This window comes from Aquarana catesbeiana, linkage group LG03, assembly GCF_042186555.1.
Source record: "Aquarana catesbeiana isolate 2022-GZ linkage group LG03, ASM4218655v1, whole genome shotgun sequence".
Taxonomy (NCBI): domain Eukaryota; kingdom Metazoa; phylum Chordata; class Amphibia; order Anura; family Ranidae; genus Aquarana; species Aquarana catesbeiana.
The window spans coordinates 280,329,478-280,473,656 of record NC_133326.1 but is presented as its reverse complement, the minus strand read 5'-3'; the positions used below and the strand labels follow the sequence as shown (position 1 = coordinate 280,473,656).

The window sequence follows — 144,179 nt, the reverse complement described above, 5'->3', positions numbered from 1 at the left end:
GCCTCGGGCGGCCGACATCGCGGGCACCCAGGACAGGTAAGTCTACTTATTTAAAGTCAGCAGCTACAGTGTTTGTAGTTTTGTTTTTTTAGCTGGCCGGAATCCCCCTTTAACTATTATAGTTAAAGCCAAATGGCTTTCCTAAAATGCACTTTCAAAGCTCCTTCCTACATTTACAAACATTTTTACATGGAAGGCATAGATTCAGCATTTTCGTAAAGTGCCAACCTTTCTCGCTAAGGCCTCATGCACATTGCTGCTCCTAAACTGACGTTGTTGGGGCTTTTGGTGTTTTTTTGCCTGAGCTCCTGAACGCACCTCAATAAAAGCCTATGGTGGAGATTTACTGAAAATGATGCAATCAGAATTCGGTGCAGCTGTGCATGGTAGCCAATCAGCTTCTAACTTCAGCTTGTTCAATTAAACTTTGACAAAGAAAAAAACCTGGAAGCTGTTTGGTTTCTATACAGAGTTGCACCAGTTTTAGTAAATCTCCCCATGTCCATGCACACATAGGCATTTAGAGGAATTTAGGAGCAGCAGTTTAGAGGCAGTCAAGGAATCATGTTCAGGAGAGGAGCTTTTAGGCATAAAAGAACTCAAACCATGGCAAAACGCGTCCAAATGCTAGGCACGTTTAGCACTTCAGCATTTATTTAAACGCCCAAACACCAAATGCTGCTAAACTTTCCTAAACTAGTTTTTTTTTAAAAACGCAGCTTAGGTGAGTTTTTAACACTGATTTTCTCCTGTCAGGAGAAACGCGTTAACAATAAACCAATGTGGACGAGGCCTGAATGTTAGAAAACACAGGATTTTTTTTCTTGAAGAACATATTTTTCAAAATGTGATCTCCGATCCCAAGCTTCTGTCTCTCAAAGATCCTTAATTTAATTATGTGTTACACCCAGATTTCCATAACAAAACACATGAACTGTCATGGTACCAGCAGACAAACAAATCTTAATACCTCTGGCCATGACACAAACAGCAATGAATCACCGACAAAATTTCAGTGTGGTTAATGTAGGCTAGACTGATGAAATGTCAGAGACAAGACCTACAGTTGTGCTCATAAGTTTACATACCCTGGCAGAATGTATGATTTCTTGGCCATTTTGCAGAGAATATGAATGATAACACAAAAACTTTTCTTTCACTCATGGTGTTTGGCTGAAGCCATTTATTATCATTCAACTGTGTTTACTCTTTTTAAATCATACTCACAACAGAAACTACCCAAATGACCCTGATCAAAAGTTTACACACCCCAGTTCTTAATACCCTGTATTGCCCCCTTTAACATCAATGACAGCTTGAACTCTTTTGTGGTATTTGTGGATGAGGCTCTTTATTTTCTCAGATGGTAAATCTGCCCATTCCTCTTGGCAAAAAGCCTCCAGTTCCTGTAAATTCTTGGGCTGTCTTGCATGAACTGCACGTTTGAGATCTCCCCAGAGTGGATCAATGATATTGAGGTCAGGAGACTGAGATGGCCACTCCAGAACCTTCATTTTATTCTGCTGTAGCCAATCACAGGTCGAATTGGCCTTGTGTTTGGATCATTGTCATGTTGGAATGTCCAAGTACGTCCAGTACGCAAATGTTCCTCCAGTATTATTGGATAACATACTGCATTCATCTTGCTATCAATTTTGACCAAATTTGCTGTGCCTTTGTAGCTCACACATCCCCAAAACATCTGTGATACACCTCTGTACCTTTCATCATAGGTCTTGTTGACTCCTCTCCAAATGTAGGGTTTATGGGTTGTGGCCAAAAAAGTGCAATTCTGGTGTCAGCACTCCAAATGACTTTGTGCCAGAAGGTTTGAGACTTGTCTCTGTACTGTTTGGCGTATTGTAAGCGGGATACTTTGTGGCATTTGCATAGTAATGGCTTTCTTCTGGTGACACAACCATGCAGCCCATCTTTCTTCAAGTGCCTCCTTATTGTGCATCTTGAAACAGCTACACCACATGTTTTCAGAGAGTCCTATATTTCACCTGAAGTTATTTTTGGGTTTTTCTTTGCATCCCGAATAAATTTTCCTGGCAGTTGTGGCTGAAATTTTAGTTGGTCTGCCTGAACGTGGTTTGTTTTTTTTTTTGGCGCTTTTAACCCCCGCTAATGGCCAAAAAAGGGCTGCCTATTGATTTTAATGGGCGGGGGCGTTTTAGGAGCGGGGTATACCCCACTCATACAGTGCCTCAAAGATGCTGCTTGCCAGACTTTCTTTAGCGTCCTGCCAGCGCACCGCTCCAGTGTGAAAGCACTCGGGTTTTCATACTGGAGTGAGAGGAGAGGCTCTTTACAGGTGCTATGCAGACGCTATTTTTAGCGCTATAGCGTCTGTAAAGCGCCTCAGTGTGAAAGCAGCCTAATTACAAGCAAACAGATCACAGGTGAGGATGGTTACCTTTAACAGCCATTCAAACCCTTTTGTGTCAACTTGTGTGCATATTATCAGGCCAAAATCAGGGTATGTAAACTTTTGATCAGGGTCATTTGGGTAGTTTCTGTAGTCATTTTGATTTAAAAAGAGTAAACACAGTTGACTGATAATAAATGGCTTCAGCCAAACACTAAGGCCCCTTTCACATGTGCGGACCGTTCAGATCCGCCTGTCAGTTTTTTCAGACGGATCTGAACAATCGCTCCGTACATCTCTATGGAGCGTCGGATGTCAGCGGTGCCATATTCGCTGACATCCGATCCGCCCCAACCCGCTCCGCAAAATGCAGACGGATGGATGTCCTATTTTCCATTTGTCTGGCGGATCAGATCGGGTGAAAACGGACAGGCGGTCCGTAATCATCCGATCCCCCCCATAGGGGAGAGCAGACTCTATGACAGGTCTGTCCCTGCACAGTGAGCAGAGACGGACTTGTCATCCGCCGGCTCAGCGGGGATCAATGGAGCGATCCCCACTGAGCAAGCGGAGTACTAAGCCCCGTGTGAAAGGGGCCTTACTATGAGTAAAAGAAATGTTTTTGTGTTATCATTCATATTCTCTGGAAAAATGGCCAAAAAAAAAAAATGTAATTCTGCCAGGGTATGTAAACTTATGAGCACAACTGTATATACTGCACACATCCACAATCAAAGATATACCTTGGAACATAGAAAACAAGATGAGGATTAACAAAGATTCTTGCAGACATCTCAAGGTCTCTTCTCTTTGGAGTATTATTAGTCCCAACACAACATTTATGACCTAACAGGTTAACCTAAACTCTGACAGTTTTAGGCACGTTTACAGGCGACAAGAGCTTGGGCGTTAATTTCACTGGCCAGAATAAAAGTTTATTATACACATTGAAATGAATTTAAGCTAAAGCGCTAAACGTGCCAAACGTTAACAAGCGTTTTTTTCTGCAAAAATGCTGCTGCTCATGGACACATTGGTAGTGGGGTTTTTTCCTGCCTCTGAAAGTCCCTGCCACTTAACGCTGCTATAAGTCTATGCGTGCATGGACACACAGGCTAACATGGAGGGGCAATAGAAGCCTGACGCCCCTAAAAGCAGCAGTAAAAATGTCCCGTGTGCTTGAGGCCCTATTCTCCGAATGACCTTTAGCAGTACAATAATGAATTTGAGTGTTGATGTCAGAAAATAAATTTGTACGCAAAATAAATCAACAAACACTTTTCTGTGCACCAGCACCATAAAAATAAATAATAATAATATCAAAAATGCAGTACAAATATATCATATCACATAATGAATAAAAGTCCACATCCAAGGAAAAACACAACAGTGTTCAGATCCCTGTGTGAAGAAATCCAGAGATGCGGGGACACTAATTCCAAGTGTAAAAAGCCCACCACCAGCAAAAGGGGACGAGGAGCCACGTTCTTAGATGCCACCCATTGCTATCCGACTGCATCGTGTGCCACTGTGTTTTACTATACCAGCCCTCTGGCAGATGTTTTACATGCTGTACACAAGACGTAGGAGTCTGACAGTTACATTTTATTAAAGTGCAAGTTGTATTACGATACAGAGAGCACTTTGATTTCTTTTTTTGTCCTATATTTGCCATCTGGGTGACGGGGATTGTATGATCTGCTGAGACCAGTTCCCATCTGATTACACCCCCCTTTTCTCCGGGATAGAAAATGTGATATTTGGCCTGACTGTGGACACAGGGGTCAATGTGTTGAGGAGAGCGAAGCAACCCCTTTTGCTGGTGGTGGGCTCTTTACACTTGGAATCGGTGTCCCCGCATCTCTGGATTTCTTCACACAGGGATCTGTCGTGTCTTTCCTTGGATGTGGACCTTTATTCATTCATGTGATATATGACATATTTGCACTGCACTTTTTATATTATTATACGTTTATTGGGCTTATAAAATTTTACACTTGGTGTTCAGCTTACATAAATCGTTTTTATTGAGATTTTGGTTTATTAGGATTGGGCTGATTGTATTCTTTCTTTATTAGACGTAAAAAAAAAAAAAAAAATTAAAAAAAAATTAAAACCCCATCTAAAAGAAGCTGGCACGTACAGTGTGTTCACATATTTCGCAGAGTCCCACTTTTCACATACTGTATGTATACAAATTTCTACTGCGGTCTGTGTCCCTGTTCGGGAGATTACTCTCACTTTCTGTCCCAACTTAAATATGACCAGAACTAGAATAGGACGACACTTGTTTTGATGATCACAGTTGAAGACTTCTTGTTGATCACAGTTGAAGACTACTTTGGGGAGATCTCTTTTAACTTCCTATTGTGTCTTGAAAACAGGAAGTATAGGAAAATCCGCCAAAAGAACACTACCTCAAAAGGTCAACTACCATGATGAACATTGTACCTCGGTGCTACTTGGATGCAAGAGCTGCAGGTCTCAGATCCCATTGCTATGGTCACGTCTCCACCTCCTCCTCCTGTTGTGTTGTGCATGTCCAGGAGGAAAGGGAAGCAGAGACATGACCTCAGCAATAGGGTATATGAGACCCTAAGCTTACATCCTGGTGGCCTGGAAGTACAGCAGGAGCTGCACTAATCCAAGCAAGAACACAAAGGTTTTTGAGATGTGGAAAAAAAGGATTCCTCACAGGAGGTGGCTTTAGAGGCAACAGAGGCTTTAAAGTGGAATTCAACTAAAAAACGCTGACCCTCTTGGCCTCTCGGAACATTAATGGATCTCCTTGCCTGTCAGTGTTTGTGCCACACACAGCTCTGTTCTGAGACACTGTGACTCCCGTGTGCACGCACAGAAGTAAAGTCATCCCGGCCTGGACAATCAAGAGGCCAAAGAGTCCAAACCTGGAAAGAAGACCAGGAGTAGATGGAAGTGACTGTGACCAACGGGGATCGCTTCTAAGGTAAATCAGCAATAATGTGGTAATATGTTGTGCATACTAGCATATTATCGCTAAAAGCTCCTAGGGACATTTCACATCAGCCCCTGCCCTCAAGGAGCTTACAATCTAAAGTCCCTATCTCGCATGCCTAAGCTAAGGGCAATGTCAGTTTTTATTGCTGTCTGTGCCCCCGTTAAGGAGATTCATCCTCTCTATTTGTCCTGTTTACCATTAATATTGAAAGTGAAAGTAAAAGAAAATCCCAAATTTTGGGTTGTCTCAGAAAAGTAGTAGGGGAAAATCTTCCAATGAGGACACTAGTTCTGGTGATCTGGGGGTCCCCAAGCAATTCCCTTAATTTAAAGGGAAATTTAATTTCCTCTCACTTCCTGTTTGGCTATGGGACAGGAAGTGGAGGGAAATCTCTGCAATGGGACACAGATGGCGAAAAAAAATCTGACAGGAATTATAACCCTATAGTTCTACTTTAAGGTCTGGAAATTGATCCCTGATTATGTATATCAGTTAAAAGAGAGAAACACTGACCTGCATTATTTCAGTTTGTAAAAAAGGAGGTTCAGTCAACTTTACATCACCCACACAGGTGCAGATCTTCTAGTCCAGTGGTTCTCAACTCCAGTCCTCAGGACCCACTAACAGGCCAGATTTTAGGTATTACCTTGGAGAGATGCAGACTAGAATACTGCAATCACTGAGCAGGAAATGATATCACCTATGATGTATTTCAGTTATCTTGCAAACCTGGCCTATTATTGGGTCCTGAGGACAGGTAGTTAAGAATCACTGTTCTAGTCATTTCTTTACACACCATCAGTCTCGAAGAAAAAAAAAATCATCTTCACCTGCATTTTTTGTGTGATTTTTTCTAATTTGAAAACAACCTTTATTCTTACCAGACCAGCCTTTTTAATGATGGTAGACTATTGTGCAATAATTCATCGAAAAGCCAATTAAAGCAAACATATGAGGACACCAAAGACTGAATCTTTTTACTTGTTCCATACATAACCCGTATGCAGTGCTTTAGAAAAACAAGGCTAGGTTCACACTTATGCGGTGCGAGAAACGCGGTGATCCATGTGCATTACCTGCACCGATTGCAAATTGCGCTGCCCTTGGGATCTGCTGCGGGTGTCAATACAAAGTTAATGACACCCCAAACGCAGGTCGCAAACACAGTGCACTTGCCCGCACTGGATCACATGGTACAAAAGGACCATGAAATCCGGTTGCGGTGCGGCTCAAAAAAGGTGCATGCACTTCTTTGATGAGATGCGGTTCAGTTTGAGCCCATTCAAAGTGAATGGGCTAAATTTGCACCAAGCTGAATCGCATGTGAATTGCACAGGAATGCAACGTAGATATTTGCCAGCACACCAAGGATCAGCACAAAGTGGCGTCCAAATGGTTTAGTTTATTGCATGATCACAATACAAGAGGGTGCAACGTTTCAGAGTCACGCAGGACCCCTTCGTCAGGCATGTGATGATGAAGGGGTCCTGCGTGACTCTGAAACGTTGCACCCTCTTGTGTTGTGATCATGCAATAAACTAAACCGTTTGGACGCCACTTTGTGCTGATCCTTGGTATGCTGGCAAATATCTACGTTGTGACTTGAACCAGTATCCAGCTGGTTGTTGCTACAGCACCCGAACCTTTGGAGCTTATACCAGGAACGTGTGCGATGGGAATATGAAGTATTACTTGCACAGGAATGCAGTGCGGTTCATAGTGTGAACAGAGCCCTAATGACAGCAATATTGGAGCCTACATTTCCCAGCATCAGAATTTGGTAGAAGATCTCAGACATCTGTTACACTGATGTAAAGTCAGGGCATGCTTCTGTGATGTTTTGCACAAACATGTGGAAATGACTTGTAAGTAGAAAACTACAGCCTGGAATATGTAAAATAAACATCCTGTTGCTGAAGCAGAAGTTTGGCTACAAAGGGAAACACTTCACCTTCTCAAAATATGACCCCTTTATCCAGAACAGTAATCATTTCCTTCCTATAGACGACACAACGCATGCTCATCTTCACAATTATGTATCACTAAAGAATCTGTACTGCAGAAATGTTAGCACACTCAGTGTAGGTTCACACTGACAGCGGGAAAGAAACTGTGCAAGTTCAGCTGAACTCGCACAATTTCATTCCGGCATGTCAGTCCCGTCTTCGGGGGGGGAGATTTCAGAGACATCTGTGCAGGTTTCTGCACAGATGTCTATGGAAATCACACCCCGAAGTTGCAAAAAGTAGTACAGAAACTACTTTTGGGAACCGGTGTGGTGTCACACCGATTCGGACGGTGCCATTGCCGGCAATTGCCGCTAATTTGACATGTCAAATCGCATGCCAAATCACTCCAATGTGAACCAGGGCTAAAGGTGACTTTTGTACATTAGTATTTATTCATGCAGTCCCACTCTCGGCCATTCAATGAGCCAGCTCTCTGCGTACCATATCGAATAAGCTTGAAGGCCTTTTCCATAGTGTTTTTTTTTTTTTTTTTTTACACAAGGTAGGTAGCCAGGTCTTTACTCAAACCCTCTCCAGCTTGGCACTTGCATGCAGAATGTGGTACACATATGCACAAGCCAATTTGTACAAACATAGTAGGGCCAATTTAGACAGGAGCCAATTAACCTTCCAGCATGTCGGAGTACCTGGAGAAAACCAACCTAAATACATGCAAACTCCATGCAGATATTGTCCTGTCCCATTACTGCAAAGCAGAAGCACTAACCACTGTGCCACCACATTAGCTTATGAACAACAGTACAGTTAACAGTGTGGAGACAGGCTTGCTAAACACCAAGGGCAAAGATGCAGAACTGTGTCCCCCTCTGTTGCTGCGAACACCTAATGTAAATGGGCATACCATCCTATTATTAATATTATCAGAATTTAAAATAACGCCGGCAGTATACGCAGCGCTTTACAACTTGAGGGTAAACAGTACAACTGCAATACACTTTAAAACAGTAGGAATCGGAGAGCCCTGCTCATTAGAGCTTACCGTCTAAGAGGGAGGGTGAAGAGATATGAGAGGTAATAACTGTGGGGGGTGATGTGCTGATGGAGAAAATAAATGTACAATTGTTAGGTGGGGGCCAGATACATCTCTTCAGAGAAACCTGTTTTCAGGGATTGTCTAAAAGTGCACAAAGTAGGAGATAGTCGGACAGATTGGGGTAGAGCATTTCAGAAGATGGGAGAGGCTCGGGAGAAGTCCTGGAGGCAAGCATGGGATGAGATGACAAGGGAGCTAAAGAGCAGGAGGTCCTGGGAGGAGCGCAGAGAAGGATTTGGTTGGTATTTTAAGACCAGGTTAGTGATGTAGATGGGGGCCAAGTTATGCATGGCTTTGTAAGTTATGGTTAGTATCTTGAATTTAATTTGTTGGTTGAATGGAAGCCAATGGAGGGATTGGCAAAAAGGGGTAGCAGATGCTGAGTGGTTTGTAAGGTGGATGAGCCTGGCAGCAGCATTCATGATGATCTGAAGGGGGAAAGCCTATTTAAAGGCAAGCCAATGGGGAGGGAGTTGCAGTAATTGAGACAAGAGAATACCAGGGAGTGAACTAGAAGCTTTGTAGTGTCGTTGGTTAGGAAGGGACGTATCTTGGAGAAGTTGTGGAGGTTGAGGAGGCAAGCTTTGGGCAGCGACTGGATGTGGGGCCTAAAGGATAGTTGAGAGTCCAGGATTACACCTAGGACCTTGGCATGGGGGGACGGATTGATGGTTGAGCCGTTGATTTTGACAGAGAAATCAAGGGAAGAGGAACGTGTGGGAAGAAATATCATTAGCTCAGTTTTGGATAGTTTGAGGAAGTGATGTGACATCCAGGCTGGTATGTCTGTTAGTAAGTGGTGACGCGTGAGGAGACTGAGCTGAGGGGTGGAGAGATAGATTTGGGTGTCATCAGCATAGGGATGATATTGAAAGCCATGGGAGGCAATCAACTGACCCAAGGAGGAGGTGTAGATTGAGAAAAGGAGGAGAGGTCCAAGAACAGAACCTTGGGGGACCCCAATGGAGAAAGCAGGGGGAGAGAAGATAGTAGAGTTGTAAGTGGCACTTAAGGTGCGTTGGGATAGGTAGGATGAGAACCAGTGAAGAGTACAGTCACAAACACCAAGGGAGTGGAATTTTTTTTGAGGAGGAGGGGGGTGGTCCACTGTGTCAAAGGCAGCAGTAAGGTCCAGGAGGAGTAGTACAGCATAGTGTCTGTTGGTTTTAGCCGTTAGTAAGTCGTTTGTGAGTTTAGGAAGAGCAGTTTCCGTTGGGGGCAAAATCCAGATTGAAGGGGATCAAGAAGTTTGATCTCAGTCAGATGGTCGCTCAGTTGGTTATGGACCAGTCGTGCAAGGAGTTTGGAGGAGTAGGGGAGTAAGGAGATGGGGCGTAAGTTGTGAAGTTTGGTGGGGTCCAGTGAGGGCTTTTTAAGGATAGGGGTGACTAGCGCATCTTTTAGAGAGTTGGGGAAGATGCCAGAAGAGAGAGACAGATTAAAGATGTGTGTTAGAGAGTGTAGAATAGAGTCAGAGGGTGAGCGTAGCATTTGCGAGGGAGCAGGATCCAGGTGGGCAGGTGGTTGGATAGGTGTTAGAAAATAGTTCAGCAACCTTGTTAATACTAGCAGGGTTGAACGAGGGAAGTAATGATTGTGCCTGTGGACATGGGGTGTTGAGTGGAGGAGGTTTCTGCGCATTGGAGATCTCCTCATGATTTGTATCAATCTTATTTTTGAAGTGATTGGTGATCTCCTAGGCAGTGACTGAGTTAGTGGGTGGAGGCAGTGGAGGACAGAGTAGAGAGTTAAAAAGGTAGAGAAGAGTTGACGGAGACTACATGAGAATGTGTTAATGAGAGTGACAAAATAGGTCTGCTTGGCAGCGAGGACATGAATAGTATTTTAGGAGGGCAGATTTCTATTGGTTGAAGTCTTCCTGGGACACAGGCGCTCTAGAGGCTACGTTTTCTGAGACTTCCGGTGTCGTCTGTTTGTCAGGGTTGTAGTGGTCGGGCCCTGATTCTGCGTGTAGTGAGGGGGGCGAGTTTGTCTAGAGAGGATGACAGTGAGCTGTTATAGATGGAAGTCTCTAGGTTGGGGCAGGACAGGGGTGAGATTTTGTCATAGAGATGGTCGGTAGCAGAGTAGAGAAGGGTTGAGGTGGCGAAGGTTTGTACAGGTAATTGTTAGGCAATTGGAGGGAAAGGAGGTGGAAGACAGGGAGAGAGCAAAACTGGTGATGGTCAGAGAGTGCTCTACATGCTCTAGTGTGCATCTTCCCCTTCCTCCATGCTGGGTGCCCATAGGTGTCATGGAGTGTGAACTGCTCCTGCATGGCCATTTTTTTTTTTTCTTTTGTGATCAGTAATAGTAGTACACATTGTATCCTGCAGTCCAGACTAGGTGATCAGCGGTAATAGATCGCATTCTATCCTGCAGTCCAGACTAAGTAATCAGTATTAGTAGTACACTTTATATCCTATATTTATATAACCATCAGTAGAAGCAGAGCACATTATATACTGTAGTCCAGTGATCAGTAGTAGCAGATTACATTATATACTGTAGTCTAGTGATCAGTAGTAGCAGATTACATTATATACTGTAGTCTAGTGATCAGTAGAAGTAGATCGCACATTATATACTGTAGTCCAGTGATCAGTATATAATGTAATCTACTACTACTACTGACCACTGGACTAGAGTATATAATGTGATCTACTACTACTGATCACATGCTGTAGTCCAGTGATCAGTAGTAGTAGATCACATTATATACTGTAGTCCAGACTTTGTGATCAGTAGTAGATCATATTATACCCGGAGGTCAGAATATATGTAATCAGTGTTAGTAGTTTAGTCCAGTGATCAGTAGATCACATTATATACTGTAGTCCAGTGATCAGTAGTAGTAGATCACATTATATACTGTAGTCCAGTGAGCAGTAGTAGTAGATCACACATTATATACTGTAGTCCAGTGATCAGTAGTAGTAGATCACACATTATATACTGTAGTCCAGTGATCAGTAGTAGTAGATCACACATTATATACTGTAGTCCAGTGATCAGTAGTAGTAGATCACACATTATATACTGTAGTCCAGTGATCAGTAGTAGTAGATCACACATTATATACTGTAGTCCAGTGATCAGTAGTAGTAGATCACATTATATACTGTAGTCCAGTGATCAGTAGTAGTAGATCACATTATATACTGTAGTCCAGACTTTGTGATCAGTAGTAGATCATATTATACCCGGAGGTCAGAATATATGTAATCAGTGTTAGTAGTTTAGTCCAGTGATCAGTAGATCACATTATATACTGTAGTCCAGTGATCAGTAGTAGTAGATCACATTATATACTGTAGTCCAGTGAGCAGTAGTAGTAGATCACACATTATATACTGTAGTCCAGTGATCAGTAGTAGTAGATCACACATTATATACTGTAGTCCAGTGATCAGTAGTAGTAGATCACACATTATATACTGTAGTCCAGTGATCAGTAGTAGTAGATCACACATTATATACTGTAGTCCAGTGATCAGTAGTAGTAGATCACACATTATATACTGTAGTCCAGTGATCAGTAGTAGTAGATCACATTATATACTGTAGTCCAGTGATCAGTAGTAGTAGATCACACATTATATACTGTAGTCCAGTGACCAGTAGTAGATCACACATTATATAATGTAGTCCAGTGATCAGTAGTAGATCACATTGTATACTGTAGTCCAGTGTTCAGTAGTAGATCACATTGTATACTGTAGTCCAGTGATCAGTAGTAGAAGATCACATTGTATTCTGTAGTCCAGTGATCAAAAGTAGTAGTAGATCACATTATATACTGTAGTCCAGTGATCAGTAGTAGATTACATTATATACTGTAGTCCAGACTTAGTGATCAGTAGTAGATCACATTATACCCGGAGGACAGAATATATGTAATCAGTGTTAGTAGTTTAGTCCAGTGATCAGTAGATCACATTATATACTGTAGTCCACTGATCAGTAGTAGTAGATCACATTATATATTGTAGTCCAGTGATCAGTAGTAGTAGATCACATTATATACTGTAGATCAGTAGTAGTAGATCACACATTATATACTGTAGTCCAGTGATCAGTAGTAGATCACATTGTATACTGTAGTCCAGTGATCAGTAGTAGATCACATTGTATACTGTAGTCCAGTGATCAGTAGTAGAAGATCACATTATATACTGTAGTCTAGTGATTAGTAGTAGATCACATTATATACTGTAGTCTAGTGATTAGTAGTTGATCACATTATATACTGTAGTCCAGTGATCAGTAGTAGAAGATCACACTATTCTGTAGTCCAGTGATCCGTAGTAGTAGATCACATTATATACTGTAGTCTAGTGATCAGTAGTAGATCACATTATATACTGTAATCCAGTGATCAGTAGTAGAAGATCACATTGTATTCTGTAGTCCAGTGATCAGTAGTAGAAGATCACACATTATACAGTGTAGTCCAGTGATCAGTAGTAGAAGATTACATTATATACTGTAGTCCAGTGATCAGTAGTAGATCACATTATATACCATAGTCCAGTGATCAGTAGTAGTAGATCACATTATACCCTGAGGTCAGAATATCTGTAATCCGTGTTAGTGGTGTAGATTGTATCTCCTGTGCAGAGCACACAGTGAAGAAGTTAGAAGGTAGTAGCAGTGTGTGTCTCCCAGCACAGCAGACTGCCGCCCCCCTTTCTTCCCATAGCGCTGCCCAGGAAGCCTCTCGCACATCCTTAGTCCGGACTGATGAGCAGAGAGTGGAAAATCCCCATCCCGGACCCCGCACACAGCACTCACCAGAACTCATGTTCCTTGTTCCATCAAAGTTGCCGTTTAATCCATTGTAGTGATCCGGGCTGTATACATGAGAGGAGCGGGCAGGATGAGTCCCAGCACTGTCCGTACAAGAATCTGCCTGCCGGAGTCTCAAGACACTTCCCACTATGGGAAACGGGGAGGAATGGGGGCGTGCCCGATGGAGTGACGTCACTGACTGCACATGCTAGCTATGGGTGTTCTGCTAAAGTTTTATGACTACACACAAAATCTTGCCTGATAAGGGTCTCAAACTGGTGGCCCTCCAGCTGTTGCAAAACTACAAGCCCCATCATGCCTCTGCCTGTGGGAGTCATGCTTGTTACTGTCAGCCTTGTAATGCCCAATGGGACTTGTAGTTTTGCAGCAGCTGGAGGGCCACCAGTTTGAGACCCAGACAATATAGAGCCAAGGCCTGATTTACATCTCAGCAGGGCTGAACTGGGACAAAAATTTGGCCCTGGACTTCATCCAGACCAGCCTACTTTAATTTTGCAAACATGTACTAAAAACAGTGTATAAACTATACTGACTGTGCAAATAATAAGTAAAAACATTCTACTATGGGGCTTAGGACAGGGCATAGCCACAGCAGTGCCCATTAATGCAGCCTCACCAGTGCCCATTAATGCAACCACACCCGTGCCCATCAGCGCAGCCATATCACTGCCCATTAATGCAGCCTCACCAGTGCCCATTAATGCAACCACACCCGTGCCCATCAGCGCAGCGACACCAGTGCCCATTAATGCAGCCACACCCGTGCCCATCAGCGCAGCGACACCAGTGCCCATTAATGCAGCCACACCCCTGCCCATCAGCGCAGCCACACCAGTGCCCATTAATGCAGCCTCACCAGTGACCATTAATGCAGCCTCACCATTGCCCATTAATGCAGCCACACCCGTGCCCATCAGCGCAGCCACACCAGTGCCCATTAATGCAGCCTCACCAGTGCCCATTAATGCAGCCACACCTGTGCCCATCTGCGCAGCCACACCAGTGCCCATTAATGCAGCCTCATCTTTGCCCATTAATGCAGCCACACCAGTGCCCATTAATGCAGCCTCACCAGTGACCATTAATGCAGACTCACCATTGCCCATTAATGCAGCCACACCCGTGCCCATCAACGCAGCCACACCAGTGCCCATTAATGCAGCCTCACCAGTGCCCATTAATGCAGCCACACCTGTTCCCATCAGCGCAGCCACACCAGTGCCCATTAATGCAGCCTCACCTTTGCCCATTAATGCAGCCACACCAGTGCCCATTAATGCAGCCTCACCAGTGCCCATTAATGCAGCCACACCTGTGCCCATCAGCACAGCCACACCTGTGTCCATTAATGCAGCCTCACCAGTGCCCATTAATACAGCCTGATCAGTGCCCGTCCATCAATGTTGGTTCCCCCCCAGTACCCAGTCTGCAAAGCTTCTTCTACCTAGGTCCCGGGTGCGGTGCTTGTCCTGCAGGTGGTTCTTCTGGAGCTAGGAGCCCGGGACCAGCTGAGCACTGCTGGTACATCTGGTCCTCTCCCTTCCTCCTGGGCACCACAGAGCTGGGTAACTAGGGCTGGAGAAAACTGGGGGGGGTGTGCGAGATGAGCCAGCGGGGATCAATCAGCTAATCTCCTGACTACCGCTGTGTAGCTGTTTAGAAAAAAATCTTCTCTCCCTTGTGTTCAGTGGGGGCTGGGGGACAGAAAGCGGACTATTTCATCACTTTTGGCTTTAGGCGGAGTAATCCGCAGCAGTGCTCCCCGGCCGGCTCCAATGTACTGATATAGCACAGACCAGCCTTCAACTGTGTAGTGCACTGCTGCGGATGAATCCCCCTAAAGCCGAAAGTGATGAAATAGTCCTCTTTCTGTCCCCCAGCCCCCACTGAACACAGGGGGCCCGGAGAAGTTTTTTTTCTAAACAGCTACGCAGCGGGAGATTCGATTATTGATGGACAGGGTTTGGGTGTGCCCGCCCGCTCTACCTCCGCTGTCACTGAAATGGCCCACTGAGCCATACCCACCGGGAAACTCCCAGTAGTCCCAATGGCCAGTACATGCCTGCATCTTAGACATCTCTTGATAAATTACTGCAAAGGTAACATTTAAGTAAAGAGCATACTAAAGTGAATTTTAGGGCAAACAAAAGCAATAAACGATCCACATTTTTGGTAAAATATAAAAGCTGAGGTTGCACCAAGTAAATAGATACCCAACATGGCAATCCTTAAATTTATGTGCGCCCATGAAATGGCGACAAACTTCAGTACCCTATAATCTCTATAGGCGAGGGGGGGGTTTTATGTGCTTTAGTGTAAATTTTTTTTTTTTAAATATATATATATATATATATATATATATATATATATATATATATATAATTTATTTTATTTTTTTATTTTATTTTTGCTTAACTTTTTTTCATCACATAGGGGACAAAACGTCCCCTATGTGATGATTTGTAGGTGACACGTTCTCTTTATTGAGACATCCAATGTCTTTTAGACCTCTGGGCTCCACTGAATGTATTGCAACACATCCCTTCCTGGCTAGCCGGGGACACCGAGAGCTTGACCCTGAATTGACATCATGTCAGAAACCATGAATCAGACAAAGACAGAAGTACAGGTAAATCACACTAGTTTAATAATAAAAGTAAATAGAACAAACATAGTCAAAAACATAGCCAAAGTTCGGTAACCGGAATGGATAGTCAGCCAGGCCAGAAAGTCAGGGACCAGTGTAGTGGAACAGCAAGCAGGATCTGGAGCCAGAAGGGATGTCAGCCAAGCAAGTCTTTATCAGGAACGCAGGAGTCTCTGTGATGTTGACCAAGGCGAAGGCAGAGATCCTCTGGGCTGGACAGCTTAAGTAAGCAGGACTGACGAACAGGATATCATAAACAGGTGAGTAACTGTGGAGAGATAGGAGCTGGCAATTAGCTGACAGCTGAGCGGCCAGCTCAGAGAAGGAAGGGCTGAGCCCAACCCTCACACATTATACATGCCGCTTTCCAGTTCACCAACAGGAAGTGGACGTGTGTGCACTGTTCTCCATCCCCTCCACCCGTTGACATTCGCCATGTTGGTCACCAGCCTGCAGATTGGCAATTGGAGCCCGGAATACATGCTGGGGATGCGCACAAGGGGGGGGGGGGGGTACTGGGGGGGTGTGGAAGCAATCAGGTTGCAGCACAGCTGCCCAAATGTTTACATCTGACAGGCAGGAGTCAACCTGTCAGTTTCACCCACAATTCCATTAGCTGCAGCCACTTCACTGGATTGTGTGTGAAACCCCCGCTGTCAGGTTCATACAAGGTACAAACCTGGCAGCGAAAGGGTTAAAAAAAAAAATAGGGGAAAGAAAACCTCATACTAACAAGCGCCCCTCTAGGAAGGGCGCCTGTAGGCACATGCCTAATGTGCCTAGTGGGAAATCTGACCCTGCATAGAGGACTCTACTCACCACTGAGATTTATTGGACACTGATGTCAGTATTAAGCCTAGTAAACACTATGAGAAAATGGAGCAAATTATTTTTCAGAAAGGTGCGTATTATGAAGTAACCGAGAATGACATTATTTTGTATGAAAATTCTCAAATGGCAAAAGTAAGCATAGCTACGTACAAGCATACTAGCAGAGGAAGTCTTATAGTGTACGGGACCCTTCCAGCCACGTCCACCAAATACATTTGATTATTTCCATACAATTACTGTACACATTGGAGGAGAATTGAAATGTTGTGCTAACTTCTGATAAAAAATTTCTAGCTTGCACCTTCATTTTTTTTTCATATGAACTGTTACAATAAGCTGTTAAAAGCACTATACTAATGAACAGATATTCAACCAATTTTCATCTGAACAGTCCATATCGGCTCTTCTTATGGACATTTTCGACCGATTTTCTCATCGTGTGTATTTGGCCATTAGGCCTAGTACTGTACACACGATTAGAACATTTTTATATTTGGATTGATCTTTTGAGAGCTGATATGGACTGTTAAGACAAAAATTTCCAAAGGAACATATTGGAAAATTTTCCTCGTTAGTTATCATAGCATCTGATTTTTGTTTAACCACTTGATCTCCGGAAGAGTTACCCCCCCTTCAAGAACGGGCCATTTTTTGCAATACAGCAACACAGCGTTACTTTAACTGACAATTGCGCAGTTGTGCAATACTGTACCCAAACAAAATGTATGTCCTTTTTTTCCCACAAATAGAACTTTCTTTTGGTGGTATTTGATCACCTCTGTGGTTTTTATTTTTTGCGCTATAAACAAAAGAAGAGCGACAATTGTGAAAAACTCTGTTTTAACACATCCAATAAAAAAATGTAAAAAGCTAATTTCTTCATCAATTTAGGGCAATATGTATTCTGCTACATATTTTTGGTAAAAAAAAAATCCCAATAAGCGTATACTGATTAGTTTGCATAAAAGTAATAGCGTCTGTAAACTATGGGTTATTTATTTTTTATTTATTTTTTTTTTTGCTAGTAATGGCGGCGATCAGCGACTTATAGTGGGACTGCCATATTGCAGTGGTCAGATCGGACACCAAACTCCAGTGGGTGCCAGTGGACATTTAGTCCACACGACCCGCTGATCAGCTCCTGCTGTGTAAGATCACAGCGGTAGTGAACCACCAGTGGCGCGCACTCATGCCCGATACCTGGAAGTGCAGGATCACGTATATAGATACGTGATCCTGCGCAGCTCGGTCGATCCTGTAGCAGTAAATCTGCTATGGGGCAGTCAGCGAGTGGGTAATTAGTACAGTATTTGTCCTTGAAAAATCAAAAGAGCAAGTCTGCACATGATCTGAAACAAAATGCGATCATACTAGACATAGGCTATACCTACATACCTGGGAAGTTGTCCTCTGACAATTGTGAATTTTTGTACTATTTTAGGCTTTCTCATTTTCAACATGGGACAAGGACAAAGAAAAATGTGAAAGATCGTTCGTCTAATTTTCTAGTAGTGTGTACTGGGCTTTAGCGGTTACTGCCATTAGTCTCTCCAGCACATGGCTCATACTCTCTTGCGGGCTCCTCCACCATCATTGTCTTAGTATAGAAAAAAAACATCAGAATAGAATAGAAAGAATATAACCATCTTCCTATTCTAATGTATTCTTTTCCATTCTATTCAAATTTTAATTGATTATATGTGTATTTTGGGAAATGGTTATATTCTTTATATTCCATTCTATTCTTTTTCTAATTGTTTATGTTATTCTATTCTATTATTTTCTTTTCTATTGTTTTCTATTCTATTCTTTTCTATTCAAAATTCGAATTTTGGAAGATGGTTCTATTCGTTCTATTCTATTCTATTTTTTTCTATACTATTCTGTTATTTTCCATTCTGTTTTAATTTATTCTTTTCTATTATATTCAAATTCGAAATTGATTCTATTTGAATTTTGGGAAATAATTATATTCTTTCTATTTTATTGTATTCTATTCTATTGTTTTTTGAATTATATTCTTTTATATTCCATTGTAGTCTGTTCTATTCTATTCTTCTTTTTTTTTTATTCCATTCTTTTCTTATCTATTCTTTTCTTATGTATTCAAATTTATTCTATTTGAAATTCGAATTTCAGAAGATGGTTATATTCTATTTATTCTATTCTTTTTTTATTCTATTCTAGTATTTTTTTCTATTCTATTCCTTTATTTTCTATTGTATTTTATTCTCTTTGGAAATTGGAAAACAAATTGAAAACTATTCGTATTCGAAATTGAAAACTATTCTAATTTGAATTTTGTCCGAAATTTTTTTTCGTTATTTCGGATTCGTTCAAATTTGGTACTATTGTAATTCGAAAATTTGGATACTTCCTAATTTCCAAAAATAGAAAATTCTTCAAAATTTCAAACAAACTGCACGTGTCTAGCAAATACCCCCCCAAAATGACCCCTTTTTGGAACGCAGACAGGTATTTAGTAAGAGGCATGGCGAGTTTTTTTCCCATTTTTTTTCTTTTTACATACTGTCACCAGTGCAGTACAGCGTCATCATACAACTGGTGTGGTGGTGATCAGGGACCCTGACCGGTGACATTATGTAAAATAAACAAATAAATATTTTTTTTTTACTTTTTTCAATTATTTTTTAAATTGTGACCAGATAAACACAGTGTTACCATAGTAACACTGTACTAATCTGGGGAAGTGATCAAAACCTTTTTTTGTTTTTGTTTTTACACATTATGATTGCTTATACCAGTGAATTTCACTGGTATAAGCAACTACTTTTACTGAATGAAACTGGGTAAAGACAGGGCCAACCACAGCCCATCTGTGCCATGTGATTAGCTGTGACCGATCAGCAGGCCAGTACACTGATCAGTCATTGGCTGTGTCCGGTGGATCGCACGGCAGTGCCCCACCAAAGCCTCATTGAAGCTCCACCAAAGCCTCATTGAAGCCTCATAGAAGCACCAAGCAAAAGCAAGGTGTAAACAGGACTGTAAGCAGTGCCGGGACAAGGTCATCCGGTGCCCAGGGCGAAGATGAAAAACTGCACCGCCCCCCCGTGAAAAGCTACAGTGCCTACAGACAATGGGATCTATACTAATGCATCAGTGACAGTGCATTAACCCCCTTCCTGCTGCACATTACCAATACCATTGCTAATTAAGCAAACTCCCCTCACAGACTGCAGACATGATACAAGAGATCAATGCAGTCTCACCAGTGCCCATCAAATGCAGCCTACCGCTGTGCCCATCAATGCCGCCTCACTATGCCCATAATTGCAGCCTCACTGTGACCATAATCACAGCCTCTCTGTGCCCATAGTTTCATCCTCTCTCTTTGTGCCCATAATTGCAGCCTCTGTGCCCATAATCGCAGCCTCTCTGTGCACATAGTTTCAGCCTCTCTCTCTGTGCCCATAATCGCAGTCTCTGTGCCCATAATTGCAGCCTCTCTGTGCCCATAATTGCAGCCTCTCTGTGCCCATAATTGCAGCCTCTCTGTGCCCATAATCGCAGCCTCTCTGTGTCCATAATCGCAGCCTCTGTGCCCATAATCGCAGCCTCTGTGCCCATAATCGCAGCCTGTGTGACCATAATCGCAGCCTGTGTGACCATAATTGCAGCCTCTCTGTGACCATAATCACAGCCTCTGTGAACATAACCGCAGCCTGTGTGACCATGATCGCAGCCTCTCTCTCTGTGACCATAATTGCAGCCTCTGTGACCATAATCGCAGCCTCTCTGTGACCATATTTTCAGCCTCACTTTGCCTATGAATGCAGACTCACCATAGCCTGCCCTGGATGGATCACACAGCCGACATCTCCTGCAGCGCTGTGTGTCACACAGCTGGGTCTGTGTGTGTGTTCGGCGGCGTAACAAGGTCCCGCCCCCCTAGACTGGCTCGTGTGATAGGCGGAACACTGGTTCAATCTGCTACCACATGAACCAGTCTAGGGGGCGGGTCCTTTTTACAGCGCCGCCGAACACACACACAGACCCAGGTGTGTGACACACAGCGCTCCCGGCGCTGTGTGTCAAACAAGAGGAGGAGGTGGGAGGGGAGCGCTGCAGCCACAGATCAAAGCCGTCTGTAGCGTGGCCTCTACTGCGCCCCCTTTCCTCCAGTAAATGGTCCTGCCCAGGGCATCCGCCCAGGGCATCCGTCCCTTCTGCCCACTCCTTGTACCGGCCCTGACTGTAAGCTAACCATTTTATTTAATGACAGGGGCTTTGACTGGTGTTCAGAGAGCTTTACCAAAGCATGTCTGAAGCCATGTTTTGAAGCAAGTGTAAGCTAGCCCTAACTGAAACTAACAAACTTCACTTTTAATTGAATCGTCTGTGAGTTTTTTCAAAATGTTTCTCTTTTGTCTGAATTTTCAACTGTTAAGAATTGTCTTTCTAGTTTTTCAGCCTGCATTTCAATGCTTTATTATAACCTAGGAAAAAGGTTGGTAATCAGTGGGAAGGCGAGTGAACCAAAAAGTCGTGAACCTCTTTCATTTAAAGTGTCTTTATACAACGTACATAGGCCTTTTATTGTCTAGGAAACCTAGCACAAAATAAATATACATACTATTGAAGGACAGGAACATGGTAACTGCCATTAAAGTGTAACTAAAGACTAAACTTTTTTTTTTTCCATTTTGGGTAGATTAATGGAGGGTTATAACCCCTGTCAGTTTTTTATTGCCATCTGTGTCTCATTGGGTAGTGTTCCCTTCACTTCCTGTCCCATAGCCAAAACAGTCTGGTGCTGAACCAGTCAATTTTTCAATCCATCTATGGCCGGTTTAAAGCATTATTAAACCCAAAAGTAAACCTTTATTATATTGCAACTTACCAATTCTTAGATGTGAAGGCTGTTTAACTTTTTTAAGCTTTCTTTCTTTTATTATTTTTCATCTGGTGATCCAGCCAGCAAGTCTGTTGTTTTTCAAAAACCAAGCTCTCAATGTATCAGTTTACATGAATAAAACTATTTAACACTGGCAGGGGTGATTAAAGTGAACGGCTTTTATTTATGCATCAAAAATCTTTATCCCAAAAAGAAAACAAAACTGTTGCTGTAACTGATTAAAAAGTGTGAGCTGGAATTTGGCTTCAATTTGTTATTGTATTTAAACCCGCTAATATATTTAATGCCACCCTCCCCCCCAGACTGACAATGCTGCTGTCCAAAGGTGCCCCCTGTTGCTCCTTCATCCAGAGTGGGGGTGCTGTAATACAGGAGGTATGTTACTGGCTGGATCAACAGGTCACAATAGAGGGAAAAAAGCCTAGAAAAAAAAGAAAACAAATGCAGCCACCACATCTAATGATAGGTAAGTGGCAATATATAGAATTCTTGTTTTTGGGTCTAATACTGCTTTAAGGGGGCGAATATGCTCAACTGACTATGTTTACCACCCCCCACCAGCAAGTGTAAATGAGCCACAGAGCCTGCCTGCTTTCTTTCTAAAAAAAAAGAGTAGGCCAAATGTTTCATAACAAAAAATAAAGACATTTAATCATGCTTTTATAAAATCATTTCACAAAAAAAATATAATGTTGATATTTTCTTGCATAACAGATACCTGTATACTGTAAAATCCCCTTAAAAAAAGAAAAACATATCAAGCATATCCGTTGAATGAACTGGTTCTAGTATAAATGAAAATGTTGCTGCTCATCTATAGTGATAACATTTCACATTGTCTTTAGAATAAAGCTGACCATACACTAGTAGAATTGTGTTCACTTTTCCATTCCCATGTACTGAGAATTTTCATACAAAGTTTCGTACGACTGTTCCTTCGAACATCCACTTAAAGTAATACTAAAGCTAAAAATGTTTTTTTACCTTACTGCACTCCTTGCATTAAAAGTAAAACTATAGGCAAAACTTTGTTTTTTTTCATTTTGGATAGAGTAAGGGAGGGTGTCAGATTTTTTTTTTTTTTTTTGCCATCTGTGTCCCAGTGCGGAGATTTCCCTTCGCTTCCTGTCCCATAGCAGAACAGGAAGTGAGAGGAAATCCCTGCAAATAAAAGGTAATGCTTTGGGGACCTCCAAGTCCTCAGAACTAATGTCCCCATTGGAAGATTTCCCCTCTGTTACTTTTCTGGGGACGACCCAAAATGTGGGATTTTCTTTTACTTTCACTTTCAATGATAATGGTAAACAGCACAAATAGAGAGTGAATCTCCCTAACAGTGGCACAGACAGCAACAAAAACTGACAAGTGTTCTAATCCATCACTACTCTATCCAAAACTAAAAAAAAGTTTTGCCTTTAGCTATACTTTAAGGTAAAAAAATGTTTTGTATTCCTCTGTGTTCCCACTTCCCTGTGTAAAGGAGAAGAGAGGGGAAAAGAGATCTGTATCTCTTCTCCCTTCTTTTTCTCCTCACCCAGGACTTGAGCAGCAGCAGGAGCCATTGGCTCTTGCTGCTGTCAATCAAATGCAGTGAGGAGGAACCAGTGGGGCAGGATATTTGGTACTGATGTCTTGCCGCTGAGCGATTCTGGGACGCCAGCGGCTATATATGTGAGTTTTTACTTGTGTTTTACATTGTTTATTACATGGATTGTTACTTGAATAATAAAACATACTACATTATGGAGAATCCATCTGGGCTCCTGGTGAACTTTATTTTTCCTTAGTGGCATTCCACTTAAGGCTGGGTTCACACTGCTGCGGTGCGGGAACGCAGCGAATTTACTGCGGGTTCCCCCATCGCACCAGCTCGCACGGCAGTTCACACTGCCATATGCGAACTGCTGGGGAGTGTCATACAATGTTAATGACACCCCCAGTTCAGCCCGCATATCGCAATGCGAACTGACAATTCGGACATTTTCGGATCGCATAGGTGTGAACACCCATGCGATCCGATTTTGGTCCGAACAAAAAAAAGGGTCCTGTGCGAGTTTGGACCGAATGCGGTGCGATATCAGCCATACTATCTGTATGGCTGATATCGCACAGCACAGACATCGCATGTGATGTGAACAGCAGTGCGCTGCGAATCACATGCGATGTCTGCCACCGCAGCAGTGTGAACCCAGCCTAAAGGTACCAGTGGAGATACAATGTTGCCAAACTTCCAGAAGGATTTCCATGTATGTTGAAAGGTGCACATGCTTCTGTCATGGCAGCCATTGTCTCTGGTGAGTTTGCACTTTATTTGAGGGTGGCGGATAGCTATCTGGACAAGTTTTGAATGCTGTATCTATGTTCACCGGAGTGGTTACACCAGATCTGCTTTTCCTTTTTTTACTTATGCATCTATTTATTTGGACATTGTTGGAACTGATTTGTCAAATTTTTCATTTTTTCACGTTCAAATCAATCAGACTGTGATTTACCTGTCATTATATACATATGTTGGCGCTACATTTGATATAGAAGGTATTATTGTAACTGACTGCTAAACATATAACATAGATAAATGGCGACAAGGAAGCTCTGCTGCACCAGATCATGTACAGTGTCTTAAAAAAGTATTCATACCCCTTGACATTTTCCACATTTTGCCATGTTAAAACCAAATACGTAAATGTATTTTTTTATTGTGATTTTATGTGAAAGACCAACACAAAGTGGCAAATAATTGTGAAGTGGAAGGAAAATGATAAATGGTTTTCAATTTTGTTTACAAATACATATCTGAAAGCGTGGTGTGCATTTGTATTCAGCACCCTTTACTCTGATACCCCTAACTAAAATCTTGTGGAACCAACTGCCTTCCGAAGTCACCTAATTAGTAAATAGAGTCCACCTGTGTGCAATTTATTCTCAGTATAAATACAGCTGTTCTGTGAAGCCCTCATAGGTTTGTTAGAGAAGCTTAGCGAACAAACAGCATCATGAAAGCCAAGGAACATACCAGACAGGTCAAGGATAACGTTGTGGAGAAGTTTAAACCAGGGTTAGTTTTTAAAAAAATATCCCAAGCTTTGAACATCTCAACGAGCACTGTTCAATCCATTATCCAAAAATGGAAAGCATGGTACAACTGCAAACCTACCAAAGCATGGCTGTCCACCTAAACTGACAGGCCGGGCAAGGAGAGCATTAATCAGAGAAGCAGCCAAGAGACCCATGGTAACTCTGGAGGAGCTGCAGAGATCCACAGCTCAGGTGGGAGAATCTGTCCACAGGACAACTATTAGTCGTGCACTCCACAAATCTGGCCTTTATGGAAGAGTGGCAAGAAGAAAGCCGTTGTTGAAAGAAAGCATAAGAAGTCCCTTTTGCAGTTTGCGAGAAGCCATGTGGGGGACACAGCAAACATGTGGAAGAAGGTGCTCTGGTCAGATGAGACCAAAATTAAACTTTTTGGCCTAAAAGCAAAACACTATGTGTGGTGGGAAAACAAAACTGCACATCACCCTGAACACAGCTTTTCTTCAGCAGGGATAGTGTAGCTGGTCAGAGATGATGGGAAGATGGATGGAGCCAAATACAGGGCAATCTTAGAGGAAAACCTGTTAGAGTCTGCAAAAGACTTGAGACTTGGGTGGGGGTTCACCTTCCAGCAGGACAACGACCCAAAGCATATTCATGTGTTAGAATGGCCCAGTCAAAGTCCAGACCTAAATCCAATTGAGAATCTGTGGCAAGACTTGAAAATTGCTGTTCACAGACACTCTCCATCCAATCTGACAGAGCTTGAGCTATTTTTCAAAGAAGAATGGTCTCTCTCTAGATGTACAAAGCTGGTACAGACATCCCCAAAAAGACTTGCAGCTGTAATTGCAGTGAAGGGTGGTTCTACAAAGTATTGACTTAGGGGGGCTAAATACAAATGCACCCCACACTATTCACATATTTATTTGTAAAACATTTTGATAACCATTTATCATTTTCCTTCCACTTCACAATTATGTGTCACTTTGTGTTGGTCTATCACATAAAATCCCAAGAAAATACAGTTACATTTTTGGTTGTAACATGACAAAATGTGGAAAATTTCAAGGGGTACGAATACTTTTTCAAGGCACTGTACCTAGTACGTGATCTGGCACTTCTGGGTAGGGGACGTGCGTGCACACCGCCGGTGACCCAGCTTTGCTATGATTTTACATATGCCGATCAGTGGGTGCTGGCCAACAGTTTACCACCGGCACCCGCTGGTCGCCCGGAACACACACAGAACAGGGCTCTGTAAACAAGGAAAAGCTCTGTCCTGTTAGTGGGGAAGTAATGGGTTTACTTTCCACACAAAGCAGGGAAATAATTTGATTACTTCCCCATAAAAGCAACACACACTGTTCACATAAACAATGAAGCGTGCCGCGCTAATATCACAAATTAAATGTTCCCAAAGAAAATTCACCAAAAAAGAATATTAACATCCTGTAAGGGTGAAAACATTCTAAAAAATGAAAACTAATGTGAAGTACCGATTCTGAAAATTTTTAAATTCCGGTAAATAGGTGAGTAAGAAATCATGTATATGATATCATTAATATTGTGCTAGAAAAATTGAATAAAAACACTCAAAACAACATAATTTGCAGCCAATTCCCAGACGACGTCTGCTAGTGACGAAATGCGTAGTGAGGAGCCTGCATCTCTGACGTCATCACGCTTTTCCTCTTCGGAGGCGATGGTTTGTAGTAGACAGTGAGCGAAGGAAGCCTCAGGAGACGCCGCCGTTCGGATCCACTCTGTTGCTGTGTGATATACTGCGCTCATTCAGCTGCTTCGTGTAAGTGCAATCCTTTTTGAGTTCATTAAATTTTGTACTCAAATGCTACACTATGGAGCCCTTTTTGCTTTTATGTCTTTGAGTGACACTGTGTGATACAGATCCAGCATTCTCAGATGACCTATAGGTTTTTGGGAGACCGAATTCCCTGGGCCTGGTGAGACCAACATATTGGTCTTTTCAGTCGGTAAGGAGATTATATACTCACTTCGGGTGCTCCGCTTCTCTGGATGAGGGATCCTATGTCACTATGTGCTTTGTTGCATTATTCACTGGCTAACTTCCTTTTCAAGACTATCGGGACTCAATTTGTTTTCACATTGGACTTTTCCTTAGTTTTCCTATTTATACTGTTTTCACATATGATCTTGAGCTTAATTTCAATCTAATTTTGGATCTAGAGTTACTTATATCTGGATTGTTTTCACATATGGTTGAGAATAACTATTTTATCACCTTAACGTGCAATTTATATGATATTTTCTACATTTACATTTTTATTCATGTTCTATTATTTATGTTGTTTTGAGTGTTTTAATTCAATTTTTCTAGCACAATATTAATGACATCATATACACGATTTCTTACTCACCTGTTTACCGGAATTTAAAAATATTTTCAGAATCGGTACTTCACATTAGTTTTCATTTTTTAGAATGTTTTCACCCTTTCAGGATGTTAATATTCTTTTTTGGTGAATTTTCTTTGGGAATATTTAATTTGTGATATTAGCGCTGCACCTTTTTTTCGCCTCATGATTCTGGGTTTTGTATTGCAGACTCTTGGTGCTGGCAGCTCTCCTTACTTGATTAATTTCAAGTTGTATATATTTATTTCTAGCGCAGCTTTTGGCCTTTTGGACTTTTATTTCTTTTTACATAAACACTGGCTAGGCACACATTTAACCCCTTAATCACTTGAAATGTTTAACCCCTTCCCAGCCAGTGTAATTAGTACAGTGGCAGTGCATAATTTTAGCAATGATCACTGTATAGCAGCTGATAGCCGCCATTACTAGTAAAAAAAAAAAAAACATATCCCATAGTTTGTAGACACTATAACTTTTGTGCAAACCAATCAATATACGCTCATTAGGATTTTTTTTTTACCAAAAATATGTAGCAGAATACATATTGACCTAAATTTATGAAGAAATTTTATTTTTTCTATTTTTTTATTGGATATGATTTATAGCAGAAAGTAAAACATGTTTTAATTTTTTTATTTTTGTTAATAGCGCAAAAAAGAAAAAGTGCCAGAGGTGACCAAATACCATCAAAAGAAAACTCTATTTGTGGGAAAAAAATACATACATTTTATTTGGGTACAGCATCGCACGACTGTGCAATTGTCATTTAAAGTAATGCAGTGTCATATCGCAAAAATGGCCTAGTCATGAAGAGGGGTAGATCTTCCAGTGGTCAATTTTAAAAGAAATTTAACTTTAGTAACACTTTAAGACAGCTCGCAGACAGACAGGTTTGTCCCTAAGGGATAGAACTTACTTTCCTACAGTGATACATTATGAAGTCCTTCACTGAGTGGCTTGCCTGGCACCATGCAGCTTCTATCCAAAATTCTGCAGAGCAGTGGTCTCAGTTGGCTTCAATGGCAAGTGTCTGCACCCTAATGCCGCGTACACACGGTCGGACTTTTCGTCTACAAAAGTCCAACGGACGCTGACGGACTAAAGCTGGCTGGTAATCCGATCGTGTGTGGGCTTCTCCGGACTTTCAACGGACTTTTTTAGCCTCAAATCCGACGGACTTTAGATTTGAAACATGCTTCAAATCTTTACGTCGTAAGTACGACGGACCCCGAAATCCGCTCGTCTGTGTGCTAGTCCGACGGACAAAAACCCATGCTAGGGCAGCTATTGGCTACTGGCTATGAACTTCCTTATTTTAGTCCGGTGTACGTCATCACGTACGAATCCGTCGGACTTTTGTGTGGTCGTGTGTAGGCAAGTCCGTTCGTAAGAAAGTCTGCCGCAAGTCCGCCGAAGGTACGTCGGAAGTCTGTTGGACAGGCTGTCGGACTTTTGTAGACGAAAAGTCCGACCGTGTGTACGCGGCATTACATGCTGACAGAAGAGCCATCAATTGAAGTGAATGGAGACCATGACACATGGGCAGGTAGCACTCAGATTTGAGAGGTTTAGGGAATCCCCAAGGAATGTTCTGTCATGCAAATAACATCCAGCTACCTGCCCTTTGTAAAAATACCAGACGCCTCCTTCTGTTCTCCACCTTGAGTGCTAGCTATAGTTATTAGTTATTTATACTTATATAAAGTACCCAAGGTTTATATAAAAGAAATAGAGAACAGACAGTCAGCGCCACAGGTCCATCAGCAAAAAGCCATACACGCTTTGTTGTACAAAAACTGTTTTGAATTTTTCAGCTAGTACTACAAACTTATGAAGTTATGATAGTAGACAAAAAAGTGCAAAAGAAATATGGGGGAATGTTCAAGTTGTGACAATCAAAAGAAAAGAAACAGAACAAGTAGTACCATCAAGTAGATCAGTCCATTAATGTACTTGGAAAAGTTACTAGTGGTCGACATTTAGTCCTTCAAGGGTTCCTCATTAGTTAGGTGACAATTATGGCTGGATATGTGGCACCATGCACGCTTTGATAAATGATTGACTTCTTTTCCAATCAATTTCTATGAATAATTAAACTATAATCAACAACTCATTTAATCAATATGACATAGACAAGAAAGTGAATTTCAGTCAATAGTTGGAAGCAGGGTCGGTGCTACCAATAGGCGGAGTAGGTAGCCGCCTAGGGCGCACTACCACCTAGGGTGCCGCCACGGCCTCTCTCCCAGTGAAGCTCCAGGCCTGTGTGAGCTCAGTGCTGGGCTGGCGGTCCCAGGGAACACATCCGGTGTGTACCAACAATCCTCTGATGTGTCCCACTGAGCACCCTGCTGTCACATCTCCTCACACAGTAATATCTCACAGTGCTGCTCCGGGACTCCTTTACTCCAGCCTGTCCCTCTGGTGCGGTGCTGTGTGTCTGTAAATCTGAGTGCAGTGGAGAGGCGGTGAAGATGGAAGCATTGAGAGAGGTGCAGCATCTGTTAGCTGACCTCCCGACCGGCGGGGACACCATGGAGCAGCTGGATGGTGGCGCTGGTGGAGACTCCTAAGCTATACTGCCCGCCCACTGCTGAGGAGAGCCCTGATGTTATGGTTAATCAAGCCATGAAGAGCATTGGTAAGAAGGAGGATGGATCCTACATTGAGCTGTGTGTGGGGGATGGGGGGTGAGTAGTGCAGGAAGTAGGCGTCAGTGTATTGGTCAGGTAGGTGGGTCACTGTATGTGTCAGGTAGGTGGGTCAGTGTATGTATCAGGTAGGTCAGTGTATGTGTCAGGTAGGTCAGTGTATGTGTGAGGTAGGTGGATCAGTGTATGTGTAAGGTAGGTGGGCCAGGTAGGTCAGTATAGTGGTCAGGTAGATGGGTCAGATAGGTCAGTGTAGGGGTCAGGTAGGTAGGTCAGTGTATGTGTCAGGTAGGTCAGTGTAGTGGTCAGGTAGGTGGGTCAGGCAGGTCAGTGTAGGGGTCAGGTAGGTAGGTCAGTGTATGGGTCAGGTAGGTGGGCCACTGTATGTGCCAGGTAGGTGGGTCACTGTATGTGTCAGGTAGGTCAGTGTAGCAGTCAGTGTAGGGGTTATATAGGTGTCAGGTAGGTCAGTGTATGTGTCAGGTAGGGGGGTCACTGTATGTGTCAGGTAGGTCAGTGTAAGGGTCAGTGTAGGGGTCAGGTAGGTCAGTGCTTGTGTCAGGTAGGTCAGTGTAATGGTCAGGTAGGTCACATGTGTTACAAGGGCAGAGCAAAGGGGGTGGAGTCAGGGACGGAGCCAAGGGGGCGGCAAAATGAGGTTTTGCCTAGGGTGTCTAGGGTGTCAAAAATCCTTGCACCAGGTTTCTGGTTTCATCATGCAACCTTATAATCGTTGGTTCGAATCCCAACCACGGCACTACCTGCCTGGAGATTGAAAGTTCTTCCTGTGCCTGCGTGGGTTTCCTTTGGGTACTCCGATTTCCCTCTCCAATTGGCTCCTGTCTAAATTGGTCCTAATATATGTATATATGGATGTGAACTAGGGACCTTAGATCAGGGATCCTCAAACCACGGCCCTCCAGCTGTTGCAGAACTACACATCCCATGAGGCATTGTAAAACTCTGACATTCACAGACATGACTAGGCATGATGGGAATTGTAGTTCCTGAACACCTGGAGGGCCGCAGTTTGAAGACCCCTGCCTTAGATTGTAAGCTCCTTGAGGGCAGAGACTGATGTGGCTGCACAATTTATATGTGTAAAGTGCTCCGTAAATTGACAGCGATATATATGTACCTGAAATAAATAAATACATAATTTGCTTGGGTAAAATACAATCAAATTCTTGCACAAAGTATCTCAGTGATGCCAATTGATGCAACATGATTGATAATTTTGCGCCCTGGTTGATTTATTTAGTTATTTATTTATTTTTTTACAGGTACTTATATAGCGCCGTCAATTTACGCAGTGCTTTACATAGTATAGTACATTCACATCAGTCTCTGACTTCAATCTAAGCTTACAATCTAAGGTCCCTAGTTCACATTCATACACATACTAGGGCCAATTTAGACAGGAGCCAGTTAACCTATGGGAGGAAACTGGAGTACCTAGAAGAAATCCAGGCAGGCACAGGGACAACATGCATCAACATGATCTACATCAAATGCAAATTGGTTGGAATGAAAGTTATGCCTGTTTGATTGTTTACCAGTTTGATAGTTTTGATTTAATTTTACATGTTTTTCTACTATTATTTTTTTTTCTTCTTCCTTTTCCTCTCTATTCTTCTGTTTCTATCCCATTCCTGACTTTATTCCAGAAGTCAAGTAAAGCTGATGATATATTACAATAGCTTCCACTAGCTAGATAACGCTGGTTTCTATATTGCTACTTTATTATTTGCAGTGAGATTTATTATACCAAAAAAATTCTAAGCCATTGCTTTCATATTGTATTCTTATTCATTGTGGAATTCGACATTATGGATTTCTTTTACATTTAGTCTCACATTTGCTCTACATGATAAATTTTAATACGAATTTTGATACGCCTGTTGCTTCACAAGATGCATTGTTTTGTACACTTCACATTCAATGTTACTTTGTATTTCACTGAAAAATTGCAATAAAATGTCAGTTATTAAAAACAAATAAAATATTTTTAGTTACGATTACAAAGAGGAAGATATGTAATAAATAGTAAGCTTTGATATCTAGTTCAGGGCTCAAAATTTCAAGTCATGAGCTACTGGCCAGGCCCTAAAGTGAAAGTGATCTAAAGGCAGAAGGTTTTTTTTTATCTTAATGCATTCTATGCATTAAGATAAATACCCTTCTGTATGCAGCAGCTCCCCTCAGCCCCCCTAATACTTACCTGAGCCGGATCTTCCTCCAGCTATGTGAACGAGTGCCTCGGCCGTCCGAAACTCTCCCTCCTGATTGGCTAAGACACAGCAGCGGCGCTATTATCTCATGCTGCTGTCAATCAAAGTCAGTTAGCCAGTCAGGAGGGGGGGGGGGCAGGGTCGAACCACGGCTCCATGTCTGAATGGACACACAGTGCTGCGGCTCAGCTCGGGTGCCCCTATAGCAAGCTGCATGCAATGGTGGCACTTGGCAGGAGGGAGGAGCCATTAGCACCGAAGAGGGACCTGAGAAGAGGAGGATCTGGGCTGCTCTGTGCAAAACCACTTCACAGAGCAGGTAAGTATAACATGTTTGTTATTTTCATACAACAACAAAAAATAGACTTTACAATCACTTTAAGAGTTACTTGCCATCAGTTGCCCCACCCAATCCCTACCCTGCTCTGCCCCTAATTCCACCCCTAAACACGTCCTCGTAAACTATCTCATGAAATTACACTGTTAAGTGTTTTATGCAGAAGCTACAAAAATAAATATTAACAACAAAAACTTTAACAATATTAACATGAAGCATATTTCATTGATCTGCTTGACTTTTGGACTTTTCGGTCATGTGGATACTCCAAGTTTGTGTATAACCTATGGATGTTCATATGAGTGGAAAATCACACTGATCAGGTCCCATCACTGAATCAAAATATCTGTTTGGTCAGATAGCTAGAAACTTTTGCTAGCACTGTAGCATTAGCTTTGATGAGAAAGATGGAATCACACTGAGATCTTTATCGGGCTTTAAAATAAGAATAATCAAGCCTCTCTCCTAGTTTTTGGAAGAATCCCATTATCATAAGCTTCATTAAAAGTGTATAGGAGGGGCTGGACCTCCAGAACCTGGAGGAGAAGGTTGTGTTGGGATGCAATGTGCTTGCTTAATAGTCATGGCAGCAGAAATCTACAGATTTTGTAGATTTTCTTTTAACCAGTTCTCCAGGAAAAGTTCTGGATTATTCCCCCTTAGCACTCTCTGTAAATCCTGTAAAATGCAAAATATTACATCTGGATCAATTATCAAGATCATCCATTATTTGCTTACAAGCCACCAATTCTCTCTTAGTGGCATGAGATTCCATAGCAAAGAGGAAAGTGTATCTTCAATGGTACTGATTCATCTGCAGTTGTGTGCTATTAGTGTCCTGTGCAGATGTAGCTGTAGGTACCTGATCCAGGCTAGCTGGAGTGAAAACCAAGTGCAGGGTAGTGCTGTCCCATTCTGGAAAGGCATGTTTGCAATATGGCTCCCAGCCACACAACAAAGGACTGTGTGGTGACTGCATGGCTGCTGCTACAATTTTGGGGATATTAAAGATAGGCCAGTTCTTCCACTGCACCAGGCCAGCCTCCCCCTCCCTCCCCGCCTGAGCCAAGCGGACCGGACCAAGACGCCCCCTCACCTAAGCTGAGATGAGCTGGCCTGCCTCCCCGTCCGAGCCAAGCGGACCCCCCCGCCTGAGCTGAGCCGGCCGACCAACCTCCCCGCCCAAGCAAAGAGGACCCACCCAAGCCGAGCTGAGCTGGCCTGTCTGAGCACCCACCCAAGCCGAGTCAGAACACTTGCCTTCAGCTTGCAGGTGAATGGAAATTTTGAGGGCTGATCTAGTTAATCGACTCTACAGACTATCTTGGGGCTCTTTAAACCGAGATCTGTCAAAGAAGATGACATGTTAATTTATCAGCAATAGATAACAATAACATTGTTGCAACAGTGTGATGATCAGAGGGAGCGTCTTGATGCTTCTCTTGGTATAGGATGAATAAACACCCATTCACACCAGAGTGCTTTGTATCTGAATGCTCCAAAATGCTCAACAAGCCGAATCCAATGCTTTTAAATTGTCTCTGTTCACATTTAAGCGTTCGGGAACATGAGCTACCTTTGAAGCCGGGTAGAATTTTTTTGGCCCCTTTGACTTCCATGAGAGCACAGTTCCGTAGCCGTCCCAAGGCCATTTTTTTAAGGGCGGCCACTGTCTGTAACGAACATCTTCGGGCAGCTTGTATGTGGCCAAGCACTGGCTATATTACTTTTGCCTTCATGGGACACCCTTTACTGAAGATTACATTGAGCTTTGTATCCTCTAGTGCCCAGCACCTGGATTATTGCATAATTTCCTGACTGCAGAGAGAGAGAGAGAGAGAGAGAGAGAGAGCGAGACCACTACTGAAAGCAGGGGATCGTGGAACATTTAGTCTGGAAAGCTGGGATTCCAATGGATCTAATGCTGCTGCAAACTACAAGCATCACCTGGCTGAATAGAGAAAGAATTCTGAGTGAGCAGATAAATAAAACTGTCCGGGGAGGGGCTTGCTCTCTTGGGACACAGATTTACAGCTGCAGGAGGGAGAGGCCAGGCACCGTGGCTATTTGGAGACACTTTCACCTACGCCCACGCAGACACCGCTGAACCCCTGGGTCGTCCACCAATTGGGCTATCTTCATCTGACTGCAGGTCCTTCAAGAGCCTGTTCTGGAACATCCTTTCCCCACGACAGAGGCGTATCTACCGCGAGGCAAACAAGGAGTTTGCCTTGGGCGGTATTTTACAGGGGGGCGGCCCTGTCCCCCAGGCAGAAGGGACACTAGCAAGAACTGCAGAGAACAGGGGCAGACTGGGCCACCGATCTGATGCCCCAAAAGAGGCTGACGCAGGCCCCTTTTCTAAATGACAGTATTAATCCTGGCTGGCCGAGACCCGCAGCTTGCTCCATCTGCACCACTGGCTCTACTGCCCACTGGTTGCTATTGCCACGGCGACTGGCATCTAGCAACCAGTGACGTCACGTCCCTGCCCTAATGCAGAGATAAGCTGAGGCCCCAGCATTGAAATTGGAGGAGGATTTAACTTCCTCCTCCTCTGCCACTCTGTGCCTAGTGCCTTAGCTCCACCCACCTCCTCCATCTTCTCCAGCAGCACTGCATGCTCAAAGGGAAGGAAAGGGAACTGCCAGGACTCAGTTGAGAGCAACTCTTAAAATTCTGAGGTGAGGCTGGGTGCCAGGGAAGGATTGGAACCGTGTGTGTCATTAGGGAGCCAGGCAATGCAGAGACCCATACAAAGCGGAGTTCCTGCTGGGACTTGTAGTCCTTCACTTTTGGGGGATGTGACCCCTCAAAATTGAAGGACTACAGGTCCCAGCATGAGCCCCTTAGGGCTGAGGATGTGACAACCACCCCTACCCCCCCCCCCAACTTGTGAAGGACTACAGGTCCCAGGATGAACCTGTGAGATCTAAGGGGTCACATCCTTAGATCTCAGGGGTTCATGCTGGGACTTGTAGTCCTTCAACTCTCATCCTTTCAGATCCAACAAGTTGCATTTAAGTTTAAAATATTTATATATCTATTTACTTAAAATGAAGTAAAAATGGTTGAATTTATGCTTTTGATTATTTTATATAAATACTGTATCTCCTAAAATAATATATACAACATTTGTAATGGTACATAAAACAGCAAAATATTCTGCATGCACTTATTATCCGCTTTTAATTTACAGAGAGGAAAAGCCTTGGTATCTCCAGGATTGGTGAGCGGGCAAAAGACCATACTTAGTTTTACATTCAGAGACACTGCATGCAGATACCTTTACCCCACCCTTTCCTTCATCAAAAGGCCTTTCGCTGGGAAGCACCTTGCTCATCCTATCTACATTTGCTGGTCACCATTGCACAGCAACATCTTTGGGACCCTTCATAGCTAGCTGAAGATTTCGGACACCCTTACTTCAAGGACTTCTTCACACAAAGGAATCAGCCTACAACACCTGTTTATACTTAAGGGCAGGTTTTTTTTTAGCGGGAACGCGGGGGAACGCAGTTCCGGCACCTCCAGCACTGAATGCATGTAAGGGGTGTGCTGGAGGGTCTATTGATGCTGGGGGATCTAATCTATTGTCACTGGAGGGGATCTGTTTTGTGTGTGGGATCTATTGTTGCTGGGGGGGGGTCTTATGTTGCTGGTAGGAATCTACTATTAAGGGAAAGGTCTATTGTTGCTGTATGCTAATGGGTCTATTGATGCTGGCTGCTGGGAGATCTGTTGCTGCTGGGAGGCCTAATGTTGCTGGGTGGATCTTTTGTTGCTGGTGGTGGTATTTTGTTGTGGGTGGTCCATTGTTGCTGGGGGGGGTCTATTGTTGCTGGGGTGGGGTCCATTGTTGCTGTGTGAGTGTGTGTGTGGGGGGGAGTCTATTGTTGCTGGGGTGGGGTTCATTGTTGCTGTGTGTGTGTGTGTGGGGGGGGGGGGTCTATTGTTGCTGGAGTGGGGTCCATTGTTGCTGAGGGTGTCTATGGTTGTGTGAGGGATCTGTTGTTGCTGTGGTGAGGTCTATTGTTGCTGGGGGGGGTCTATTGTTGCTGGGGTGGGGTCCATTGTTGCTAGGGGAGTCTATTGTTGTGTTAGCGATCTATTGTTGCTAGGGTGGGATCCTATTGAGCTGAGGGGACCTATTGTTGCTGGGATGGGTCCATTGTTGCTGGGGTGGGGCCCATTGTTGCTGGAGAGAGTTTATTATTGTGTGAAGGATATATTGTTGCTGGGGTGGGTTCTATTATTACTGGAGATCTATTGTTGCTGGCTCTAGGGGATCTATTTTACTGCTTTTCTTGTTATTAGATAAGAGCAAATTCCATACAAATTATTTAGCACCACAAAATGATACTTGGCGCAGTACTGGGAGGTGCGTAGGGGGTGGGACCAAGGGCCGGTGCTCAGAAGGGGGGAGTTCCTGCATCTATTCTCTGAGAAAAAAAGCCCTGCTTAAGGGGAACTCTCATTCAGGGTTTAGATATATTGTGTTTTGTTATTTATTTTCGCCTGTGGCATCAGGGCACAGAGCTGTCAGAGCTGACTGACAAAAAGTCTTCTCTTTCCCCTCTTGTAGCCTTGGGGTAACGCAAGGCTCTGTCCTTGGGCCCCTCCTACTCTCTCAATACCTCTTCCCTGGGCCAGTTGATAACCTCCCATGGTGACAAATCAGTATGGATGTCACACCACTTCCTCAAATTCAATCTTTCTAAAACTGAGCTTGTAATATTTCCTCCTCACCATGACTTTACCATTGAGATCAACTATTGGTCCCTCCACACATGCCAGGGTGCTGGGTGTAATCCTACTCTGACCTCTCCATTACAGACATAGGTGTGTGCAGCACAATGCATTAGGGTGTGCACCCAAAAAGCTCGAACACGTGCCTTTCTCTGCAGCCTCAGCTGCATTGGACAGTGGATGAATAGGAAGCGCTCTGTGCTGAGCGGCTTCCTGTTCATTCACAAACAGAAGCATAATATACACAGTTTACTATGCTTCAGTTATGTTTGAACACAGTGAGTTTGTTCACTGTGTTCATTTAGAAAAGGAAGGGGTCGGTGAATGACATATTGATTAGCCCCTTCCCCCGAAACATCCCCCGCAGCAGACGGGGGAAAGAAGAAGAAAGGAAGGAAGCTAGCAGCACTGTGGTGGGGGCAGCGGCGCAACACGAGTGGAAGTCCAGGCAATAAGGGCAATTGGCACTGCAACAGAGTGATTAGGGTGTGCCCAGGCACATCTGGCACACCCCCTGCACATGCTGATTGCATGTCAGTAATGGACATTTATGGACGAAATGCAAAAATGATGGATTCTACAAACTGTTCGTAAATTTACTGCCAGTTGGCAACCTTGGTAGGTGGTCAGAGGAGTAAGATTCCCACAAAACCAGGAGAGAGCAACACAAGGGACACTTCACACTTATTGTTAGTATTATCCCTTTTGCTGATTTTTTTTATTTCTTAAACTTAGGCTTTAACATCAGGAAGAGCTGTCATCTACATTGATAAATGCTCTTATTTCCATAGAGTCCTCATTAGTGTCCAGTGCTCAGTACACCCAGCCGTGTGCACTCCTGTCCCGATCCCAGCACTGCCCTCATCATAGAGTACTCTCCCGCTGTTCTCGGCCTGGACGCAGCGGCCGCGGGGAACTCTGGGAGATGTAGTCCTGTCCTCCTGTCCCCTTCAGCGGCACTGCCGGTGACGTCACGGGCTGCAGACTCCATTTCCCAGTGTGCCGCTGAGGGTGGCATGGCGGACAGCAATGACTGCGGAGTTTGATGAAGAAGTGGTGTTTGAGGTTGGTGACAATAGCTGGCTTCCTCCGCTGAGTTCCCCTATGAGCATGCTATGTGCCTGGCAGTGCCTGGGCAGTCGGCTGAGCTCGTGTCATAGTGACAGGCTGCTGGTGGCATTGTTCTCTGATCCCTGGATATTGTGTGTGTCTGTGTTGCTCTGCTGTCATAGGGATTCCATGGGATCCTCCAGCAGATTCATTCATTAGTAGGTGTCAGTGCAGCTCTGTGTATGGCACTGCACATCTGGATGTAGGCGCTACTAATACCCATATGGATGTGTATACTGACCTGCTTGCATGGGAAGCCTGCATGATTTTGCTTTATATTCCTAATAAACATAGTAACCAGGGGGGCTTACTAAGACTGAACAACCAATCAGCTGCTAGCTTTCATTTTAAAAGTTGAACTGAACAAGCTGAAGCTAGAAGCTGATTGGTTACTCCACACAGCTGCTCCAGTCTTAGTATGAGGCTGATTTACTTTAGAGCTGATAATCCTTACACAATACAGTGTGTGAATATTCTGTATCCACACTAGCCTGCATGCTAAAACACTTGCACACTAATGTATAGGGGCGGTGCCATGCGTTGTTACAATGCATCACACTGTTTACATTTTTTTTAACATTATTGAGATGTTCCAAGATGACATTTTATTCTCTATGCGCTGTAGCGTGTTGCAACAACATGGGGTCACTTTGGGTTGCCCTGCATAAAAATGCGCACCTCCTCGTGCGTTTGATGTGAACAGAGAAGAAAGATTTTTTTTTTTTCTATGTGCCCTTGCATTAGGCTTGCTTGATCTATACAGCTTAGTGGGCATGTCAATTACCCAATCATGTGTAAAGCAATCTCTGTTTACTTAAAGCCGAACTTCAGTCATTTTTTTCATCTATTTAAATCTTCTGCCCTTGTTTTTTTAACTTTGGATAGTAAAAAATATTTTTTTCTGCCAGTAAATACCTTTATACAGCCCACTTCTTGTTTCTTGTCTGGTAAAAAACCTAGGCTTATAACATCATGCACAGCTCACTCTCGTGAGAATTTGCCAGGAAGAGAGGGGGGGATGAGTCATAAGAGGGCCAATGAGAGCTGCAGAGCTGGAAGTGTGCCTCTGTGTAAATCCAGGAAGTGAACAGGCAGCAGCTTCAGCTGCCCACAGTTAAAATGGATGCAGCCAGACTCAGTGGAGGGAGATTTCTGCAGCACATTTGACAAGTACAGAATCCCAGTATATATAAAATAATAAGCAAAGTGGTTGGAGGGAAGCTTCAGAATGGCTAAGATGTTTTTATTACAAATTTATGTGAGCAGACTGCAGTTCCTCTTTTAACAACTTGCCGACCAGCTCACGTACATTTACTACGGCAGGTTGGCGCTCCTGCGTGAACCGACGTACCTGTACGTCCATCCAAGGTGGATAGCGGGCAGGAGCATGCCCGTGGACTCGATGTCTGCCTGCGACCCACGATCGCTGTTTATAAAGGCAGAACGGAGAACTACCTATGTAAACAAGGCGATTCCCCGTTCTGCCTAATGACATGTCCGAGATCTTCTGTTCCCAGTGATCGGGAGCAGTGATCTGTCATGTCCCTAGTAGCCCATCCCCCCTACAGTTAGAACACACCCAGGGAACACACTTAACCCCTTGATTGCCCACTAGTGTTAACCCCTTCCATGCCTGTGTCATGTTTACATTGATCAGTGCATTTTTATAGCACTGATCAATGTAATAATGTCACTGGTCCCCCAAAAAAGTGTCATTTGGGTTCAGATTTGCCCGCCGCAATGTCGCAGTCCCTCTAAAAATCGCAGATCGCCGCTATTACTAGTAAAAACAATATAAAAAAAAAAGTTCCTAAATCAATCTCGTAGTTTGTAGACGCGATAACTTTTGAACTGATACTTTTAACCAATCAATATACGCCTATTACGATTTTTTTTGCCAAACATATGTAGAAGAATACATATCGGCCTAAACTGATGAATAAATTAGTTTTATATTTATAACCATAACCTTTTTTTTTTTTTTTGGATATGTACTATAGCAGAAAGTAAAAAAAGTATTTTTTTTTTCAAAATTGTCAGTCTTTTTTGTTTATAGCGCAAAAAATAAAACTCACAGAGGTGATCAAATACCACCAAAAGAAAGCTCTACTTGTGGGAAAAATGGATGTCAATTTTGTTTGGGTACAGCATCGCACGACTGCGCAATTGTCAGATAAAGTGACGCAATGCTGTATTGCGCAAAATGGCCTGGTCATTAAGGGGGCAAAAGTGGTTAAAAGTGTTACTAAACCCATGAGCCTGCATTCACTATATCTGATCTCCCACAGTACACAGAAGATGGGAATTCAATTATTTTAGTAAATATAAACTGCTAAATACCTTTTCTCATCAGCAGTATATAGCAGTCTTGAGACTTCGATCAGTTTGGCTGAGCACTGGATAAAGCTTGTAGGAGGAGTTTTCGTTCTCCTCTGACTGTCCTATGAGGCTGCATGACTCCTGACTGACCCTCTGCCTGGACGGTGCTGATTGGCCTGTGCTGATTTAATGCACCTTCCCAAGAAAAAAAAAGCTCTCTAGCAATACACACCAAACTGAGCATGTGCAGCTTGCCCCCAAGGCTCTGTTCTATCAGCAGATGGATTGGGGACAGTGGAAGAAGGGGAGGATCAGAGAAGACAAGATCAAGAAGCCTTTTTACACAATGCAGAGGATTAACCCCTTAGGTTCCACAGTGAGTATAACAAGCATGCTTTACTGCATATACAGAATGATTTTACTGTTGTGGGTTTAGTAACACTTTAATTTATTTGTACATGACTGGATACTTAACCACTTCAATACAGGGCACTTATACACCCTTCCCGCCCAGACCAATTTTCAGCTTTCAGTGCTCTCGCACGCTGAATGCCAATTACTCAGTCATGCACAAACAAAATTTTTGTCTTTTTTTTTTTTTACACAAATAGAGCTTTCTTTTGGTGGTATTTAATCACCACTGGGTTTTTTATTTTTTTGCGACATAAGTGAAAAAATTACGAACATTTTGAAAAAAAAAAAACACCTTTTTCTTTTCTTTTTTTTTAGTGTTCTATAATAAAATTTTGCAAATAAGTAATTTTTCTTCATAAATTTGGGCCAAAATTTATACTGCTACATATCTTTGGTAAAAATAACCCAAATAAGTGGATATTACTTAGGCCCCTTTCACACTGGAGCGGTTTTCAGGCGTTATTGTGCTAAAAATACCGCCTGAAAACCGCCCCTAAACAGCCTCCGCTGTTTGTTCAGTGTGAAAGCCCGAGGGCTTTCACACTGAAGCGGTGCGCTCGCAGGACGGTAAAAAAAGTCCTGCGAGCCGCTTCTTTGGAGTGGGGAAGGAGCGGTGTATTCACCGCTCCTAAACCGCTCCTGCCCATTGAAATCAATGCGCTGTACGAGCGGATTTAACCCTTTTTCGTCCGCCAGCGGGGGTTAAAACGGAACCGCTAGCGGCCAAATACCGCTGCAAGAACGACGTTACAGCAGCGCTAAAAATAGCGCTGTTGTACCGCCGACGCCCCCACCGCCCCAGTGTGAAAGGGGCCTTAGTCTCTGTGAAAGTTATAGTCTACAAGCTATGGTGCCAATCATTGAAAATTGATCACACCTGATGCACTGATGGCCTATCTCATTTCTTGAGGCCCTGAAATGTCAGGAAAGTACAAATACCCCCAAATAACCCTTTTTTGGAAAGTAGACAGTCCCATGTATTTAGTAAGAGGCATAGTGAGTTTTTTAAAGTTGTAATTTTTTCCCCACAATTCTTGGGAAAATGAAGAAATTATTATTATTATTAATTTTTTTTTTTTTTTTTACACAAAATGTTCATAATAACAAGTTATTTCTCACACACAGCATATGCATACTTTCAATTACACCCCAAAATACATTCAGCTACTCCTTCTGAGTATGGCAATACCACATGTGTGGGACTTTTTCACAGCCTGGCCACACAGAGAGGCCCAACATGCAAGGAACACCATCAGGGGTTCTAGGAGCATAAATTACACATAAAATTTCCTAACAACCTATCACACTTTTAAAGGTCCTTTAGCACCAGGACAATGGAATTGCCCACAAAATGACCCCATTTTGGAAAGCAGACACCGCAAGGTATATTCTATGAGGCATAATGAGTCTTTTGAACGGTTCCATTGGCGCCTGCTGCTGTCACTCAAAGTCAGTGAGCCAATGAGGAGAAAGAGAGAGAGAGAGAGAGAGAGAGAGGGGGGCAGGACCGAGCTGCAGCTCCGTGTCTGAATGGACACACAGCAGCGTTTCACTTGCCCCCATAGCAAGCTGCTTGCTGTGGGGGCACTCGGCAGAAGGGAGGGGCCAGGAGCACCGGTGAGGGACCCAAGAAGAGGAGGATCAGGGCTGCTCCGTGCAAAAATACTGCACAGAGCAGGTAAGAATAACAGAGTTTAATATCACTCTAAAATATCACAAAGCTTTGTAGTTTATCTTTAAAAATAACAAACATGTTATATTTACCTGCTCTGTGCAGTGGTATTGCACAGAGCATCCCTGATCCTCCTCTTCTCAGGTCCCCCACGTGTGTGCTTGCTCCCTAGCCAGAGCTGCATGTCCATTGACACACACAAAGTGGGGCTTAGCTCTGTCCCTGCTCCCTTTTCACTGGCTGTGATTAAATACAGCAGGAGTCAATGGCTTCCGCTGCTGCCTTCCTTTCCAATGAGCAGAGAGAGAGAGAGCTGCTCTCGTGCACATCACTGGATCGAAATCGGCCTCAGGTAAGTATTAGGGGGGAGCAGCACACTGAAGGTGTTTTACCTTCATGCAGAGACTGCATTAAAGGGTTACTAAACCTCCTTCTCTTCTGGGGTCCCTCAGTGGCGCTGGTGGCTCCTCCTCTTCTCGAGTGCCCTCTCAGAGAAGCGCTCTCTTTCATTACACCTGTGCGGGCGCACTCTCGTGTCCTGCTTCTGCGTGTATTGACACAGAAAGCAGGACTCGGCCCCGCCCCCCGGCACCCACGTAATTGGATTTCATTGACCGCAGATGGAGCCAATGACTGCGTTGCTACCAATCTATCCAATCAGGACATGAGACACCAGCCATAGCTGGTGTGCTCACCCCCGGGGCCAGAAAGACAGGGTTTAGGTAAGTAAAAGGGGGGGTCTGGGGGGCTGCAGCATGAGAGAAGGTTTTTCACCTTAATGCCAAGAATGCATTAAGGTGAAAAACCACAAGGGGTTACAACCCCTTTTAGGGTAAAAAACCTTGAGCCTTTAGAACCACTTTAAAGGGGTTGTAAACCCTCATAATTATTTATTTATTTATTTTTAATATTAAACATGTCATACTTGCCTCCACCGTGCAGTTGGTTTTGCACAGAGTGGCCCCGATCATCCTCTTCTGGGGTCCCCCCGGCGGTGCTATTAGCACACCCGGAAACTGCCTAGGAAAAGCACTCTCCCTGGGGGTTACTTTGCGGGCGCACTCCCGAGTCCAGAATTTGCGTCCATAGACACAGAATGCCTGACTCGGCTCCGCCCCTCGGCGCCTGCGTCATTGTATTTGATTGACAGCAGCGGGAGCCAATGGCTGCTATCAATCTATCCAATCAAGAGCCGAGACAACAGGCAGAGAGGTAGAGCGCGTCTCCGCCGTGGGAACGAATGGGCTCAGGTGAGTAAAATCTGGAGGGCTGGTCAGCGTCAGAAATGTTTTCACCTTAATGCATAGCGTGCATTAAGGTGAAAAAAAACGAGGGTTTACAACCCGTTTAAAGCAATATATTGTGTAAAGATTCACAATTCCTACAATAGATCAGCCTTATTCTTGCTCTCCAAGTAGACATAGAAGACCTGCATGTGTGTTTATATTCTGAAATAGTCTCTTTTTTCTGTGATGTAAGGTGACTTCTTAACTGTATAGAATATGATTTTGCTGCACATCAGGTCACTTCTCTGCAATTCCCTTCCTATCCATCCTGCATTTATGGAGGCTTCATGGTGTCTTGGAAAAAAGTCTTTTAACACAAGGGATTGTGTAATATGTAATGTAATATTAAAGCTGAATTCCAGGTATGGCTTTTTTGAATAGTTATATTGGTCCAGCGACCACTATAAGTATGCCAATGCCAAACCTGTGGGATGCCTGTGGCAGCAGATCATCACTATAATAGTCTTCACTACTGTCTCGTGGGTCAACTAAAAAAGCCTGTAAAGCGCCTCCGTGTGAAAGTAGCCTAAAGCAATAGATCATTGATTATGGCAATGTGCAAAGTGAATCTGAATGGGAGTGATTTTTGTAGCGTTCTAATGTGGAAAGTTGCAGGGTCTGAGTCCCTTTTTAGAAGTGATTTAATCCTTTGGGACTAAGGCCTCATGCACACGAGACGCTGTTAAACTTGTGTTCAGAGGCAGTTGGACACTTTTTTCAACTGCCCCTGAACCCATCCAATGTTATCCTATGTGTCCATGTACACAGTCTCGTTTTTAGGCAGTTGCGTTTAACCTCGTTTTTCCAGAAGCAAAAAAAATGGGTTCAGACGCAAAAGTTTTCCACGTTTCAGACTCCAAACGCGGCTAAACACCGGTACCACTATAACATATCCAAATTTGGGGCTCCTAACATCAAGTGGCCACGAGATATGGGGCCCCAAAATCAGGTCCTCTGCTGCAGAAGTGCTTGACATTTTGCGACCCGACTTTGGGGCCCCATATCTCGGGGCCACTTAGTGCTAGGAACCCCAAATTTGGATATGTGCAGACTTCTGGGAATATCAGGGAGCCAATCGCACAAGCAGGAAATGACATTTCTAGGGAAGTTCTCTACACCAACCATGTTCAGAACGGCTCCGTATTGCATTGCTCAAGGAAAGTTTATTTTTAATAACATTCACTTGTGTAGCAATTGTATACACTATGCTATATAATGGTTGTTGTGTTTTTTTTTTTTTTCCATGAAAGTAGTTATTTTTTAACTGATTGATTATGTCTATGGGGACTGGGACCAACAGTTTTACTTACCCGATCCTCTGCTCCTTCCCGCAGCTAGACCAGTCCCCACAGCTTCTGCACCCCATCCTCTAGCAGGCTAGGACCCTGACGTCATCAAGACCGGAGCAGGGTCTTTAGCCCTGCTCTGGATGTGAGAATGATGAAGGACAGTCCACCGCTGGATTGTGGGGACTCAGTAGCAGAGGATCAGGTAAGTAAAATTGTGACTCCTCTACCCTAGACAAAACAAGCTATGAACCTTTGTGGTGTGGGCTCAGCCCCACTGTGCAGGGAGAATTTTTTTTTTTTTGCGTGGAGTTGGGCTTTAAAGTGTTATTAAACCCACAACAGTAAAATCAGTCTGTATATGTAGTAAAGCATCCTTGTTATACTCACTGTGGAACCTAAAGGGTTACATAGTTTGGTTGAAAAAAGACACAAGTCTATCTAGTTCAACCAATAGAAGGAAAAAAAAAAGATCCAATCCCATACGCACAGTTGATGCAGAGGAATGCAAAACCCCCCAATAAAGCATGATCCAATTTGCCCCAGTAGGGGAAAAAATTCCTTCCTGATCCCCCTAAGACTCAATCGGATATTTCCTGGATCAACTTTACCTATAAATGTTAGTAAAGTATCCATTTATAATATGTTAATCCTGCGCAACGTGTAAAAAGCTGTTTGATCCTGTCTTCTCTTAACCTCCCCTTCTTCCACTGTCCCCAATCTATCTCCTGATAGAACAGAGTAGAGCTGAAGCAACTAATCGATTAATCGACAACTAATCGAATATGAAATTAATCGATTACTATTTTCATAATCGATTAATCGGCCAGCAACATAATGGGGTTAACAAAAACAAAATGAGCCCTTTATAGTACAAAAAGAGCAAATAATCGCTACTGAAAATATTACTTTCACAGTTCTACAGTAAAAAAATGACCCCCTTACAGTAGTGATTATCTGCTTTTTTTTGTACTATAAAGGGATAATTTTAGTTTTTTTAACCCCATTATGTTACTAATTGTCTTAGACTTGGTTCACATCTATGTGTTTGTTGGTGCTTTTTGCAGAAACGGACTACAGTTCATTAACATGGTTTCCTATGGGACACGTTCACATCTATGCTTTTTCAGTGGCTGTGTATTTGGAAAGGGTCAGGGACTTCAAGCACTGCAGAAACAGATCAAAGGCAAACTGCATAGGTGTGTAGCGAGCCTTATGCTGGCCACACCGATCAATTTTCAGATGAGAATATTCAGACGAAAAATCTTTGTACATTCGTTGAATGAAAGAATGTTGTTGAAAATTTCTGTTTTTAAAAGTAATGTAATTTCTGAACGAAAACCACATACACTGAAAATTCCTTTGACCAAGAAGTTTTCTATTATTTCCAAATTTTCCCGTCACTGTGGTTGAAAATTAACGTTGATTTGACTCAACTAACGATTAGAAAATTGAACAAACGCTCTTAGAGATCAAATTTTTTAATTGGAAAAAAAAAACTGTAATTTTGAGTCTGATGATAGATTCACCCTTTAATAATATATACAGTATATAGCTCCTCTAATAGTATATACAGTATATATCTCTTCTAATAGTATATACAGTATATATCTCTTCTTCTCTTTGGGAAAAAAAAACAGTTTTGTGTTTAAAAAAAAAAAAAACAAAACAGTAAAGTTAGCCCAATGTTTTTGCATATTGTGAAAGATGAAGTTACGCTGAGTAAATTGATACCTAACATGTCAACTTCAAAATTGCACACGCTCGTGGAATGGCGCCAATGTTCGGTACTTAAAAATCCCCATAGGCGACGCTTGAAATTTTTTTACTGGTTACATGTTTTGAGTTACAGAGGAGGTCTAGTGACAAAATGATTGCTCTCGCTCCAACGTTCGTGGCGATACTTCACATGTATGGTTTGAACACCGTTTTCATATGTGGGCGGGACTTACGTATGCGTTCGCTTCTGCGTGCGAGCACACGGGGACAGCGGCGCTTTAAAATTTTTTTTTTTAATTTTATTTTGACACTTTTTTGAAAAAAAAACATTTTTGATCACTTTTATTCCTATTACAAGGAATGTAAACATCCCTTGTAATAGGAATATGACATGACAGGGTGCTCTTAATAGTGAGATATGGGGTCAATAAGACCCCATATCTCACCACTAGGCTGGGAAACCTGAAATAAAAAAAAAAAATAAAACGATCACCGCTTCCCAGCCGAAGCGGCGCCGTTTTTTTGAATGGAGAGGCCAGACGTGATGTCATAATATTGCGCCCGGCCTCCGATGATCATAGAGACTCCGGCGACCATCCGGTCCGCCGGAAATCTCTCTGATCTACATCCGGCGCCGGCGGATCCGCTCTCCGTCTCACCGATCGCAACGGTGAGTCGGAGCAAGCACCGGAGGGCGGCGGGAGGGGGGGGATGTCCCCTCTCACCTCCCATAGGAACGATCAAGCAGCGGAACGGCCGCTATGATCGTTCCTATGGTGTAGAGATTCGCCGGCTGAAACCGGCAATATCTGAATGATGTCTGTAACTACAGGCATCATTCAGATATACCTGCCCACAGTCCAGGACGTCATATGACGGTGGGCGGGCGGGAAGTGGTTAAATATATTATATATCTCTTCTAATAGTATATACAGTATATCTCCTCTAATAGTATATACAGTATATATCTCTTCTAATAATATATACAGTATATATCTCTTCTAATAATATATACAGTATATATCTCTTCTAATAGTATATACAGTATATCTCTTCTGTCTGTTATTCTCATGCCGCGTACACACGAGCGGCTTTCTCGTCGGAAAAAGATATGACGGCTTTTCCGACAGGATTCCGCTCAAGTTTGCCTTACATACACACGGTCACGCAAAAGTTCGCTGAAATTACGACCGTCAAGAACACGGTGACGTACAACACTACAACTACAACAAGCCGAGAAAATGAAGTTCAATGCTTCCGAGCATGCGACTAATTTGTTTCCGAGCATGCGTAGGGATTTTGCGCGTCAGAATTGCCACAGACGATCACATTTTCGGATAGGAACTTTTCCGACGGAAAAATTGAGAGCATGCTCTCAATCTTTTGCTGGCTGGAATTCCGCTAGCAAAAGACCGATGGAGCATACACACGGTCGCATTTTCCGCCGAAAAACTCTCATCGGTCTTTTGCGGGCCAAAATTCGGATCGTGTGTACGCGGCATCAGAGTGGATTAGAGAATTTGCTCCCTAACCATATAGTTTATATTGATATTTACCACTGCATAGAGATATATTTAAGAATAAATTGCCTTTTTTTTTTAAACTTTACATATTAACTAAATTATACACCACACTATTTTTTAAAGGTTATTAACCGGAACAATAATCGGCCAACTAATCGATTATGAAAATAATCGTTAGTTGCAGCCCTAGAACAGCGCACTCTGCACATGCTCAGTTTGGTGTGTATTCCTAGAGCTTTTTTTTTTTTTTTTTTTCTTCTTGGGAGAGTGTATGTGATCAGCACAGGATCAATCAACACTGTCCAGACATAGGGTTGGAGGTCCTGCAGCCTCATAGGACAGTCAGAGGAGAATGAAAACTCCTCCTACAAGACTGATCGAATTCACAAGACTGCTATATACTGCTGATGAGAAAAGGTATTTAGCCGTTTATATTTAGTAAAATAATTGAATTTCCATGTTCTGTGTACTGTGGGAGATCAGATATACTGAATGCAGGGTCCTGGGTTTAGTAACACTTTAACTGTCTTGCTATAATGATAAAAACCTGTCCATTTTTACAGCTCTGTAAGTAAGAGAATAAAATAATTACTAGCAGACAATGTTTCATCTGTCTTGTTGAATGCATATTTCTTTTTTTTTTCTCACTCTGTAGTAACACGGCTAAATGAAAATAAGCATGTGACACAAAGCAGTGAGTAAATAAATATCGCCTGCAGAGCTAGATGAGTAGGCCAGATTTCAGACGAGTAGAGATTTGAATGTGCATGGTAGTTTCTCTAAAGTGTAAAGGTAGATATTTAGACAGCTGCTCAGAGGTCTAGGCAAGTCGGCATCAGCAAAGCATTCCATTTCCTCCTGGATTTTATAAACAGGATTCAGCACTATGATCCTGGCTGATGATTGCTGCACCTTTTGTAGTCAGGCCAAAGAACTCGGCACAGATTTCTTCCATTCCTGTTTCTGCTGTATCTTGACTTTAAATGCAAGAGGTGTAATATCAATACACTGAGTTGTTTTGAGGGGTGTAAAGGGGAAATCCACCTAGTAACATTTATTACAGGGTTCATTTGATCTCTTTATTCTGGCAAGAAAAAAATCTGCGTTTATAACCTCTAGACGCCAGCCGCATATTTGTGTGCATTAGTGCAAATACACGCACGCTCCCGCCACAGTTACCGGTGGCTAACGGAAAGCTCCCGAATGCTACTTTCCGAACATGTGACCACCGTGATTGGCTGTCACATGGCCAATCACAGTGGTCACATGATCATAGACCCCGCCTCCCGGCATCACAAACCTCTTAAAGAGGGCATCACTAAATGGCGGTTCTCGTCCAACCCAAACTATTCTAGCTCTTCTTGGACCACTGTGATTGTGCCATTTAGCTGCCACTTTTGTCCCCAGCTTCCACTGCTGTCATGAGCATAGCAGACGGGGGGGGGGACAGTTCTGGACTAGGGGGCAGGACCAGCACTGCGTGGAGAGAGGCAGCTGCCTGGATAAACGTTTCACGTTAACCAGGCGGTGATTGGCTGTTAGGAGGTAGGTGGTCCTAGCAACCAATCACCAGCTTGCTAATATGAAAAGTTACCCGGCAGCTCCCATGCCCCATCCAATGCTGCTGTGCCTCCGCCTTCAGTTCAGGATTGTCCCGCCTCCTGCTCTCCACTCTGTGACATGGCTGTCAACTTGTGAAGGATGGGGGGCGGCCACAGGGGTCATGTACTCTGTGTGTGTGTGTGTGTGTGTGTGTGTGTGGGGGGGGGGGGGGGGGGTCACGTAAAGGGTCATGTGCTGTGTGTAAGGGGGTCATGTAAAGGGTCATGTACTGTGTGTTTGGGGGGGGGGGGTCATGTAAAGGGGAGCAATACTGTGGGGGGATGTGAAACAGGCAGTGCGGTGGGGGTTATATGTGAAGGTGGACAGTGCTCTGGAGGATGTGAAGGTGGACAGTGCTGTGGGGGGGATGTGAAGGGGAACAGTGCTGTGAGGGGATGTGAAGGGGAACAGTGCTGTGGAGGGATGTGAAGGGGAACAGTGCTGTGGGGGGATGTGAAGGGGAACAGTGCTGTGGGGGGATGTGAAGGGGAACAGTGCTCTGGGGGGGATGTAAAGGGGGACGGTGCTTTGGGGCTGATATGTGAAAGGGGAACAGTGCTGTGGGGGGGGGGGGGGGGGAATGTGAAGGGGAACAGTGCTGTACAGGTAATGTGAAGGGGGACAGTGCTGTGGGGGGATGTGGACAGTGCTGTGGGGGGATTGTGAAGGGGAACAGTGCTGTGGGGGGATTGTGAAGGGGAACAGTGCTGTGGGGGGGGGGGGGATGTGGTCAGTGCTGTGGGGGGATGTGAAGGGGGACAGTGCTGTGGGGGGATGTGAAGGGGGACAGTGCTGTTGGGGGGGATGTGAAGGGGGACAGTGCTGTTGGGGGGGATGTGAAGGGGGACAGTGCTGTTGGGGGGGATGTGAAGGGGGACAGTGCTGTTGGGGGGGATGTGAAGGGGGACAGTGCTGTTGGGGGGATGTGAAGGGGGACAGTGCTGTGGGGGGGGATGTGAAGGGGGACAGTGCTGTGGGGGGGGATGTGAAGGGGGACAGTGCTGTGGGGGGGGGATGTGAAGGGGGACAGTGCTGTGGGGGGGGGGATGTGAAGGGGGACAGTGCTGTGGGGGGGGTGATGTGAAGGGGGACAGCGATGTGGGGGGGTAATGTAAAGGGGGACAGTGCTGTGGGGGGGGTGATGGGAAGGGGGACAGTGCTGTGGGGGGGGGGTGATGTGAAGGGGGACAGTGCTGTGGGGGGGTGATGTGAAGGGGGACAGTGCTGTGGGGGGGGTGATGTGAAGGGGGACAGTGCTGTGGGGGGGACAGTGCTGTGGGGGGGTGATGTGTATGGGGACAGTGCTGTGTGGGGGGGGTGATGTGTATGGGGACAGTGCTGTGGGGGGGGGGGGTGATGTGTATGGGGACAGTGCTGTGGGGGGGGGGGGTGATGTGTATGGGGACAGTGCTGGGGGGGGGGGGTGATGTGTATGGGGACAGTGCTGTGGGGGGGGGGTGATGTGTATGGGGACAGTGCTGTGGGGGGGGGGGGTGATGTGTATGGGGACAGTGCTGTGGGGGGGGGGGGGTGATGTGTATGGGGACAGTGCTGGGGGGGTGATGTGTATGGGGACAGTGCTGGGGGGGTGATGTGTATGGGGACAGTGCTGGGGGGGGATGTGTATGGGGACAGTGCTGTGGGGGGGGGATGTGAAGGGGGACAGTGCTGTGGGGGGGGGATGTGAAGGGGGACAGTGCTGTGGGGGGGGGGGATGTGAAGGGGGAGAGTGCTGTGGGGGGGGGTGATGTGAAGGAGGACAGTGCTGTGGGGGGGGGTGATGTGTATGGGGACAGTGCTGTTGGGGGGGGGGGGTGAATGCGGACAGTGCTGTGGGGGGGATGTGAATGGGGGAATGGGGACAGTGCTGTGGGGGGGGATGTGAAGGGGAACAGTGCTGTGGGGGTGATGTGAAGGGGAACAGTGCTGTGGGGGGATGTGAAGGGGGACAGTGCTGGGGGGGGATGTGAAGGGGGACAGTGCTGTGGGGGGGGGGTGTGAAGGGGGACAGTGCTGTGGAGGGGGGTTGTGAAGGGGGACAGTGCTGTGGAGGGGGGTTGTGAAGGGGGACAGTGCTGTGGAGGGGGGTTGTGAAGGGGGACAGTGCTGTGGAGGGGGGTTGTGAAGGGGGACAGTGCTGTGGAGGGGGGTTGTGAAGGGGGACAGTGCTGTGGAGGGGGGTTGTGAAGGGGGACAGTGCTGTGGAGGGGGGTTGTGAAGGGGGACAGTGCTGTGGAGGGGGGTTGTGAAGGGGGACAGTGCTGTGGAGGGGGGTTGTGAAGGGGGACAGTGCTGTGGAGGGGGGTTGTGAAGGGGGACAGTGCTGTGGAGGGGGGTTGTGAAGGGGGACAGTGCTGTGGAGGGGGGTTGTGAAGGGGGACAGTGCTGTGGAGGGGGGTTGTGAAGGGGGACAGTGCTGTGGAGGGGGGTTGTGAAGGGGGACAGTGCTGTGGAGGGGGGTTGTGAAGGGGGACAGTGCTGTGGAGGGATGTGGACAGTGCTGTGGGGGTGATATGTGAAGGGGGACAGTGCTGTGGGGGTGATATGTGAAGGGGGACAGTGCTGTGGGGGGATGTGGACAGTGCTGTGGGGGGGATGTGAATGGGGACAGTGCTCTGGGGGTGAAATGTGGGTGGGAGGGGGATGTGAATGGGGACAGTGCTGTGGGGGTGATATGTGAAGGGGGACAGTGCTGTGGGGGGATGTGGACAGTGCTGTGGGGGTGATATGTGAAGGGGGACAGTGCTGTGGGGGGATGTGGACAGTGCTGTGGGGGGGATGTGAATGGGGACAGTGCTCTGGGGGTGAAATGTGGGTGGGAGGGGGATGTGAATGGGGACAGTGCTGTGGGGGGGGGATGTGAAGGGGGACAGTGCTGTGGGGGGGGGATGTGAAGGGGGACAGTGCTGTGGGGGGGGGATGTGAAGGGGGACAGTGCTGTGGGGGGATGTGGACAGTGCTGTGGGGGTGATATGTGAAGGGGGACAGTGCTGTGGGGGGATGTGGACAGTGCTGTGGGGGTGATATGTGAAGGGGGACAGTGCTGTGGGGGGATGTGGACAGTGCTGTGGGGGGGATGTGAATGGGGACAGTGCTCTGGGGGTGAAATGTGGGTGGGAGGGGGATGTGAATGGGGACAGTGCTGTGGGGGGGGGATGTGAAGGGGGACAGTGCTGTGGGGGGGGGATGTGAAGGGGGACAGTGCTGTGGGGGGGGGATGTGAAGGGGGACAGTGCTGTGGGGGGGGTGATGTGAAGGGGGACAGCGATGTGGGGGGGTAATGTAAAGGGGGACAGTGCTGTGGGGGGGGGATGTGAATGGGGACAGTGCTGTGGGGGGGGGATGTGAATGGGGACAGTGCTGTGGGGGGGGGGGATGTGAATGGGGACAGTGCTGTGGGGGGGGGGTGTGAATGGGGACAGTGCTGTGGGGGGGGGATGTGAATGGTGACCGTGCTGGGGGGGGGGGGATGTGAATAGGGACAGTGCTGTGGGGGGGGGGGGGGATGTGAATGGTGACAGTGCTGTGGGGGGGGGTGAATGAGGACTGTGCTGTGGGGGGGGGATGTGAATGAGGACTGTGCTGTGGGGGGGGATGTGAATGAGGACTGTGCTGTGGGGGGGGATGTGAATGAGGACTGTGCTGTGGGGGGGGATGTGAATGAGGACTGTGCTGTGGGGGGAGATGTGAATGAGGACTGTGCTGTAGGGGGGGAGGGGGTGTGTGAAGGGGGACAGTACTGTGGGGGGGGGGTGTGAAGGGGGACAGTGCTGTGGGGGGGGATGTGAAGGGGGACAGTGCTCTGGGGGGGGATGTGAAGGGGGACAGTGCTGTGGGGGAGGTGTGAAGGGGGACAGTGCTGTGGGGGGGGGATGTGAATGGGGACAGTGCTGTGGGGGGGGGGATGTGAATGGGGACAGTGCTGTGGGGGGGGGGATGTGAATGGGGACAGTGCTGTGGGGGGGGGGATGTGAATGGGGACAGTGCTGTGGGGGGGGATGTGAATGGGGACAGTGCTGTGGGGGGGGGGAGATGTGAAGGGGGACAGTGCTGTTGGGTGAAGGGGAGGATGTGAAGGGGGACAGTGCTGTGGGGGGATGTGAATGGGGACAGTGCTGTGGGGGGATGTAAAGGGGGACAGTGCCAGTGCTGTGGGGGGGGGGTGTGAAGGGGACAGTGCTGTGGGGGGATGTGAAGGGGGACAGTGCTGGGGGGGGGGTGAAGGGGACAGTGCTGTGGGGGGATGTGAATGGGGACAGTGCTGTGGGGGGGATGTGAAGGGGGACAGTGCTGTGGGGGGGGGGTGTAAAGGGGGACAGTGCTGTGGGGGGGTGTAAAGGGGGACAGTGCTGAGGGGGGGATGTAAAGGGGGACAGTGCTGTAGGGGGGGGATGTAAAGGGGGACAGTGCTGTAGGGGGGGGATGTAAAGGGGGACAGTGCTGTAGGGGGGATGTAAAGGGGGACAGTGCTGGGGGGGGGGTGAAGGGGATAGTGCTGTGGGGGGGGGTGTAAAGGGGGACAGTGCTGTGGGGGGGTGTAAAGGGGGACAGTGCTGAGGGGGGGATGTAAAGGGGGACAGTGCTGTAGGGGGGGGATGTAAAGGGGGACAGTGCTGTAGGGGGGATGTAAAGGGGGACAGTGCTGGGGGGGGGGGTGAAGGGGATAGTGCTGTGGGGGGGGGGGTAAAGGGGGACAGTGCTGTAGGGGGGGATGAAAAGGGGGACAGTGCTGTGGGGGGGGGGGGGGATGTGAAAGGGGACAGTGCCTTTTTGTTTTTTTTCTGCAGGAAACTCCTGTGGTTTCCTGCAGGCAGCCTGTAGTGAGTGGGTTTGCTTGCCCCCTCCCACAGTTCTGCTTTCTAGCCAGTCTATATACAATACTATGATGATGTCCCCACTACAGGGGGTCCCCGGGTTACAAACAAGATAGGGACTTTAGGTTTGTTCTTAAGTTGAATCTGTTTGTAAGTCGGAACAGGTACATTTTTTAAGTGTAGCTCCAGCCAAAAAATCTATTTTTAAGTTTTGTAGATAGCATAGGGAAGGGTTATCACCCCTGTAACATTTGTTTTGCTGTCTGTGCCCCTGTTCAGAAGATTTCACCTCACTTTCTGTCCCAATGACAATTGGATTTTGAAAATTTGGGGTTATTAGGGAAATAAGGATTGGTGATAAAGCATCAGTGGAGACACCTTTTTCCCATATTAACTCTTACAGGAGTGAATTTCCCTTCCTAGGGGTAGATTTCATCTCATTTCCTGTTGTTTCCTTCCGTTTGTAAGTAGGAGTCGTTTGTAAGTCGGATGTTTGTAAGTAGGGGACCCCCTGTACTTTTGCAAAGTAATATTTGGGTTTGTAAAGGCATTTGGTGCTCACAAAGCAGATTAATATCCCTTGTGATTTTAGAGGAATACATTTAAATGTACATTTTTGTGCCCATGGTCCAGCTTTAAATGACGTTATTGCGTACATATTGTGGTATATTGTATATTGTTGCGTAACAGGAAAGTGAGTGATTTTCTGTTTTAGTACTTTCCGGTGGTTGATTCATAATGTGGTATTTTTTAGCTAGGTGACTTTCTTCTGTAGGAAATTCCACTGTAAAGGAGTACCTTTTTATATCCGCAGATGTGTCATGTAGATTCCTGGTGACACCTTCCAGCACAGGTAGAAGGTCATTCAGGTCATAAATTGCACTCCGAAAACAAGACTCCAGCTGCTGGGTAAACTAAGGCTTAGACATGTAAAGAGGCAGTCAGTGGATTTGTCCCGGAGCAGTGAAGATCTGTTAAAGGAAATTGATATGAGTCATGCCACTTCAAGTGACTATGACCTGTCTGACCTGCCAGAAAAACTGAAATATCACATGGTCCTAAGTATTCAGACCCTTTGCTGTGACACTCATATATTTAAAGTGGAGGGCCACCCTGAAAAAAAAAATTACACCAAAAATCCTAAAAAAAAAAAAAAAAAACATTTGAAAAAAAAAAAATTTAAACTTACCTAAACCCTTGTTGCTAGGCAGTCTTCCTAATCTGCCTCTACCTTTTCCGCGGCGTGTTCTGCTCCTTGGTGAGTGGCCCCATTGTCTTCTGGGAACTGTGTGTGTTCCCAGAACACCATGGGGCCATTCACAGAGCGCCGCGCCGCTCGCGCGTGCGCAGTAGGAAATTGCCGGTGAAGCCGCAAGGCTCCACTGCCTGTTTCCCTTACCTAGGATGGCGGTGCCGAGAGCCGAGGGACGGGCCGGCCTCGGGCGGCCGACATCGCAGGCACCCAGGACAGGTAAGTACTTATTTAAAGTCAGCAGCTACAGTGTTTGTAGCTGCTGACTTTTAATTTTTTTTTTTTAGGCCGGAATCCCGCTTTAACTCAGGTGCTGTTCATTTCTTCTGATCATCCTTGAGATGGTTCTACATCTTCATTACCTAAGTACCTAAGAACACAGTGGCCTCCATAATCCTTAAATGGAAGACATTTGGGACGACCAGAACCCTTCCTAGAGCTGGCCGTCCAGCCAAACTGAGCTATCGGGGGAGAAGAGCCTTGGTGAGAGAGGTAAAGAAGAACCCAAAGATCACTCTGGCTGAGCTCCAGAGATGCAGTCGGGAGATGGGAGAAAGTTGTAGAAAGTCAACCATCACTGCAGCCTTCCACCAGTCGGAGCTTTATGGCAAAGTGGCCCAACGGAAGCTTCTCCTCAGTGCAAGACACATGAAAGCCAACATGGAGTTTGCTAAAAAAACACCTGAAGGACTCCAAGATGGTGAGAAATAAGATTCTCTGGTCTGATGAGACCAAGATAGAACTTTTTGTCCATAATTCTAAGTGGTATGTGTGGAGAAAACCAGGCACTGCTCATCACCTGTCCAATACAGTCCCAACAGTGAAGCATGGTGGTGGCAGCATCATGCTGTGGGGGTGTTTTTCAGCTGCAGGGACAGGACAACTGGTTGCAATCGAGAGAAAGATGAATGCGGCCAAGTACAGGGATATCCTGGATGAAAACCTTCTCCAGAGTGCTCAGGACCTCAGACTGGGCCGAAGGTTTACCTTCCAACAAGATAATGACCCTAAGCACATAGCTAAAATAACGAAGGAGTGGCTTCACAACAACTCTGTGACTGTTCTTGAATGGCCCAGCCAGAGCCCTGACTTAAACCCAATTGGAGAGACCTAAAAATGGCTGTCCAACAACGTTTACCATCCAACCTGACAGAACTGGAGAGCAAGGAGGAATGGCAGAGGATCCCCAAATCCAGGTGAAAAACTTGTTGTATCTTTCCCAAAAAGCCTCATGGCTGTATTAGATCAAAAGGGTGCTTCTACTAAATACTGAGCAAAGGGTCTGAATACTTAGGACCATGTGATATTTCAGTTTTTCTTTTTTAATAAATCTGCAAAAATGTCAACAATTCTGTGTTTTTTTCTGTCAATATGGGGTGCTGTGTGTACATTTAATGAGGAAAAAAATGAACTTAAATGATTTTAGCAAATGGCTGCAATATAACAAAGAGTGAAAAATTTAAGGGGGTCTGAATACTTTCCGTCCCCACTGTGTGTGTGTGTGTGTGTGTGTGTGTGTGTATGTGTGTATATATATATATATATATATATATATATATATATATATATATATATATATATAATATATATTATATATAATTTAGCAGACACCCTAGGGATATAAAATAGGGGTCATTGCAACTTTTTGTTGCGGTATTTGTGCAGTAATTTTTCAAACGCGTTTTTTTGGGAAAAAAAAAAAAAAACATTTTCATGAATAAAAAAAAAAAAATCAAAACAGTAAAGTTAGCCCATTTTATTTGTATAATGTGACAGATGATGTTACGCCGAGTAAATAGATATCTCACGTGTCACGGTTTAAAATTGTGCACACTCATGCTATGGCCCCAAACTTCACTACATCAAAATCTCCGTAGGCGACAGTTTACATTGTTTTTCAGGTTACCTTTTTAGAGTTAAAGAGTGGGTCTAGTGCTAGAGTTATTGCTCTTGCTCTAACGCTCACAGTGATACCTCATGTGGGGTTTGGATGTCATTTACATATTCGAGTGCGACTTACGTATGCGCTTCCGCGTGCGAGCGTTCGGGGACGTGGGCACTTTAATTTTTTTTTAATTGTTTATTTTTATTTTTTTAACACTTTCCCTTTTTATATATATATATATATATATATATATATATATATATATATATATATATATATATATATATATATATATATATATATATATATATATATATATATATATATTTATATATTTTTAGCACTTTTATTCCTATTTCAAGGAATGTAAACATCCCTTGTAATAGCAATGGTGCGTGACAGGTCCTCTTTATGGAGAGATGTGGGGTCTATAACACCCCACATCTCTCCTCCAGGCTGGAAAGCATCAGATCGAAAAAAAAAAAAAAAAATGACAATCTGATGCTTTTCTAGCCAAGATCTTTGCTTTGTTTACTTGTGCTGCCCGGACGTGACATCATAACATTGCGCCCATACCTCTGAGGATCATAGAGATTCCTGGGGACCATCTGTCCCCCAGAAATCTCTATGCCTCTCTTCCGGTGCTGGCCGATTTGTTCTCTAGGTCCCCGATCGCATGGGAAAGCCCGGAGAAGCACCGGCGGGAGGGGGGCGGATGTCCCCTTCCGTCACCACTAAGAACGATAAATCGGCTGAACAGCCGCACTATGATCGTTCTTATTGTGCTCCAAATCGCCGGCTCTAAAAAAAAAAAACAAAAAAAAAAAAATGATATCTGGATGATGCCTGTAGCTGCAGACATCATTCACATATCTCCACTAAAAGCTGAGGACGTCATATGATGGCTTGCAGTATAGAAGTGGTTAAAACGGTAAACAAAATCAGTGGTATGCTCTTCTTCAAATATCCTTCTCGTGACTGGCAAAGACCCCACTCAGCCTCCTGCTTAAATAGGGGTCCTGGGAATTTCTAGAATGTTCTAGAACTTCCAGAACATTCCCAATCAGCTGATCAGCTGACCTTTTTTGACCTACCACAAAACCCCTACTAGCTTGAAACTCCTACCGCCACCATCCCATGAGGGAAAGGGGGGCCTTAAAACAGGTTATCCTAGCTAACAGGTGGGAAGCCTTACTTTCGTCATTTTCTGTGTGCGCTGCTAGTAATACGGAGTCACGTGTGACTGATATTCATGTTTAGAAGAGGAGAGAGTAGTGAAACACCCATAAATCGTGGATTATCAATCAATGGAAGACTGTAATATGGTCGGATGAATCAAGCTTCACACAGTTCCCAACCTCCAGATGTGTTGGCATGTGTCGAACACTGTCCCAAGCTTACAACCAGGACTTTCTTGTACCAACGGTAAAGCATGGTGGCGGTGCAATCATGGTTTAGGCAGCCATATCTTGGTGTTCTGCAGGCCCCGTCATCAACCTTGAAAGGTAGAGTCACTGCCAGTGATTATGTACAAATTTTGGCCGACCACATGCACCCCATGATGCAGACATTGTTTCCTGAACACAACTTCATTTACCAAGACGATAATACAGTGATTCACACAGCTGATGTTGTCTAATCATGGTCATGCAGACCAAGTCTCGCACCTTCCCTGAGGGCCGCAGTCACCAGACCTCAATATCGTAGAGCCACTTTGGTCAATTTTGGAGAAGAAGTTTGGGCTCCTTTTTCCGCCTCGGGCATCTCTGCAAGAACTGGAATGATTTTTTGCATGAAGAGTAGTATCGGATTCCATTATCCACCATCCAAGACTTATATTTGTAAATTCCCAGGAGAATTCAGGCTGTCTTGGATGTCAAAGGCAGTCCAACACCAGATTGGGTAACAATTTTGTTCTTTTACCTGGTGTTTCCATTTTTTTTGTCTAACCCCGGTACATGTGCCTTGCGTAAAAGATTGCAAGTGGATAAATGGACATACAGTATGTATAGAAACATAAAAGAGTGACAGCAGAATATAGTCAGGTCTATTTTATGTGCCCATTTTTTCCTAAATAGAAATCATTGTAGAATGGTTCTTTGTGGTTTTAATCTACTGTATATTCAGAATCTCAAAGGTGTTTTTTATACGTAAAGTACACAAATTTATTAAAATGAAACTACAGCTAAAACTGTGTATTATTACAATGATGAAGTATTTGCACTTCCTTTTAAAGCGATTGTAAATCCTTAAGCCAGCCATAGACGGTTTGTATCTCAGCTGGTTCAGCAGGAAGCGGCCGAGATTTGAACCATGTATGGGCAAGCTTATTGGATACCCAAGTTGATGGATTGATCAGCTTTGGTACAACCAGCCTGTGGTATTTCTCATGCGATTATTGCCAGCGGCCATTTCCACTAGCAATAATCACTGTGTATTCTCCCGAACACAATAGCTTTGTAGAAGGGACCCCCCCCCAACACTGACTGCGTTGATGGGGGAATCTAGTGATTGCACCTCAAACATTCACAAGTACTGTATGTGTGCTGCACTGTGTATACTGACATATATTGATGGTATACTGAGCTGTATGTGTGCTGCACTGTGTATACTGACATATATTGATGGTATACTGAGCTGTATGTGTGCTGAACTGTATTGATCCTGATATGTAAACAAATAATGCATTCTATATGCAGGCCAACAAATCGGCTGACCAACTAATCTACATGTGTCAAACACAAGGCCCCGCAGGCTGAATCTGGCACCCCAGGCCTTTTAACGTGGCCCCCGCACCCATGGCTTTTTTTATAGCCAGATTGTAGTGGAACTCTGTTTCACCACCTCCGGCTCTCACCCTCAGCTCCCCACTCAACACTTTCACTTGTAAACGCAAAAGCCTTCTGTGTTTTTACAAGAACGGCTTTCTTCTCGGTGGCTCTCACAGATCCCTGTCTGCCCTGCACTTATAGCAGGGACAAGGGAGATACAGGTGCAGTGTGGAATGGGGCATCATGTGGTAAGCTGCACTGTGTTTCCCATCAGTGCCCGGATGCACAGATGCCTACCATTGATCTCCCTTCAAGGGAGAGAGGCAGAGCCACATATATTGCTGGTAGGTACTAGAGCTGGGCAGGGTAGGTGCGATATGAGGAAGATTTTGGGGAGGGGAAGAAGGCTGTGGAGGGAGATGTGTGAAGAGGTGGGGGGTGGGGGAGAGTGGTCAGAGCTGAGGAGAGGTCCAAGTGAGATGTGGACAGCCTGTGAAAAAGACCTGAACACTGCATACTGTGCATAGCACATCCCTAAACCTTGTGCTCTGTATGTAGCACACTCCTCACCCCTGCCCTCTGTGCATAGGGCACCCCTGCGCTCTGTACATACGGCACCCCTGCGCTAAGTGCATGCTGCAGGCCTGAACTCTGCACTCTGTGCGTAGGACACCCCTGAACTCTGCACTCTGTGCGTAGGACACCCCTGAACTCTGCACTCTGTGCGTAGGACACCCCTGAACTCTGCACATAATGCACTCCTAGTATTTGTTGCCCCCTTTAAGATCCTCCTACTGTTCGTTGCGATTCGTGATGGGGGTCTGGGTGGGCGTTTATATAGTCTCACCGATACAACCAGCCATTTGAGAGCAACCATAAAGCTAATGCTGACCGCTGTGAAATTGAGTTTGACACCCCTGAACTAATTGATAATGGAAATCGTTGACAACTATTTTTATAGTCAATTATAATCGATTATGTTAGTTAGTTGTTTCAGCCCATTAAGGTAAAGAAAAACCTTCAGCCTTTAAGACTTTTGTAGTTGCCAGTATTTTTGGCACGTCCCCTTAACTTTCTGGACAGGAAATGTAAAGATATCTCCCCAGGGGGGACATAGGCAGCAATTATTGTCTGGCAGAGGTTCCAACCCTTACTCTATCACTATCCAAAATTTGCCGCCTCAATCTCCGCAACATCTCCAAGACACGCCCCTACCTAACCAATGTCACCACAAAGCTTCTAATCCACTCCCTGGTCATCTCTCGCCTCGACTACTGCAACTCCCTCCTCATTGGCTTACCTCTAAATAGGCAATCCCCACTTCAGTCCATCATGAATGCTGCTGCCAGGCTCATCCACCTCACAAACCGCTCAGTGTCTGCTATACCCCTCTGCCAATCTCTCCATTGGCTGCCACCCAGTCACCGAATTAAATTCAAGATACTAACTATAACTTACAAAGCCATCCACGACCTGGCCCCCAGCTACATCTCTAACCTAGTCACAAAATACCGACCTAATCGTTCTCTTCGCTCCTCCCAAGACCTCCTGCTCTCAAACTCCCTTGTCACCTCATCCCATGCTCGCCTTCAGGACTTCTCCAGAGCCTCTCCCATCCTCTGGAATGCTCTACCCCACTCTGTCTGATTTACTCCTACTTTATCCACTTTCAGACGATCCCTCAAAACTCATCTCTTCAGAGAAGCCTATCTGGCCCCCACCTAACAACTGTACAATCAGCACATCACCCACAGTTATTACCTCTTGTATCTCTTGACCTTCCCTCTTAGATTGTAAGCTCCAAGGAGCAGGGCCCTCTGATTCCTACTGTATTAAAGTGTATTTTATTTGTACTATCTACCCTCAAGTTGTAAAGCGCTACGTAAACTGTTGTCACTATATAAATCCTGTATAAGAAATAATGATAATATTTCATTTTCAAAAGTATAGCACAGTTCTAGCAGCTGTGGCATGGATATACATTTCCAAAAACGGCTCTGTTGGGGGGATTTCCACTGTAATGTTCTTGTGTTATTTTTGTCCCAAAGAATGTCATTCACTAAAATGTATTCTAAAAACAGTTCAGGTTTATAGTGCCAAGTGGCATACTATTTGGCAGTCTGAAACCTTTGTGTCATCTGGTGCAGTGAAATATTTTAATAACATTTTAACACTTCATTAACTTAACCAGAAGTTCTAAGTAGCCAGCTCAAGGCAAGATCAAAACGGTAGGTTATGCATTTGATTTGTAATTCCCCTGCTATATAGCAGACTCTAAAAATGTTTGGCACAGACAAGACAGTTTTTTTTTTCTTCTTTTTAATACAAAGGGGCCAACGATTAAATAATGTCTGCATTTTTACAGCAGATAGAAAAGTAAGCATTTGTATGTGTTAGCCTAATCCAGGAAAGTTCAAGGATTGTTGGCCCGTAAAGAAATAATGTTTTCTTTATGCCTTATTTATATACTGTAATTTTACCGGGATGCAGGTTTTCTGCTACAAATTGAACTGTCACTTGCCAATCAACTTGTTTATTTCAGAATTCACCACTGTACCAGTATCTCCAAGATTTGGGACACACAGATTTTGAAATATGTCCAGCGGTGACACCAGAGGAGCGTGTTTCAGAGAATGGGAGTCGAGGACAGGGCAACACAACTGCAGAGGTGTGCTTTATACCATTTTTATTTTCGATGTCCGGAGATGTTATGTACTAATGTGGTATAAATGAGAAGCTGCGCTGACCAAAAATAAAAATATGTAAGCAATGTGATAAATAGCAGCTAGCACACAAACAAACCAAGTTGCATCAAATACATAAAAAATATACGTGCAGCACTAACCAAGAGAATGTGAAAAAATATATCAAATATAAAGAAAATAAATCAGTGATTTGAAAGTAACTGTAAATAATGTTACTCAACACAATACAAGCCTCTGAGGTGTATAAAAATGTCCAAAAGAAATACACTAAGTGTAGGAATGTCCAGAGGCAATATTTAAGCTCTGCAGACTAGAGCCAAAAGACCAAAGTCAATCAGTGTGCATAGAAGGGGTCTTCTCAGACAAGGGAGCTGCTTTGACACAAGATGTTGACTGAAGACTGGATTACACAGCAATCAGAGGCCCCACGGGCGTTTTAGCTTCCCACATTGCCACTAACTTTTATCTAGTGATCACTTTTTATTTGTAAGGTTTTTTATTCAATAAATCCCTTAATTTTTTTTGACCTACGCCATGTGGAGCCCCTTTCTTTCTTTTTCCTCCATGATTTCATCCATGATGGGTTGTTTTTGACCTCTTGAACCTGCCTGGAATCGGAGAGTGTGTGAGTGAGCTGAGAACCCCCACCGGCGACTGTCCTGGCTATCGGGGACCGTGACCCAAGGTTAACTTCATCTATTGGAGATCGTGACCGTAGTGAGAACCTCTGGGGAGAGTTCATGGGAGGCCACCTCCACAAGCTCTGATAGACGTACTGCCGTATGGCAGATATGTCTCACTGGATCTGGTAAGAGTATTTAACTCTAGATGTTTATGACGTATTGCCTCTGATTGCTGTGTAATCCAGTCTTCAGTCAACATCTTGTGTTCAAGCACCTCCCTTGTCTGAGAAGACCCCTTCTATGCACACTGATTGACTTTGGTCTTTTGGCTCTAGTCTGCAGAGCTTAAATATTGCCTCTGGACATTCCTACACTTAGCGTATTTCTTTTGGACATTTTTATACACCTCACAGGCTTGTATTGTGTTGAGTAACATTATTTACAGTTACTTTCAAATCACTGATTTATTTTCTTTATATTTGATATATTTTTTCACATTCTCTTGGTTAGTGCTGCACGTATACTAATGTACTTGCACGAAGTTCACATGTATGTTTTTTTTTTTTTTTTTTTTTGTGCGTTTTATTATACACAAAATACCTAGTTTAAAACCAGGCAAACAACTAAATACAAAGTTACAATATAGGGTATAGGATTTGCTTTCCATCTGAGATTTATACAGCCCTACCAGACTGCCTGGCAATTCTGACTTTTCTCTATTGAGGTCACCCCTCTGCCACAGCCTGTGATTGGACAATGATTCAGCAGGAGCAGACTGGCATCTTTCTGCTCTCTCCTGCTGTTAGCATGTTCCTTTTTAAATGCATGTGTGCACAGCACACTTTATTGTCTTCTAGTGCCGCCCTTCCTGTCTTATTAATGTACAGGACATTGCAGTAGGCTAATAGCAAGACAGATGTTGGTACTTACACTAGTTGCATTTATCAATACACATTATTTAACTATTTATTTTTTTATGTCTGCCTGGAGGCTTCAAGTGGCTGAAAGGCAGAAGGTTTTTTTTATTTTAATGTAGGGTTATAACAACTAATCTACATAATCGATTATGAAAATAGTTGTCAACTATTTTCATTATCAATTAGTTGGTCAGCTGATTAGTTGATTTGCGTGCAGAATGCATTATTTGTTTACAGATTAGGAAATACAGTGCGGCACACATACAGCTCAGTACACCATCCATACATGTCAGTGAATGTGTGAGAAGCAATGCCTCATGGGACATGTAGTCCTAAGCAGGAGAAGGAAGTGATTTAACGTGGTTCTAAAGGCAATTTTTTCTTTTTTTTTTTACCTTGTTATAGGGGCACTCTATACTTTGTAGCTTGCTATAGGGGCACTCTGAAGGCAGGAGTGTGTCTATTCACGCCCAGAGTGTGGCTCAGCCCCACTCCTGTTCTCTGTCTGTGATTAACAGTAGTGAGAGCCAGTGGCTTCTGCTGCTTTCCCAATGGGGGGCGGAGAGACCCAGGAGAGCAACTGCTGTCGTGCACATTGTTAGATCGAGCTCCGATAAGTTTTTGGGGGGAGCTGTGCAGAAGGTTTTTTATCTTCACGCATGAAGGTAAAAAAACCTGGAGCCTTTAGGACCACTCCAAAGGGTTGTAAACCCATGTTTTTTTTTAAAAATCACAAACATGTCGTCATATTTACCTCCTCTGTACAGTTCGTTTTGCACAAAGTGGCCCCGGTCCTCCTCTTCTGCGGTCCCTCAGTGGCGCTGGTGGCTCCTCCCCGCATCAAGTGTCCACGTTGGAGAAGGCTCTCCTAAGGCTCTCCTAAGGTGGACACCTGTGTCCATTCACGCAGAAAGCAGGACTCTGCCCCGCCCCCCGGCGCCGCGTCATTGGATTTGATTCATAGCAGCGTGTCCTGCTGTCAATATATCCAATCAGGACACGAGACACCAGCTAGAGCTGGTGTGCTCGTTCTCGGACAGAAGATGACAGCGTTCAGATAAGTAAAACGGGGGGACAGGGGGGCTGCAGCACTACAGAAGGTTTTTCACCTTAATGCATAGAATGAAATTAAGGTGAAAAACCATGAGGGTTTACAACCCCTTTTAAGTACACATTCTTGGATAGATTTTTTTTTTTTTTTTAACCAGAGTTTGTCACTTTAATTCACAACATTTTTTTAAGCAAGGTAATTGAACTGTGACCGTGGAGTTGAGAGCATGCGTTTTGTTTGTGGGAAGGACTATTGTTTTCAGGGTTAGTGTTGTAAAATAATAGTAATATTTCCTAGAAATTTTACACGGAAAATATATAATTGTGCTATGTTGCATAATAAGGATTTCCCCCCCCACCCCTTTTTTTTTTTTTTCCCCGTCTTCAGCCAGGCATATACAAGAGAGTGCTTGGTTGTTTGCAAAGCTGGAACCCTTTTATTTCAGAAAAGAAAAAAGATGAAAGAGTCCATTTGTTGGTAAGTTAAATATTTGCTATTTTAGAACTTGTGTTTTGTTCTGTGCATTTCATTTTACATGGCTTGTTTTTACTTAAAGCTTAACTAAAACGAGAACAAATTTATTCTGTATTGCAGTTTACTAGTCCTTAGATGTGGTGGCTGCATTTTCATCAAGTACAGGAAGTTATCTTGCTGTGTAAACTATTAATCCCATCATACCCTATGTAATGGAGATAGAAAAAGGTAGACATGTTTGAAGTCCAGCACAGTGGCTAAGTGGTTAGAGCTTTTGCCTAGCAGCACTAGGGACATCAGTTTGAATCCCAACCACGGCACTACCTGCGCAGTTTTGCATCTTCCCCCTGTGCCTGCGTGGATTTCCTCCCACACACCAAAGACATGCTGGTAGGTTAATTGGCTCCTGTCTAAATTGGCCCTAGTATGTGTATGTATAAATGTGAGTTTAGGGACCTTAGATTGTAAGCTCCTTGAGGGCATGGACTGATGTAAATAGTTAAAATATGTAAAGCGCTGCGTAAATTGACGGCACTCCTATAAGTACCTGTGATAAATAAATACATAAATAAGCCAAAAAAGTGTCATTTGCAGGATGACCAGGTAAAAATAAAAGAAACTAAAAAATAAGACTAATGCAGCCACTACATCTAAGAACTGGCAAACTGCAATAGATTACATTTTTGTTTTTGAGTTTAGATTTTATTTAAAGACATGCTGTGTATACTGTCTGTTACCATTCAAAGTCTTACTAATCATTAGATGTAGTGGCTGCATTGTTTGTTTTTCTTTTCGAAGTCTTTTTCCCCTGTGTTTTTACCTGGTGATCTGGCCAGTAACACACCTTCGGTATTATAGTGCCTCTACTCTGGATGAAGGAGCACAGGGGGTACCTTTTTGGTCCGCAGCATCATCTGGGGAGAGGGAAGTGTTAGATGCACTAGCAGATTTAGATACACTAACAAATTGAAGCTGAACTCCAGCAGTTACAGCAAACCGTTTTTTTTTTTTTTTTCCTTTTGGGAAAAAGGTTTTACATAAATAAAAGCTGATGGTTGTAAACACCCCTGTCAGTAGTAAATGGTTTGTCTCTTCCCTGTAACTGCTACATCTGCAAGAGAACTTATTTTTTTAAAAACAAACTTACTAGATGGAGCACCAGATAAAAACAAAGGAAAGAAAGCCTAAAAAAAGAAAACGAATACAGCCACCACATATAAGAATTGGTAAGCTGCAATATATTTAAATATTTGCTTTTAACCGCTTCAATACTGGGCCAATTCTGACACTTTGCTCCTACATGTAAAAATCATTATTTTTTTGCTAGAAAATAACATAGAACCCCCAAACATTATATATGTTTTTTTAGCAAAGACCCTAGAGAATACAATGGCGGTTGTTGCAACTTTTTATCTCACACAGTATTTGCGCAGGAATTTTTCGAACGCATTTTTTTGGGGAAAAAAACAGTTTTGTGTTTAAAAAAAAAAACAAAACAGTAAAGTTAGCCCAATGTTTTTGCATTTTGTGAAAGATGAAGTTACGCCGAGTAAATAGATACCTAACATGTCACGCTTCAAAATTGCACACGCTCGTGGAATGGCGCCAATGTTCGGTACTTAAAAATCCCCATAGGCGACGCTTGAAATTTTTTTTTACTGGTTACATGTTTTGAGTTACAGAGGAGGTCTAGGGCCAAAATGATTGCTCTCGCTCCAACGTTCGCGGCGATACCTCACATGTGTGGTTTGAACACCGTTTTCATATGTGGGCGGGACTTACGTATGCGTTCGCTTCTGCGTGCGAGCACATGGGGACAGCGGCGCTTTAAAAAAAATTTTTTTTTTATTTTGACACTTTTTTTGAAAAAAAAAAAAAAAATTGATCACTTTTATTCCTATTACAAGGAATGTAAACATCCCTTGTAATAGCAATATAACATGACAGGTGCTCTTAATAGTGAGATATGGGGTCAATAAGACCCCATATCTCACCACTAGGCTGGGAAGCCTGAAATTAAAAAAAAAATAAAACGATCGCCGCTTCCAAGCTGAAGCGGCGCCGTTTTTTTGAATGGAGAGGCCGGGCGTGACGTCATAACATCGCGCCCGGCCTCCGACGATCATAGAGACTCCGGGGACCATCTGGTCCGCCGGAAATCTCTATGATCTACATCCGGCTCCGGCGGATCCACTTTCCGCCTCACCGATCGTAATGGTGAGTCGGAGCAGGCACCGGAGGGCGGCGGGAGGGGGGGGACGTCCCCTCTCGCCTCCCATAGGAACGATCAAGCGGCAGAACGGCCGCTATGATCATTCCTATGGTGAAGAGATTCGCCGGCTGAAACCGGCAATATCTGAATGATGTTTGGAACTACAGGCATCATTCAGATATACCTGCTCAAAGCCAAGGACGTCATGTGACGTCCTTGGTATTGAAGTGGTTAAGTTTTTAATATTGCTTTAATTCATGTTACATCTGCTGTTGTGGTAAGCCTTCCCTCTTTTATACTTTGTGAAGCTTGCCGGGATGAAAAAACCTATGTCTTAGATGTTCATGTACTTGAAAGTGTGAAAGTGAAAGACAGGCTTCAATGCCTGACAGAGCTCATTTTACTCAAGAATAAACTCAGGTGCGACTCTGCTTATTTGACATGGAATTTTATAGATAGGCAACTCCTATCCTCATATTGATTAGTGGTTCCAAATTAATAATAACTACTGCAGTAGGGAACAGACACAAAAGATACACTCCGCATCTTTCCAAATAACTGTTCTGCCTTATTATGACGCAATTGAAGGTTTTTATACACATGATTACGTAGGTATCACATTAATATTATAATTGTACGTTTATGGTAACAAGGGGCGTAACATAGGCAGACTAATTCTAATCAGGACTCAAAAGAATGCAAACAAGTACAGAAAACATTATTAGTTCTGTGTGCACAGTGAGGGCAGTGTGCAATACATACAAAATAGAATACAATTATATACAGAACTTACAAATTTCCTTTACATATTCATCCTTTGTTCATCCCAGTCTGTGTGAATCAGCCTGTCTGACATCTCCGTTCAAGAAAGAATGCTTGTCTTAGGAGCAGTAAGCCATAACTACCACAGTCAGTCCTAGGGACAGGTGCATTTGATCTGCAGTTGTCCTCCTGACCTGCATTTCACCTGCCTCCAGCTGGTTTTGCATTCCTGAAGACTTGTATGGAAGAGAGAATTAGTTCTGACATGAACAGAAAAGTCAGTCGGTACTGGACATTATACTGGTCTGCAAGTTTCTATGACTAAAGTAAACCTGTTAGGCGAGAACTACAGGTCAGTATTTAGAGCCAGAAAGTCAGCATAACAGCCAGACAACCAGCATTTTCCCCAGAGGCCAAACTAATTTTGATCATACTATTAATATTTAAAGCCCAACTCTGGGCAAAAAGAAACATTTTTCTAAGCTGTGAGGTTGTGCCTGAATGGGTTAAATGCTTGTTTTTGTCTAGTGGAGAGGAGAAAGGAGATTTACTTGCCTAATCCTCCGATCGTCCCAGCACAAGACCGGTCCAGCACCCCCACGCTCCAGTTGTCTTGAATTGTGGACTGTTCCTGACGTCATCGAGCAAAGAGCAGGCTCCATAGACCAGCAACAATCCACAGATGGACCATGGGGGGGGGCGTTTTTTTTTTTTTCCCACGGATCGAAGGATTGGGTGAGTATAAACTTTCTCCTCCCCCCTAAACAAAGCAATCAGTTGACCCGTGCAGGGCTAACACCGCCCCAGTGCATGGGAAAACCCTTTTTTTTGCCTGGAGTTGGGCTTTAATATCTCAGTTGGTCTGTAGTATATTTTAGAATTCTGTAGTTCTTCACACAACATCATTCAGACTAGGAAAGGAAAAGTTAGGACAGCAAACCAGTCAGTTTACACAGCAGAGGGTTCAGGGAGTTAATTGATTGGAGGAAAAAAGCACAGTTTTGATTCACCAGTGTGTTGGACTGTCTGGAGTGATCTGTATTGGTTTAACTGCAGTAGAAAAAAGCCAGTTCAGATCCTGGTAATGCCATTTGACAGGGATTGCTGGTTTATAATCATTAGCTGAACAAAATTCAAACACATGAACAAAAGAGATATAGTAATGATAGGAACCTCGCGCTATGGAAACAAAAATGTGCAAATTTGATATTATTAAAGCTGCTCCCCTTAAAGTGCTATGTGCTGACTTTAGTGTTGAAGTGGTATGTGGTAGGTAAGGATGAGCTCCGGCATGTTCGCATGCTGCACGTGCCGAGCCCCCCAGGAAGTCGGCACGGCGCATCGCTAATCACAAGCAGTGAGACGTTTCCCAATGTGCGGCTGCAGAGATCGGGAAATGTCTCACTGCCTGTGATTAGCGCTGCGCCATGCCGACTTCCTGGCGGGCTCGGCACGAGCAGCATGCGAACACGCCGGAGCTCATCCTTAGTGGTAGGGGGCGCTAGAAAAAGTGCTATACAAAATTACTATTAATTGATGATATACCTTTGTGATTAACCAAATAAAATAAAGTGCATAGTGCTAATTGCTATAACAAAATACAATGGTATAAAAATTAACAATTGATAATATTGGTGATAAATTCATTAATCCAGTCCATAAATATTCTTAGTGTTGTGATTCTTATCCATACACGATCACCAAGGCAAATCTTTGTGAATATCACCCGATGAATGTGAGTAAATTGCCTACTCACCAAATAGACATGACCTCTTTAACTAAAAAGAAGGTCACAACAGGCTGTTTGTATATATCAGTGGGCTTGCTGGTATGCCAATGGAGTTGTAGCTGTAAACCTTTTCAAAAAGATCCTCCTCTCCACCACAGGTAAACCGTACACAAATGAGCATAAAATGGGACCATCGTGTAATACAGTTTATTAAAAAAATGCAAATAAAACCATAGACATGACCTCTTTAACTAAAAAGAAGGTCACAACAGGCTGTTTGTATATATCAGTGGGCTTGCTGGTATGCCAATGGAGCTGTAGCTGTAGCTGTAAACCTTTTCAATAAGATCCTCCTCTCCACCACAGGTAAACCGTACATAAATGAGCATAAAATGGGACCATCGTGTAATACAGTTTATTAAAAAAATGCAAATAAAACCATGCCAATTGGCTGCTCGCATTTCAGGGTACCTTGTACCGGCACTGGGGACAACAGCATGTGTCACCAGGTGTAAGGTCCGCAGCTGCCCAGCCTGACACTTTAAAATTGTGCACACTCGTGAAATGGTGCCGAACTTTGGTACTTAAAAATCTCCATAGGCAAATATTTAAAATTTGTTACAGGTTACCTGTTTAGAGTTACAGAGGAGGTCTTGGAATAGAATTATTGCTCTTGCTCTAATGTTTGCGGCGATACCTCACATGTGTAGTTTGAATGCCGTTTACATATGTGGGCGTGATGTACGTATGCATTCTCTTCTCTGTGCGGAGACGGGAGCACTTTAATTTTTTGTTTTTGTTTATTGTACATCACAGGACACAGAGCCGGTTATTATAATAACTACTTGGGTTATACGCCACCTATAGGTGAATGGACACTGGTAGATCAATCAGAACAATCAAACAGGAAGTCCTCTGCTATATAACCCCTCCTACACAGGAAGCACTTCAGTTTTTTGCCAGTGTCTGTAAGGCGGTGGTCACTAATGGGATAAATGTGCTCTGAGAGCATACTTAGAGGTCTGGACGGTTCTGTTTAGAATCATGGACTTCATTCAGATCAATTCGAAAGAGCTGTCAGACAAAATGTATGGTACCCGAGCCTCATTGGAAGGAGAAAAGATTCCAAGGGGTTTTGCCTGTAATGCAGCCTTATGGCGCTGGACCCTGCGCAATGGAGCCCTGTGCATGTTCTGACCAAGTTGCTTTCCTGCAGGGTTCTATACAGGTCCAGGGGAGTGGACCCCACATTAAGGGGGACCCAGTCCCTGAAGGTTTTTTATGACAAAGAGAGAAGAAGGTGCGCTATATAAGGTACAAACCAGCAATGGCTTATAAGTATCAAGATAATATATGCATTACACAGAGTCCAGAACAAAACACCCAGGTGAGCTTGATCCACAACCTAAGTGCCACCACCTAATAGAAAACTCGCTTACCAGATGGCAAGCAAAAGCATGCAGATGGCTTTAGCCCAGCCAAGGCCTTTGCTTGAGTATAGGAATGTCCGGACTGGTATACCCAAATAGATCGTCTGTGTCCCGCAATCCCCTGTTGCCGTGGGTATCCGGTAGGTCTCGGTAACTCAGCAGGGTATAAGAGAAAGACCAACCATAGCATAATACCGTTTGAACATAATTTATTAAGAAAAAGTATTACACTTACATTTAAATGAAGGTAAAAATTGCGCTAAAAAACAGAGTCAGCCGGCTGCAATAGAAAACCCCGTCCTCCTAGTACAACGGCGTGGTGACGTCTGCATGTATCCCCCTCTGACGCGTTTCGTCACAGGTTGACGTTATCCATGGGGAACCTTTTATGACAAAGCTTGCCGTGATGGGTGAAGATTGGACTCCTGTTATGTTCAGAGTCCTGCAGCAGGAATGGTAAGTCTGCATTTGTTTGCAGTTTCTCTTTATAAAATGATATGACTGTCAAGTGTTCTCTCAATAGCCCCTAAGGGCAGTGTGCTGTTTGAAACATGCTCTGTGTACTTCTTATGAGTAGGGGCTGCAGTTTTCTCCTCCAGCCACTAGAGGGCACAGGCGTCTATTTCTATACAGGCAGGAAGTGGAGGGGTGGCCATGTTGGCCATGTGCTCGGCAGATTCAGCTGGGCTTCTTGAGACATAACAGCAGCCCATGGATACTAGTGAAGTGTGAGTACTTAGTAAGCTAGATCTGTTCAGTGATGACCTCTCTGCAAGAGGTAGATTTCAGAGTCCATAATCTGTAAACACACGTCTTCATGTGGTGGTTTGTTTCCAGGCTCATCAAAGATTTCTGTAATTGCAGTGGAAAGTCGCTCTGGGCTCTGGTCTCGGGGTGTTGCAGAGAAAAAATTGGTGGTTGATATTCTTCCTTTTCAGGAATTTGGAAGATAATAATCACTGATGCCAGTCTCTCCAGTTGATTTGAGGGTGGCTACAGTTCAGTGGGCTTGGTCTCCACAGGAGAGAATACTGTCCATCAATATCTTGGAGCTTTTGGCCAGTACGCCGTGCTCTGGATTATGGGACAAACCAGTTGTAGGTTCAATCCCGAAATGCCTCTGCAGGCATATATATCAAACACCAGGGTGGCACCAGAGGTCATGCAACTCAGGGAGGTGAACCACATTCTGTCTGGAACAGTACAAGTGCTGTCTCTAGTGCCAATACATATTCCAGGTATAGAATACTGGCAGGGGGAACTCTGCAGGTGAATCTACTAGATTACAAGTTCTACAACAAGTTGGGACAGGTGTGTCGGGGACGAGAGTCCCACTGCCAATTGGGGTTGATATACTGAACACTGTAGGGACCGGTTCTCCCTTATTTGACGTTTTTCCTCTGTTTCGGCTTCTGCCACATCTTTTGTGACGAATCCGGGGGTGGTAACACTGATATTAGTGTTGGCCGAGGGCTTGGTACACTGACATAGCAAGTCTTGCGGGGGTTGCTCCTTGGACACTCCCAGTCCAGCGGGACCTAATGGTCTTGAGTCCTGTATCTCAGTACTGTTGAGCCCCTGGAAGCCAGCTTCGGGGAACTTCAATTACAGGACTTGAAAATATTTTTTTGCTTGGGGTGAAGCCAGGAAATAGCACCCGCAGAAATATGCGAGTGGGAGATTTTCTTTTTTCTTTCTCCAATCGGTAGGGAAAAGATTGGCCTTAAGTACCATTAAGGATCAGAGTTCTATCCATTTTTTTCCCAGAGGCTGTTGTTTCTCACTCCTTGATTCATACAGCATGTATCTTGGACAATCCTGCCTGTCGGGCCACTCTTGTGTCCTTGGGACTTGAAATCTGGACTGTCCTTGCAGAGGCCACTTTTTGAAGCAATTGAGAGATTCTGTTGGTCCTTTATCTCGGAAGGTGGCTTCTTTGGTTGCTATCACTTCACTAAGCGGAGTGTCAGAGTTGACGGCTCTTTTTATGCAAGTAGCCGTTCTTGGTCTTGCATCATCAGTTGATGTTGCGTCCTCATCCATTTTTTTTGCCTAAAGTGGTTTCTAGTTTTCACTTGAATCAGGACAGTGTTGCCTTTTATTTTTCTCCTAATCCGCAGTTGGCAGGAGAGAGCGCTACATACTCTAGAGGTAGTTCAGGCGCTCGGGATCAGCTTGAGTTGTCGGCACAGGTCAGGAATCCTGGTTTATGCTGCCAGAAAAGCCCAGGAAGGGCAGGTGGCATCCAGGTCGAATATTTAGGAGTGGTTCTGCCAGTTTATCATTTATGCCGATAATTTAAACAGCAAAATCAAATTTTTCCTTCTGGTTAGAGATTCACTACCAGGTGTGTGGGAGTATTTTGGGCCATCCGTCATCAGGTGTCAATGGCCCAGGTGTGCAAGACCACTATTTGGTCTTTGGTTTATACAGCTACAGGATTTTTACCTGGTGGATGTCAATAACGTGGAGGATACTGCCTTTGGCCTCAGCGTATTACAAATAGCAGAGTAGTCCTTCTCTGGTGGCAGTTTCTGTGATGGTGTCTCCCTCCCCTCAAGGATATTGCTTTGGGATGTCCCAAGTAGTTATTAGTATAATAACTGGTTCTGTGTCCTGTGATGTATGATAAAGAAAATTGGATTTTTTTCGTCATACTTACCTGTAGAATCCTTTCCTTTTCTTTTGAGTACATCACAGGACCCAGAGGTCCCTCCCCTCTTTTGGGAATTTATTGCATGCTACAAAACTGAAGTGCTTCCTGTGTAGGAGGGGTTGTATAGGGGAGGACTTCCTGTTTGATCTGATTGCTCTACCAGTGTCCATCCACCTATAGATGGTGTATAATCCAAGTAGTTATTATTTTTACCGGCTCTGGTAAGTATGACGAAAAAATTATATATATATATATATATACTGTACTGTGACGAAAAAATTATATATATACAGTGGGGACGGAAAGTATTCAGACCCCCTTAAATTTTTCAATCTTTGTTCTATTGCAGCTATTTGCTAAAATCATTTAAGTTCATTTTTTTCCTCTTTAATGTGCACACAGCACCCCATATTGACAGAAAAACACAGAATTGTTGACATTTTTGCAGATTTATTAAAAATGAAAAATTGAAATATCACATGATCCTAAGTATTCAGACCCTTTGCTCAGTATTTAGTAGAAGCGCCCTTTTGATCTAATGCAGCCCTGAGTCTTTTTGGGAAAGATGCAACAAGTTTTTCACACCTGGATTTGGGGATCCTCTGCCATTTCTCCTTGCAAGTCATCTCCAGTTCTGTCAGGTTGGATGGTAAACGTTGTTGGACAACCATTTTTAGGTCTCTCCAGAGATGCTCAATTGGGTTTAAGTCAGGGCTCTGGCTGGGCCATTCAAGAACAGTCACGGAGTTGTTATGAAGCTACTCCTTCGTTATTTTAGCTGTGTGCTTAGGGTCATTGTCTTGTTGGAAGCTAAACCTTCAGCCCAGTCTGAGGTCCTGAGCACTCTGGAGAAGGTTTTTATCCAGGATATCCCTGTACTTGGCCGCATTCATCTTTCCCTCGATTGCAACCAGTCGTCCTGTCCCTGCAGCTGAAAAAACACCCCCACAGCATGATGCTGCAAACACCATGCTTCACTGTTGGGACTGTATTGGACAGGTGATCAGCAGTGCCTGGTTTTCTCCACACATACCGCTTAGAATTAAGGCCAAAAAGTTCTATCTTAGTCTCATTAGACTAAAGAATCTAATTTATCACCATCTTGGAGTCCTTCAGGTGTTTTTTTAGCAAACTCGATGCAGGCTTTCATGTGTCTTGCACTGAGGAGAGGCTTCCGTCGGGCCACTCTGCCATAAAGCCCCGACTTGTGGAGGGCTGCAGTGATGGTTGACTTTCTACAACTTTCTCCCATCTCCCGACTGCATCTTTGGAGCTCAGCCACAGTGATCTTTGGGTTCTTCTTTACCTCTCTCCCCAAGGTTCTTCTCCCCCGATGGCTCAGTTTGGCTGGACGGCCAGCTCTAGGAAGGGTTCAGGTCATCCCAAACGTCTTCCATTTAAGGATTATGGAGGCCACTGTGCTCTTAGGAACCTTAAGTACAGCAGAAATGTTTTTGTAACCTTGGCCAGATCTGTGCCTTGCCACAATTCTGTCTCTGAGCTCTTCAGGCAGTTCCTTTGACCTCATGATTCTCATTTGCTCTGACATGCACTGTGAGCTGTAAGGTCTTATATAGACAGGTGTGTGGCTTTCTTAATCAAGTCCAATCAGTATAATCAAACACAGCTGGACTCAAATGAAGGCGTAGAACCATTTCAAGGATGATCAGAAGAAATGGACAGCACCTGAGTTTAAATATGAGTGTCACAGCAAAGGGTCTGAATACTTAGGACCATGTGATTTTTCTTTTTTAATAAATCTGCAAAAATGTCAACAATTCTGTGTTTTTCTGTCAATATGGGGTGCTGTGTGTACATTAATGAGGAAAAAAATGAACTTAAATGATTTTAGCAAATGGCTGCAATATAACAAAGAGTGAAAAATGTAAGGGGGTCTGAATACTTTCCGTCCCCACTGTGTGTGTGTGTGTGTGTGTGTGTGTGTATATATATATATATATATATATATATATATATATATATATATATATATATATATATATATATATATATATATATATATATATAATATATACTTTTTTTTTTTTTTTTTTTTTCATTTTACACTTTCCCTTTTACTTTTTTTTTTTTTTTTTTACTGATCACGTTTATTCCTATTACAAGGAATGTAAACATAATAAGAATAGAGTATAACAGGTCCTCTTTACGGAGAGATCTGCATAACTGGGATGATGCCTGCACCTACAGACATCAACGCGGTATTGTTCTTTTCAGCCGGCGATTCCCTGCACTGTAAGAACAATCAAGTGGCGTTTGAAATGCCGGTAATCTTCAGTCCTGAATGCAATTTTTCTACTTTCAAAAAAATGCTGGAACCTCAACGGCCTCTAAACTACTATAAACGTGTACACATAAGATAACCTAGAGGAAAGTTCAGGGGCTGCTAAAACAAAAACGTCCAACTGCTTGTAAACTTCAGTTTAGCAGCTGCAGTGTACATGAAGCCTTAGGAGAGAACTACAGATCAGTATTAAAGTCCACATAATAGCCAGACAACCAGCATTTTCCTCAGAGGCCAGTTATGGCAGTTCCTATAGTTCTATGAGGATAGGAGTACTTTAAATGCTTTTTTATAATACAGACTCATTTTGATCATACTATTAATATTTAAAGCCCAACTCTGGGCAAAAAGAAACATTTTCAAAGCTGTGGGGTTGCCTGCACTGCACGGGTTAAAAGCCGCTCCAGGGGAACAGTCCACCAATGGACCACGGGGGGAGCGCTGTTTTCCCGTGGATTGAAGGATCGGGTGAGTATAAGCTTTCTTCTCATCCCTAGAAAAGAATGTGGTTGACCGATGCAGTGCCAGCACAGCCCCACTGCATGGGAAAACTATTTTCTTTTCTTTTTTTTTTTTTCCCTGCCAAGAGTTGGACTTTAATATCGCAGTCTATCTTTAGTATATTTTAGCCTCCTGTAGTTCCTCACACATCATTCAGACTGGGAAAGGAAGACCTGGGGCTGCAAACCAGTCAGTTTACACAGCAGAGGGTAAACAGAGTTAATTGATTGGCGAAAAAAAGCAGTTTTGTTCACCAGTGTGTTGGACTGTCTGGAGTGATCTGTATTGGTTTACCTGCAGTAGAAAAAAGCCAGTTTAGATCCTGGTAATGCCATTTGACAGGGATTGCTGGTTTATAAACACTAGCCAAACAAAATTTAAACACATGAACAAAATACTTTTTCCTTTAAAAAAAAAAAAAAAGTTTATTTTGTCTGTTTACCTTTACTTTGATATTAAGAAAAAGAAAATATCCCTGGATAATGTTGAGGATGGTTATATACACTGAGATCTGACAAACCATCCTCCTGACGTGCACATTCAAATAAAGCTTGTACAAATGTGATGAGCACAGATGAGGAAAAGAAAATCTTTTCTGAGAGTTGGTTCACTCGCAGCACTTTCTGTTGAAGCCAGGTTATATTGTTGAGATATACTGATATGTACATTTTAAAATTTTTCCAAGCAGACACACAAGTTTGCATATTTTTTCCCCCTTCTGTGATCTTTTCGCCATGTTGGATAGAGTATCAAGATTTAGCATTTTATTTTATGAATGCCACCATTCAAAAACCAAACTGCACCCTCACAGTTGGATGACTGCTTATCCTTGGCACAAGCTGTAATTGCTAAACTTCTGGCTGATGTTGGTGATGGTGGCTTCGTTTTGTGAGATGCAAATGACTAAGAGTACTGTTACTGGAACTGAGCATTCCTCTGCCCTAGAAAGCCTCTTGGCCTCCACTAGTACTGTTTTAATATGTGTAGGTAAACAGAAATTGCATTCTTGGCTCATGTAGATGTCTCCTGCTAGAAGCCCACCTACGTTTGATACTGACCACTGAGAAGCCACAGTTAGTTCATGTCATTTCTTATATGCAGATTCTTATTTACAAAGTATATGTTTTATTATAACTTGGTTTTTATATAGTTTTAAATTAGTTAACTAAAGAATGAAATATTCCTAAATGTAAGACACAGATGTTTCATCCTGACTTTTACATACACTTGTAGGCCTCACTCACATCGGTGCTGAAGCTCATAGATGATTAGTGGGCCGCGTGATTATGTGGTTTGAGCAGCCAGGTGCTGTATGTAGGTAGTCCATGTAAGGCTATGGGGATGCAGCAGTAGCATGGACATAGCTGCTTGACCAAATTTGACAGGGGTGCGGTGAGTGGCCTCAAACGCAGATGGTGTGCATTTGGAGGTAACCACCTGCACACCTGTCAGATTAAGGATGGGCGAGTGTATCCACACAGCCGCTACATCCCCCTACACTTAAGCTGCCTGCATGCAGCACCTGGCGGCTCAAGTCGCATAAACACATGACTGATTCATGAACTACAGGCCTCAGCCCATGTTTTTATTTCTGTATCTCCCTTTGTGCATTTATTTGTGTCCATGCAGAATTGTAGTGAAATGATTGCACCTGTGCCTCTGTTATTATACTCACAATAAAGGGTTAAGAGCCATCTGTTTTTCTTTCCTCCACCCTGTTAGGATATTGGATTCCGACTCGATAGCCTGCGAGCAATCTTGTTGCAGGAAGTCCTGATACAGGAGGATGTGGAACTGATTGAGTTGCTTGACCCTGGGATCCTGTCTGCTGGTCAGACCCAGAATCAACAAAAAGGGCATCTTCCAACACTGCGCTCCCTAGCAACTCCTAATATTTGGTACAGTCAAGCAAGTGAAACCACTTATTTAAAAAGTTTTTTTTTAAATACTGTTGTCTACATTTAAAATGCCAAGATGAAACAGATTTAGGTCCTATAGGTAATGATCTAAACAGGGGTGTTGGCGCTGTCCGGCTATATGCACATAAAGGTATATAAAAAACTCTTCAAATAAATAAATAAATAAAGCAGAAGTACTTGTGAAAGAGGTGATGCGTGTAAACAATACGTGACAGGGCTAGGGTGTATTAAATGCAAACAATACCCTAGGCAGATAATAATACTAATAAAGTGCTGCGTACTCCTAAAAAAATGAAAAAAAATGAAAAATGTGCCTTAGTTCCAATTAATCAAATGTCCATATGTATGTAAAAGAATATACCACTAATGCAAAGTGTGTAAAATACAACCAGTCTCCCTGGCATAAAAATGCAGTAAAGTGCAAAGTGCTCCTAAACAAATGTGTCTTAATCTCAATGCATCAAATACCATAAAAATAAATAAAAATAAAAAATAAATAAATAAATAAAAAATGTACCCGCAGGTGAATAAACAATAGTGGCAATCAAAACAGAAATTTTGCAAATCAAGCACACAATGGAAAAAATAATAATTTAGAAGATATCCCCAACAAGTGTGCATAAAAATATATAGAAAGGTATGTAAATGTCCAAAGTTCAAAATCCCAAAAAAAAAATGTGTCCTTATAGTGAAAAAACAGTGATCTCAGCTTTAACAGATGTAGTCCCCGTCCTCCACCGCACACCCACTCGTGCTTGCACTCACCGGACTACCTCACCCCTGCAGGGGTAAAGGCATATGTGGAAAAATCCCACGATGGCGAATCCAGGGGGGGGGGGGGGGGGGGGGGGTTTCCTCCGTTGAATGGTGTTATGTCCTTAGTAATATCCCCAGTAACGAACATCCATGTAAAGTGAGGAAGAAGGAAACTTCATAGCGTAACTCCACAAAAATTATATGAATTTTATTGATAAAAGTCCATGACAAACGTGCTAAAAGGTAAATCGTAAAAACAAATGTAAAAAACGCCGGAGCTGACAGTGCTCCAGAAGCCGGGTCTCAGCTGTTGAGCAGCGTGGTGTGGCGTGCGTTCCACCGCTCACAGCTGTAAACCGGAACAAACACAGAGAAGGTACTGACGTGTGCGTATCACGAGGCCACGCCTTACGCGTTTCGTCATCAAGACGTCATCTGAGGCGCGGCCATCTTGGTACTCCACACGTCTAAATAGGGAAATGGAGGTGCCGCGGAAGCCAATCAATTGCTCCTAACCTACCCTCGTGACCTCTGATCGAGACCATGTAGTATACTTGCTGTTGGTAATGCGCCATCATGTGGATGTAATAAATAATTACATGTTTAGGCGCCTCCATTTAATTTTACAAAGTGAAATAAATATAAATAATGATAAATAATGATCGGCAAGAAGATGTAAACCAATGCTAAATATAAAAAATGTAAATATATAAATCACACTGCATACCCCAAGACGCACAATGTCACATCAAAATGCATATATAAAGAAAAAGTATTATATATATATATATATGTAAAAAATAAGATAAAAAATAGGATAAAAATAAGAATAAGAATACAAATACAAATATATTCAAAAATTAAAAAGGGGATCTTACAAGCAGTAGAAACATGGTGCGTAATGGGGACAGCAGACACAGAGAAAACATTAAAAGAAATATATGTGCTTGTAAAAATGATGTGTGCAATTAGACCTATCTTCAGAAAAAGGAGGCAGTAGGGATAAAAATCCATAGAAGTCAAAAACCTATGCAGTCAGAGCCTAAGGCCTTGGTATAAAATACCGATAAACTGCAGTAAAATGAGTGGGGTACACGAAGAGAATAAAATAGAGATAATTCAAATGTTGGTGTAGGTGAGGATAAAGACTTAAAAACCACAGACTAGGTCTAAGTTTGATATAATTAGAGGAGTTTTGGAATTGCAAGGGGGTTGGTATAGTTGATGGGGGGCATCTAGAAGTTGGACAAGAAACAATTGAGGTCTATCTCTACGTTCAGACCCCTGGGGACAAGGCAGTCCAAACGATGTATCCATCTTGTTTCATTCTGCGATATCATCACCCTTTTGCTGCCCCCCCTCCAGTGATTTTTGACGGTATCAATACCGTAAAAAATCAGCCCGGACGGGTCCCTATGGTGGAATTCATCGAAGTGTCTGGAGAGATTATGTTTAGGAAATCCTTTTCTGATGTTATTAATATGTTCCCTAATCCGTACACAGAGGGGTCTAGTAGTCCTGCCCACATATTGCAGTCGGCAGGGACATTCGATGATGTAGGTTACATGGGTGGTATTGCAGGTGACCAGCTCCCTAATCTCATACTCCTTGCCATTCCTGGCCCTAAAAGATGTTCTCTTTTTAGGTTGTTTTTTACTGACCCGACAGGCCAAACACTTTTGACATTTATAAAATCCCTTCATATCAGAGAACAATTTTACATTCTTAGGAGGATCAATAACATTATGGACCAGGTGGTTTCTGAGAGTAGGTGCTCTCCTATAGATGAACCGAGGTTTTTTTGTCAGTAAATTCCCAAGGGTTCTATCGGATTTTAGAATCGGCCAATATTTCCTTACAATGTGCTCAATAGATCTGTATTGATTGTTGAACCCTGTGACAAAGGAGATGTCTACCGGAGAATTCTTCTTACTGTTACCCTCATTTGTTAACAAGGAGTTCCGGTCATATCCTTGTATCTCATTTCTTATTTTGACCAGAGTTTCCGGGTCATATCCTTTATCAGAAAATTTCTTAATTAAGGTATCTGTCTGGTTTCGATAGTCTTCGATATTCCCGCAGTTCCTCCGTATTCTCAAGAACTGCCCCTTGGGTATGTTCTTTTTCCATTTCGGATGGTGGCAGCTCGAGATGGGTATATACCCGTTGCGGTCAGTGGGTTTAAAAAAAGTCCTTGTTGACAGCTCTCCATCCTGTTTAAAAATCTGTAGGTCTAAATATTCTATCGCGTCCCAGTCAGTCTTTCCAGTGAAGGAAATGCCATATTCGTTCTGGTTGAGTTCAACCAGGAACCTCTCAAAGGAATCAGAGTCCCCTTCCCACAGGATAATTACATCGTCAATATACCGACGGTAAAACTTTATCTCGGGTCTTCTGATACCATATATGTAGCGTTCTTCCAATAGGTCCATAAATAAATTCGCCACACTCGGCGCGTATTTGGCACCCATAGCAACCCCCTTCTTCTGTACATAGAAATCTTTTTGATACCAGAAGTAGTTACTCCCCATCGCCAGTTCCAGGCCTTCCAAAATAAATTGTATTTGCTCTTGCTTGAGGTCTGAACATTCGTGTAAAGCTTTCTCAACCCCTCTAAGCCCATCCTTCTGCTTGATACTTGTGTACAATGAATTGACGTCAATCGTTGCCAGAAGACAACGATCAGTTCCAGTGATTGTTCTCAATTCATTGATGAGTTGAGTGCTATCCCTGAGATAGGACCTTCCCTTTACCACCACTGGTTTCAGAAAACGATCTATGTATTCACCTAATCTCGAGAATAGGGAATCCAACCCACTAATGATAGGTCTACCCGGTGGTTTATTCAGCCGCTTATGTATTTTGGGCAGATAGTATATAACCGGGGTTTTCGTGGAATCCGGAATCAGGTATCTGGCTTCTTTTTTGTTCAAAATTCCTGCTACACTCCCCTTTTTTACCAGTCTTTTTAGGTTCCTTAAATATTGTGGTTTGGGATTACATTTCAATTTTTTATAAGTATTTTCAACTCCCAGTAAATTATTCATTTCCTCTTCGTATTCCTCTTTTTTCAGGATGACCAGACCCCCTCCTTTGTCCGCGGGTCTTATTACCACCTCCTTCCTCTTGCCGATCTCTTTAATCGTTTTCCAAATATGAGAGCTTCTGGATTTCTTTGTGCTCATTTTGGCCAGGTCATTCTCTACCATTCGTTTGAACGAACCTATACATTGATCCCCCGGGACCTTGGGATTGAAAATGGAATTGTTCCTAAGTTCAGTGTGGGTATAACCATCAGTTCCACTGGCTCCACTGACTTTTTTATTCAGAGCATAATACTTCTTTATCTTCAATTTCCTAATGAATTTTTGTAAGTCAATGTACACTTCGAACTTGTCAATCACTTTTTCTGGTGCATATTTCAGTCCCAAGTCCAGTATCTTTAATTCATCATCCGTAAAGGTTGCTTCACTTAGATTGTAGATTCCTTGGCCTAGTATTCCCTTCTTCTTCTTCTTCTTTCCCCACAACATCCACGTATGAATCTAGAAGATGGAAGGAACATGAACTCAGAGAGAGGGCCAGAATACCAATCCAGAGGTTACGAAAGAAACAGACCAGAGGGAAACGAGGAGGGAAGCCGAAAAAGAAGAAGGGAATACTAGGCCAAGGAATCTACAATCTAAGTGAAGCAACCTTTACGGATGATGAATTAAAGATACTGGACTTGGGACTGAAATATGCACCAGAAAAAGTGATTGACAAGTTCGAAGTGTACATTGACTTACAAAAATTCATTAGGAAATTGAAGATAAAGAAGTATTATGCTCTGAATAAAAAAGTCAGTGGAGCCAGTGGAACTGATGGTTATACCCACACTGAACTTAGGAACAATTCCATTTTCAATCCCAAGGTCCCGGGGGATCAATGTATAGGTTCGTTCAAACGAATGGTAGAGAATGACCTGGCCAAAATGAGCACAAAGAAATCCAGAAGCTCTCATATTTGGAAAACGATTAAAGAGATCGGCAAGAGGAAGGAGGTGGTAATAAGACCCGCGGACAAAGGAGGGGGTCTGGTCATCCTGAAAAAAGAGGAATACGAAGAGGAAATGAATAATTTACTGGGAGTTGAAAATACTTATAAAAAATTGAAATGTAATCCCAAACCACAATATTTAAGGAACCTAAAAAGACTGGTAAAAAAGGGGAGTGTAGCAGGAATTTTGAACAAAAAAGAAGCCAGATACCTGATTCCGGATTCCACGAAAACCCCGGTTATATACTATCTGCCCAAAATACATAAGCGGCTGAATAAACCACCGGGTAGACCTATCATTAGTGGGTTGGATTCCCTATTCTCGAGATTAGGTGAATACATAGATCGTTTTCTGAAACCAGTGGTGGTAAAGGGAAGGTCCTATCTCAGGGATAGCACTCAACTCATCAATGAATTGAGAACAATCACTGGAACTGATCGTTGTCTTCTGGCAACGATTGACGTCAATTCATTGTACACAAGTATCAAGCAGAAGGATGGGCTTAGAGGGGTTGAGAAAGCTTTACACGAATGTTCAGACCTCAAGCAAGAGCAAATACAATTTATTTTGGAAGGCCTGGAACTGGCGATGGGGAGTAACTACTTCTGGTATCAAAAAGATTTCTATGTACAGAAGAAGGGGGTTGCTATGGGTGCCAAATACGCGCCGAGTGTGGCGAATTTATTTATGGACCTATTGGAAGAACGCTACATATATGGTATCAGAAGACCCGAGATAAAGTTTTACCGTCGGTATATTGACGATGTAATTATCCTGTGGGAAGGGGACTCTGATTCCTTTGAGAGGTTCCTGGTTGAACTCAACCAGAACGAATATGGCATTTCCTTCACTGGAAAGACTGACTGGGACGCGATAGAATATTTAGACCTACAGATTTTTAAACAGGATGGAGAGCTGTCAACAAGGACTTTTTTTAAACCCACTGACCGCAACGGGTATATACCCATCTCGAGCTGCCACCATCCGAAATGGAAAAAGAACATACCCAAGGGGCAGTTCTTGAGAATACGGAGGAACTGCGGGAATATCGAAGACTATCGAAACCAGACAGATACCTTAATTAAGAAATTTTCTGATAAAGGATATGACCCGGAAACTCTGGTCAAAATAAGAAATGAGATACAAGGATATGACCGGAACTCCTTGTTAACAAAGGAGGGTAACAATAAGAAGAATTCTCCGGTAGACATCTCCTTTGTCACAGGGTTCAACAATCAATACAGATCTATTGAGCACATTGTAAGGAAATATTGGCCGATTCTAAAATCCGATAGAACCCTTGGGAATTTACTGACAAAAAAACCTCGGTTCATCTATAGGAGAGCACCTACTCTCAGAAACCACCTGGTCCATAATGTTATTGATCCTCCTAAGAATGTAAAATTGTTCTCTGATATGAAGGGATTTTATAAATGTCAAAAGTGTTTGGCCTGTCGGGTCAGTAAAAAACAACCTAAAAAGAGAACATCTTTTAGGGCCAGGAATGGCAAGGAGTATGAGATTAGGGAGCTGGTCACCTGCAATACCACCCATGTAACCTACATCATCGAATGTCCCTGCCGACTGCAATATGTGGGCAGGACTACTAGACCCCTCTGTGTACGGATTAGGGAACATATTAATAACATCAGAAAAGGATTTCCTAAACATAATCTCTCCAGACACTTCGATGAATTCCACCATAGGGACCCGTCCGGGCTGATTTTTTACGGTATTGATACCGTCAAAAATCACTGGAGGGGGGGCAGCAAAAGGGTGATGATATCGCAGAATGAAACAAGATGGATACATCGTTTGGACTGCCTTGTCCCCAGGGGTCTGAACGTAGAGATAGACCTCAATTGTTTCTTGTCCAACTTCTAGATGCCCCCCATCAACTATACCAACCCCCTTGCAATTCCAAAACTCCTCTAATTATATCAAACTTAGACCTAGTCTGTGGTTTTTAAGTCTTTATCCTCACCTACACCAACATTTGAATTATCTCTATTTTATTCTCTTCGTGTACCCCACTCATTTTACTGCAGTTTATCGGTATTTTATACCAAGGCCTTAGGCTCTGACTGCATAGGTTTTTGACTTCTATGGATTTTTATCCCTACTGCCTCCTTTTTCTGAAGATAGGTCTAATTGCACACATCATTTTTACAAGCACATATATTTCTTTTAATGTTTTCTCTGTGTCTGCTGTCCCCCATTACGCACCATGTTTCTACTGCTTGTAAGATCCCCTTTTTAATTTTTGAATATATTTGTATTTGTATTCTTATTCTTATTTTTATCCTATTTTTTATCTTATTTTTTACATATATATATATATAATACTTTTTCTTTATATATGCATTTTGATGTGACATTGTGCGTCTTGGGGTATGCAGTGTGATTTATATATTTACATTTTTTATATTTAGCATTGGTTTACATCTTCTTGCCGATCATTATTTATCATTATTTATATTTATTTCACTTTGTAAAATTAAATGGAGGCGCCTAAACATGTAATTATTTATTACATCCACATGATGGCGCATTACCAACAGCAAGTATACTACATGGTCTCGATCAGAGGTCACGAGGGTAGGTTAGGAGCAATTGATTGGCTTCCGCGGCACCTCCATTTCCCTATTTAGACGTGTGGAGTACCAAGATGGCCGCGCCTCAGATGACGTCTTGATGACGAAACGCGTAAGGCGTGGCCTCGTGATACGCACACGTCAGTACCTTCTCTGTGTTTGTTCCGGTTTACAGCTGTGAGCGGTGGAACGCACGCCACACCACGCTGCTCAACAGCTGAGACCCGGCTTCTGGAGCACTGTCAGCTCCGGCGTTTTTTACATTTGTTTTTACGATTTACCTTTTAGCACGTTTGTCATGGACTTTTATCAATAAAATTCATATAATTTTTGTGGAGTTACGCTATGAAGTTTCCTTCTTCCTCACTTTACATGGATGTTCGTTACTGGGGATATTACTAAGGACATAACACCATTCAACGGAGGAAACCCCCCCCCCTGGATTCGCCATCGTGGGATTTTTCCACATATGCCTTTACCCCTGCAGGGGTGAGGTAGTCCGGTGAGTGCAAGCACGAGTGGGTGTGCGGTGGAGGACGGGGACTACATCTGTTAAAGCTGAGATCACTGTTTTTTCACTATAAGGACACATTTTTTTTTGGGGATTTTGAACTTTGGACATTTACATACCTTTCTATATATTTTTATGCACACTTGTTGGGGATATCTTCTAAATTATTATTTTTTCCATTGTGTGCTTGATTTGCAAAATTTCTGTTTTGATTGCCACTATTGTTTATTCACCTGCGGGTACATTTTTTATTTATTTATTTATTTTTTATTTTTATTTATTTTTATGGTATTTGATGCATTGAGATTAAGACACATTTGTTTAGGAGCACTTTGCACTTTACTGCATTTTTATGCCAGGGAGACTGGTTGTATTTTACACACTTTGCATTAGTGGTATATTCTTTTACATACATATGGACATTTGATTAATTGGAACTAAGGCACATTTTTCATTTTTTTTCATTTTTTTAGGAGTACGCAGCACTTTATTAGTATTATTATCTGCCTAGGGTATTGTTTGCATTTAATACACCCTAGCCCTGTCACGTATTGTTTACACGCATCACCTCTTTCACAAGTACTTCTGCTTTATTTATTTATTTATTTGAAGAGTTTTTTATATACCTTTATGTGCATATAGCCGGACAGCGCCAACACCCCTGTTTAGATCATTACCCATTTTTTGGATATCACACTTGGTGATATTCATTTGTAGGGGGGCAGCAGTCCCTTCTCTTCCTAAGCGCGGAATTACTGCCATACAGATTTAGGTCCTATACTTTGCTGTATTCCTATGAAAAATTATTTTCACGTTCATCATTTTATATGGAGTGATATAAGGTGCTCACAAAATACAGAACACTGTGAGTGGATGACCTAGGCGGGCAGCGTGTGATGGCTAGTGGGAAGGGGGAGAGAGGGCCGGTGCATCTGTACCATGTTACATGTTACACCCTGAATATAGTTGCAAATTGTGAACTTTTCCTTTTAAACCTGTTTCAACCCCTATTCTAAGCCCTATACTGACTACCCTGTAGAAGGAAGATGCATATACTTACCAATTTTGAGGGTGCTCTGATCCAGTCAAATGATCTCTCCAGTGGCCAGCTTCAGTGAAGTGGAGAGATTGCTCACAATGGCTGCAGCGATGACGTTACCCATAGGCTTACTATGGGGCATCTGTTGTTGGCTGTCCCTCCTCTACACTGAAACTGGCGCTAGGAGCCAATGGAGCGCCCTGAGAATAGGCAAGTATAGACATCTTTCCTTTTTACAGGGTAGTTAGTATAGGGCTTAGAATGGAGGTGGGTGAAAGCAGGTTTAAGTTTAGATTTCACTGATCTGACCTCTACTTTAAGTTTTGACATTTTATCACGTTGGCAATATGACAATCTGGTGTATTCCCAACTTTTATCATTAGATGACATATTAGAATTTTCGTTTTGCAGAGTAGGTAGTTCTGATCTGAGGCCTAATGGACTATTTTCCATTCCTTGTACAGGGAGATGTCTGTATTGTTTGCTTTCCTCAGTGCTTTGGCTGCACTGAAATCTTGGCACTTTTCTTCCTTATTCATCTGGGGGCCCAGCCTTCTCCTCTTTGCCATTTTTGCCGTCCTGAGAATGCTGAGAACATGGAGCGCAGCCAGGCTACAGGTCAAACTGAAAAAGTACTGCGGCCAGTTGGAAATGACCGTAGCAAACAGCCGAGCCTTCACCAACCTTGTGAGAAAATCTCTCCGCCTGATCCAAGAAACTGAAGTTATTTCTCGGGGATTTACCCTGTAAGTGTTTTTTTTTTTTTCACGTATTGTAGAATGTTTTGCATTGTGTGTATGGTCAGATCATTTAACCGTATTTACTATACTATAAAGCGCTCAAGAGACCACCCAGCCTAAAAAAACAGCAGGCAGGTTTAATGAGCCTGGGAACTTTCCCTGCTTTTAAACATAATAGAAAAGACCCACAGAGGGTAGGTGCCAGCCATACTAACCATCTTGGCCCAGTGTCTGGCTATTACCTGCCATTCATTTTCCAGCCTTGACAGTGTGGGACATGATATAAGCACATTGAGCTAGTGAGGCCATCATTTTTGCTTCTGCTGTAGATTAAAGGCTAGTTCCACCACTCGAATTTGGGGTGTAATATGTTGCTCCTTTTTTCTTCTTTTTTTTAATTTTTTAATTTTTTTTTTTAAAGGTGAACTTTTCCTTTTAAGATTTTCTAGGCTCTGAATTGCTTAATGTAAACTGTTTATCCTCCATCTTTGTAAGATCCTTGGATATGCTGTCTGTTTGCTAATGCAAAAAGACAAGCGTAACTCCTTTGAACAGCAATAAGCTGATACGTATATTTATTGTTTCTATGCCACGCCTGCTTCATTTCATGGCCAACTTCCACATTGGGATTCAAGCAAACAAGATATATTATCCTGGTAGGAAAATTCAGCAGATGTTGAAGGCAATGCATATTCTTACTGGAGAATTTGAGGTCAACGAGTCTTCAGTTTACAACACCTGCTTTAAAGCGGAAGTAAACCCTGATGGGTGTTACTTCCTCTTTGTTTCCCTGCAAATGTAAAGCATAATGGGCTACTATGCATTGCATAGTAGCCCATTATGTGACACGCTTACCTGCAGGAGAAGCCCGCAATGTCCCCGTCTTCCTTGCTAGTAGTGAGCGTCCATTCTTCACCCCTCTTCCTTTCGGGGCCGCAAACTCCGGCTCTGTGACTGGCCGCAGTCGCGTGACCGCGCGTGATGTCACTCCTGTGCATGCGCGCGGGAGCCGCCTTTTAACGGCATGTCCCGAGCTAGAAAGGGCACAGCGTGCCCTTTCTAACTCCGGCGCATGCGCAGAAGAAATCGCCTTACGGCGATTTGCAAATATCTCCTAGACCGTGCAGGTCTGGGAGATATTTCAATCACCTACAAGTAAGCCTTAATCTAGGCTTACCTGTAGGTTAAAGTGGTTGTATAGGGTTTACAACCACTTTAATGTGTCAGATTCCATGTAAAGCTGAATTTATAGTGTGGAATGAATACTTTTTTCTATAGGTTTAGTCCATATTTAAAAAAAGAGCAAGTCACAATTGGGCTTATGTGCCGCAGAAGCTTATCTGTCCTTAGATATGGTGACTACCATATCTTTTTCAGGCTTTTTTGCTTTATTTTCATCTGAAGATGCTGTCAGTAACACAGTTCCTTTCCTAGGATGCCAATGCTCACTCATGTACTGCATCTGTGAAAAAGCAGTGTTCTTACCCTAGGCTGCTGTCCTGAATTGGATTTTAATCAGGGAATCCAGTAAGGATGCAACCGGCGGACTCCAGCTCTGGGCACACAGTGAGAGAAACGGATGTTGTTCTGTCCACTGTATGACATCAGCAACAGGAAGCAATGAGGATTTTGTCACTTACAGTTTCTGTTCTTTGTTTACCTGGCCGTTAACAGCCAGTAAAGCAGCTGATCAGATCGATCTGTATCTGATCGGTTGCATTGAAGACCAGAGGAGAGATCTAGGGTCTATTACAGACATGCCAAGTCTCCCGTGAGGTGCGGGAGTCTCTCGCATTTCGGCTGCGGCTCCCGGACACCCACAAGTGCCGCGTGGTATCCCGGCTGCAGAGCCGATGCACCCTGTCACACTCTGCCAGGGGAAAAATTACCACATTGGTTCCTTCATATGCTGCCCCTCCTAGCCACTGGAGGACCTTGCCCATGCTGCTGGGGATCGGTGCAGGGACCTGTATGAATATCTATGCAACCAGGGCTGCCTTTGCTTTCCCCCGGGAGAAGTACAGAGCAGCTTTTTCCCCTATGTGTAGCCTCCTGTGGTTGGCAGACCCAATGGTCTCTCCCAGCCAGCAGTTTCTCCACGGGCTGACTGAGCTGGTGGGCAGGGGTGTTGCCATCTTCACGTACATGCACAGGTGGTTGCATGGTAGAGCACTGGGAGGAAGAACATACATGGCGACCCCGGGAGGCTTCAACTCCATCAATATTGTAAGTGACTATTCTTTCCATCTGCAATACTTCAGCTCCCTAATGTGGTCAGTACACTTCATGCTGCTCACTGCTCCTCCCATTACTTGCCCACCCAATACTGCCAGTGCTCACTCCCCCTAAATTACTCACTGCTCTCCCCCCACTGTCTACTGCCCACTGCCATCCTCATACACTGCTCACTGCTCCCCCCTCACTGTATACTGCCACCCCCCTATACTGCCCCCCCCCCCCACTCTATACTGCTCACTGCCATCCCCATATACTGCCCACTGTCATCCTCATATACTGCTCACTGTGCACGGAGCGCCACCTCCCTGAAATTAGTTTTTGCAGGTTGGGATGTCTGCTATTAGACCATAAAGGCTCTCCATAAAGAGGACCTGTCGCAACCCATGTTACAAGGGATGTTGTTCATCCCTTGTAATAGCAATAAAGATCCTCAAAAAAAAAGTTAAAGGTACATTGTTAGAAAAAAATTAATGTAATTATAAATGTTTCCCTGTTCCTCCGTGCTCATGCGCAAATGCTGCACACACATGTAAGCAGTGATCGCACTACATGTGTGATCTATCCGCAAGCGTGAAAGCAAAAGCAATAATTTTAACACAAGAACTCCTCTGTAACTCCAACCTGATAACTTGTCAGACCCCTTTCACAATTGTGCGACCTGAAAGTCGCGCCATTTTTGCCACGACTTGAAGCAATACCTGTGTAATGTTGAGGTCTATGGACCTCAAGTCGCATCAAAGTAGTGCAGGGATTACTTTGAAGTCACACAGATATGAATGGTACTCATAGAAAAATCATGGGGTGTGACTTATCATGCGACTTTGCGGTCCCAAATCGCACATGTGTGAAAGGGGCCTAAAGGCTTTTAAAGCATTGGTGATGGAGAGTTTTAGGTACCATAATTTGGCGCCGTTCCATTGGTGGACGCAATTTAAAAGCATGACATGTTCTATTTACTAGGTGTAACATGATCTTTTTTTTTATTTTACCAAACATTTGGGTATTATATTGTGTTTTTGTGCATTAAAATTCAATAAATTGTGCTCCCAAAAGAAATGCGTTTTAAAAACTGCTGTGCAAATATCACGTGACATAAAAATATACCCACCCTCCATTTTATTCTCTAAGGCATGTGCTTAAAAATATATATAATGTTTGGGGGTTCTAAGTTGTTTTCTAGCAGAAAAAAAGTTTTTTACATGTAGGAGAGGGATGTCAGAATTGGCCTGGACTAGAAGCGATTAAACACCTCCTCGTCCTTGCCTCTTCTCCATTACATAATAAGAAGGAAGTTTGTAGTTCACAGAAGACAGCTGGAAAACTAATAGGTTTGTTATTGTTTGAGATACCAGTTCAGTGCATAGGAAGTTAAAAAGAGCTGGATTTCCAGCAGGTGGCCTGAAAAAACAGAAAACCAAAGCAGGCACCACAAGGACTGATAAGCTACATTATATTTGTCTTCTTGGGTTTAGATATCCTTGAAAGTTTCATTAATGTGCAGGCTTAACTTTTATAGTCCCATCTCCCACCTATGTATTGGAACTGTTACTGAAAATGTCACAAGACTTCCATAAATTTGGCGCAGGATATTTTAAAGGGACGATACAACCAGAATTGAATTTCCTACTATGATTCTATATCCAGTCTTCATATATGTATTACAAAACAGTCTTGTAGTAGTGAAATATAAACAACTATAGTGCTCCTTAATAGTTACTTATGATGTGGAAGACATGTGCTATCAGTGGCAGTTTAAGGGGCAGCAAATGTCACTTCTCACTGGGCCTCTCACTTAGTATTTACTGTTAGAGCCATTGTAAGACAAGCTACTAAAAGATAAGGTCCTTTTCACACGATCGGCCCGCTCGGATCCGCCTGTCCGTTTTTCAGGCGGATCCGGGCGGGCCACCTATTGACTTCTATGGGCAGGCGGATGTCAGCGGAGATGTGTCCGCTGACACCCGCCTGCCATCCGATCCATCAAGATCCTCTCAAAACAGACGGATGGCGATACATTCTCCGTCTGTCCATCAGATAGGGTGAAAACGGACAGGCTGTCCGTTTCCATCCGATCTCCCCATAGAGGACTGCACATTGAACAAAGACAGACCTGTCATCCGCCTGCTCAGCGGGGATAAAGAAGCAATCCCCCGCTGAGCAAAGCGGAGTCTATCCAGCAGATCCGCCCCGTGTGAAAGGGGTCTAAGGGTCAATTATAAATCTTTCATAGGTAAGCCTGCATAGTTACAATAATTTTAAAATAAAATATTCAGATTTAGAAATAAGCCAAGTCAAGACTGGGTACTCTGATCAAGCATGCGAGTTGTATACTGCTAGAGAAGTCTAATGTGTATCTTTCCCACTGCAGTCTTCTCCAAGTGCTTACAAGGAAGATCTTGCTAAAGGAAACCTTTACCGAGCACAAGCACAGTTTGTGTAAATGCCTCTCAGTATAAACAACCTGAATAAAAGTGACAAGTGAACTTATGGAAATAAATAGTTAGAATTGTTTGCATATGCATTTTATGGAAAAAAAACAATACAAAGAGCATGGTCAGTGGCCTAGGTGGTGTGTTGTACTAATCATTTTTTTTACCTTATTTTGCCACTATTCCATTGAAATCTTATTCTAAGGGCACTTTCACAGGGATGATCCAATGAGGTCCACGTCTCAGTTTTTCAGGCAGACCTGATCTAAAGATCCATGTATTCCTATAGACTGGCGGGTGTAAATGGACTTGTGTCCATTGAGCTTATCACCCGCCTACCTCTGGGTCCGATCAGGCCCACAAAAAAAGTGGAGGAGTCCCATTCAGTTTGAGTGGATCAGATTGGAAGTAGCTGGGTGTAAATGGACAACGAAGTCTGTTTACTCCTGGCGACATAGAGCAGAGCAGGGTCTGTCAATGTCAACTCTGCATAAACTGAGCAGACACGGACCTGTCATCTGCTCCGATCAGCAGGGGATCAGCTTATAGATCCCCTGCGGATTGGAAAGGAAGGAGCCCTAAGTTGCCTTTAAAGCAAAACTCAAGGTCAACAGAAAAATGCAACTTTGAAATGTATATATTTACTGTTTTACCTACCAAAGGATTTCCATCCATCTGGCGTATCGGAACGGATGAAAACGGACAGGCGGTCCGTAATCATCCGATCCCCCCCATAGGGGAGATCGGACTCTCTGACAGGTGCAGAGACGGACTTGTCCTCCACCGGCTCAGCGGGGATCAACGGAGCGATCCCCGCTGAGCAAGCAGAGTGCTAAATACGGACAGCCCCGTGTGAAAGGGGCCTAATTCTTTTTTAACATATTTCCACACTGCACACCTGGACAGGCAACACGTTTAGTTCCTAATTCAGCAATTCCTCTTCCTGCTTCAGTATTGTGGCTTCCTATCTCTTCCCCCTCCACCCTTCTCTTTGGATAGTGGAATAGCATCATTGCATCTGTCTAGTGTGCATAAACTGTTTTAGGAAGTAGTAATGCTAATCCAAGGAGTAGCAGAGTAATGTTCATAAATAGCAGGGTTGTTTTATATCAGAATGACTGGACAAACTTACAAATCCTTTGACAGGTAAAACAGTAGACATAAGTTTTCCAATCAGGTATTTATCAGTTTGCCTGGAGTTGCACTTTAATATTTTTTAAATCCCACATGAAAATATGTGCAAAAATAACCCAATAAGGCAAATGATCTGTGCATCATGTAGTATGTATTAACTGTTTAGTGGAACTGTTTAGTTAAAAGAGTAAAAACATTGTCTCCTCATTAAAGTGACCACAAACATGAGCTTAGTACACTCTACGTGCAATACATAGTTAAGCTAAAGTTAATACATTATTATTATTAATATTATTATTATCATCACTCCATCTCATCCCTCTGTGTTCACCCTGCACCTCGCCTAGGGAAATGGAGACGATAGTAACTTGTTTCCCCCCTTTGTATTGCACCATGTGCTGGACAGACTATAAAGGGGCTAAAAGCAGGAATTCTGGATCATGTATTATAGCGGGGTCAACACGAGGTTCTAAAGCACAGAGACATCTTTTTGTGAAAAGACTGTATGGACAGTTAGGGATTATTTCTGTAATCTTGCTCTGTGATGCCCATGCAATGTTTATAGAATGTATGTAGAGAAATCATTGAATACCATTTATGGACATACTATGACAGTATAGAACTTTTTGGTTTCCTTTTAGCCTGCCGCAACTCAACCTCAGTGGTTTTTCTAATAACGTTACTGCAAACCCAAAGACCTGTTCTGCTAACACCATTAGTGAGTTCTAAGATGTGTGCAAGATATATTTTAGTATGTCATGATGCATTTCTGCTAAAGTCAAGCTACTCTATATAAGTGGTTTGTCAAAGGATAAATATAAGCATTCGACCTTTTATTCAGACACTGCCTACAGATAAAGGATACTATTGTAGAAAACCACAAGAAATATTTGCCTTTTTGTCTTTTCACACATTTGTATAACAAAATCACAGATGCAATGATATTCTGTGGAAGAAATGAGTACACCCTTGGCATCAAAGGCTGGTATTGCCCCTTGTAGTAGAAATGACTTTTTGGAGATCATTTGTAAAACTGACCACAACTTTGTAACATTGACTCGGTGACATTTTTGACCACCTCTCCAAGCAAAATTCTCTCAGGTGCAAAATGTTTGTGGGTTTCCTTGTATGAACTGCCTTTTTAAAATAGGAATTTTGAATCTGGGATTTGACTAGTCCAGTCCATGAGCCTCCATTTATTTTCTTTCTTTTTGAGCTATTCCTAGTGTGTTGAATCATTATCATGTTGAAATACCCATTTGTGGTTCAGCTTTGGGCAGATGGCCTTACATTCTCATCAAGCACGCTTTGATACGATGCAGAATGTATAGTTAACTCCATGACTGCAAGCTGCCTAGGCAGAGAAACTGTATAGCAACCCTAAACTATAACCTTTCCACCACCATGCTTCACAGTTGTTACAAGGTTTCTCTGAAATACTGGGGTTTATTTACTAAAGCTGGAGTGTGCAAAATCAGGCTCACTTCTGCATAGAAACCAATCAACTTCCAGGTTTTATTGCCAAAGCGTAATTGAACAAGATGAAGTTAAAAGCTAGTTTCTATGCAGAAGTGAGCCTGATTTTTCACTCTCTCTAGCTTTAGTATATAAACCCCACTGTTTTCATTTTGCGACAAACATGTCTACAGTTACTGCAACCAAACAACTCATTCCCACTTCAGCCCCAGAAGGTTTGACTCCCTTAATGACCAGGCCATTTTTTGTGATACGGCACTGCGTCATTTTAACTGACAATTGCGCGGTCTTGCGACTCTGTACCCAAACAAAATTTCTGTGCTTTTTTTCCACAAATAGAGCTTACTTTTGGTGGTATTTAATCACCTCTGCTACTTTTATTTTTAGTGCTATAAACAAAAAAAGACTGACAATTTTGAAAAAAAGAAAAACAATATTTTTTACTTTCTGCTATAATACATATCCAAAAGAAAAACGTAAAAGATCCAATTTCTTCATCAATTTAGGCCAATATGTTTTCTTCTACATATTTTTGGTAAAAAAAAAAAAAACCTCCCAATAAGTGTATATTGATTGGTTTGCGCAAAAGTTATAGCGTCTACAAACTATGGAATAGATTTATGGACTTTTTTTTTTAATTGTTTTTAGTGGTAATGATCAACGTTGTGTTTTTTTTTTGTTTTGTTTTTTTTTTTCGGGACTGCGCCATTGGGGCGGACAAAACTTTTTGGGGACCAGGGACACCAATACAGTGATCAGTGCTGAAAAAATGCACTGTTACTGTGTAAATGACACTGGCAGGGAAGGGGTTAACAAGTGTGTTACCTGGGTGTGTTTTCTAACTGTGTGGGGGATGGACTGACAGGAAGAACACAGAGATCCGTGTTCCTGCTTCCAAGGAACAGAAGATCTCTGTGTACTTCCCTGTCAGAACGGCGATCTACCTTGCTTACATAGGCAGATCCCCGTTCTGCCTCTCTGTGGAGTGGTCGCGGGTGGCCAGCGTACATCGGGTAAGCAGGAACTGGCTCCCCCTCATGCAGTGGGCCACAGTATCTTTTGCATTAAAAGACATACAGGTACGTTGTTTCACGCAATAGAGCCACCCTGCCGCAGTATATATGCCCTGGGTGGTCGTTACGTGGTTAAATTGAGAACAAGGACAAGTCTTTGCCTACATATTGGCAAAATATTCAATTCAAAACTGTAATCTTGATCTAATGTTCTTTTTTGACAGTAAAGGAATTTTTTTTTTTTTTTTTTTTTATTTCATATAGTGCAAATCTTTTTTCCTGATTGTAGATGCATACACTTTAACTCCGACTTTTATAAGAGCTGCAGCTCTTCAATTGAATTTGCAAGGCCAGCCAATCCTGTACAAATTATTATTGTACAGGATTTATATAGCGGCATCAGTTTGCACAGCGATTTATGACGTGGGGGCAGACAATACAGTTACAATACAATTCAATACAGGAAGAATCAAATGGTCCTGCTCGTTAGAGCTTACAATCTGAAAATTAACAGTCTTGTAAAAGTGTATGTCAAATTTTGATTTTTGTTTTCTTTACAGTGAAATAATTATTTTCAAATCATTCGGCAATCTTTTTAAATCCCTTTAGCCAGACTCCTAGTCAACTCCAATTTTATTTGAGGGCCTTAAGCCTCATAAACACTACTAGTTTTTGGTTAAACGAAAACAACCTCATAGAACAGGCCAAAGCCTCTGTACTAACAATCCAATGTTAGTATAACAATCTCCCCCACCCCCACCAGAACACTCCAGTCAGCGCTGTCAGCCATTGGCTGAGAGTAGAGTGCTGATTGGGGGCCGGTCATCAGACTGTTTTTGGTCCTGACCCTTCGAAAGAAGCTGGTCAAACAGCCGGCTTCTAATGGAGGATTAGCTGCCATACACACAGGGGAATGTCTGGCGACATCGCCTGGTTCAATATAAACCGCCCGATGTCGTCCGACATTCAGCCCCTGTGTACTAGGCTTTGGGGAGCTTTAGTGAACTTGGCATGAGAACATCACACATTTCAATAGCAAAGAGAACACCAGATTGTAGATGTCTCAGGTTTAGATAAGATACATACTCCCTAGGAGGTTCTAACCATTGGCACCTGATCTGGAACACCCAATTTATATTTCAAGGATATGAATTGGTGGTAAATGTAGAGGTGTACCAACTTTTTCTATATGACAGATTTGCATTTATATTAATGTAGATAATATAAATGAATACACATTGTCAATTTTTTGTGTTGTGTGATCAAGTGTATCACCTTTATCTGTTGGCATTATTTAAATCTAGATCGAATATTTAGTGTGTGTGTGTGTGTGTGTGTGTTCCTGTCTCTCACAACTGCTTGGCTATGTGTGCTGCTTCTCACTCTCAAAGTCTGATCTCTGCTGTAAATGGATTGCCGATCTCAAATCCAAGTTCAGACTTTTAGATCGCTTGACTTTAATGTAATATTCAAGAATACAAAGCTGCATTAACTTGTGTGTTTTATATGGAGTTCAGTTTTAAGTTAAGACCTTCTTTTTTTTTTTTTTTTTTTTTTTTAAATTGTTTATTTAACATTTTTGCATGACAATTATAATATCGTTAAAGTCACATTCAGAATATAGAAAATAAAAGAAAAAGAGAACAGAAGGCTTCAATACTGTCTATCAAGAGTACATAACCTTATCAGGGATTTTAGGGGAACTTTACATTATATTTTTAGGATTGAAAATAACACATGGCAAAGACCTTTGGATAATAATTAAGCGGTGTTACTATGAGTACATCACTTGTCCCAAGGGACTGGAAGTCATGCTAAGGAAGAATTCCATAATCAAAAAATTAAAACACTTATAGCTCGAGAGAATAGAAAATGTACATTACTATATATGTCTGCCTTTTCATCTCATTTCTGTTGTCATGTTGTTATTATCATAGACATCCCATGTTTGCCAGATGAGAGAAAATTTCTGTAGGGAATCTTCAACTATGGCAGTTAGATGTTCCATTCTACGTATATCTCTTAAGATGGTTAAAGTATGCTGTAAGGTAGGGGGGGAAGTGGATAACCATAGCTTAGGGATAGTTTTCTTAGCTGCTAATAATACGTATGACATCAGTCTCTGCTTTGCTCTGTGGAGGCCTTGGTAAGGAAGACCTAGTATATAATATATGGGATCCAGGGGAACGAGGATCTCCACCAGCTTCTCTAGTATTTTTTGGATCTGCTCCCAGAATTGTGTAACCAGAGAGCATTCCCAAAAGATATGAAGATGGGTACCTATTGTCTTGTTACATCTCCAACATAGTCGGGAATTAGACGGATCTCCTGCGTGTAGTTTTTCTGGAGTTTTATACCAAAACATAAGTACTTTGTAGCCTATTTCTTTGTGAGAGATGCATCTGGAGCTTTTGGAAATGGAGGTCCAAATCCTATCCCAGTCCAAGATAGATATGTCGTGTTGGAGAATCTGTGACCATTTCTTCATGTAGTGGTGTGTGTCTATTTTTAGGGGGGTGGCCTCATGGAGTATTTTGTAGATTGTGGATATCAATTGGGGTTCGTGAGGGCCTGTAGCGCAAAGCAATTCAAATTGGCTTGGTTTATCTAGAGATAGTGTGGGATTTTTGATAGAGAAGAAGTGTCTGATTTGGAGATATGAGTAAAATATTGTTTTGGGTAATTGATGTTGTTTGTGGAGGTCCTCAAAGGACAACAGATGTCTCGTGGCTGGGTTGACTAGATGTCGTAGCTGGAAAATCCCGGCCTTAGTCCAGGGCAACATGCGTTCATAGGACAAGCTATCTGGTATGTCTGGGTTAAAAAGGATATTGGTGAGGGGTGAGCATGTGGATGATAGGGAGTATTTAGTGGAGCATTTCTTCCATATTGCCAGTGTGAAGAGCATTGGAGCTAAGCATAGGGATCTCAGTTGGGGCATATATTTGTCCGTGGACGGCCAGAGCATGTAGCACGGGTGTACTGGGGATGTTATGCTCATCTCAATGTCCGCCCATCTATTTGGGGCAGTTCTATTGGTCCACGAAGTGAGGACCCTTAAGTGAGAAGCGTAATAGTATTTAACGAAGTCAGGAGCACCTAGGCCCCCTTTAAGTTTGCGTGCCAGGACCACCGAGCCCGCCACCCTATGTGAGGCGTTGTTCCAGATAAAACGGATACTTCTCCTTTGAAGATTTTTCAGTTGGGGCATTGGTATTGCCACTGGGAGTGTCTCAAACAAATACAGTAGTTTGGGAAGGATAGACATTTTAAGTATATTTATACGTCCCAGGAGGGAGATGGGCAAAGCGGTCCAATGATTTAGCAAACTGTTAATTTCTTGGAATAGGGGAGGAAAATTCGCCTTATATAATGAGGAATATGATGTTGTAATTCGGACACCTAAATATTTTAAGGATGTAGAGCTCCAATGATAATTGTATTTTTGTTTGAGGATGGTCAGATTAGATGATGTAATATTTATGGGAAGGGCTTCTGTTTTGGTGGTGTTGATTTTAAACCCTGATATTTCACTGAACGTGTGTAGGATTTTATGTAGCGAGGGTAGGGACGTGTGTGGTTGGGTCAGTGTTAAAAGAATATCGTCAGCAAAGAGAGATAGTTTATATTCTGACTGACGTAGACGTACTCCTGTAACGGAGGGGCTTACGCGTATTGTTGTAGCTAGGGGTTCTAAACTGAGTATGAAAAGTAGGGGTGATAGGGGGCAACCTTGTCTAGTACCGTTGCTGAGGGGGAATGTGGAAGACAGGAAGGACGCAAGTTGTACTTGGGAAGTGGGGTGTGAATATAAAGATCTAAGGGCCTGTATGAAGGGACCTGAGAAACCATATTTGGTCAGAATCGCAAACATGAAAGGCCAGCTAAGGCGATCAAATGCTTTCTGTGCATCTAAGCTGAGTATTACTGCCGGAGTTTTAGTTTTGGTTAGTAAATCGATAAGATCTATGGTGCGTCTAGTGTTGTCCCCTGCATGTCTCAGGGGGACAAATCCAACCTGATCTCTATTTATCAGAGATGGTAAGATTTTTGAGAGTCTGATCGCTAGAATTTTGGTGAAGATTTTGTAATCGGAATTGAGCAGGGCTATGGGACGATAGTTGTCAGGGATAGAAGGGTCTTTGTCAGGTTTTGGTATAACTATGATGTGAGCATGAAGAAATTGGGGATGGGGTGTTATACCTTTTAGTAAGGAGGCATATAGATTTAACATGTGTGGAGCTAGTATAGGAAGGAAGGTTTTGTAATATGAGTAGGGAAGTCCATCTGGGCCTGGGGATTTGTGTAGGGGGAGTAGTTTAGTCACTTGGCTTAATTCTTCAGTGGTTATGGGGGCGTTTAATGAGGCGCGCTGATCAGGTGATATTTGTGGGAATTTCAAAGATGAGATAAATGAGTCGAATTTCTTTTGTGAGAATTGGGTATGTGGGTCCGAGTTTAAACAGTTGTATAATTTGTTGTAGAAATCTCCAAAGACTTTAGACATGTTTTTGGGGCAATAAGTGGGGATTCCGTCCGGTTGTGTTAAGTGGTCAGGAATAGAAAGGCTTGGACGCGGTTTCAGCTTGTTCACTAACATTCTGTGGGGCTTGTCAGCATATTCGTAAAACTTCTGTCTTGACCATAGAATGGCCTTGGAGATTTTATGCATATCTAAGGATTTAATTTTGTTACGGATGTTTATCACCTCCCTTAAACGGGAGGTTGTGGGGGCTTGAAGTAAATGTGCCTCGGCCGACCGCAGTTGAGTCAATAAGTCAGATTTTTGTTGGAGTGAGTCACGCTTCCTATGCGATCCGGCAGAGATGCACTCACCTCTGAAGAAGGCCTTGTGGGCTTCCCATAATATGGAGGTGTCTGAGACAGAGCCCTCGTTTAACTCAAAATATTCAATCAATTTCGATTTGAGGCTTTGTTTAATGCTTTCGTTTTTCAGAAGAGATTCGTTAAGTCTCCAATGACAAGATCTAGGGGATGAAGTTAAGACCTTCTTTCCCACCTCCACATTATTGATTGTTCGCACACAAAGTACAAGTTCATGATTTTGGACGTGAGCATTTACAGTGTGCGTTAATGAAATATTCACTCCTATAGTGGACATTTGGTATTGTATCTACATGGCTAGTGTCATCCAATGAAAGTATTTGGTGTTCATGAAGCTTGCGGTAAAGTGAAAGTATGTAGCTGGTTTCCATATTACTTCACTCATTCTTTTAACATGTTTTATAGATTTCAAACACCATGCTAAAAACAGGGCTCTGTGCTGTATCCTTGGACTATACTGTATTTTCTTTTATTGTGGAATTTCTTGCACATTACTGGATTAGTAACAAGCTGTAAACAATGCAATAAACTTGGTGCAAAATGTTTAATCCTATGGTTTTTTTTCCCCACACAATAAGGAGCTCAATATTTTATATAAAGCAGTTGGCACATGCAGTGTCTTCTTTGATCACACTAGCGCTGTGAATTGGAAGCATATAGTACTTTCTCAATGTACTCCAATAGCGGAGGATTGACACAAGCCAATGAATATTGTAACTGCAAAAATGGGAAGTGACAGACTTCTAACAATGAGTACAAAGCAAAACAGATCAGGGGATTATGATAAGGATGCATAATAGGGAACAGTAAATTATTAGACCTGGAGTTCAGACTGGAACAGATTTTTGTCAGTCTACATGTATTAATCTCCTGTTTATATGTGAGAATCCTTGCAAATTGCACAGATGTTTGTTCTCTGCATGATTTGTATAATCTGTTAAGTTTTGCACATATACAGGTAGATAACCGCAAGCACCAGTTTTTTCCAAATTTTTTTTTTCTTTCAATTTTTTTCCCCTCCTTCTTTTACCCTATTTTTTTTTTTTTTTGAATGTGGCATTTTTGACATTTCCTCTTTTGTTTTTGCGTGCTCTAATTGGGCCACCCAGTGTCATTTGTGATCCTCTAATTAGATATTGATCTTCCTTGCTTTGAATTCTGGCATTTTAATTATTACAACTCTGTGTTTATACACGTCCGCATACTGGTACGTGCTTGGATTATATCTATTGCCGACTGAAACTACACAGTTGTTTACTGTATTATTTCATCAAGGTCATACACTGCTAATAGCTTTTAAAGGTTTTTAATGCATGACCGCATAACTTCAGACATTGGAGGGAGCAATCAAAATAAATGGCATTACAGCTGCAGAAGAAATCGCCTCTTGGCAGGTGTCAGAAAAGTCAACTGGAGACCCCATTTAATACCTGTGTAAACAAGGCCTAATTAAAGAGGAAGTAAACCCTGATGTGTTTTACTTCCTCTTTGTTTCCCTGCAAAGCTAAAGCATAATGGGCTACTATGCATCGCATAGTAGCCCATTATGTGACACTTACCTGCAGGAGAAGCCTGCAATGTCCCCGTCTTACTCGCTAGCAGCGAGCGTCCATTCTTCACCCCTCTTTCTTCCGGGGTCACGAACTCCGGCTCTGTGACTGGCCAGAGTTGCGTGACGTCACTTCCGCGCATGCCAGTAACGGCATGACCCGAGCTCGAAAAAGGCACAGCGTGCCCTTTCTAGCTCCAGCGCATGCGCAGAAGAAATCGCCGTACGGCGATTTGCAAATATCTCCTAGACCCTATAGGTCTAGGAGATATTTCAAGCACCTACAGGTAAGCCTTAATCTAGGCTTACCTGTAAGTTAAAGTGGTCTGTAAGGGTTTACAACCACTTTAAGTATAACATTAAAGCTTAATGTACACGGGACGTTTTAAAACCTCTCCTGAATGATTTAACTTGACAGATAGTAACTGACGTTTAAAAACGTCTGTTTAGCCGCGTTTGCGTTTAAAACCTTCTTTTTTTTTTTTTTTTTTTTTTGCAAATTGTCAAAAATAAAAAACGCAAGTTACCACATTTACAAGCTGTTACAGGCGTTTCAAATGCCTCTGAACACCCATCCTGAACGCATTTTTTTAAATTTGCTTTTCAAAAAATGCTTCTAAACTCAACTGCCTAGAAACGACTATAAAGGACCCTGTGTACATGTACTGATAAGATAACAGAGAAGAGTTCCGGGGCAACTGGAAAAAAAATGCCCAACTGCTCCTAAACATCCGTTTACCAGCAGCAGTGTACATGAAGCCTAATGCTGCATACACACGAGCGGACTTCTCGTCGGACTGAACTCCGAAGGACTTTTCAACGGAGTTACGACAAAACAGACTTCCCTACACATGATCCCACCAAAGTCCGATTGTTTCGAACGTGATGACGTACGACGGGACTAGAAAAGGAAGTTCAATAGCTAGTAGCCAATAGCTGCCCTTGTGTCGTTTTCGGTCCGTCGGACTAGCATACAGACGAACGTTTTTTTCGATAGGAATCGAGTCCGTCGGAAAGATTTGAAACATGTTCTATTTCTAAGGTCCGTCAGATTTTTCGACAGAAAAGGTCCGATGAAGCCCCCACACGATTGGAATGTCTGACGGATTTGTTCCGTCAGACCTTTTCTGCCGGAAAGTCCGCTCTTGTGTACGCGGCATCAGTGTATATTTCCACATGCTAACTAAAGCACAGCAGTTTTCTGGTATTTCATTGTATGATTTACTATACATTTCACTTTTATATTGTGCATGTGTTGTTTGAATGTCTGTATATATGAAATATAAAATATAACCGTATGCCAATATTTAAACTAATATTATTGTCAGCAGTAAGCAGGAGTCATCCATCCAGAACAAATTAATTTCTTACATACCTGATTGTATGATAACAGCATTTTTAAATACTAGTAAAATTGTCCAAATTTGTAAAACTGAATTGACATTACATGGAAATGTAGAACATTTAGATGTATTTGTCATTAGTACAGTGAATAGTAGTATGTTTATATGTGGTGTAAGTGGTTTGGGACATCTGTACAGATGTATCACATTTTACTTTTCAAGTTTGCTTGACAGGGTCAGTGCTGCTTGCCCATATGATAAGGTTGGACAACATAGTAGCCAGCATCTCCTTGGGTTGCGTAAAGCTGTCTACAGGACCCTCAGGACGAACTTCCGAGTTTCCCGACTGGCAACACTGTACATGCTTAAGAAATATCCTTTCCAATAATGGATGTTAAGAGTGATTGGATTGATTGCTAACAGATCTTGTAAAGTGGACTTTAGGTGTTTCAATAGGACAATATATGTACATTGAAAAATAATGCCAAAATACTGTGCCTTATGCCACAAGCTCTCAGGCAAACATATCTGCTAATATGTTCACACCCAAAAAAGTATTGATCTTATGGGGAAACTTTCAGTTCATTTACTGTTAGTAACAGCATAAAAGACCAAGTCTATATGAATAAAGTATAATACCAGCTCTAGCAGTCTGTTCCAGGAATGCTAACATGCTCTCTTTTCAGTTAAAAAAGAATAATATTTCCCTCCCCTTTTCCCCAGGAGTCTCCATAATAACATTTCCCTCCCCTTCTCCCCAGGATTCTCCATAATAACATTACCCTCCCCTTCTCCCCGGGAGTCTCCATAATAACATTTCCCTCCCCTTCTCCCCGAGAGTCTCCATAATAACATTTCCCTCCCCTTCTCCCCAGGATTCTCCATAATAACATTTCCCTCCCCTTCTCCCCGGGATTCTCCATAATAACATTTCCCTCCCCTTCTCCCTGGGATTCTCCATAATAACATTTCCCTCCCCTTCTCCCCAGGAGTCTCCATAATAACATTTCCCTCCCCTTCTCCCCAGGAGTCTCCATAATAACATTTCCCTCCCCTTCTCCCCGGGAGTCTCCATAATAACATTTCCCTTCCCTTCTCCCCGGGAGTGTCCATAATAACATTTCCCTCCCCTTTTCCCCGGGAGTCTCCATAATAACATTTCCCTCCCCTTCTCCCCAGGATTCTCCATAATAACATTTCCCTCCCCTTCTCCCCAGGATCATCCATAGAGTCCCATGGGAAGTTGACATTTGCATTTAGGAATGGCCACCAGAAAAACTCCAGACAATATAGAGTTGATTTACTAAAGGCAAATATACCGTTTGCTTTGCTTAGTAAATGAGGTGACGCTTTGCTGACTTTTCTGCAAGTAAAAATGCTGTTTTTTTTTTTCCCATGCTCCTGATTGGGTATTCTTTGAAAATTCATCACATTCACAAGTCTATTTGCATTTACGTCTCATTTTTTAGTTCACAAACTCTCTCGACAAGGGCTTGTCTCCTTTTCAGTGGCAGATTCCTCATTCATGTATCAGTTTATTTTACATTGTGGAACAGCCACATAAGTGATTCAGCGGTGCAGCTGCAGCCATGACCATGGCATAATTTTTTAGAGCCACTGCTACTACACCCCCACCCCCCCTTCCGCCACTGTCATTCCCTGGCACTCCCGTACTATCAAGGGAGCCAGGGACTGCTACACTCCGGGTCAGCTGCAGGCAGAGGACAAAAAGGAACATCCATTCCTTCCCCTCCTCTGTGGCAAATGAAGCCGGAAGCAACGTTTATTATGTCTCTTCTGGTTCCAGCTGTTTGTTTACTAGCCGTTACTGGCTAGGCAAGCATCTGACCAAACTGATCTTGGTGACGAAGGGATAACAGCGAAACAGCTTGATATGGACAGGGCAAGGTGAAACATGTAGCTCAATCAAAATCGAATGTTCTGATGCATGGCCAGCCCCCTGGAACCCGCCCCCCCCAATTATGATATCATTAGTGCTTTATGACTTTCTGTACATTAGAGGAATGTGCTACAAGCAGTGGCGGACCCGTCCATAGGGGGCACCTGGGCGCCGCCCCCCCCCCCCCCCCCCCTCCAGGCAGTCGCAAGAAAAAAAAAAAAACTGTCAAAAAAACAAAAATTTTTTTTTAAAGCTGACCCTTTAAAAAAAAAATACAACAAAAGGTCCTTAAGTGCACTGTGTTCGGACGCCGGACACAGTGCGATGCCAGACACAGTGCACTTATGGGAAGTGCCACGTCTATGCAATCACAAGATTGCAGACGTGGTGCTTCATTTGTGGGCGTTTAGCCCGCCTTGCGGCGCTTTCTGAAGCGCCGAGTAGCTTCCCCCCGGCACTAGTATTATTATTATTATTATTACTATACAGGATTTATATAGTGCCAACAGTTTACGTAGCGCTTTACAACTTGAGGGTAGACAGTACAAATACAATACATTTTGATACAGTAGGAATCGGAGGGCCCTGCTCCTTAGAGCTTACAATCTAAGAGGGAAGGTCAAGAGATACAAGAGGTAGTAACTGTGGGTGATGTGCTGATTGAGAAGATAAATGTACAGTTGTTAGGCGGGGGCCGGATAGGCTTCTCTGAAGAGATGAGTTTTCAGGGATCGTCTGAAAGTGGATAAAGTAGTAGAAAATCGGACAGATTGGGGTAGAGCATTCCAGAGGATGGGGGAGGCTCTGGAGAAGTCCTGAAGGCGAGCATGGGATGAAGTGACAAGGGAGTTTGAGAGCAGGAGGTCTTGGGAGGAGCGAAGAGAACGATTAGGTTGGTATTTTGTGACTAGGTTAGAGATGTAGCTGGAGGCCAGGTTGTGGATGGCTTTGTAAGTTATAGTTAGTATCTTGAATTTAATTCGGTGACTGAGTGGCAGCCAATGGAGGGATTGGCAGAGGGGTGTAGCAGACGCTGAGCGGTTTGTGAGGTGGATGAGCCTGGCAGCAGCGTTCATGACGAACTGAAGTGGGGATAGCCTATTTAGAGGTAAACCAATGAGGAGGGAGTTGCAATAGTCGAGGCGGGAGATGACCAGGGAGTGGATTAGAAGCTTTGTGGTGACATTGGTTAGGAAGGGGCGTATCTTAGAGATGTTGCGGAGATTGAGGCGGCAAGTTTTGGATAGTGATAGAATGTGGGGTCGAAAGGTTAGTTCAGAGTCCAGGATTACACCTAGGACCTTGGCGTGGGGAGATGGGTTGATAGTTGAGCCGTTGATATTGACAGAGAAATCTGGGGAAGTGGCACCTGAGGGAGGAAATATCATGAGCTCGGTTTTGGATAGGTTGAGTTTGAGGAAGTGATGTGACATCCAGGCTGATATGTTTGCTAGTAAGTTGGTAATGCGTGAGGAGACAGATGGAGAGAGCTGCGGGGTGGAGAGATAGATTTGGGTGTCATCAGCGTAGAGATGATATTTAAAGCCGTGGGAGGCAATCAACTGACCCAGGGAGGTGGTGTAGATTGAGAAAAGGAGAGGTCCAAGAACAGAACCTTGGGGGACCCCAGCGGAGAAATGAAGAGGAGAGGAGGAAGTAGAGTTGTAAGTGACACTGAAGGAGCAGTGGGATAGGTAGGATGAGAACCAGCGAAGAGTACAGTCACGGAGACCAAAGGAGTGGAGTTTTTTGAGGAGGAGGGGGTGGTCCACTGTGTCAAAGGCAGCAGAGAGATCCAGGAGAAGTAGTACAGAATAGTGTCCTTTGGCTTTAGCCATTAGTGGGTCATTTGAGAGTTTAAGGAGAGCAGTTTCCGTGGAGTGTTGAGGGCGAAAACCGGACTGAAGGGGATCAAGAAGTTTATTCATGGTCAGATGGTCGCTTAGTCGGTTGTAGACCAGTCTTTCAAGAAGTTTGGAGGAGAAGGAGAGTAAGGAGATGGGACGTAAGTTGTTGAGATTGGTGGGGTCCAGTGAGGGCTTTTTAAGTATGGGGGTGACTAGCGCATGTTTTAGAGAGTTTGGGAAGATGCCATAAGAGAGGGAGAGGTTGAAAATGTGAGTTAGAGAGTGTAGAATCGAGTCAGAGGGTGAGCGTAGCATTTGCGAGGGAACAGGATCCAGGGGGCAGGTGGTTAGATGACTGTTAGATAAAAGTTTAGCAACCTCAGTAATAGTAGCAGGGTTGAATGAGGGAAGTAATGATTGTATCTGTGGACATGGGGTGTTGCATGGGGGAGGTTTTTGTGCATTGGTGATCTCCTCATGAATTGTATCAATCTTAGTTTTGAAGTGATTGGCAATCTCCTGGGCAGTGATTGAGTTGGTGGGTGGAGGCAGTGGAGGACAGAGTAGAGTGTTGAAGGTAGAGAAGAGTTGACGTGGACTGGATGAGAAGGTGTTAATGAGTGTGATAAAGTAGGTCTGTTTGGCAGTGTGAAGGCAGGAGTAGTATTTTAGGAGGGCAGATTTATATTGCGTGAAGTCTTCCTGGGTCTTAGTCTTATGCCACAGGCGCTCAAGAGCGCGGCTACGTATTCTGAGACTTCTGGTGTCATCTGTTTGCCAGGGTTGTAGCAGTCGGGGCCTAATTCTGCGTGTAGTGAGGGTGGCAAGCTTGTCTAGGGAGGAAGACAGTGATAGAGAGCACATGTTGTGTCAGAAGCAGTGGTAGAGATGTTACAGAGTGGAAGGAGAGCTTATTAGAGAGACAGGGTCACCTGCAGTCTGTTAGGTGCTTTCCAGTGCAGTTTGCTATATTTGTTTGCTTTGTGCAATCGCTGAAGTGCAGAGATTGGAGTGCATATCACTTGTAGAAAGAATCAGTTAGAGATAGAAGCCTTAAGGATAGAAGCCATTGCAATGTGCTCCCCCTTAAGGATGCTCAAATTTATACTGTTATAAGGGTGGGGTTGAAGTTCATTAATTAATCATGAGTGACTATAAGAATGCCTAACAATCAAAGTGGACTTTTTGCTTCTAAAGTCAGAATAGCAAGAGGCCAGAGGCCAAGATAAGATCAACACATAAAACTTAGGTAAGACAGTCCAGAGCAACAAAAAAAGTCATGGTTATGCACACAGGGCAACAGATAGAGAAGGCCACATACCAAAGACACACACACAGAGACAGCAGGCAGGTCCCAATTTCATTTAACGGTGGAAGATGTGGTTGAGCTGACACATACCAAAGACACACACACAGAGACAGCAGGCAGGTCCCAATTTCATTTAACGGTGGAAGATGTGGTTGAGCTGACACATACCAAAGACACACACACAGAGACAGCAGGCAGGTCCCAATTTCATTTAACGATGGAAGATGTGGGTGAGCTGACACATACCAAAGACACACACACAGAGACAGCAGGCAGGTCCCAATTTCATTTAACAGTGGAAGATGTGGTTGAGCTGACACATACCTGTAAAGAGACAGAGAAGGAATGATCAGGTGAGGCAGAACTTGATGCAGAGATTGAAGTGCATATCACTTGTAGAAAGAATCACTTAGAGATAGAAGCCTTAATGATAGAAGCCATTGCAATGTGCTCCTCCAGCAATGAGTAGTATCTATACTAGTAGTATCTACTAGTATCTATTACTATGGCCGGGCGGTTTGATTGATATCTGAGTATGATGTCACTTCCTGTTTCTCTCCAATTGCACCCAGGAGAGAGGAAACGGGAAGTATGAGGAACGGACCTCTCCACAGAGACACCGCTGGAGAGAACAACACACAGCAAGGTGTGTAACCGGGGGGATGGGAATTTGATGGTGAAACATGCTGCTGCAATTTGGTGGTGATGTTTAATGAGTAGGGGGCGCTAGTGGTTACCAGTTAAAGAAAAAGTAGTGAAACAGCTGAGTCTCAATCAACGTCTTCAGGGAACGCTTCCCTGAAGACGTTTATACGGAACGTACCTCGGAGCGGTATCTGGTCACGTGATCTCCTCCTACGTCCGGTATCCCTGGTTGTTGCTTTCGCCGGGTGGAATGCATGCCGACCATGGAGGCGGTGTGAAGGCATCCAAGCTGAGATCCATACCTAGATGAGCGAGCAGCCCCAGTGCCGGGTAGGCACCTCTTCATGTAAGCGGCCATTTGGCTTTACATTTTGTTTTTAACAATTTTAATAAACTGTATTACACTATGGAAGATTCTATTGTCTTTCATATATCCCATGTCTGATTACCGGGGCAAGAAGGGTTCTCTGTCTAATACCATCCAGCATCCAGCCGTACCATGTGAGCAGGCACAATCCTGCACAAGTGCTAATGGCTCTCTTTTTAACTAAAGGAGTCATTGGTATCTGGTAAGCAGATATTCATTTACCACTGTGAGGAGTACCTTAATTCTTGGTGAAGGATTTTCCATTCGTATCTAGAGGAATCTACTCACCTTGCAAGATCACCATTTCTTCACTGCCAATATTGTGTTTATTCTATCATTGGGACTTTAACATCACCACTTTTGTTTCATTATTGTGTGTTATTATTTTTTCACTTAAATTTGGTACAACATATGTGTGCATGCATATGATAAGTTTTTTCCCACATTGAGACTCAGCTGTTTCACTACTTTTTCTTTCACTGGTAACCACTTGCACCCCCTACTCATTAAACATATCCATTGACCAAATGTCTTGCTCACCAAGGGGAGCAGTTTATTATTAAATATTTTCAATTACGTTTTTCACAAAATTTGGTGGCGACACATGCTGCTGCAATTTGGTGGTGACACGTGCTGCTGCAATTTGGTGGTGACACGTGCTGCTGCAATTTGGTGGTGACACGTGCTGCTGCAATTTGGTGGCGACACGTGCTGCCGCAATTTGGTGGCGACACGTGCTGCCGCAATTTGGTGGCGACACGTGCTGCCGCAATTTGGTGGCGACACAGTCTACTGCATTTGTTGGTGACACAGTCTGCTGCATTTGGTGGGACTCCACTGGGGACACCTGGTGGCAGGCGACGTGGCTAGTGACACGCTCAGGGCTCCCACTGATTCTGCAATATGGTGAGTTGAATGATTTCATTTTATATTACAATGTAATAATATAAAAAACACGCTTCAATCATCCTGACATAATAACAACCATGGTGCCGGGATGATTGAAGCGCTAACACCAGGTGTTTGGAGTATCTTTATCTGCTGATTGTTAAACTATCTAGAATCCACATATTTCTATTGTTGTGTAGGATCTGGGCCTGCTGTCCCTCCATCCCTCTCCCTCCATCCCTCGTTCATCTCAGACACTAACCACACCACCTTAGAGCCATGCCCACTATTTCACCAAAACCACGACCATTTTCACCAAGTGGGAGGGGTCAAAAAGTAAGGGCGGGGTCTGGCACCCCCCCATCCTAAAACGTCACCAGCCGCCACGGCTACAAGTATAAAGATAGCCAAAAGTTTTGACTGAACAAAGAAAAATATGTAAGCTAAAATATTGTTTTTACCCAGTAAAAATATATGCTTTCTCCTACACATTTTTATTACATTGCATGTGATTATATATTTGGAGAGGTAAATATGAAATTAGTAAATATCCCGCCTGTCAAGTTGTTTTACTTGCTTTTGTATTCAATTCAATTCTGTGTATTATATTCTAGTTTCACTTTGATGCATTAATATGGGACAGTATAACCATACAGGTTATGCTGAGAAGGGATTAATGCAATCTTCATTTTTACATTCTTTAAGTTATATATACTGTTAACAGTTTGCTTGTACAAGCTATCAGCTACTTTCATACTGGGGCGGGCGGGTGTCGGCGATAAAGTGGCACTTTTTTAGCGCCGCTTTACTGTCGTTTTATCGGCGCTAATGGGGCGCCACCGCTGCGCTTTGCTGGCGGTTTTAACCCTTTTTCGGCCGCTAGCGGGAGGGTTAAAAACGCCTCGCTAGCGGACGAAAAAGGGTTAAAACCACCCGCAAAGCGCGGCGGCGGCGCTGCCCCATTGTTTTCAGTGGGCAGGGGTGCTTTAGGAGCAGTGTATACACTGCTCCTACAGCGCCGCAAAGATGCAGCTTGCAGGACTTTTTTTACCGTCCTGCAAGTGCACAGCCCCAGTGTGAAAGCATTCGGGCTTTCACACTGGAGAGACAGGAGAGGAGCTTTACAGGCGCTATTTTTAGCGCTGTAGCGCCTGTAAAGCGCCTCAGTGTGAAAGTAGCTTTAAAAGTAAACATTTGTATAGGATGTTCCTTTTATAATGTTCATATAGCACATTGACATATTTTATACATTTGAACAAAGGTATTCTGACATATTCAAAATTTAAAGTTGGCATAGTTTCTCCTGCCCATTTTATGGTTGATATTGCGTGCATGTATTTGCAGATGTAAAGTGTCAGCTGCTCCCTGTATTCAAATGAACAAGTCCCTCAGTACCACAGAGGTATTAAACCAATAGACTTGGTGTACCTAAACCCAAAGCTTGTTTGTTTTTTTTTTAGTTATGGATACAGCGATGAGACGTCACTACCCTTGTCAGGTTTTTATTGCTGTCTGCATCCTCTTTGGGTAGATTTACTCTCTTGTTGTTGTTCTGGTGCCCTCTATCGCAGAGACTTAAAGTGGTTCTAAAGGCTCAAGGTTTTTTACCTTCATGCTTTCTATGCATGAATGTAAAACCCTATTTCTCTATGCAGCAGCCCCCCCTAATACTTACCTGAGCCCCATTGCGAACCAGCGATGTGCACAAGAGCCTCTGCTCTACGAGGACTCCCCCTTCCTCAGTGGCTGAGCCATTGGCTCCCGCTGCTGTCAATCATAGCCAGTAAGCCAATGAGAAGCGAGAGGGGTGGAGCCGAGCCGCAGCTGTGTGTGTGTGTGAATGGACACACAGAGCAGCAACTCGGTAGTAAGCCTGTTTGGGTGCCCCTATTGCAATCTGCTTGCTCTGGGGGCACTCGGTGGGAGGGAGGGGCCAGTGACACCGGCAGGGGACCTAAGAATAGGAGGATCGGGGCTGCACTTTGCAAAACCATTGCACAGAGCAGGTAAGTATACCATGTTTGTTATTTTTTTAAACAAAAAATAATTGCCTTTTAATATCACTTTAAAGTAAGAATAATTCCAAAAGAGACTTTTCTTACTTTGGAGAGCTGTCTTCTCGCTTCTGCTTTGTATACAGGATAAGATATAAAGGGAAAAGAAACAGATGGCAAGAAAAACAAACCCTTCCCTCATGTATCAAAAATAAAAAAAAGTTGGAAGGTTGGCTTTAGATTTACTAGTGCTAAGAGGATGCTGCAGAAAAAAGGCCAACACATTTACTGGTATACAGAAATTGTTCACTGTTGTTCCAAGAATTTGCAAGAGTATTGTTGTCAATATTTAATTTTCTAATTGTCATTTCTCTTACACGGTATCTTTTAGGTAAATTATAATTTTGAAATCTGAATCTGAGCCAAAAAAAGCATTTCTGGCAATTTCAGGGATGCTTCCGAATACTTGATTAACATTATGTTTTCTGAATAGGCAAATAAAGATTGAAAACAAATGACACCCAGCATGGGTTTCCAAATTTACTGAATGTAATTAGTGTTTTAAAAGTGTTTTGCAATTTTTTTTCATGCTTTTTGGGTCTACTGCCAGCTCTTTTATATCTGGAAGTTGCTCATGTGCTGATGCAGGTTGGTATACTCTAGTCTTAATGTCCTTTTAAAAATTATTTCTGGTAAAATTTTTGCTTGTTTTTTATCACACACTTTACAAATAAAATAGCTTATCTATGTTAAAAGCAGTCAATCTGTTAAGAAAATTGTGTATGATCCGTGCATGTGTGGCATTTTCAAACTAGTTCTTACTTTTCTTAACTGTAATCAAACTTATCCCTTAAATTCTGAGATAGACAACGTGACTAACTACATCTGCGTCGTTCCTTCGAAAGACCTGGGCATGGGTTTAAGTGAAGAGCAGGTGTCTGAGGAGGAGGCCCACAATCTCACAGATGGCTTTAGCCTCCCTGCTTTGAAGGTAAGCATCGTAACTGCTTAATGTCTGTATATTAAAGCCCAATTGAAGTCACAGATATTTAATTAGATAATGATACTAACAACCTCTGTTTTTAGTCAAATCTCTATTTTCTTGTTACAGCAGTTGTATAACTGTGCAGCCCGAAAGTCACCAGAGTATGACCTACTCCACTCCATGAGCTAAGAGACCTGGTCTGCTAAACCCCACTTTCTTCCTCTACACTGCAAGGGTGTGTGAGGACACTTTTGGTGAGGGGTGTGACCCCCTATTTATCTATTTTGGCATAGAGAACTGGGGTGGGAGGGCAGGAAGCACATTTCCACTGAGAGAAAGGGAATGTTTGGGACCTTTTAAAGCAATAATCTGTTGAAAACAATATGCAGCAATATAAGACTTTAAAAAAGGCTTGAGACTTCAGCTGAGCTTTAAAGTAGTTGTAAAACTCAGATATGAATTATAAACAAAGCATATCCCTCTATAGTGTGTACTTGTCTCAATCAAGAGCACTAATTGTCACTTGTCTGCTGCTTAGTTCCTTTGCTATCAGCAGGAACTCTTCTGACAGGTTTTCCTGACACCAAAAAAAAAAAGGTGTCAGGGGAGAGACCTCCAGCTGATTAACTGCCTCAGCTCTATTCCTGTGTGCTGTGTGAAGGGGAGGTGGTGTCTCTTACCTCCAATCAGCTCTTAGAGCTCTCCTTATTAAGTGCTACAGAGTGTAAATTCAGCTCTCTAACCCCCTTTTTTTTCTGAACTCTGACAAGCTATATAATTCAGCACTTTGGAGGGATCTAGAGACGAAAGGGCTGCAGATAGACAACTTGTGCAGGAGGATTTGTTTTATCTCTGTGTATCACCTGAGGTCAGTCACTTCACTGGGTATATGTAAGGGTTTACAAACACTTTATAAACATACTTGCCTTTTGGCATTATAAATTTACGGTAGTGCAGCATTCTCTTTCCAGAGTTACATGCATATCAGATGTTAGTGTACCTTCCCCCAACTATAGTTGGATAGTATATTAAAGGGTAATTAAAAAAAATTAACATAAATTACCAACACCCTCCCTACTTAGATCTGCGGAGCCAAGCACCATTCACCCTTATTGGTCAGAGCTGTCACATGGTCATGCTGACCATGACTGACAACCTTTGCCAGCATTATACTGCTACAAAGCAGCTGTCAGGGACTGTGTGCAGAGTTTAACCCTTTTGTTGACATCTAAGGTTTACCTTGGTTGCAGTGGGGGAGTTTTAAACACATTTTCAGCTGCTAAAGCAGCCAGGAGTGTGTGTACCTTGCACAAGGCAACTCTTGGCTTTCTGATGAAAGCGATCTGCATTTCAGTTGTGTGTTTTACCTGTTTATCATATAGTTCAGCAACTATACTATTTTGAATGATTAACGTGTTGCATGTCTTCCTTTTGTGCATTAAGTAAGATACCAATAATGGTGTCTGCTGTGATACAGTATATTGTAAATGACCATAACATTGTAACTGTATTTCCTTTGTTGGCAGACAACTATTGTATTCACTGAAGATATTGTGATAGATATTACTATTATTCCAGCAGCCTAACTTAAATAGACCTGTTGAGGTAGTTTTGTGTAATGTATTTTTTTTAAAGTGGGAGTAAGCTCCCATGCATAATGTGTACCTATAGATAAGCCTATATTAATGTTTACCTTTTAGGTACTGTAAATATCTCCTAAATGTGCACCATTTAGGAGATTTTTTATTGTACATGCTGCCTGTTACGTCACCTGCGCATGTGGTCTGAAGGAACGGCCACCCGGGCCTTCAGAGTCCTGTGCTGTAAATGGTGGCTCCCGCGCGCATGTGTCCACGGACCTGGAAGGGTGAAGATGGAAGCCTTGTCAGCAGTGACAGCTCACCGCTGGAAGGGCTTTGTTCTTTATTGCACATTATGGCTTTACCTTTTCAGGTTCCAGAAAAAAAAAAACACACACAGCAGTTTACTACCACTTTAAAAAAGAGCCCGAGTTTGAAAAAGTAAGTCAGAAGCTACAAGTACTATAGCTTGTGACTTTTATAAAAAACACCTCCTGCTTAGCCGAAGAAGTCCAACGCTATCACCCTACAATCCCGAAGTCTTCACAACCCTCATATTTTCCATGCCGCCATCTTGGATTCGAGAGCCAGCTGTCACTTTCCTATCAGTCAAAACTGTGAGAGATTTTTTTTTAAATAACAAACATATTATACTTACATGCTCTGTGCAATGATTTTGCACAGAGCCGCCCAAATCCTCCTCTCGGGTCCCCTGCCAGCACTCCTGGCCCCTTCCTCCTGCCTTGTAGCTTGCAATGCGGGCACCCGAGCAGGCTTGCTCCTCAGCTGCTGCTCTGTGTGTCCATTCACACATGGAGCGTGGCTCAACCCCGCCCTCTCCTCATTCTCTCACTGGCTGTAATTGACTGGCTCATGCTGCTGCCTCAGCCAATGAGGAGGAAGAGACCTGGGAGTGGCGCTACTCTTGAGAACATCGCTGGATCGAGATGAGGCTCCGGTAGGTGTTTTGGGGGGCTGCTGCATACAGTGTTTTCTTTTTTTTTTTATCTTTATGCATAGAATGCATTAAAGTTAAAAACCTTGAGCCTTTACAACCACTTTAAGACCCCTTTCGCACTGGGGCCATTTGTGCGTTTTAGCGGCACTTTACCCCTGTTTAAGCCACTCTTTTCGGCCACTGGTGGGGCACTTTTAACCCCAAAAAAGGGGTTAAAAACTCCCGTGTTGTGGCGCTTTTCAGGCGCTTCGTAAGCGCTGCCTGTTTGTTGCAATGGGCAGGAGCATTTTGGGAGCGCTCCCAAACTGCCCCAAAGATGCTGCTTGCAGGACTTTTACTAACGTCCCGCAAGCGCATCGCCCAGGTGTGAAAGCACCCATTGCAATGAATGGGAGGCAGTTTTCAGGCCCTTTACAGGCGCGATTTCTAGCGCTAAAACGACTGAAAACTGCCTCAGTGTGAAAGGGGTCTTGCTTCTTAAACAGACAGTTTACCTGAAGTGGTATCATTGAATAGTTGATAGATATATATATATATATATATATATATATATATATATATATATAAAATTTTGTCTTATTGCTTGTTTAGAGGATTTAATGAAAACATAATTTCACCACATCTTTTGTTATTGTAATAATTGTCTATTCTGCCTTAAATATTCTGAAATTGCCATGAATATTCAGAAATGGATTAATTTTTGTTTTGGCAGGTTCTGTTTCAGCTCTGGATAGGACAAAGTTCAGAGTTCTTTCGACGCCTAGCCCTACTGCTGTCTCCTGAAAATGCATACCAAGGCCCAATCACCAACCCAGAGCTGCTTCCACACTACATTTGGTGTGATGTGGTTCAGGATCTACCTCACACGCAGTCTACCTGCTTGACCGAACTGAAACGTAGCTATGAGTTTTATCGTTACTTTGAAACGCAACACCAGTCCAGCGCAGAGCGCACAAACAGGAGAAAAAGGGAGACCGGGGAGCTAAACAGTCTTCATGGGGCTGTACGCAGTCTGCAACTACATCTGAAAGCACTACTCAATGAGTAAGTGTATATGAAAGTAAAACCATGTTTTGTATAGGGTATTTGTGCTCGCTCATCAATGTCTTTAGGGACCTTGCTTTGTGCACTGGTCCAAATCATTTGGTGGATAGGGGATTATGGTGTGGGGTTGTTTTTCAGGGGTTGGGATTGGCCCCTTAGTTCCAGTGATGGGAACTCCTAAGGGGTCCACATACCAAGACATTTCAGGATAGGTTTCCTCTAAGTATGCAAAAGGAAAAGGGGGCATCGATGTCAGGATAGAAATCAAAATCACAACAAAATGTAGCAAAGACAATGAGTAATGTTCTCTACATACATTGACCTGTTTCTGCTGTCCCTAGCCATTAAATGGCTGGTCTGCATCTGTTTGAGGCATGGGTAAGCTGATTATGGTAATAGTTGTGATTTGAGAACAACTAATATATAAATAGTGTCAATAAGACTCTTGGAGATTACAAAACACACATGAAACTGCGTAATTGTAGAGTGGCATAGAATAACATGAACAAAAAATGCCTATATACATACTGCTGGTGTTTTGTTTATTTCTTGTCCAGAGTGATCATACTCGAGGATGAACTAGAAAAGCTTGCATCCTCTAAGGAAACCCAAAGTATGACAACTGAAGCTTCAGTTATCCTGGAAGAAAAACTAAGGCTGATACAGCCCCATGTGCAGGCCAGTAACACATGCTGGGAGGAGGCATTGTGTCAGGTGGAAAGGATGGTTCGGAGACCCCCTGCTATGAAAGGTATAATACACCTCTATTGTACTGGTTTCGTTATTTTCTTTGACAGTGCGGGTCTCTGCTATTGCTACCTATAAAATTGCACACATGGAATTTGCGGTCACGTGTTTGACTTAAAATAGTGGAAATTTTATTTAAGTTGTCCATAATTTTCAGCCTTATTACATCAGTTATTCATTTATAGACAATCTTAACCATGAAAAAACATTTTATTTTTTATGCCCAGTGCCACATAAATATTGTTTATTGATTCTTTTGTATTTCATTCATAGCCTGTGAAGTGGGGTAAAATAATGAGAATAACCTTTTCATCCAGGCTTATCAATTTTTATTATAGAACAGGATTTATATAGCGCCAACAGTTTCTGCAGAGCTTTAAAACATGAGGGCAGACAGTACAGTTACAATATAATTCATGGAGGAAGCAGAGGGCCCTGCCTGTTAGAGCTTACAATCTAAAAATTGTTCTTTCGGGTCATAAATAAATGCCCATTATTTTATTTTTTTTAAATGGCACGGGTAACCTATAGTTTTTAATGCAGTTTTCTAGTTCAGTGGTTGTATTCCTTAAGCCTCATACACACGATAAGGATATCGGACAAATGATTATCTGCTTTTTTTTTTTTTTTTTGCTAGTCTCATATGGAAATCCAATAAGTTGCTAAAGTTACGAAAATTCTTGTACGACAGAATACAACTTTGGAAGTAATGTAATGTATTCTTTCATTTCCAAGCATGCGTGGTCTTGGTCACACAATTTTTTTTTTTCTTGTACCAAATACCATACTAATTAAACAAAAGTCATTTTTGCATAACCTGTCATGATCGGCTTTCGAAAGCTGTGTACTAATGATCAGATTAATGGAAGATCGCTCCTGAAAGCAGTATGTTTTATCAGATTTTTCTCATTGTGTGTACTAAGCTTTACTTTAGCTTCTGCCACACATGTCAGATCATTGATATATTTAACCTTGTGTCTTAGAAACTGCAAACAACTCTTGTGAAAATTCACATTGCCTTATGGTGCCCAATGTGCCTCCCCCCTTACGAATTGAAGACCGAGATCCGGTGCCAGAAGAACAGGTAATCCAGGAACTAGTCTATTATCTTATCATCAACCTCCATGTTTTGCTTGTTTAGTTTTTATTAGACATGATGCTCTGGATCCCCACTGACTGAAATTGCTGCTAAAATGTCTCTGTATTCTGCTAACATATCGCTGTTTTCTTTCTTTCAGGAATTAGAAGCCTATGTGGAAGACATTACTGTAGATAATGAATTTAGCAGGGAGGACGTTTTCCTATTTACACCAGAAGAGAGGGAAAGACAGAAGCGAGAAAGGGAGGAGTCTAAGAGAGTTCTTCAAGAGCTAAAGGCTGTTTTAGGCTTAAAGGCATCAGAAGAAGAAAGACAAAAATGGAAGCAACTGCTTTTTAGTGATCATGGTGTGTATTCTAGATCCCCTTCTTAAATCCAGCTTCCAAAGTGTTACCAATGCGTCATACACAAGTGTACATTATAGCCTCCATCCAGTAAAATCTTATATTTTTTAATAAGTTTTGGACATTCTGTGGAAGGGTTAGATCCTCAAGCTTTTATTGTGGTCTGTGTCCCTACTGGTGGTGGACTTTCCTTCATCGAGACAGGAATTGGAGAGAATCTCTCCAGAGAGAACACATACATAAACAAAATATTTTTTAATGCAGTGGGAATTGGACAGGACCCTGTTCATTTGTACAGCTGTCTGTGCCCCACCATGAGAAATTCTATTAATTTTGTTTTAGGAGAAGGAAGTAAGATGAGAATTTAAAGTGATTGTAAAGTTGTTATTTAACATGTTATACTTACCTGCTCTATGCGATGGTTTTACACAGAACAGCCCCAATTCTCTTCCTCTGGGGTTTACCCGCTGGCGCTCTGGGCTTCTCCGCTTTCCTGTGTGCCACGATAGGAAGATGATCCCTATGGTGACCCATATGCTGGCTTGATTGACCCACACAGTGCGGCTTGTTTATCAGTAATCAAGGACCTGCATTGTTTCCTGAGCTTAATTGTCCCTTCCTTACAAGGCAACATGTTGGATCCCAGGCCCACAGGGAGCAATTTCATTGTAATGGGTCCTTCAGCTCACGGTCCACTAACAGCTCCAGTACTGTCTGCAGTGCATCCGCTCAAGGACCTGACATGAACAGCCTGGTGGAAGGTTGTCTTCTGCTAGAATCTTCAGTTGGCCTTAGCTCCATCAGATGTGGTCCCCTCCTCATTTCTATCCTGGCAGGATTTCACCAAAGTTGTGCAGGACCCCAGCAAAAAAAAAACTAACCCAAAGTGCCCAGTTCAGCTGCATGTCTTAGGCTACTTTCACACTGGGGCCTCCCGAGCGTTAGCACTAAAGCACCACTCGTATTGGTGGCACTTTAGCGCTGTTTAAACTGCGCTTTCTGGCCACTAGCGGGGCTCTCTTAACCCCCGCTAGCGACTGAAGAAGGGGTTAAAAGCACCTGTGTTGCAGCACTTCTGAAGCGCTGCCCAATCATTTTTAATGGGCAGGGCATTTTGGGAGCGCTGTATACAGTGCTCCCAAACTGCCCCAAAGATGCTGCTTGCAGGACTTTTTATAATGTTCCGCAAGCGCACCGCCCCAGTGTGAAAGCACTCAGGCTTTCACATTCAGGCCGCAGAGAAGGCAGTTTTCAGGCGCATTACAGGCGCTATTTCTAGCGCTAAAACGCCTGAAAACTGCCTCAGTGTGAAAGGGGTCTTAGACTTCCAAATCCCCTAACTCCGCAGACCAATGTTCTGGAATGAAGGAGTGCCTCCACTTTCCAAAGTGGAGGATATCTGTTAGCTTTTGCAAACACTTTGAGAGACAACACCTCAGATGTCTGGGTACAGAAGATGGTTTCCAGGGCCTACAAGCTAGAGTTTTGCTCTTTCCTTCCTGATTCTTGGCTTACAACTTGGTTGTGCCAAGTAAATAGATCTTCATATAGCCCTTGCAAGCCTTCTGGATCAGGGGGCTATTGTCCCAGTTTCTACGCCAAACTTTTCACAGTTCCCAAACCAAAAGAGGACATCCGCCACATTTGGTATCTCAAGGACGTCTTCAATTGGGTGGAAAATATTCTGAATGCAATCTACCAGGTCTGTCATAGCCTCCCTCCATCAGCATGACTTACTCACCTCTGGACATAAAATACACATACTTGCATGTCCCTGTTTGTCCAGCACATTGGCACTTCCTTCCTTTGTTATGGGTCCCCAGCACTTAGTTTGTGGCCCTGATATTTGGCCCTGAGTGAAGGTTCTGACCCCGCTACTACCCAGTGTTCCTTCGATATCCCAAATGTGGGATATCTGGACAACATGCTGATGAGGGAGCAGTTTGCACATGTTATGGCATGACAATGTGACCTGGACAATCCAGAAACCTTGAAAAAGTTTGAAAGTCTTCTCCCAGACACAACTCAAGTCAAAGTTTTTGTTTTGTTTTTTTCTCAAGAGAAATAACTCTTCAGCCAAGGAGTTTCTGGCTCTTTGCTTCTGCTTGAGACTCTGGGAGTTTATGGTTGCCTCATTTGAGGCAGTCCTGTTTTGCCTATTTCCAGAATGCTTAAATTCAGCATCCTGTCATCATGGGTAGAGGTCGACCGATATATCGGCCGGCCGATATATCGGCCGATATTTGACTTTTTTTACTTAATCGGCATCAGCCGATTGTGCTGATAAAAAAAGCCGATTATAACTTCATCGGGACTTGCAAATGACTTCTGTAATAGAAGTCAATGCAAGTTTCCCGAGGTTATCTGTGGAGAGGATTCTGTCCCCCCTGGGCAGCCTGCCAAGTCTGATAAAAAGAACTTGAAAAGATACAATGTATCTTCTTATCAATGAACTGAACTCCTGTGTAGAAGCTCTCAGTTTAACCATTTAAAGACTAAATCTTTTCTGACATTTGTTGCTTACAAGTAAAAATCCTGTATTTTCTGCTAGAAATTCACTTAGAACCCCCAAAACATTATATATATATTTTTTAGCAGAGACCCTAGGGAATAAAAAAGCGGTTGTTGCAATATTTTATGTCACACGGTATTTGCGCAGCGGTCTTTCAAACGCAATTTTTTAAAAAAAAAATTAATGAAATAAAAAAAAAAAACTAAGCAGTAAAGTTAGCCCATTTTTTTTCGTCCAAAAGTTTTGATTACCTGTTTTTGTGTATTTAATATTTAAGATATAGTTATTTTTTTTAAATCTAAATTATACAGAGAAGTGAACTGATTGGAGGTTTGTTTTGTTTAATAAATGTTTAAATGTAAAAAATTTTCTGTATCACTTATTACTTAAGGCTGCTTTCACACTGGAGCGGGCATGCGTTGACGGTAAAACGCTGTTAGTTTTAGCGGCGCTTTACCTTCATTTTAGCGGCGCTATTCGGCTGCTAGCGGGGCGCTTATAACCCAGCTAGCGGCCAAGGAAGGGGTTAAATGCGCCCATGAAGCGCTGCTGCCGAAACGCTTTGCAGGCGCTTCGGCAGCGGTGCGCATTCATTTCAATGGGCAGGAGTGGTGGAGGAGCGGAATACACCGCTCCAAAGATGCTGCTTGCAGGACTTTTTTTTAACATCCTGCCAGAGCATCGCCTCAGTGTGAAAGCACTCGGGGCTTTCACACTGAGACTGCAGGGGAGCCGTTTAACACGCACTTTACAGGCGCTATTTTTAGCCCAAAAGCGCCTGAAAAACGCCCCAGTGTGAAAGGGGTCTAACTGTTAGATTTTATGAGATGAAGGGAAAAAAAAAAAAAAAATCGGCCTAATACATCGGCCCAAAAAAATCGGCATCATATATCGGCCATCGGCCAGCGCGATTTCTAAATATCGGCATCGGCCAGAGAAAAACCCATATCGGTCGACCTCTAATCATGGGACCTGATTAGACTTCTGGCATGCTCTGTGGATTCTTAAGATCTTTGGGACCTTCAGTCTCTAGGACTTGTTTATCATCTTGTTTCACAGTTGCTGGCTTTAATTGCATGGCTGAAGGAGGAACGGAGGTATCTCTTTTTGCAAGTTCTAGATCGATAGTTGGCCCTTAGTACCATCAAGGGCCAAAAATTGGCTCTTATGAACTTGTTCCACAGACGCTAGCCCTCCCATTCTTTGATTAGGACTTTTGTTTTTCTTTTTAGTGTGTCTCACGTGTAGCTCTCACTGTACGTTCACTCATGACTCATTGGGGTCTGAACTTGGTTCTCTCAGCACTTGGGTTCAAAAAAGTGTTTTGTTTTGTTTTTTATATCAGGGAAATTCTCTTTCCACTCTTACAAGGTTGCTTTCCACATCATCATCACAACTGCATGGCATGTGTATAGATATTGCCTTTGTCCTGGAAAGAACCATTTTTGGTCTTGCATAAGAACAAGGTGGTGTTGAGGCCTAGAACTTCCTTCCTTCCTTTTTGCTTTTCACCACAGCCATATCCTCAACCAAACTTGTGGTCTTTAGGATCAGGTTCCATTCTTCTCTGTCAATGTGCAGTCTACTAGGTCTGTTGGGTGCTTCTTGGCCTTTTCGGGATCAGGTAACTTTACCAGATTTGTAAGGTTTTCACCCGGTTTGCTGTAAAAAACAAACAAACATTGAGTTCATTGAGGAACATAAGTCCAATCCCTCTGTGTCTTTTATCCTACTTTTAGTATTGCATTTTTTCAAAACTGAAACCTGCTGGAAGTGGAAGGGGTTGTACATGGCCGGTCCCTGTTGTGTTGTGTTGTGTTTTGTTTTGTTTTTTTGCCAGTGTCTGAATCCCCCTGTAAGCAGCAGTATAACCCAGTTGTGTACGAATCCTGTGTTACTCAGTGAACTTCATGAAATGGGTTTTATGTTAAGTGCAAAAATCCACTTTTACTTTGCTTTATCAAAATCTATTTGATTGAGCGCTTACATCAATCTATTTGCTCAGTCAAGTTTTTAATGGCTAGTGAAGATTGCAGTTTTTTTTTTTAATAGATAGCAGTCATTACACATTTGAAGAGCAAAATAATGTTTGATATAAAATATGTTAATACCTTGGTGTTGAGTGCATTAGTGCTGATTCCCACTGGATGTTAGGAGCTACACTGAAAAAAAAAATTATGAACAGAAACCACTCAATTAATAATCTTGACTATTTCCTGCAATTAAACAAACATATTTTACACTTTCCACCAGTAGTTGCACTTTTCATAGACAAACCAGAATTGCCAGATACTGAAGACCAGGAGGCTCTTTAAATACACCATCTCCTTCTGGGCCAAATCATGCCACTTGGGCATCACCACAAATACATTTGTGCTGAACGAACAAGAAACACTTGGAACTAGGAAAAAAATGGATCTGTTATCACAACTTAGATTAAGTTAATATTTATCATTTCTAATACCAAGACGTAAATAAAATTCTGTAATCTAATTTAAGCAATATTTTTATATTATTTTTAAGCTGCAGTGAAACCTTTGACAAATGAGCAGACTTTGAATCTTTCCACGTCAACTGAAGAACCAGAATATGCCGCCCAGTATGATTGCAAGACACAGAAATTTCATGAAGACGTAACACAATTAAATGGGACTGAACCTGTTCACAAAGAAGCCACCACTCATGAGACACTAGACTTACCTGTTAATGACCACATAAATGAGATGGACTCATTTCGTTTGCTTGAAAAGCCTGTATTAGCCAGTAGTAAGGAGAATGTAGAGCCTCGTCCTGAACCTAGGACCGTGCTGCCTGCCTCCATTAAAGAGAGGCTGACTCGAATCCATCAGTCATCAGATTTACACTTTGCCTCTGGGGTAGCAGCACAAGTGGCTGCGCGATCACTAACCTTCACTTTTTTTCAAGAGCAGACTTTTGGGGACGAGTGGGATGATGATGATGATAATAATGACACTGAGTGCGGGGATACTCAAGTTCAAGATGAAAGAAATGTTGATGACAGATGTTCGGAACACGAAGAATAACCCACTTGGTTTTAGGCATGACAGGCCTTTCAGTTTCTGCCTGAGAGAAAGCTAGAATGATAAACATCCTCTGTGCCTGGAGAGCCTGCAGTGTCTCAGTAAGCCTACCACAGGCTGCTTTATCATGTTTTAAACAGTTTAGTGTTTTTACAGTTACTACTCTTCAGTCTGGCCTCTAAACTGGTGGAGTTTTTTCCTCTAGTTCACTGGCAACTGTCTACAGTATGTAATAATTGTACAAACCAATGCAACTGCCTAATATTTATTTGATTATTTTCTTATTTAATGTTATTTATTCAAATTTTTTCTTTTTGTTCCAGAACAATATTACTGTGTCCTCCTCTTCTGCTGTCTTGCTTTCTAGACAATATGATGGTTTGTTTTAGAAATCCAGACAAATGCTAGTCATTGCCACCTTGGTTCTATCTTTCCAGTATGTACTGGCTAATGATGTTGTTCCTTTGTGACTATATTTCTTAAAATGTTCTACTTACCTGAGCTTAGAATGTCTTTTTTAAATAAAAAGTAAAATTTTAATGTTTGCTGGATTATTAATTTTTGTCTAGCGCTTATATATGATTACTGCCTCTGAGATAGTTATAGACGTCCCATTCCTTTACCTTACTAATTACTTTTAGTATAACTGCAAAATACAACCATACTGATACAGAGCATAAAACCAGACTTCATCATCCATTCCTGCTATGTGTGTCATGGGTAATCAGAACTTTATTTGAAAGTACATAAAGTGATGTTTCCATTTGAGAATAACATTGACTACACTTTGGGTTAGAGTTTAGTTTAGAGGCATGTACGCTCACCGACCACTTAGGTGCACCTTGCTAGTGCAGGGTTGGACCCCCTTTTGCTTTCAGAACTGCCTTCATTCTTCATTCTTGGCATAGATTCAACAAGGTGTTGAAAACATTCCTCAGAAATTTTGGTCAACATTGACATGATGGCATCACGCAGTTGCTGCATATTTTTCGGCTGCACATCCATGATGCAAATCTCACGTTCCACCACATCCCAAAGGTGCTCTATTGGCTTGAGATCTGGTGACTGTGGAGGCCATTGGAGTACAGTGAACTCATTGTGATGTTCAAGAAACCAGTGGGAAGATGATTTGAGCTTTGTGACATGGTGCATTAACCTGCTGGAAGTTGCCTTTAGAACAGTTTTTGCGGCTGCCCAGCAGGGCTGTCCCTGGAGCCCGCAACCTGCCCATTTAGCCTCTTAGCAGATGACCTTGATCAAGAGCACCTAAGTTGGCTGATCAGAACTCCCCCCAGCATTGCCACTCATCCCAACTCCCCGCAAAGCACTGCCACTCATTCCATCCCCCCACCAATGAGTAAGAGAAGGAATAAAAATAGAGAATGCATGGAAGGGAGAGGAACAAAGAAAAAGGGAGAGAAAGAATAAGAGAACAATAAAGAGAAAAAAATAAATAAACAAGAAATTAGGATAGAGAGAAATAAAAGGGAAAGAAAGGAGAACAAAGAGAGAGTGGTACATCCTAAAATGTACCATAAGGGTTTTTAATACTGTATGAGTGGAAGGGACTCAGGGAGCGCTAAATGTCCGTGGGTTAGGGGCACAAATTACTTGTTTTGCCTTGGATGCTGACAACCCACGCTACAAAAATAATTTTACTGTTGGGGGTCCCCACAACTTGGGAAATTTTATCAAGTGGTCACGGCCCTAGAAGGGTTGAGAACCTCTCCCTCTTCCTAGAAGAGACGTTTATTTCCCAGGTGAAGAAAGTGGTTGTGCCAGTGCTTAAGCCTCTGGACATTGCTACACTGTCCTACCACCAGCATATCTCACAAAACTCCAGTTTAGGGGTCAGGTAAAATCATTGCAACCCCCCCAAATCACTATGCTTACCTAGATCTCACTCAGAGGCCTGCTGCATTCTTTACACCCCTCTTCTGGCTTCTTGATCTGATTGTCCACACCTGTGCAGTTCAGCTTTATATGGGGTGCCATTTCTCCTACTATTCCCATAGAAGTCTATGGAACCAAAGTACGCAGGCATGGGCATTAGATCAAGATGCTGGCATAGGGATATAAATAATGCAGCTGGTTTGGGAATAGGCTCCAGGTACAGTGCCATGAAAAAGTATTCATACCCTGGAAATGTTCCACAATATGTCACGTTACAACCAAAAACATAAATGTGTTTTATTGTTTTTTTTGTGATAGACCAACACAAAGTGGTACATAATTGTGAAGTGGAAGAAAAATGATAAATGGTTTTCAATTTTTTTTACAAATAAATATCTGAAAGCGTGGTGTGCATTTGTATTCAGCCCCCTTTACTCTGATACTCCTAACTAAAATTTATTGGAACAAAAGGCCTTCAGAGGTCACCTAATTAGTAAATAGAGTCCCCCTGCGTGTAATTTAATCTCAGTATATATACAGCTGTTCTGTGAAGCCCTCAGAAGTTTGTTAGAGAACCGTGGCCAAGAGCAGCATGTAAGCAGACGTGCCTTACAGAGCTCCCTACCAGATCCTGTTTTGATCTTTTTCCCAGCCCGATAATCCGCCCGATTTGGCTCACAACCTATTTCTCCTACACCCGGAGTACCCTCGACATAGGTGTATATCTGCATGAGCTGTATGCTGACCTGCAAATCGAAGGGGGACGGAGTAATGCCTGACTCTCATCATGGCGTCGTGGCGACTTCTTCACAGCGCCAGCGTGGAGACAAGGAGAAGGCAGTGAGTAAACCTCCTAAAACTCCCAAAGCCCCTGGGAAAGACCCCCCGTGGGACATGTTATATTATGCCCAAAAGCTCCCTGAGGCAGCTGAACACCTCCCGGAGGAGGGCCTGGGTAACCCCCCTGCTCTCTTCCGTACAGACAGGGAAGGAGAGCAGTCCACACAGGGCCCATCTGCTGCTACTGATCATCTTGTCAGTGATGTGGGAGAGGGGGAGGATGAGACTGATCAACCCACACTGGCTGAAATACTGAGAGCTGTGCACAAGTGCACAGCCTTTGTGGACACTCAAACACTGTGGGGGCATGAAAGAAGAAATAGGGATGATCCGCCATGATCTACAAAAAATGAGAGATGCGCGGCAGAGGGCCACATCAGCGATGTGGAAGATAAGCTGGCGCCGCTTATACGTGACAACCAAGCCGCTGCCAGAATTGCCAGAGCTAATGATCTTAAAAATTATGATATTGAAAACCTCCTTAGGCGTAATAAATTCCGGATTGTGGGGCTCCCGGAGAAGACGGAGGGTAGGGAGCCCACGGAATTTGTTGAAAGATGGCTGCTAGAGGTGTTTGGGAAGGATGCATTTACCACCCTATACTCTGTTGAACGGGCACACAGGTTTCCACCTCAGCCCCTCCCACCAGGTCACCCACCGCGCACTCTCCTGGCCAGGCTCCTCAATTTTAAAGATGAGATTGTGCTGCGTTTAGCCAGGAAACGCCACAATATCCAATTCAATGGTGCCCGCATCTCCTTCTACCCTGATTATTCAGCCAAGGTATTTCCTGCTAGACTCTGTATACTGGCAAGGGGACAAGCCCATTTCTTTGAGTCGGCCACAGAGGCCTCCAACTGGTTGGCTGCAAATGAATCAGCACTTCGAAAAGCAAGAAGAGGGGCAGTGGAGGAGGAGTGACACTGGTCTCCAGACCAAGCAACCACTTCATCTATCCTTTAAAAGAAGAAACGCACACATATCAATGTCCTCAATGATGCTGCAAATTTGTCTGGGAAAATCAGTCATCCTGTTTGCATAAGTGAGCAAGTATTTATGTGCTTCAGTTGCCTTTGGATTACAAATTCAGACCAAGTCTGCTGGTTTTTTGTTTGCTTTTTCTGGGGAGGGTAAGATGGGGTCTTTTGATCCCACATTGATACCCCCCGTGCATCCGGTTAATGCACATCAAGATGGTAAATAACCTGCCACCATGCCATTAGGGGCGACCTTTGAATCACCATGGTTGACTCTCCTCATCAGAGGTGATGTTATTACCAAGGTTACATTTTTCTTGTTGGTTTTTGTTGACTCACTACGCAGCTGTGGTTCCGGTGTTCTGTCGATATGTGCCCGCTGTCAAAAAGGGCCCATGCATGTGCAGAACGGAACGGCACTCCAGCTGATTTCCTGGAGCTGGAGTGATGTCACCAAACCGCATGCGCACATTGTAGGAGCCTTTTCTTCTATGCGCATGCGTGGGCACTTTTCGATGGAGGGCACCAATCGATAGAACACTGGTTCTGTCTTAGACCAATCCACCGTGACTATATTAGGCTGATTGATTCTGTTCCCCCCAGTATGGCCCTGTCATCAGTATCAGGGGGGACCCCTAGTACACTACCTACTCAAGGGGTGTGAGTGTTCTGATACACTGAGTCTGTAGACTTTCAGCTATTTGAAAAAGTGATTGATTCATAGGGGAGATATGTGATCTTATTGTGCAGATTTTACCAAGTAAAATGTATTCTTGCAGCGGTGTATGTAACTCCTCCCTTTATTACAGCGGTGCTTAGGGCTCTCCTGACATACCAGCTGGGCAACCCTGAAACCATTGATCCTAGTGGGGGACCTTTATTGTGTTTTAGACCCCGTCTTGAAAAAAAAATCCCCCCCATGGTGGGCCTTAGGCTTCCCCGCACTATGCTCCAAACATTTATAGAGGAGGTGGGGTGGGTAGACCCATGGCACCGCCGAAACCCACAGCAGAAACAATTTTCCTATTTCTCTAAATTGCACTATTCCCTGTCCACGATTGATTTGTGTGTGTGTACCACAACTGCCTCACTTCTAATTAGGGCCTACAAGACCTGGTCAGAGGCATCTCAGATCATCCCCCCCTCTAGTAGTACACCTGAACGTCAAGCCATCCTCAACCCTACCGAGGGCACAGTGGAAACAAAATGCCTTTTGGTTGAACCTCATTACTTCCCATGATAGGATTGAAGCTGAGATCTCTGCATATTGGCAGACCCATAATGAATACCCTGATCCACTTGGTGCCTGGGAGGCCTTCAAAGCATTTTTGAAAGGCATATTTATAGCTGAGGTCGATGCCATTAAACACAACACTAGGGCTCAATCTGAACGGGCTGCCTGGCTGGTGTGTAGTTTGGAGGCAGAGTTCATTTCAGATTCGTCAGATGCCAAAAGGGAGGCCTGGGTGGCGGCTCAAGCTGCAGTGGATAGATTAGCTACTTCCACAGTGGACAGAAAACGCTTCTTTAACAAACTGGCCTTTTAAGAGAAAGGGGAGCAGACTGGCAGGCTCCTTGCAAAGATAGTACATTCTCATCCAGCTTCTCCGTCTATTGGGGCGTTATGCACCCGGACGGGAAGGATGGTGAATACCCCGACTCATATTATGCAGGAACTGGTGAAGTTTTATTCAGATTTGTATAGATCTAGGCAGGCATACTCGCTGGCTGAACTGCAGAAATTTCTGCAGGGGGTTGATCTACTATGCCTGTCAGATTCCAAGTGGCGGCTCCTAGATTCCCCCATAACCATAGAGGAGTTGTTCTTTGCTGTTAACTCCTTTCCTAATTCTGAGGCTCTGGGGGATGATGGGCTCCCGACTGAGGTGTATAAACAATACGGGAAAATGATATTACCACAGCTACTTAAGGTATTTAATGCAGCTAGAGAACGTCAGAGTCTACCAGTCTCGATGACCAAGGCCAACATTGTCCTGTTGCTTAAGCCCGGCAAAGACCTGCTGGACCTGGGTTTCCACAGACCTATCTCCCTCTTACAGGTGGATATTAGGATCCTGGCCAAAGTTCTGGCACTAAGACTGAACCAGGCTATATCTTCTATCATTCACTCAGATCAATCTTGCTTTATACCAGGGAAGTCAACTGCTATTAATATACGTAGAATGTACTGTACCTTACTTACAATCCCGGATGTACAATGTAGGGGACAGGGCCCTGTTGTCACTAGATGCCCATAAGGCAATCGACAGCGTGGAATGGCAATACCTTTGGGCCACCATGCACGAGTTTGGGTTTGGTCCTATACTTTTATCCTGGGTCTAATTGTTATATAGCTCCCCAGAGACGGTCATTAGAGAGGCGGGCCACGTCTCCCCTCCCCTCTCATTATACAGAGGCACTCGTCAGGGATGCCCGTTGTCCCCTCTGTTGTTTGCCATTGCTATAGAACCCATGGCAGCCATGATCCGGTCTAACTCCTCGATTCAGGGCTTCACATATGGCGAGATGCATGAAAAACTCATGCTCTATGCCGACGACACTATGTTGTTTCTGGGAGATATCTCAGGTTCGCTGCGGGAAGCCATGTCGGTTATTACCGAGTTTGGAGTATTTTCCAGCTCGGCGATTAACTGGAGTAAATCCTCCATTATGCTGTTAGACTCCCCTTCAGACAGCCAGGGACCCACCCTGCATAATATTCCAATAGCCTCCTCCCTCATATATTTGGGGTGTATGTTTCCCCTCTGCCTCGTGATTATGTCTCTCTTAATCTATCGCCCTTGTTGGGCCGAATTAGAGATATATCCAAAGTGTGGTCAAAATTAAAGCTGTCTCTGGTGGGTAGGGTAAACCTCCCAAAAATTATTTTTATGCCACAACTACTTTACGTCCTGCAAAACACTCCAATGGTAGTCCCACTTAAAGTATTTAGGATCATCAATGCAGCGTTCCGCTCTTTCATATGGCTCCGAGGGTTAAGTTTGAGCAACTACAAAAACCTAAGGAGGCAGGTGGTTTGGCACTGCCTAACCCGTGGCTCTATTACGTGGCAGCCCAGTTGCAACACATCGCCAGGGCTGTGCCCCTGGAGGCAGCCAGTGGGGAGGGGACTGTCAAACCAACTACGGCTCTTCTGCGTCACGTCACAGGAGTACACAATGTGGCCATGGGACTGGAAGCCCTGGTCTATACTAAATCTAATAAACTCTTTCCCACATATGTCTTGATGCAGAAGATATGGAATAAAAGTAGACAATTACAGGAAGTAGAGGACTTTACTGGCTAAAGTCCCATATGGGACAACGGATACTATAAGGAACTACAATCTTTGCCATGTCGAGCACGATGGCAATTATATGGAGACACACATCTTTTCCAATGGTAAATTGCGTTCCTTTATGGAATTGCAGAACAAATTTAACCTTCCACAGGCAATGTATTTTCCCTATATGCAGTTACATCATGCAGTTAGAGCACAGTCAGGAAGGAATATCGTGGACACAGTTCCTGGCCCAAATCTTTCACTATATGACTGAAGTCTCTCAATATAAGGGACTCATATCTCAATGTTATGGTATGCTTTTGTCTATGTATTTAAATTCTTCTGTATTTAAAAGGTCTCCCCTCGAAGGCGGCTGCCAATTGGGAGAGGGATGTGGGCACATTTGTATTGCGGGTGTACCTCACCTCCGCAAGCCTTTATAGAATAAGGGTTAGGGAGAGCTCTGAATTTACTCAATGCTCCAGGGACCATGGAGACCTTATTCACCTTCTGTGGCATTGTCCCAAGTTGCATCGGTACTGGACGGGAGTTGTTGCTACCATAAACAAGGTATTTCAGGTCAATATTACAATGGATCCTGCCTATTAGGTATCTTAGATGACCTCGCTATTGACGATGTCCCCAAGCAGGCAATAGGTAGAGCCCTTTTCCAGGCATACAAGCTTATTCTCAGGCACTGGAAAGCGTCGGAGCCTCCTGTCCTACAAGAATGGATTGCTCAAATGGGGGGGGGGACACTCTGAGGTTGGAGAAATACATCTTCTAGCATAGGGGTTATCCTGGAAAATTTGATGCCTTATGGTCTCCTTGGCTAGATGCTCCTGGTCTCGCCCCTGTCGGCCTAGTTCTTGACAGACTACTCCTGTAACATGGGAATTGCTTTTACTTAGGTTATGAATGTGTCGGGTTTTGGGGGGATATATTACATCTATTTGAAGATGCTGTGAGAGTTGGGGGGCGGAATCAGAATTTACTAATAATTATTATCTCAATAGTGGTTGGTGTTCTTTTGTCTGATTGTGAATGACTATGTTGTAACTTGAAACAACAATGTTGAAGTGTATGTTCTTGTTTATTTCAATAAAATCCTTTTGAGAGAAAAAAAAAGCAGGGTTAAGTTATAAAAAAATATCCCAACATCTCACAGAGCACTGTTCAATCCATCATCCAAAAATGCAACAAGTACGGCACAACTGCATCCCTACCAAGACATGGCCATCCACCTAAACTGACAGGCTGGGCAAGGAGAGCATTAATCAGAGAAGCAGCCAAGAGGCCCATGGTAACTCTGGAAGAGCTGCAGAGATCCACAGCTCAGGTGGGAGAATCTGTCCACAGGACAACTATTAGTCCTGCACTCCACAAATCTGGCCTTTATGGAAGAGTTGCAAGAAGAAAGCCATAAGATGTCCCCTTTGCAGTTTGCGAGGAGCCTTGTAGGGGACACAGCAAACATGTGGAAGAAGGTGCTCTGGTCAGATGAGACCAAAATTAAACTTTTTGGCCTAAAAGCAAAACGCTATGTGTGGGGAAAACTAACACTGCACATCATCCTAAACACACTATGCCCACCGTGAAACATGGTAGTGGCAGCATCATGTTGTGGAAATGCTTTTCTTCAACAGGGACAGAGAAGCTGGTCAGAGTTGATGGGAAGATGAATGGGGCCAAATACAGGGCAATCTTAGAAGAAAACCTGTTAGAGTCTGCAAAAGACTTGAGACTGGGGCAGATGTTCACCTTCCAGCGGGACAACGACCCTAAACATACAACCAGAGCTACAATGGAATGGTTTAGATCAAAGCATATTCATGTGTTAGAATGGCCCAGTCAAAGTCCAGACCTAAATCCAATTGAGAATCTGTGGCAAGACTTGAAAATTGCTGTTCACAGATGCTCTCCATCCAGTCTGACAGAGCTTGAGCTATTTTGCAAAGAAGAATGGGCAAAAATTTCACTCTCTAGATGTGTAAAGCTGGTAGAGACATACCCAAAAAGACTTGCAACTGTAATTGCAGTGAAACCTGGTTCTACAAAGTATTGACTCTGGGGGGCTGAATACAAATGCACGCCACACTTTTCACATATTTATTTGTAAAAAAATTTGAAAACCGTTTATCATTTTACTTTTACTTCACAATTATGTGCCACTTTGTGTTGGTCTTATCACATAAAATCCCAATAAATTACATTTACGTTTTTGGTTGTAACATGACAAAATCAGGAAAATTTCAAGGGATATGAATACTTTTTCAAGGCACTGTAAGTATAGTCAATTCTAGCAAACTTATAGTAGTGGCGGAAAAGGGTAAGGAAACTTAAAATGTACCCTCCCCCTTCCTGCTACCTAACCTATGTAACAAAGAAAGAAAACTTTTGCCTATTTTTCAGCCCGCTCCAGTCCGTTATGAGATGCGGCTCCTCTTCGTCAGTGAGTGGCAACTGCAGGGGAGAGGAGGAAGCACCGACAATGACTGGGCCAAGGGAGCCAATGGGTGACATCACTGCTCCTAGAATTCCCAGCCATTGTCAAGTGCTCCCTCCTCTCTGCTGCATCTCACTGACACAGGGCATCACATGACACATGACAGGCTGAAAATAGATAAGTGTACAATTTTTAAATGTATTTTTTTACACAGGTTGGCATAGGTAATAGGAGGGAGGAGGGGCATTTTTTAACATAGTGTTAAGTAGCAATTTTACTTTTAAAGATAACTTGTCCATGGCTCTGGAAGTCACTGTAGATACCTTATCTGAGCCATTATGCAGTCTTATTTAGAGTTCAGATGTTCCAGTGAACAAAGTTAAATTCTTTATTTGTTCTTCACTGAACGTAAAATGATAAGAGGCATGCAAGGAACTCAGGATAGTTTAGAGGAACTGAATTTATTCTCTTGAGAAGAGGAGAATAAGGGGAATATGATCAATATGCAGAGGCGTATCTAGTGAAAAAGGCGCCTATGGCAAGCACTGAAACTGCGCCCCTGTCAAAACATTTGAAAGCCATCTTTCAGATAACCTTTACAAAAACAACAGCTAACAAAACTACAAGTCAAACGCTTTAATCTTCCAATTAACAAATTATGGATTGGCACTACATAAAAATTACAACAGCACCCAAAAATGTAGTAACATCAGTACCCATAAATGCAGTAACATCAGCTCCCATAAATGCATCCTCACCAGCACCCAAAAATGCAGTAACATCAGCACCCATAAATGCAGCCTCACCAGCACCCAAAAATGCAGTAACATCAGCACCCATAAATGCGGCCTCACCAGCATCCATAAATGCAGTAACATCAGCACTCATAAATGCAGTAACATTAGCACCCAAAAATGCTGCGCCAGTGCCTCTGACATTGTACAGAGGTAGAGAGGGAGGAGGATCACCAGCGGCCGGGTGCCCTTGGCGGCTGCCTGGTTTGCCTAGTGTAAGCGCCGGCCCTATCTGCTTGGCACACACGCACAGTCGCACATGATGACTTTAAACTCTGATTGAGCTAATTTTTAGGAATTATAATTTATTTTTTCACTTATTATTGAACGATTATCTTTCCTCTCCTGGATAAAATATATTTTTTATTTTTTTTGCGAGGCTCCATTAGCAGTCAACCTGGGAGTGGGTCTATCTATATTCATTTTTTTGATGTAACAATGGTTCATCATAACCTTTGGCTACACAATGTAATGGAAGAGTAATACTAAGACACAATTATTATTTGGATTTTCTGGTATGAATCTCCTGTATACTTGGTTGCTGTACAATTTTAGCTGAATCTATTAGTCTATTTTTTAGTAAGCGCCGCATAATTTACTATTCGCTATTTCTCTTTTATTGGTGTGTGAACACCCTTATGCTGGCAGCTACACCCATTAACACTTGCAGTTTCCTTGTTTTTAATTTTTTGCCGTGTTTTTTGGTTTGCGCACAATTATTTGATAAAGTGTAACAAAGTGATTTGTGCAACAGCAGGTACTACTTGCACAAATCACTTTATTACACTTTATTTATGATATCTATGGCTAAGCGTATTTATTTAATCTGTATTGTTTGAGCACTATATTTGATTGCTTGCTTCGCAGTTGGCACTGGTTACTGGTACCCATGCACATGATGATCAAGATCTTGGTGACTGGTGACTTAAGTACTGTACTAGTACCTGCTGCTAGGCTGCAGTGCTAATCCTTCCAGTTGCTGCTGCCTGGGGGTTCCCCGTCATCCAATTTTTTCTCTTCTCTCTCGTGACGTCTCTTCTCCAGCCTCCAGGTTCCCCTCCAGAGTCCTCACCGTCACCAACCACATCACGGTCACGTCACACAGACCTGGGAGACCCCGCTCCAGGGAGAAGAAGAGGGGCAGCTGCCAGTGGAGGGTAGGTGAAGCATTAGGCTCCGCCTCTGCCAGTTATTCTAAGGCTACGTAGATGACCCGGGCGGTCTGGCCGGTCAACTCATCGGCCGTCATTGGGGCACCTGTCCGTATGGGCACGACTATCCACACGCTTATTATTTATATGCATATAGTTCCTTTTAATGTATTGTATACAGAAATTGTGTGGCACTTAGCACTTTATAGTGGATTTGGCACATGGCACTTTTTGGAATTTGTTTTCACATATGATGCATGTTTAGGTAATTGTGGTTTATGTTCACCATATCTGTTTATGCACCATATATATTTATATATCTATTAACATTATTAATTTGTATTTTTACTTATTTATGTTGGATGTGTTTTCACATCTATGTAAAACACAATATTTTGTGTCACCGCAGGGGTACTCTCAGCACATTTAGTGCATCAATATGTGATTATATTTATTTAATTAATTTAATTTAATTTATTAGTGTTGGATACGCTTTCACATATATATTTTGATACACTGGTGGTTGTGTCAGTATATGGACACATCTAGCACATTCTAGCGCATCACTTTATTTAATATTTTGCACCTACATGGAATACGGGACGTGATTTGTGCATGCTGCTGAGTAGTGCTTATATTTAGCATTGGATTCTGTGTGGCTCGTAGAAATAATTTTTTCTTCTATTGGGGCACCTGTCGCTTCCCTCCCCACTGCCAGCCAAGCCAAGTACTAATTGCTAGGTGAAGTGCTGTGTCGGCGCCGCGCTCCAGCAGGCCGGCCGTAGCGCCGGGGACTAGAATAGTGTGGGAGGCGGCCGCAAGAGGACAGGTGGGACTTTTTTTGTGCAGGGGCAGCTTTTTTGCTGCCCCCCCTCCATGGCACCCATGGCACTTGCCATGGCTGCCATACCCTAGATACGCCACTGTCAATATGTACAAATACTTAAGGGGTCCCTATAGTGAACTTGGTGTTGAGTTATTCAATTTAAAGTGTTTGTAACCTTAAAAAAAAGATCCTTTTCCTTTAAAGTATATTTTACAGCACAGTGCTTGTGCTGTGTAATTTGGCCATTTCTATCACCTGAAATACCTGGCTGATCCTGTCTGGTTCTGCTCTCCTACCTATAAACTGAGCATGGTTTATTATGGCTGCTGAGCCCTGACCCCGTGGTCAGTTTACGTGCCTCCGTCATTCGCTGTCTCTCCTCTGTACTCCTCTCCCCCCCTCCCTCCCTGCCTGTCAGCTAGTGAAAGTGCCCACCCCTCCTCTCCTGCTGTTAAAATTACGTTTGCATTTTCATACACTCCTCTGTTTCCTAATGCTATGTGCCCAGTGTGCGTGCTTTATAAAAAGAAAATGCAGTCTATACCTTATTTCAGAGCAGCGATTGGCGCTTACATGGCCAGCCGCCTCTCTCCTCCCGACTGACATCGGCAGGGAATTCTCAGCCCCTCCCGCTGTAGCTGTCAGATCGAGAGAGGGGAGAGGCGGCCGGTCACATGAGTGGCGCTCTGAATTAAGGTGTAGATTGCTTTAAAAAAGGCCTGAATTCTTTCCTAAATGTATATGATATACAATGCATATAAAGAGTCTACACACCCCTGTTAAAAATGTCAGGTTTCTGTGATGTAACAAAATGAGACAGATAAATCATTTCAGAACTTTTTTCACCTTTTAATGTGACCTATAAACTGCACAACTCAGTTGAATAACAAACTGAAATCTTTTAGGTGGAGGGAAGTAAAAATATAAAACTAAAATAATATGGTTGCATAAGTGTGCACACTCTTAAACTAGTACTTTGTTAAAGCACCTTTTGATTTTATTACAGCACTCAGTCTTTTTGGGTGAGTCTATCAGCATGGCACATCTTAAATTGGTAATATTTGCCCACTCTTCTTTGCAAAAACACTCCAAATCTGTCAGATTGTAAGGCCGTCTCCTGTGCACAGCTCTCTTCACATTACCCCACAGATTTTCAATTGGATTCAGGTCTGGGCTCTGGCTGGGCCATTCCAAAACTTTAATACTCTTCTGGTGATGCCATTCCTTTGTTGATTTGGATGTATGCTTTGGGTTGTTGTCATGCTGAAATGATGAAGTTTCTTTTGATGTTCAGCTTTCTAGCGGAAGCCTGAAGGTTTTGTGCCAATATTGACTGGTATTTGGAACTGTTCATAATTCCCTCTACCTTGACTACGGCCCCTGTTCCAGCTGAAGAAAAACAGCCCCAAAGCATGATGCTGCCACCACCATTCTTCACTGTGGGTACGGTGTTCTTTTGGTGATGTGCCAAACATATGTTTTGGAATTATGGCCAAAAAGTTCAACCTTTGGTTTCATCAGACCATAACACATTTTCCCACATGTTTTTGTGAGACCGCAGATGTGTTTTTTCTAAACTTAGACATGCTTGGATGTTTTTCTTCTTCGTCAGAAAAGGCTTTCGTCTTGCCACTCTACCCAATAGCCCAGACATATGAAGAATACAGGAGATTGTTGTCACACGTACCACACAGCCAGTACTCACCAGATATTCCCACAGCTCCTTTAATGTTGCTGTAGGCCCCTTGGCAGCCTCCCTGACCAGTTTTCTTCTTGTCTTTTCATCGATTTTGGAGGGACGTCCAGTTCTGGAGGGATTTTTGAGGGATGTGCTATATTTTCTCCACTTGATCATGACTGTTTTCACTGTATTCCATGGTATATCTAATGCTTTGGAAAAAAAATTTGTACCCTTCTCCTGACTGATCCCTTTTAACAATGAGATCCCTCTAATGCTTTGGAAGCTCTCTGCGGACCATGGCTTTTGCTGTAGGATGCGACTAAGAAAATGGCAGGAAAGACCTACTAGAACAGCTGAACTTTATTTGTGATTAATCAGAGGCACTTTAAATGATGGCAGGTGAGTACTGACTCCTATTTAACATGAGTTTGAATGTGATTGCTTAATTCTGAACACAGCTCATTATAAAAGGGTGTGCACACTTATGCACCCACATTATTTTATTTTTACTTCTCCCCTTAAAGATTTCAGTTTGTTTTTCAATTGAGTTGTACAGTTTATACAGTCAGGTCCATAAATATTGGGACATCAACACAATTCTAATCTTTTTGGCTCTATACACCACCGCAATTAATTTGAAATGAAACAAACAAGATGTGCTTTAACTGCAGACTTTCAGCTTTAATTTGAGGGTATATACATCCAAATCAGGTGAACAGTGTAGGAATTACAACAGTTTGTATATATGCCTCCCACGTTTTAAGGGACCAAAAGTAATGGGACAATTGGCTGCTCAGCTGTTCCATGGCCAGGTGTGTGTTATTCCCTCATTATCCCATTTACAAGGAGCAGATAAAAGGTCCAGAGTTCATTTCAAGTGTGCTATTTGCATTTGGAATCTGTTACTGTCAACTCTCAATATGGGATCCAAAGAGCTGTCACTATCAGTGAAGCAAGCCATCATTAGGCTGAAAAAAACAAAACAAACCCATCAGAGAGATAGCAAAAACATTAGGTGTGGCTAAATCAACTGTTTGGAACATCCTTAAAAAGAAAGAACACACTGGTGAGCTCAGCAACACCAAAAGACCCGGAAGACCATGGAAAACAACTGTGGTGGATGACCGAAGAATCCTTTCCCTGGTGAAGAAAACACCCTTCACAACAGTTGGCCAGATCAAGAACACTCTCCAGGAGGTAGGTGTATGTGTGTCAAAGTCAACAATCAAGAGAAAACTTCACCAGAGTGAATACAGAGGGTTCACCACAAGATGTAAACCATTGGCAAGCCTCAAAAACAGGAAGGCCAGATTAGAGTTTGCCAAACAACATCTAAAAAAGCCTTCACAGTTCTGGAACAACATCCTATGGACAGATGAGACCAAGATCAACTTGTACCAGAGTGATGGGAAGAGAAGAGTATGGAGAAGGAAAGAAACTGCTCATGATCCAAAGCATACCACCTCATCAGTGAAGCATGGTGGTGGTAGTGTCATGGCGTGGGCATGTATGGCTGCCAATGGAACTGGTTCTCTTGTATTTGTTGATGATGTGACTGCTGACAAAAGCAGCAGGATGAATTCTGAAGTGTTTCGGGCAATATTATCTGCTCATATTCAGCAAAATGCTTCAGAACTCATTGGCAAGCACTTCACAGTGCAGATGGACAGTGACCCGAAGCATACTGCGAAAGCAACCAAAGAGTTTTTTAAGGGAAAGAAGTGGAATGTTATGCAATGGCCAAGTCAATCACCTGACCTGAATCCGATTGAGCATGCATTTCACTTGCTGAAGACAAAACTGAAGGGAAAATGCCCCAAGAACAAGCAGGAACTGAGGACAGTTTCAGTAGAGGCCTGGCAGAGCATGACCAGGGATGAAACCCAGCGTCTGGTGATGTCTATGCATTCCAGACTTCAGACTGTAATTGACTGCAAAGGATTTGCAACCAAGTATTAAAAAGTGAAAGTTTGATGGATGATTGTTATCTGTCCCATTACTTTTGGTCCCTTAAAAAGTGGGAGGCACATATACAAACTGTTGTAATTCCTACACCGTTCACCTGATTTGGATGTAAATACCCTCAAATTAAAGCTGAAAGTCTGCAGTTAAAGCTCATCTTGTTTGTTTCATTTCAAATCCATTGTGGTGGTGTATAGAGCCAAAAAGATTAGAATTGTGTCGATGTCCCAATATTTATGGACCTGACTGTAGGTCACATTAAAGGTGGAAAAAGTTCTGAAATTATTTATCTTTGTCTCATTTTTTTACATCACAGAAACCTGACATTTTAACAGGGGTCTGTAGATTTTTATATCCACTGTAACTAGAAAATAACATTTATAGGTAAAGTTGATCCAGGGAAAATCTGATTGTCTCTTGGGGAATCGGGAAGGATTTTTTTCCCCTGCTGTAGCAAATTGGATTGTGTCCATTGTGTTTTAATGGTGTTTTTCGCCTTCCTCTGGATCAACTGAGGGTATAGGATCGTGTATATGGGATTGTATGATTTTTTTTTTTTTTATTGGTTGAACTAGATGGACTTGTGTCATTTTTTTTCAACCTGACTATAAGTGTTCTAAGTGAAATTCTGACTAGTTAATCCTGTAACAATCCAATTTGGTTTAGGCACCACCACTCTTCTCAAAACATGTGAAAGATTGAGCCTGGGTTCACACCATTGCAAATTGGATGCGGATTCCCTGCATCCAATTCGCAATAGCAGGAGATTTTGACTGGCTCTCTATGGAGCTGGTTCACATATCTCCACTGCGGCTCCGGTGCAAATTTGCACAGGAGTCCTGTGCGTCTTTTGGTCTGTTGCAGGTCCGAATTCATCAAAAAAATCTGGCTGAAATCAGACCTGAAATGGTGAACCAGGACGCACCCGACCCCTGCTGGGAGCCACATGCGGCGATGGTGTAAACCCAGCCAAACTAATATGCTTACCAACAAACCTCGGTGCTAGGTGAAAATTGCAAATTGTTACAGCTTTGTATCCCCAAAATAGAGAGCAACCAGTACTAATAAACAAAACACACACCAGGTAGCACAGAACATCATTTAATTGAACCATTAAAAATGAAAAAATATTCTGCTTACCAGCAGCTCACTTGTGTACCAGCATACCGCAGTATCATGACAGATACAGCAAAAAGTTTTTGCAGAAGCATTCTACTTCTTGTTATGAGTGTGAGGGTAGTGCTATGGCATGGATACAGTTCCGTACAATATATGATCTGAAAACAGAACCTGCTTGTTGGGGTGTTCTGGTGATTTGGGGACACCCCCACAAGCAGGTTCTGTTCACAGATCATTCAGTGTACTGAGCTGTATCCATACCATAAAATTCCCATAAGACCTGCCAGAAGGTGCAGAGAGCTCCTGCAAACATTGATGCTGTACTGGAGT

At 43.2% G+C, this 144,179-nt stretch overlaps 2 protein-coding genes across 6 annotated transcripts in view; one reads left to right on the top strand and one right to left on the bottom strand.

Annotated features, from left to right (window-relative positions):
- Positions 1-13,362, bottom strand: part of FGD6 (FYVE, RhoGEF and PH domain containing 6) — a 154,778-nt gene extending 141,416 nt beyond the window's left edge. Inside the window, exon 1 of the mRNA XM_073620164.1 lies at positions 13,206-13,362. Within this exon, the coding sequence (XP_073476265.1) occupies positions 13,206-13,215 (10 nt within the window). The 5' untranslated portion in view covers positions 13,216-13,362. The remainder of the gene's footprint in view (positions 1-13,205) is intronic.
- Positions 13,363-37,914: 24,552 nt separating this feature from the next.
- Positions 37,915-127,417, top strand: VEZT (vezatin, adherens junctions transmembrane protein). 5 transcript variants are annotated; one of them, XM_073620161.1, is made up of 12 exons: positions 37,915-38,042; positions 63,173-63,298; positions 66,314-66,403; positions 79,715-79,890; positions 89,315-89,596; positions 105,840-105,989; positions 115,411-115,558; positions 118,803-119,134; positions 119,692-119,885; positions 120,865-120,965; positions 121,120-121,327; positions 126,360-127,417. In XM_073620161.1, the coding sequence occupies exons 1-12, from the start codon at positions 38,007-38,009 to the stop codon at positions 126,878-126,880; spliced, it is 2,364 nt and encodes a 787-aa protein (XP_073476262.1). In that variant the 5' UTR covers positions 37,915-38,006; the 3' UTR covers positions 126,881-127,417. The 5 variants fall into 5 exon arrangements, with proteins under 5 accessions (XP_073476262.1, XP_073476263.1, XP_073476260.1 ...); XM_073620162.1 differs by having other exon boundaries at positions 37,933-38,042; positions 66,318-66,403; XM_073620159.1 differs by lacking the exon at positions 37,915-38,042 and adding an exon at positions 45,126-45,269.
- The last annotated feature ends 16,762 nt before the right edge of the window (positions 127,418-144,179 follow it).

What these genes read in the sequence shown, in the direction of transcription:
- VEZT (XM_073620159.1), top strand. Translation starts at nt 45,216, where the DNA reads ATGATGAAGGACAGTCCACCGCTGGATTGTGGGGACTCAGTAGCAGAG. An exon ending in AGGGCAACACAACTGCAGAG is followed by an intron (nt 63,299 to 66,313) that starts GTGTGCTTTATA and finishes CCCCGTCTTCAG; the next exon opens with CCAGGCATATACAAGAGAGT. An exon ending in ATGAAAGAGTCCATTTGTTG is followed by an intron (nt 66,404 to 79,714) that starts GTAAGTTAAATA and finishes CCACCCTGTTAG; the next exon opens with GATATTGGATTCCGACTCGA.